This window comes from Leucoraja erinacea, chromosome 18 (assembly GCF_028641065.1).
Source record: "Leucoraja erinacea ecotype New England chromosome 18, Leri_hhj_1, whole genome shotgun sequence".
Lineage (NCBI taxonomy): Eukaryota > Metazoa > Chordata > Chondrichthyes > Rajiformes > Rajidae > Leucoraja > Leucoraja erinaceus.
This window is the reverse complement of record NC_073394.1, coordinates 19,520,125-19,664,303: the sequence shown is the minus strand read 5'-3', so window position 1 is coordinate 19,664,303 and position 144,179 is coordinate 19,520,125. Positions and strand designations below refer to the sequence as shown.

Here is a 144,179-nt window from a genome sequence, read left to right as displayed (position 1 = left end):
GTTATAAATGAGGAAATAAAACCGTGTATATTTTTATATGTAGAGGTAGAGATAGAGATATATATTATATATATCTAATTTATATCTTGTATATATAAAAACCTTGATCCTCTCGCCTGTCAATCACTGCGATGAGGGTAACGCCCCTTCCGGGTGAGGGCTGGGGGGGCAGGACTATAAAACCCTGGATGTCTGGACGTGACTCAGTCACTCTGCAAGATCGCGAGGGAGAGTCCACGACTCTCATTCTAAGCTGTGAATCAACTGACCTGTGAGTCTGCAATGTACTTGCAATAAATGATTTGTTAGCCCTTCATGACAATGCCATGAGTGTTTTGGCCTGCTGCCCTACCTGTGCTTGAAACTGCAATGGTTTATTACGTCCGACTGTGTTTGGAAGGAATAAATGCTTTATTAGGTCCACTTAGTGGACAGGTCACGCTGATTGCCTAATTTCCTGTGAGTGCAGAGGTCGCGCTGATTGCGTAATTTCTGGTAAGTGCCGAGGTCATGCTGATTGCGGAAGTGCAGCTGAGGGGGGGGGGGGGGGGGGGGGGGGGGAGAGAGAGAGAGAGAGAGGGGGGGGGGGAGAGGCGGGGAGGGGGGGGGGGGAGGGAGGGGAGGGGGGGGGGGGGAGAGAGAAGAGCGAGAGAGGCGCAGACAGTGGGCTGAGGGAGAGCTGGGAAGGAGAGGAGAAAGCAGGAACTACCTGAAATTGGAGAAGTCAATGTTCATACTGCTGGGGTGTAAGCTGCTCAAGTGAAATATGAGGTGCTGCTCCTCCAATTTACTGCGGGCCTCACTCTGGCCATGGAGGAGGCAGAGGACAGAAAGGTCAGATTCGGAATGGGAGGGGGAGTTGAAGTGCTGAACCATCGGGAAATCAGGTTGGTTATTGCAAACCGAGCGGAGGTGTTGGGCGAAGCGATCGCCAAGCCTACGCTCGGTCTCACCGATGTAGTGCAGCTGACACCTAGAGCAGCGGATGCAATAGATGAGTTTGGAGGAGGTGCACGTGAACCTCTGTTGCACCTGGAAAGACTGCTTGGGTTCTTCGAATGTAGTCAAGGGGGTAGGTAAAGCAACAATTGTAGCATTTCCTGCGGTTGCAAGGGAAAGTGCCAGGAGAGTGGATGGTTTGGGTGGAACGGGACGAATTGACCAGGGAGTTACGGAGGGAGCGGTCTCTTCGGAAAGCCGACTGGGGAGGAGATGGGAAGATGTGGCCTATGGTGGGATCCCGTTGGTAGACAAAGCTGGAGAAAATCAGGTGAGGCAGCATCTATGGAGCGAAAGAATAGGCGACGTTTCGGGTCAAGACCCTTCAGACCGATGTGAGGGTGGGCGGGAAAAAGAAAGGAAGAGGCAGAGACAGTAGGCTGTGGGAGAGCTGGGAATGGGAGGGGAAGGAGGGAGAAAGCGAGGATTACCTGAAATTGGGGAAGCCAATGTTCATACTACTGGGATGTAAACTACCCAAACAAAATATGAGGTGCTGTTCCTCCAATTTGCGGTGGGCCTCACTCTGGCCATGGAGGAGGCCCAGGACGGAAAGGTCAGATTCGGCATGGGAGCGGGAGTTGAAATGCTGAGCCACCTGGAAATCAGGTTGATTATTGTGAACTGAGTGGAGGTGTTGTGCCAAGCGATCGCCAAGCCTGACCTTGGTCTCACCGAGGTTGATCACATGCTGAATAATCCAACCACATTTTTGTTTGGAAGTGGAAACAAATAATATAAATTGTATTCATTGCAACATGTAAAAAGAGTTGAGATACTGTATTATAATTTTGCTGCATGTCATTGGGGTATATATCATGTCTTGATTGGTGAATATGTTTAGTTTGTGACTTTATTTGAAGCAGAAATAAAATGTGAATGCTTCATTGAGCATAATTCCGACTGGTAACTATGCACTTCATCATATGCCTCGGCGGTGCAGGCTCGAAGGGCCGAATGGCCTACTCCTGCACCTAATTTCTATGTTTCATCCTAACACATTATTGCAGGCTGTCTTAAATGACCAACTAAACTGTCATTCGGCAACCTAAAAAGCTGCCTAGGTTGCCCGGCTGGAAACGGAGGAAAAAAGTTAAGTGAGGGCGCTGAAAATATTAGATTATTAAGGGCTTGGACACGTTAGAGGCAGGAAACATGTTCCCGATGTTGGGGAAGTCCAGAACCAGTGGTCACAGTTTAAGAATGAGGGGTAAGCCATTTAGAACGGAGATGAGGAAACACTTTTTCACACAGAGTTGAGTCTGTGGAATTCTCTGCCTCAGAGGGCGTGGAGACCGGTTCTCTGGATACTTTCAAGAGAGAGCCAGATAGGGTTCTTAAAGATAGCGGAGTCAGGGGATGTGGGGAGAAGGCAGGAACAGGGTACTGGTTGTGGAAGATCAGCCATAATCACATTGAATGGCGGTGCTGGCTCGAAAGGCCGAATGGTCTACTCGTGCACCTATTGTCTATTATCTATCTTTCCCTCTCAACCCCATTCTCCTGCATTTTCCCCATAACCCCTGCCACCCGTACTAATCAAGAATCTATCTGCATTATGAATCTGTGGAAATCATTGCTGCAGTATGATGGCCTCCACAGCATACTGCAGCAATGAATTCCACAGATTCGCCACCCTCTTGACTATAGAGGTTCCTCCTGATCTCCTTGCTAAACAATGCAATACAATACAATACGGGGTTATTCGTCACATTGCACATAAAGTGCAAGTGAAATGAATATGTCAGCAGCGATACAATGAGAAAGAACACATAATACACAATAAAAAATTACACAAACATCCACCACAGCATTCATCACTGTGGTGGAAGGCACAAAAATTGGCCAGTCCTCCTCCATTCCCCCCGTGGTCGGGACCAGAGTCCAGAGCCAGTCCATAGTCGGCTCTTCCCCACCGGAGACCGTGGCTTCAGGCTGGTGTAGGCCGCAGGCCGGCGGTCGAAGATTTAAAGTCCCCGCCGCGGCCAGAAGCACCACAGACTGCAGGGCCGGCGGTCGAAACTCCCCTCCAGGTGTGATGGTAAGTCCATGCCGGGCCCGTGGTAGAAGTTGGCCGCGGGCCGGCATTCGGAGCTTCTTCTTCCCCCTGGGTCCCCCACGAGGGATCCCGGGCTGCAGACACCACGCCAGCTTGAGCTCTGCTGACCGCGGTTTCAGGCTGACGGTTGCCACTGGCCAGTGAAACGGAGCGCTCCCCTCCACGCCGAGAGTCCACGCTGTGCCCGCCGCTGAAGCCCCGGGCGCGTCTCCGGGAAAGGCCGCCCGATCCTCGTTGTTAGGCCACAGGGGGAGGCGACCTGGAAAAAGTCGCCTCTCCGTGGAGGATGCGACCAAATCGGTTTCCCCTTCACCCCCCCCACACAAGACACACAAAGAAACATTAAAAACGTACTTTAAAACATACTAAAAAAACAAAAAAAGTAGGAAAAAAACAGACACGCTGATGACAGGGTGCCGGCTTGCAGCGCCCCCACCGAGTCAAGTCTATTGATATAAATATAAAGGTACATCCTTTAATATTGAGGCTATGACTTCTGGTCCTAGACTCCCACTGGAGGCAACCATCTCTTTGCATCCACTCTATCCAGAACTTTCGCAGTTCAGTAAGTTTCAATGAGGTCCCTCCTCATCCTACTAAACTCCAGCGAGTAGAGGCCCAGTGCCGTCGAACGTTTGTCATGCGTTAACGCACTCATGCATGTGATCATTCTCGTAAACCTATGACCCTTCTCGAGCGCCTGCACATTCTTCCTCGGATATGGGCCCCCAATTGCTCACAAAACTCCAAAAGCGGTTTGACCAGCACCTTTTAAAAAATATTTTTTTTTAAAAATATGCTGCTTTTGGAATGGGTTTGTGATGAGTTAGCATACCTCAAACAATATTATAAATGGAATGACTGCTGATGAGGTTGTTCCTTCCAGTTCAGTATTTCCCGTTGGAAAGTGTACCCGTTTGACAGGATGCAATTTAGTAGTGTTGTCCAAAAATGAATAATTTGGTTACATTCCACTGTCAACCTCCTTAATTGATTAATTCTTACTGAATATTTAACACATCTGATTGTTGTAATCATACTTGAACGGTAATTTTAGAAGTAAATTGGAAATATGGCAAATGATATTCCTGAGTATTTGGTTTTAATATTTCATACAAGAAACCATCAATCTAGGAGAAATAAGAACCTTGAAGTAACATTGATTGTTTCACATTTTCAACAATTGTATCTATGTTCACTTCCAGATTCATTTTAGTTAAAATTGGAGTGAAGGAAAGTGTCTGGTGTAACATGTCTTGAAGTGAGTTCAAGGACTATTCAGCTAATTTTGGGAACTAAACTAGCATTATAAAATTTGGTACAACATTTAGCTGAAGGTAAAAATGTGAGGAATTGAGGAGGAGGAGAGAAATATTTTACTGGTATTGTAGAAGTTGCTCAACTAAAATTAGGGGTATAATGCATTGAGGTTGTAATATATTGTCAGGATGAGTATAAAGGGCTTGGCAACACCTCCAGTTTTCCTGGAAAAATGGTGGGAATGGTATTTGCTGACGTCTTGTTTGTTTCACCACTGAATCCTCTATTTTTTAAATATACTAATTTTGATCTATATTTTTGGAATTAGTCATATCATTTGACTATTTTTAATAGATTATATTCTTGGATATTACAGGCAAACAAAGCTGTTACCTTTGTATCAACGCTGCTTCAAATCACAATGTCGGATCAACTGGATTTGCCTGTAAGGCAAGCAGGTATGTGTTTAACTTTCCAGTAATACAATACAGGAAAAGCCTGAAGATCTAAATTAGATATTCCATTTTTTCTATTGTCTACCTGTTGCATCAGTTTGTGGTCAAAAGCAAGATAATCTGGAACTATAAAATGCTGGGTACAATATTTGAGAAATTAACCAATTGTCTGGGAGAATTATTTCACTTTGCCATCTCCTTAAATCGCCCCTGTCCAAATTTTCATAATTTGGAGCATTTTGTTTGGTAAAGGATGTTTTCATGTTTGTGTGGGTAAACCCCATTCTGTGCGTACAACAATTAAATACTTTAGTGCAGTATAGGACTGGACACTTAAAAAATAATTTGTTCTTTATCCCTCATTGCATGAATAACAAATAGATTGCCTTTATAAATTGGACTGCTTAAGTTATAACATTGTGATGCAGCAGATTGTGTTGCAACCAACATAGGTCAAGGGATACGAGTTGGGTGCTTGCATGTTATCAATACAGATCTTGCATAGTCTCACCATGACCACATGGGGTTCTTCCAGTTGGTCTTGTTTTCTCCCATATCCAAAATATGTGCTGGTAGGTTAATTGGTTACTATAACCAGGTATATCTTTTTTCTTTAATATTAGGGCTTGTATTTTTTCCAATTAACTGATGTAAATGTCGCGTTAATGTGCCTGTGAATTTGCAGCAAGTAAGAATTTCATTGTTCCTGGTGCATATGACAATTAGATACTCGTGTCTTGAGTTTTAATAATTAATAAATGTCAAACATTAATAAATACTAAAAACAGCTGAACTGAACCAGAGGTAAAAACAATGTAAAATCAATCCCACTTATTATTGACAGATAAAGATTAAAATGAGATGGGGGCAAAGACATATTAATTCAACACCCATTTTACTTACTGACATAGTCCATTGCAGCACTGACATCAAACAAATTCAGTTCCCAATCCTAATAATCTTAATAATCTGAGCATTCACATGGGTAGTTTACAACCTAACCGTATGAACATTGAATTCTCCAATTGTCGGTAATTAACCTGGAAAATGAAGCATTCAATGGTTATGGCTGTGACCTTGCTATTGCCTAATTCAATGTACTAATGTGGATTGAGAATTAGTTGCTGGACTGAAAGCAGGTGTTTTTAAAATTTGTTTTTATTTATTTTTTTAAAACAGATTGTCATGCTTTGGGACCATTAGAATTGGTGCTCAAGCACCAGCTATTCATAATCTAACAAATGGATGTGAACATGGAGAGGTGGAAAATGATATTATTCACTTTGAATAAAAAAAGCTAAATTTTGAGATATTGGGTAATGTTGATGTTCAAATGGGCCGAGATGTGCATGTGCACAAAATTACTGCAGACTATTATACAGATGTTATAAGTGATCAGCAGGGTAAATAGTATTTTAGCCTTTGATGTGAGAGTGTTTGATTGTAGAAGTACGGAACTCTCATTGTATCAAGGCCTTTGAGTGCATCAAAAGTGTGACGTTTTTGCCTTGCACAAGAAAGGATTATTGCTGTAGGAGTGCATCGATTAATGAATGGTTCTGCATCTGTAGTTAGAACGATTTGTAATTAAAGACATTTGGAATAAGTCAAAAGTTTTACTTTCACAGCTGTCCACGGGCTATTAGAAGTATCTGCATTTAACAAAAAAAACGTTCAAATAAAAACTGGGAGTGTAACGAAAGTGGGTAATTAATTAAAATAAGCCATAGGAAAGCACATACCACCAGATTCGAGAACAACTTCTCTGCTGTTATCACTCTTGAATGGATCTCTCATAAGCTAAGGGTGTTGTCCCGATCTTCTGACTGGTGTGGCCCTTGCACTTTTTTCTCTACATTTTCTGTGCAGAATTACCTGTTGAAATCAGGTATGGTATCGTTGTAATCATGTATGAATGATTTAACCGTATAACACAATATGTCTGTTCATATCACAATAATATACCAATAACGTTTGCAGGTGTGGAGAAGATGACATGGTTAAATAGCTTAAGGAAGTGGTTTCAAATGGCAGGGTATACAAAATCTATAATATAGACTTCAATACATAGATCCACTGAAGTCAATTCAGTTTCATTGTTTCAGTAAGAGGAAGGTTAGATCTACTCCTTTTTGGGGTTCAGATGTGATACTCATTTCCTTGCATTCTATCTTGTAGTGTTTATGATCAGTGCCCCAAAAGTTGAAGTGTACGTGAGGTGATTGCGGAAGAAAATTAACTCGGTTCATGTCTTCCCCAAGGCGCTGTATTGCTTAAAAAACATTCTGAACTAGTAAATAAGATGAATTTTGACAGAACTGAAAGGAGCTTTGTGCAGTAAGATTTATTTATTGAACATCAATTTATAGTCTTTTTTAAAATATAGCATAACACAATGTCAGAAGTTCTCGGGCTTTCCTGCTTTAAGTCTGTTTTTAGGTTGAGAGAATTTTTGCATGCTTTCTTACATTTGATTGTACACAGGGTACGGCATGGCGGTGCCGGAGATCTGTATTGATCCTGATTATGGGTGCTGTCTGTACAGAGTTTGTATGTTTTCTCTGTGACCTGCATGGGTTTTCTCCGGATGCTCCTGTTTCCTCCATATTCCAAAGGCACACAGATTTGTACGCTAATTGATTGGTTAAATTGTCCCTAGTGTGTGCAGAATGGTGTTGGTGGGCGGGCATCACTGATCGGCATGAACTTAGTGGGCCGCAAAGCCAGTTTCCACTCTGTATTTCTAAACTAAATTAAACTGTATTCCAACATTTCTGACCTGAAAAGTTGCCTATATATCTTCTCCAGAAATGCTGCTTGATCCGCTGAGTTACTCCTGCTCTGTCCTTTCTGTGTATGCCCTCCATTGGCTGGAAGAAGTGGATAAAGCAGACAACCATGTCAATGCATGCTAATGTGCCTATAAAACAAACATGTAAATAATGTTGTGAAGCATACGATTTTATTGTCTGCTCTGAAGTCTCCTCTTTACAAATAGATGGGACTGCCAGTAAGTTTTCTCGGTGTCCGTGGTTGCAAAGGGGCCAATTTGGGATTCAATTTAAGATTCCTGTGCATCAAACAGGGGAGATGGTCAGAACCTTTTTTTCAGGGTGGAAATGTCTAAGACTAGAGAGCATATCTTTAAAGTAAGAGGGACAAAGTTTAAGAGATGTGCCGGGGATTTTTCTTTTGAGTGCTGGATGCCTGGAATGTGCCACCAGGGGTGGTGATGGTAGCAAATGTGATGGTGTTGTTCTGGAGCTTTTTGATGGTCGCGAATGTGCAGGTAATTAAGGGATATGGATCACATGCAGGCAGGAAGCATTAGTTCAAGTTGGCATCAAGATCAGCACTGATATAGTCATAGTGATACAGCAGGCAAATAGGTCCTAATATGCCCCAAGTTCCAATTTACCTGCAATTGGTCCATATTCCTCTGAATGTTTCCTACTCAAATACCTGTCCGAATGACTTTTAAATGCTGTTACAATATTGGCCTCAACTACCTTTGCTGGGAACTTGTTCCATATACCCACCACCCACTGAGCGAAAAAGTTGTGTATCACAGTACTTGTATCAGTAAAAGTTGTGTATCACGGAACACAGTACTTCAAGTGTAGTCTCACCAAAGTTTTGTACGGTTATAAGATCCCAACATCTGTACCCAATACCCTAAGTGATGAAGGCCTATGTACCAAAAGGCGCCTTTACGCCCCTATGATGCCCCGTTTAGGGAATATTATTCGTACAGCATAGAAATTGGCCTTTCGGCCCAACATACCCACACTGACCAACAGGCCCAGCTACACGAGTCCCACCTTGCCCATATCCTCTGAAGAAGGGTTTCTGAAGAAGGGTTTTGACCCGAAACGTTGCCTATTTCCTTTGCTCCATATATGCTGCCTCACCGTTGAGTTTCTCCAGCATTTTTGTCTACCTTTCCATGTACCTTTGCTGAACTGTGGCCTGTGCTCCATGGCCTACTCCTGTGCTGTACTGCGTAAAGGTCAACATATTGGGTCAGTGTTCTTTTATCGAAACAATAATCATTATAGTTCCGTCAAACCTTTTTTTTTCTTTCTCTTCCCCATTTTTGAATGTGAATGCTTTTATTTCGAAACTTGTTAATCACTATCTGATTCATACGACCCCAGCACATAATCATCAATTTTGATGGTTGTGATCATCATTGTTGTCATTCAAGATTGTGCTAGTTCCTGCAATAGTGGGCTATTCCAATAGGACCTCAACCACCAAGAGAGAGAGCATCAGGCATGTAGGCACAAAACCACATGCAGGATACCCTTCAAGCCGCACATCATTTTGACCGAAGTATATTGCTTTTGTTAATAGGTTGACCCCTGAACTCCCTCCCCAAGAGCATTCATGCAAGACACCAGACAGCAGACACTTGAATTTTCTGCACATTTCCTCTGGACTCCAGTATTCATCAGGGTGTTTTCTCTAGAAAGACTGCAGTCAACCAAAGGCAAATGGGGCTAATGCAGATGGGCATCTTGATTGGCATGGACAATTGAGCTGTGGACCTGTTTCTGTGATGCATGACTGCGCTGCTTCAAAAAGATGCCTCATCAGCAATGTTCACGCCCTGAGAAATAAATGAAATGCTGAAAAATGATTGATTTGAAGTTGATTTTAAAAAAAAAATTATTATAGGATCTCTAACTGTTGCACAGTACTTTGAATAAGCAAATTAGTTTTTACATAAGGATTTGCAGTTTATTTCAATTTCTTAAAAGTTGTGTTTTTAATAAAACAGGTGACAGAATACGTTGAAAAATACGAGATTGCATCGGCTGGGCATGTTTTCCCTGGATCAAAGGGTACTACATAAGACTGGCTTAGATAGGGTAAAAGATGAGGATCTCTTTTCTCGTGGTGGGGGCATCAAAATAAGGTGTTGTTTTAAGGTTAGAAAAAGTGGTTTTAAAGGGGATTAGATTTTTTTTGCAGATAATTGTTGCCATCTGCAACTCATTACTAGCAGAGATGAAGCAGATACATTTGCTATGTTTAAAAGGCCTGCAGACATGAACTTAAATAGGCATGGTGTAGTAAGATATAGAGCTAATGTGGGCAAAAGAAGTTTTTGGGACAAAAAGGTTAGCATGGATGTGGTGGGCTGAAGAGTCTTTTTCTGCACTATAGACTATATAGAATGAGGATCTTTTCATTATTACTTGTTAGCAAAGACTGATTTCCTATTTTGATCTTATTGGTCTACCTTGTTAGTAGTTCACTTGTTTGAGGGGACTGGCCCATAATACAGGCAGGTCTCGAAATTAGCGGTTGCCCGGTTGCCAATGGCAACCCACAGTCCCACCGGGCAACCTAAAAGCCATGCCATTTTGCCTGGCTTGGCAAGCACCCGGGACACCTGAGCGGGCCCCCTCTCTATCTTTCTCTCTCTCTATCTTTCTCTTTCTCTCGGGCCCCCTCTCTATCTTTCTCTCTCTCTCCGTCTCCGTCTCCGCCCGCTGTCCGTGTCTCGGGTCTCCGCCTGCTCCTCGTCCGCCAGCATGGCCGGCCGCCTTACACATGCGCACAACCACGGCCAGCACCAAAGATCCCAAAGCGAGGATCTTTGGCCAGCACATCATCGGCCGTGGTTGTGCACATGTGCCGCCCTGCACATGCGCACTGCCACTGCAACTGGTCGTCGTCGGCCACTTTCTCCCTCCCTTTGCATGGTGGGAGATCTGGCCGCCATTGCTGTCCACTCGCCGCGACCGCTGAAAACCAACGCAGAATCACTCGTTCGAACTGGAGTAACTCTTACTTCTTGGTTTCCTGGTCCTCCAAAAATATTCGAAATGGAATTTAAATAGAATTTAAACACCACCACCAAACTCTGCTGAGACTTAAACAAAAAAGGGTTCTTGGGGGAAAAAAAGAGCTACCTTAAATTTAATTGCTTCTGGTTGGGTACCTATAGTAGGGTGAAGACTATTCCATGCTTGAATTGTGCGGCAGAACTGCATGGAGCAGTCAACATCTCTGGATAGAAGAAATTGGGTGACGTTTTGGGTAGAGACCCTTCTTTAGATTTCCTCTGGTTTTAATGTTTTAGTTTAATTTAAAGATACAACGTGGAAACACGCCCTTCGGCGCACCGAGTCCACGCCGACCACCGATTACCCGTACACTAGTTCTAGCCCACACATTAGTGACGTAAGTCAAGAGTGTTTTATTCTCTCATGTTTAATTGAAATCCTTATTTGCAGCAGCACAACAGAATATGTAAACATAGTACTCTGTAAACAATGTTATAAACGAGAAAACAAAACCGTGTATATTTATATATGAATATATAACTATACACACCCACACACAATTTCCCTCCTGGGATTAATAAAGTTCTATCATATCGTGCGTGTAGGAAAGAACTGCAGATTCTGGTTTAAACTGAAAATAGACACAAAAAGCTGGAGTAACTCGACAGGTCAGACAGAATCTTTGGACAAAAGGAAAATATTCTGTTTTGGGTTGGATTTGATAAAGGCTCCTGCACACCTTTGGAATGTGGAAGGAAACAAGAGCACCCGGAGAAAACCCATGCGATCAAAGGGAAAAGAAGCAAACTCCATACTCCATATTCAGGATCAATTCCAGGTCTGGCAATTTTAGGCAGCAACTTAATGGCCAATGTACTGTCCCTTAGTCTTGAACTGAATTAAAACATACATTAGCTGTAAAGGGGGACATAGCATCACTTAGAGATTTAAGACTGAAAATGGATATTTTTATTGTTTATTTTTTTTTAGTAACCAAAGATATCAACGTATAATTTTTTGTGTGTTGGAAAATAAAATATAGAGGCACAGCTGGTGGACTTGCTGCCTCACACGCCAGGGATCTGTGTTCGATCCTGTCCTCGGGCACTGTCTGTGTTGAATTTGCACATTCTCCGTGCAAGCAAGTAGGTTTCCTTCCACATCCCAAATATGCATTGGTTTTCTAGGTTAACGTCTCTGTAAATTTGCCCCTAATGTGTAGGTAGTGGGTGAGGAAAGTGGGATAACCGAACTTGTGTGAATGGGGAGACACAAATCCTGGAGAAACTCAGCGGGTGAGGCAGCATCTATGGAGCGAAGGAAATAGGTGACCTTTTGGGTCGAGACCCTTATACAAACTGATGAGAGGGTGTAGGGGGTGGGAAGAAGAAAGGAAGAGACGGATACAGTGGGCTGAGGGAGAGCTGGGAAGTGCAGGAGAAAGCAGGGACTACCTGAAATTGGAGGTTAATTTTCATACCGCTGGGGTGTAAACTGCCCAAGCAAAATATGAGGTGCTGCTCCTCCAATTTACAGTGGGCCTCACTCTGGCCATGGAGGAGGCCCAGGACAGAAAAGTCGGATTTGGAATGGGAGGGGGAGTTGAAGTGCTGAGCCACCGGGAGATCTGGTTGGTTATTGCAAACCAAGCGGTGGAGATGTTGGGCGAAGCGATCGCCAAGCCTATGCTTGGTCTCACCGATGGAGAGCAGCTATCACCTAGAGCAGCGGATGCAATAGATGAGGTTGGAGGAGGTGCACGTGAACCTTTGCCACACCTGGAAAGACGGCTTGGGTCCTTGAATGGAGTCAAGGGGGGAGGTAAAGCGAGAAGTGTAGCATTTCTTGCGGTTGCAAGGGAAATTGCCAAGAGAGTGGGTGGTTTGGGTGGGAAGGGACGAAATGAACATGGAGTTACGGAAGGAGCGGTCTCTGCGGAAAGCCGACGGGAGGAGATGGGAAGATGTGGCCAGTGGTGGGATCCCGTTGGTAGACAAAGCTGGAGAAAATCAGTGGGTGAGGCAGCATCTATGGAGCGAAGGAATAATCGACGTTTCGGGTCGAGACCCTTCTTCTGGCTGATGTCGGGGGGGGGGGTTGGGAAAAAGAAAGGAAGAGGCGGAGACAGTAGGCTGTGGGAGAGCTGGGAATGGGAGGGGAAGGAGGAAGAAAGCAAGGACTACCTGAAATTGGAGAAGTCAATGTTCATACCACTGGGGTATATATAAACTACCCAAGCGAAATATGAGGTGCTGTTCCTCCAATTTGCGGTGGGCCTCACTCTGGCCATGGAGGACGCCCAGGACAAAAAGGTCGGATTCGGAAAGGGAGGGGGAGTTGAAGTGCTGAGCCACCGGGAGATCAGGTTGGTTATTTCGAACTGAGTGTAGGTGCTGTGCAAAACGATCGCCAAGCCTGCACTTGGTCTCACTGAGGTTGATCATACGCTGAATAATCCAACCAGAATTTTGTTTGGAAGTGGAAAGAAATAATAGAAATTGCATTCATCGCAACGTGTAAAAGGAGATGAGATACTGTATTGTAATTTTGCTGATTGTCATTGTGGTATATATCATGTCTTGATTGGTGAATATGTTTAGTTTTTATTTGAAGCAGAAATTATATGTGAATGCTTCATTGACCATAATTCTGACTGGTAACTGCGCACTTCATCCAAGCACATTCATGCAAGCAGTCTTAAATGACCACCTAAACTGTCATTTGGCAACCTAAAAAGCTGCCTAGGTTGCCTGGCTGGCAACGGGGGGAAAAAAGTTAAGCGAGAGCCCTGACAAGCCACTGGATTTCCTGCAGGAAGAAGCAAAATAATCTGGTTTTAATTGCGCAGCAGCTGTCAAGTAGTTTATTGAAAAAAATCAGGAAGTTGCCTTGCTCCCTGAATTTTCTTTAAAGTGATTTTTTTTTTTGCTAAGAGATCTGGGATTGAAATGTATAGAACAAAACCTTTTTGTGTGATTTCTACAAACTCGAGAGCAAATCCATTCAAATTAAGTTACTTTTAAAATAATGATATCTTAGTGAATAACATCTCAAATACCAAAAGTCACTTTTACTGTTGTAAGCATAATGTAAAATAAAAGCCTTGCTAATTCATCAAATTTCCATCCCTTTTTCCTCTAAATTGTATGGGATTTGACATTGTATTAATTGTTCTGCATGGTATTCCCTGGTTCAGACTCATTAATGATTCTTCTATCTAATTCCCTAAAGTTGGTGCACAGTTGCACTTCCTATCTGTCAAAATATTTCTGATATCACTGATTGCAAATATTTTAAAATGCCGCAATAACCTAAAAATCTTTCCTCGTACCGCAATAAAATGTCTATTTAACAGTGGAAGGCATCATTGTTGTTGAGTTCAAACTGCGGCCTGTGATAGCTGTGGAGATACTTGCTCTGTCCAAATGATTGAATAAATTATTTTTTGTGTGCATCTTAATCATTCCTGAAATCAATCTGGTTTCAGCTGTAGTTTTGTGTCTTAGAATTGCTGGGTTCAAGCTCTGCTCTAAATACTATCATACAATAAAATACGGTATTGGGATAACACTGCGAGTGAGGCAGCATCTCTGAAGACATGGATTGACAAAGTTTCGGGTCAGGACCCTTCAGAAGACTGCCGTATTTCCCGTGAATGAAGGCACTATATTTTACACAAAAATAAGGCACTATTTGCCTGTGCCTTGGATGCCGAAGGTAAGGCTGTTAGCCAAGAAAGATAGATTTGGCTATCCCTCAGTACAGCAACATCAAGAACGATGTTGCTATACTGAGGGCTAGCCAAGTCTATCCCTCATTGCTGGCAGCTGATGGGAAGCGGCTGTAAAAGGACAGCGCCGTTTGGGGGGGTTCCTTTCACAGCATGTGGGAAGTCTGGCCTGGGACAGCACGGGCAGGAGCGTTGAGAAGGAGGGGGTCAGGGATCATGCCAGCAACTCACTCACCCCTGCCGCGGCGCTCCGGTAGCGGAGCCACCGCATTGTGGCTGGGGAGGGAAGCTCGGGTGGCTGCCAGCGGCTGCCAGAACCAGCCGCCACCTCAGTGCCTTCTGCCGGCCCGGGTATGCTGTCCGGTCCCAGCGGCCGTTCCTGTTTTGGCACGACTGATCCTTATGTTTGAATTTCCTAGTTCCTTAGTGCTCCTGTTTTTCCCACCATCTCTCCACCTGCTGTCACCCCCCATCCCCCACCCATTCAGTCATTCAGAATGGAGGAGATCTGGAAGCCTTGGGCAAATTGAATTGTCACTTATTTTTGAGCGTGAGAAATTCTACGTCTCGCCAGCCTTTTTTCAAAATTTAGCAACTCAAAATGGGGGTGCGTCTTCGTTGCCAGGAAATGCGGTAATTGTTCTTCATTAGTCTGAATAAGGGTCCCGATCCAAAATGTCGCCTATGCACATTCTCCAGAGATGCTGCCTGACTTGCTGATTTACTCTTGCATTTATTTTAATAAGTCTGCACTGCAGTTCCTTGTGTCTACTTGACCATATAAGAGGGCTGGTGCTTCTATTCTGCATGAGTTTAGATGGCATGTTAAATTGCTTTCTTGGGTGAATATAAAGGACCAAAGGACCATCATTCCAAGAACAGGGGTGAGTTCCTGGGAGTTCTCTCACTTCTTGGAGCAGTTGATCTGGCTACTGTAGAGATAGCCAGGAATTTGCAGCACATTAACTGGTTTATCAGCCCAACTAGGTGTATACTTTTCTGTTCCATGTTAGCCTCATTGTTCTATTACTTTTTCTTTCACTGAATGATGGTTAATTCATTAGTAATTTTAAGTGTTGTTTAAAAAAGATTAAGTTACTGCTTCTCAAATGCAAATATTTTGCAGAGAGTAATCTCTTCCAGATCATTTATTCTACTTGAATTAGAATACACCCATTATTGGTGGCTGATATGAGATAATTTCAAATATATTAATTCTCTTAGGTGTAATTTACTTGAAAAATACAATAACGCAATTCTGGGCCGAGCGTGAAGCTGCTTCAAGTGATGCTCCAGCATTTACTATACCAGATGAAGATCAGCAGTTCATCCGTGACAACATTATAGAAGCAATAATACAGTCACCAGAGTTGATAAGGTTTGTAATTTTTTTAAATTGTATTAATTTGCAATGGCCATGTCTTTGAAATAAAAATGAACAGCGAATGTCATAATTCCTGGAAAACTCACTATTTAGACAAAATCATTAATTATAATGTTTTTTAAAAGCTTAATTTGGTTGGTTTGAAAGTACAGCATTGCAACAAGCCTTTCAGCCTACTGAGTCCATGCTGACCAGCAATCACCCATTCACACTCATTCTATGTTATTCCACTTTCACATCCCTACATACTACTGTCAATTTATGGAGGTCAATTAACCTGCTAACCTGTATGTGGTGGGATGTTGAAGGAAACTGACCTACCAGAGAAAGCCCACACAGTTGCTGGGCCAATGTGCAGACTCTGCACAGCACCCGAGGATTGAACCCGGGTCTCTTGCGCTGTGAGACAGCAGCTGTACCAGCATAAGCCTAAGCGGGTTGCTTCAAAATACATGAGAAGCACAGGCAATTTATTTTGGGTGTGATGGGATTCAATTTGCTAATGATGCTATCTTAAATCTTGTGACTACTTTAGCCTTCTTCCATTCTACAGTCTGTATTGTTGGATCCTGGTTATGCTTGATGGTCACTTCAAGTATTTATTCTATAGTTGTGTTTTTATGGGATATGTTGAAGTCTTTTATTTGGAGGTGTGAGAGTCGGGCTTTATCCATATTTTCATATTGGTATCCACATCAAAGCTAGCTGCCTGGTCACAAAATTTGCTTCATGGTAGAAAGCACGTGATGGCATGGAAGGTTGCTTCATGGACGAGGCCTGTGACTCGGATTAATGCTGGATCCATTGCTGCTTGTGGTTGTGCTGTTTATATCAATTATTCAGATGAGAATGTAGAAGGTGTGATTTGTAAATTTGCAGATGACACTAAAATAGATTGTATCAGAGACTGAAGATGGTTATCAAATATTACAGAAGGTGCTTGATCAGCTGGGCCAGTGAGATGTACAGGCAATTTATTCACACACAGAGTGGTGAATCTCTGGAACTCTGCCACAGAGGGTAGTTGAGGCCAGTTCATTGGCTATATTTAAGAGGGAGTTAGATGTGGCCCTTGTGGCTAAGGGGATCAGGGGGTATGGAGAGAAGGCAGGTACGGGATACTGAGTTGGATGATCAGCCATGATCATATTGAATGGCGGTGCAGGCTCGAAGGGCCGAATGGCCTACTCCTGCACCTAATTTCTATGTTTCTATGTAGAATGGCTAGATGGCATTTAATGCATATAAGTGTCACATTTTGGGAAATCAAACCAGGGTAAGACCTGGGCCTGAGGAGAGTTGTAGAGAAGAGAGGTCTCGGAGTACAGGTACATAGTTCCCTGAAAGTGGTGACACAGGGAGATAGGATGGTAAAGATGGCTTTTGGTACATTCGTCTTCATCAGTAGGATATTGATGAGTAGTTGGTTCATTATGTTAGTTGTTCAAGACATTGATGCGTCTGGATTTGGAGTATTATTTTGTTTTGGTCAATCTGCTGTGGGAAGGATATCACTAAGCTGCAAGAGTGCAGAGAAGATTTGTGAGGGTGTTGCCAGGACTTGAGGGCCTGAGATTGAGGGAGAGATTCGACAAGCCATGTCAGCCAAGATGTCCCATCTACACATCTCACTTGCCTGCGTTTGGCCCATATCCCGCTAAAACGTTTTCTACCCAGATACCTGTCAAATTTCCTTGAAGTCCAGGAGACTAAGGGGTGGCCAAGAGGCCAGGCACGTGACGTCAGGGTAGGCAAGGTAGGCACTGCCCACCCTGACTAAAATTGTGATATCGTCTCCGTTCTAAATGGCTTACTCCTTATTCTTAAACTGTGGCCCCTGGTTCTGGACTCCCCCAACATCGGGAACCTTTCCTCCTCTAGCGTGTCCAAGCCCTTAACAATCTTATATGTTTCAATGAGACACCCTCTCATCCTTCTAAGCTCCAGAGTGTACAAGCTCAGCTGCTCCATTCTCTCAGTTTATGACAGTCCCGCCATCCCGGAAATTAACCTTGCAAACCTACGCTGCACTCCCTCAATAGCAAGAATGTCCTTCCTCAAATTAGGGGACCAAACCTGCACACAATACTCCAGGTGTGGTCTTACTAGGGCTCTGTACAACTGCAGTAGGACCTATTTGCTCCTATATTCGATTCCTCTTGTTATAAAGACCAATATGCCATTCGCTTTCTTCACTGCCTGCTATACCTGCATGCTTACTTTCATAGACTGATGTACAAGGACCCCCAGATCCCCTTTTCCCAACTTGACACCATTTAGATAGTAATCTGCCTTCCTGTTTTTGCTACCAAAGTGGATAACCTCACATTTATCTGCATTAAACTTCATCTGCCATGCATCTTCCCACTCCCCCAACCTGTCCAAGTCACCCTGCATTCTCATAGCATCCTCCTAACAGTTCACACTGCCACCCAGCTTTGTGTCATCTGCAAATTTGCTAATATTACTTTGAATCCCTTCACCCAAATCATTGGTGTATATTGTAAATAGCTGCGGTCCCAGCACCGAGCCTTGCGATACCCCACTAGTCACTGTCTGCCATTCTGAAAGGGACCCGTTAATCCCTACTCTTTGTTTCCTGTCGTCCTGATGCAGACTATTAGGCCCTGGGGATTTATCAGCCTTCAGTTACATCAGTCTTTCCAATACCATTTCCTGCCTAATGTGGATTTCCTTCAGTTCCTCTGTCACCCCAGATTCTCTGGCCTCCACTATACCAGGAAGATTGTTTGTGTCGTCCTTAGTGAAGACAGATCCAAAGTACCTGTTCAACTTGTCTGCCATTTCCTTGTTCCCCATAATAAATTCACCTTTTTCGGTCTTCAAGGGTCCAACTTTGGTTTTAACTAATTTTTTCCTCATCACATACCTAAAGAGGCTTTTACTATCCTGTTTTATATTCTTGGCTAACTTACCTTCGTACCTTATCTTTTCTCCCCGTATTGTCTTTTTAGTTTTCTTCTGTTGTTCTTTAAACAGTACCCAATCCTCTTGCTTCCCGCTCATCTTTGCTACGTTGTACTTCTTCGTTTTAATTTTTATACTGTCCCTGACGTCCCTTGTCAGCCATGGTCACCCCTTTCTCCCCTTGGAATCTTTCTTCCTCCTAGGAATGAACTGATCCTGCACCTTCTGTATTATTCCAAGAAACGCCTGCCATTTTTGTTCCACTGTCATCCCTGCTAGTGTATATTTCCAGTCAACTTTGGCCAGCTCCTCCTTCATAGCCCCATAGTCCCCTTTATTCAACTGCAACACTGACACCACCAATCTATTCTTCTCCCTCTCCAATTGTAGATTAAACCTGACCATGTTATGGTCACTGCCTCCTAATGGCTCATTAACCTCGAGGTCCTTTATCAAATCCGGTTCATTACATAACAGTGTTGCCTTCTCCCTGGTAGGTTCCAATACAAGATGTTCTAAGAATCCATCACAAAGGCACTTTACAAAGTCCCTTTCTTGAGGTCCAGTACCAACCTGATTTTCCCAGTCTACCTGCATGTTGAAATCTCACATAACAACCACAGCATTACTTTTACTACATGCCAATTTTAACTCTTGATTCAACTTGTGCCCTGTGTCCTGGCTACTGTTTGGGGGCCTGTAGATTAGTCCCATTAGAGTCTTTTTACCCTTACAATTCCTTAGTTCTATCCATACCGACTCCACATCTCCTGTTTCAATGTCGCCCCTTGCAAGGGACTGTATATCATTTCTCACCAACAGGGCAACCCCACCCCATCTGCCCACCTGTCTGTCTTTTTGATATGTATACCCTTGAATATTCAGTTCCCAACCCTGGCCCTCTTGCAGCCATCTCAGTAATTCCCACAACATCATACTTGCCAGTTTCTAACTGAGCCTCAAGCTCGTCCACTTTATTCCTTATACTTCATGCGTTCATATACAGCACTTTGACCTCCGTATTCTCTTCCTTCCTCGAACCGCTCGCAATTGGCCCTGACCTTACTCTGTTGTCCATTCTCGAGCTTTCCTTCCCTTTAATTTGAGAATCGTTTATAATTTTTCCTGCAGCCACTTCCCCTTCAACTCCATCTTTATACTCCCAATTTGTCAATACCCCACATTTTAAACCCACACATGTAGCCCTAGCAAACCTGCCTGCCAGAATGTCAGTCCTCCTCAGTTAAGGTGTAACCCGTCCCTTTTGCACAGGTTATCCCTACCCCAGAAGAGATCCCAGTGGTCTATAAATCTAAATCCTTGCTCCCTGCTCCAGCCCCTCAGCCACACATTCCGATCCCCTATCTCCCTGTTCCTGTCCTCACTAGCACGAGGTACTGGAAGCAATCCAGAGATAACCACCCTAGAAGTCCAGCATTTCAGTCTTCTACCCAACTCTGAAGTCATGTTGGAGAACCTCCTTCCTCTTCTTCCCAATGTCATTTGTGCCTACATGAACAACTACTGCCGGCTGTTCACCTTCTCTCTCGAGGATGTTCGGAATTCGGCGCTGTACTTGTAATACGCAAAAGTGTGTGCAGCTCACATGCCGCCGACGTGGCTTCAAGCCGTCAATTTCAAGGATAGCTGAAGGCAGCTGAAATTCTGCTTTTGCACCGTGGACTGTGTACTGCGCATGCGCATCAGCCTACTGCACAGCGCAAGTTTCTTGGCGGATTTTTCAAACATGGATTGTCATTATCTTAAGAAACAAAGAGAGAAGAATGAAATTTGTGTACAAATAATGTAGTAAGAAGATTTCTTTGAGCTACATGTTTTTTAAATACTGTATTTCCCGACAATGAAGACGCTATTTATTACCCAAAAATAAGGCATGAAAATTTCCATGCATCTTGGAGGCCGAAGGTTAGGTTGTTAGCCAAGAAAGAGACTTCTCACTCTCAAGGCTTTTGAACGTGAGAAATTCTTTGTCTCGCCAGCCTTCTTTCAAAATTTAGCAACCTAAAATGGGGGTGCGTCTTCATTGCCAGGAAATACGGTACTTTATTAAGAGATATGGCTTTTGAAGACTTTATAATAGTTGACTGACAGCTTACAGAGAGGATAACAATCTGCGCATGCGCGGTTTAAGATTTTTTAAAAGTCGACTGATTGCCTACCCTGAGTAATTACTCACGGTACCTGCCTGCAAGAGGCATATACAATTGTGAGGGAAATTGATCTATTACCCAGGGTAGGGTAATCAAGAATGAGATGACATTGGTTTTGGGCGAGAGTAGAAATATGTAATGGGAACCTTTCTGCCCAGAGTGATGGGTATAGGGCGGGGGGCGGGGGGGGGGTTGATTGCTGCAGGTACAAATACAACATTTAAAAGACATTTCAGCAGGTACATGGATGGGAAAGGTTTGGATGGATATGTGCCAAATATGGGCATATGGGACTGATGCTTAGATGGGGCATCTTGGTTGGCATGGATTAGTTGGGCGAAGGCCTGTTTCTGTGCTATGGGACTCTGCATGTAACATTTTTTTATGCAACATCATTGCCCAAGTATCAGAAGTGATTGCATGTCAATTTCCAAAGTAATTCTCTTAAATGGCATCTCATGGTGAATCTGGCAGTCTGTGTTCTTAAGAGACAATGATGTTTGATTTCTGTGAGGCTTGTTCTGGTTGATATTGCATTATAAACGCAAAAAAACAAATAGTGTTTTCCAATTCGTGTTATGGAAATTCTTTATAGCAGAACGACCAGTACAAGAATTTAACACTCCATTGTAACTTCTCTGAGCTAAATAGTTATGTTTGAGAGTTCCATGTCATGTTCAGTTATAGAACTGATGTGAGTATTTAATACTGATCTTTTTTTGTTTTTATAGAGTTCAACTTACAACGTGCATTCACCAAATAATCAAGCATGACTATCCTGGCAGGTGGCCAGCTGTTGTGGATAAAATTGGTTTCTACCTACAATCTGACAACAGTGCCTATTGGCTTGGGATCCTCCTCTGTCTTCATCAGTTAGTGAAGAACTATGAGTAAGCTCTTCATTTATTTGTGACTTGAACAGTTTTCCAATTTAGTCAAATAGTAGGCATATCTACTAGGAATTGAGTTTTGACATGTGTGCTGAAGATCTACTTGTGATATTTTTCAACTATCTTTCCAACTTTATCTCAGCCTCATTTCCGAACAACTCTTGCCTGGCAGAACGACATTTTGATAGGTGATAATTATTAATGCCATTGACATTTAAACGGGAAGAATATATCGAGTGCAACTTTATTTTGGCACTGTTTTGCATTGTGAGGGAATTTTTTATTTCATGTCTGGCAATATTTCTCTAATGTTTCTATTCATTTACTGTATTGCATACTGTGTACGCACAGGTACAAGAAATCAGATGAACGTAGCCCATTGGTGGCAGCTATGCAACACTTCTTGCCAATGATGAAAGATCGATTTGTCCAACTGCTCTCAGATTCTTCAGATCAATCTGTCCTGATTCAAAAACAAATCTTCAAGATTTTCTATGCACTTGTTCAGGTATTATAATAGAAAATATAATGGCTTATTTTCTCTGAATTTGAATTATACTCTATCTCTTCACTTGTTAGATAATACAGTAAATTTGAATATGGTTACTCCATCTTTACCCCAATTCGTGAAAGGCAAATGTAATGTCAATGCTGAGTTTGCACAGACAATCACTTAAATAGTTCATTGTTTTGTGTAAGTACCTGCTAATTGTCAGTGGAAGACAGCTTCAGTTTCATGTGAAGATCCTTAAGACACGGGTGCAAACTGGTAATGTTCCTTTCTACGTCTTGTGTTAACATGCATCTACTAACTTGCATCATTGGTCCCTCCCCCCACCCTGGTCGACATACTAGTTTCACTGTCATTTAGACCCTTCCCTGCCCTAATCGACGTACTAGTTTCACTGTTTTTCTGTTCAGTTTTACTGTTTGTATCACTCGTTATCATCTTCTCCACAACCAACAATGGACTGTTGTGGGCTCCACCTTTCCTTAATCATTGGTGCTTTTCTCATTAATTTCTATGTATCTTCTATATCCCTCGTTTCCCTTTCCCCAGACTCTATCTGAAGAAGGGTCTCGACCCGAAACGTCACGTATTCTTTTACTCCAGAGATGCACCCTGACCCACGGAGTTACTCCAGCTTTTTGTCTATCTTCGGTGTAAACCAGCACCTGCAGTTCCTTCGTACACAGATATGTAAATATAGTCTTCTGTAAACACCATATTATACAAAAAAGTGTTCTCTATATAAAAAACCAAACCTAAATAATAGTGCAAAGACAAAAGCAATGCCCCCAAGTATGTGTAGTTTGGAGCTTATTTGGAGGGTGTAGTGTTTAATAGCCTGACAGTTGTAGCGAAGAAGTTGCTCCTGAACCTGGCTGCTTGTTTTCATGCTCCTATACTACCTTCCCAATGGCAGGAGTGAAATAAGAGTGTGGCCAGGGTGGTGTGGGTCTCTGATGCTGGCTGTTTTTTTATTTTTGAGGCAGAGATTCCTTTGATATTTCAGTTGCCTGTGTGGATCAGAATCAAACCTGGGTCCCGGGTGCTGTGAGGTAGCAGCTCTGCCACTGTACTGCCGTGTAATACGTGTATAGCATTAATCATTTTTGGTAGTGGTTACAGTTTGGGAGACATGGATTGGGCTCTTAAAGATAGCGGAGTCGGGGGATATGGGGAGAAGGCAGGAACGGGGTACTGATTGGGGATGATCAGCCATGATCACATTGAATGGCGGTGCTGGCTCGAAGGGCCGAATGGCCTACTCCTGCACCTGATGTCTATTGTCTATTGACAATACAAGTGAAACACTGCAGGACGTTTGCCACACATTATCTTGCTTCTGATGTAGTAAGTGCAGGAAATACTCCGCTGGTCAAGCAGCATTCTGTGGAGAGAGAAAAGCATTAACATTTTGGGGCGATACCTTTCCTGAACTTGGTCTTTCAGGGTCAATATTTGTATGGCCAATCCTGTTGAGTTTCTGATAAATGTAATTATCTGCAACGCCCACCCATGGAGCTGTGTTGAACAATCATGATTTTGAATTAAAAAATGTAAAGTACACTTATTTAAAACAGGCAGAATTAAATGAATGATTAGATTGAATTTGTAACTGAATTTTTTATTTTGTCCTTACAGTACACTCTACCGTTGGAACTGATAAGCCAACAGAATCTTACAGAATGGATGGAAATACTGAAAACTGTTGTTGATAGGGATGTTCCTCCCGTAAGTTATTCCCATTTCTGTTTTTATTCTTCTCATCTCAGTTTATGAAGGAATACAGTAGATGAGTAAAGATGAAGTGAAATTAAAATTGAAGCTTTTCATTGGGTTTAAATTCCAAAGTTTTGAATAAGCAAATGGTATTTTTTGAATCCCACGTGACATACATAGATGTCATAATTAGTTTAGAATGTGAAGTTGCAAGGGAAATAAACGTAATTGTGGTTAAAGATAGACACAGCGTGCTGGAGTAACTCAGCGGGTCAGCCAGCATCTCTGGAGAAAAAGGATGGGTGACGTTTCGGGTCCCAACCGAGATGCTGCCTGACCCGCTAAGTTATTCCAGCACTTTGTGTCCATCTTTGGCATAAACCAGCATCTGCAGTTCTTTGTTTTTACAATCATAATTTTGAGTAACCCTGTTAACTAGTTTCATACAAGTAAAATGCAACCATTTAATAGTATTTTTCCTTGTTTCTTATTGCAACTTTTTACATGCTATGTTTTGAAGTATTCCTCTTTTTCTTCTTTTTTTTTTCAGGAAACTCTTCAAGTTGATGAAGATGATCGGCCTGAGCTTCCTTGGTGGAAGTGCAAAAAATGGGCGCTGCACATCTTGGCCAGATTGTTCGAACGGTGAGCTTTCATTGATTTGTGCAATTTGTTATGCATACAGGCGTTAACTTGCATTTGCATAAGCAATTTTTTAAGCCCACTGATGACCCTGGGCTCCTTATCAAGTAGTACATTTACACGTGCGCAGCAGTACTTTTGTTTCCGACTTGCATAATATCCGACCTTTGAAAGGATCTGCAGGACGTAACCCATATGTAGGTCTGGGAGCGTTTGTGCTTGTTTTTTTCCCCAAATTGCAGAACCTTGCACAATTTATTTTAAAAAACGCATCTTGTTCCGAATGTTCGTGTAACTGAGATTTAATTTAATACCATGGCTGTCTATCAGAATCAGAATGCTTTATTGTCATTGCATGTGTCACATACAACAAGATTACTGTGTCTCTCCATTTAAAAGAACTTCAACCATTCACATACTCATACTTTTCACACTCCCTCCCTCCCCAAACCCACCCATGGATTCACATTTACATAAATTAACACTGTCTCCCACCCCCCTCCTTCCCCATAACCCGCTCCCGAGACAGAGTTCAGTTCCAAGATTGTTGATGGGTAAAAACTGTTCTTGAGTCTGGCAGTGCGTGACTTTAGCGACCTGTACCGTTTTCCTGAGGGCAGCAGTGGGAAAAGGTGGTGACAAGGATGTGTAATGTCTTTCACGATATTACAGGTCCTGCTGCGGCATCTGGAGTGGTAAATGTCCTCCAGAGGGGGCAGGGGGAGTCCAATGATACCCTGGGCAGTTTTTATCACCCTCTGGAGAGCTGCTCTGTCAGCTGCTGAACACTTCCCAAACCAGGCAGTTATGCAGTAAGTCAGTATGCTTTCTACTGAACAGCGGTAGAATGACTCCAGCAGTTTAGCAGACAGATGGGCCTTCCTCAGTGTTCTGAGGAAGTAAAGTCTCTGTTGCGCCTTTTTTACAACTACAGCAGAGTTCACAGACCATTTAAGATCCTCACTGATGTTGATCCCCAGAAATTTAAAACTAGGCACCCTCTCCACCTCCTCGCCCCCTATCTCCAGTGGCCTGAGCTCCGCTCTATGTCGCCTGAAATCAGTGATGATCTCCTTTGTCTTTTTAGTGTTCAGAGAGAGATTGTTGTGAGCACACCACTCAGAAAGTCTGTGCACCTCCTCTCTATAGGCGACCTCGTTCCCATTTGAGATGAGCCCCACCACGGTTGTATCGTCCGCAAATTTTATGATCCTATTTGCGGGGTGATGGGGCAAGCAGTCATGTGTGTATAGGGCGTAGAGGAGCGGACTGAGCACACAGCCCTGCGGTGCTCCTGTGCTGAGGGTCAGGGATGTCGAGGTGTAGGGTCCAAGTCTCACCGTCTGTGGGCGTTCACTGAGAAAGTCTATTATTTGTAATCAACAAGATATTGTTGACCTGCTGAGTTACTCCAGCATTTTGTGTCTACCTTCGATTTAAACCAGCATCTGCAGTTCGTTCCTACAGATATTGTTGAATATTGGGGATATTACAGCTGAGCCAAACCATTCAATGCCTTGTGTTCACAATGGAGTGTGAACACAAGTATCCCTGGATAAGGATCAAGAGCCAAATTTGAGGCTATTTTGGCCTATTACTAGCTTAATAATTCAACATTTAAAAGCATGAGATTGGTTATTTCAAAGGTGATTTCTTCAATGAGTAGCTATTGAAATGTATTTAAATCCACCAGATATGGAAGTCCGGGTAACGTTTCCAAAGAATACAATGAATTTGCTGAAGTATTCCTTAAAGGTTATGCTGTCAGTATCCAGCAGGTAAAGTATTATTTTCATACTTTTTCTAAGCCTTAACCTTTTAAGTTGTTTTAATGTTTTGTCCTGTGTATTTTACATTATATTGGGAGGGATAGTAGATTTGTATTTTTCAAACTGTCTTTCATTACAATTGATTGCTGGAGAATCTGTTTCCAGATTGGAAAGAGAGGAGGCCTTGACAAGGATCTTTGTTTCTTCTCTAGCCCCAGATGAGGTACTTGAGAGTGACCAATGTTTTCCGTTTGCTTCAGAAAGGAAGGAGGATATAAATATGCTGAGGCAGTTTGAGCTCAAGAATGAGGTGGTACTGAGACTCTTGAAGAACAGAGTCCCCGAACAAGTGTGAGGTTTTGCACTTTGGGAGGTTGAATGTGAGGAGAGACTATACAGTTAATTGCAAGACCCTTAGCAGCATAAATGTGCAGAAGGATCTTGGATTCCAAATTCATGGCTCACTAATAATGGCAGCACAACTAGATAGGGTTGGAAAGAAGGCATATGGTATGCTTGCCTTCATTGCTAGATGCATTGAATATAAGAGTCAGGATGTTATGATACAGCTGTATAGGACTTTGGTCAGACCGCTTTAGGAGTATTGCATGTAGTTCAGGTCGCCCCATTACAGGAACAATGTGGAAGCATTGGAGAGAGTCAAAAGAGGGTTATCAGAATGCTGCCTGGTTTCAGGTACAGAGGGAGATTGGATCGATTTGGATTGTTTTCTCTGGAGCGTTTGAGGTTGAGTGGAGACTTGATAGCAGTATATAAAATTATGCGAGGCATAGATTGGGTGACAGTCAGAAGCTTTTTTCCAAAATGGAAATGTCCAACACGAGAGGGCATTATCTAGGAGGTGAGAGGGGGAAAGTTTAATGGAGATGTGCGGGGCATGCTTTATTTTACAAAGGGTGATGGGGCCTGGAACGCATTGCCAGTGATGGTGGTGGAAGCCAAGATGATGGTGGCGTTTAATAGGCTTTTTGATAGGCACATGGAAGGGAATAGAGGGATATGGATCATGTGCAGGCAGGTGAGATTGGTTCATCTGGGCATGTTCGGCACAAATGTTGTGGGTGGAAGGGCCTGTTCCTGTGCTGTACTGTTCTATGTTCCAACGACGCCTTAAGGTTTTCTTCAAATTATTGTCAATTAATACACGTGTCAGACCATCTGTTTATTGTCATATGAAAGACAACTCCATTATTGCACTCCCTCAGTACTTTCTTGAGTCGTGTGTGTGTGTGTGTGTGTGTGTGTGTGTGTGTGTGTGTGTGTGTGTGTGTGTGGTGTGTGTGTGTGGTGTGTGTGTGTGTGTTGTGTGTGTGTGTGTGTGTGTTGTGTGTGTGTGTGTGTGTGTGTGTGTGTGTGTGTGTGTGTGTGTGTGTGTGTGTGTGTGTGTGTGTGTGTGTGTGTGTGTGTGGGTGGTGTGTGGGTGTGTGTGTGTGTGGGGTGTGTGTGTGTGTGTGTTTGTAACATCTTTAGAATATGTTGATCCTGTGATTTTAGATCTGTTCTTCTATGTAAAATTCCTATAATAGAGACCTTTTATCATCGTATCTTGTTACAGGTGCTGTTGAAAGTTTTGTATCAATACAAAGAGAAACAATATGTAGCTCCTCGTGTATTGCAGCAAACTCTGAACTACATTAACCAAGGGGTTGCTCATGCTGTTACTTGGAAGAATTTAAAGCCCCATATTCAGGTGCTTGTTATACTGCTGTGGTTTAATTGTTTTATAATTGATTCTGAACAGTTACTAAATTGAATACATTATTAGTTGTTTTTGTATGTGGGTGTTTTAACCCTGTCTTCAAACCAAGTGCAGGTGTACTCTGTGTTACAGGCATTTGATTTACAGATATTTGCCCATGTGCAATTTGCAAATCATTCCCCAGATAATTGAAACGCGAATAAAATGTGCTCTTAAAGAATATATGGAAAGAAGAGTAAATATTTTTGTTCAACCTGAGTTCATTGACGCATGTGCAGATGACACGGGTTTGCATTATGGAAAATTGCGACAAGTCTTTTCAAGGAAAGCTACCCCCCCCCATCTACTGTTACATGGGATTCACCTGTATCTGGTTAGTACTCTTGAACCATGGTTGCATAATTTGTAGAATTATACAACTCAAACGGGCCCTTAGGCCCAACTCGTCCATTCTAGCCAAGGTGTCCCATCTAAGACGGACCCGGGTTTGATCCTGGTTATGGGTGCTGCATGGGTTTCCTCCCACACTTCATAGATGTTTTTAAGTTGATTGGCCTCCACCTGTGCCAATGAATTCCATAGTTTCACCACCCTCTGAAATTCCTCCTCATCTTAAGAAAGGTACTTCCTATTATTCTGAGACATTATTAAACAGAGTATCAGTAAACAAGTATCAGTAGAAGTTATTTCTCGTCAACTTCAATGACCATCTGTGGTTGAAATAGCAACAGTGTTCTAAAGAGATCAGCTTAACCTGGCATGTTCGCTATGGACATGTTGCTCTTCTGTTCTGTATTATATAGGTCTGCATCCAGCTAAATAGTGAGCAGAGGTGGCTCACTGAACTAAGTTTTCTGTTTTTACACCCTTCCATGTCCCTTTCTTCCATTCTCCCCCCCCCCCCGTCCAGCCCACAAAATTCCAAACTTGATCACAGAGGCTATTTCTACAATGTATGTCATAAACTTTTATTATTTTAATGAGTTGAGAATTGTGGATGTGTTGCAAAAAGCTAAGTATTGCATCGTCATAATCAGTTTCAATTTTAAGTGTAGTAATAGAAAATAAATCATTTTCACATATACATCTCAGTTGAAGTTTCATAAAGCTGCTAATTTTGATGTGATTTTCTTGGGAGGCGGGAGAATATATTTGGGGGCAAAAAAATTATCACATTTATCTTGATTGAGGTCATAAATAATTTTGAGAAAGACTACTTAAGTGTGATGAAAGTGAATTTGGAATGAGTGGCATTCTTGGCTCAGGAGATGGTCATGGATTTGGCTCCTGATGAATGATCATTTGTGTAAGAAAATATTAAAAGTTCCCATTCTTATTGTACTGTATTTCAAGAGTTGCCATCTTAAGGAAAGGGCATGCATTCGTGAAATTATTAAGTGCTCTCCATAACTATTGATTTTGATAATTATTTAAAACTTTGTTGTTTATAGGGCATTATCCAGGATGTTGTCTTCCCATTGATGTGTTATACAGATGCAGATGAGGAACTCTGGCAAGAGGATCCATACGAGTATATTCGTATGAAATTTGGTAGGGATGCTATTTATTTTCACTTCTGGGAATGTTTACTCAAAATTGAAACGGCAGTGCCTTTGAAAGATTGAGCACCTTGAATAAAAGTTAAACGGCCTCTTTGAAAGTAAAACCTTTGCATCAGACATCTGAAATTTTCGTTTGACCAAGTTATTGTTGGCATTATGATTGTATCTTTTGTAGTTTTTCCTATCATCATCACCATAATTGGTTGTGGTATGGTTTCATTGTATTGTATTTGTATATCTTTCATCCAAGAAGACTGTTCCCTTTGAACAGAAGGTGTAACAGCAGGATCTCATTCTTTTTTTTTGTCAAATTCTGCAAATTTAGCAGGGTAATTTTTGTGGTGAACAGATTTTGAGAACCAGGGTAATGGTTTACAAAAAAAGACAAAATGCTGGAGTAACTGCGCATCAGGCAGCATCTCTGGAGAACATGGATTGGCCATGTTATGGGTTGGGATCCTCCTTCAAACTGATTGTAGTGGGGGGAGTAGACAAAAGGCTGTGGGAGGCTTCCCGCAGGATTGGAGACACCTATCCATTTTCCATATGTTGGAGTGTCTAAGTGTGACCCACTTAGATACTCCAACATTTTTAGTTTAAGATTTTCAATGTTATATTTTGTTTGCTGTTTGCCAACCAAAAAGATTAGAATTTAATGGCATTTAATAATTTAAACATTTGGTGAACTGATCATAAAACTATCATTCTGCTGTTTAGAAAATATCTTCCTCAAAGACTTTTTACTGCAGGTAGTTGCAATAATAATTACATAAAAACAATTGTGTCCATGGGAAAAGGGATGAGGGGCTGTGGTGGTTCAGGCTCGCAATAACAATTTTTCTTACAGTATTTTCTAAATTAAATGACATTTTATGCAAGTTATAATACTAAGGCTACATTTTACATTGTTAAACAATTCTCAGTAGAAGTGATTACTCATCAATTCAATTATCATCCGTAGTTGAAGTAGCAACTGTATTCTTGAGAGACAATGGTGTCTGATTACTGTGGGGAAGTTGCATGTGAACAGTTTTCATTCAGGGAGCTTTTTGCCTGGTTGTCAGTTACCAAAATAATTTGAATGGATCTCTAGTTCCCAATTGAAATTGTGCTTTACACCAATTCGGCCCACTTGATGCAAATTTGTTTTTCCTGATTCATCACGTTTTATACTATTCACGTTTTGGAAACGCTGTTAAAGCAGAAGTGCCTGTGTTTACTGTTTGAATACCTTTGGACAATATCTTCAAAATATAAGATGTACAAACCGTAAGCATAGTTCTGTTTGAGTTTTGATCATATAATGTCTTTAAAGAGCATTGTTGAGGCTGAATTTGGTAATGAAGAGATTGGGTGCTTTTTGAATTTAAAATCCATGTATTTAAACATGTTTAAAGAGCATGTTGGAATTTAATAATAATTGAATTTATTTTTGATTTAGATGTCTTTGAAGACTTCATCTCTCCAACAACAGCTGCTCAAACATTATTGTACACAGCATGCAGCAAGAGAAAAGAAGTTAGTATTTTGTTATGGTCATCAGAAATTGCTGTCACCTATCATTTGTAATGATCCCCCTAATTGCCATGGCCTTTTTGTTTCAGGTGTTGCAAAAATCAATGGGATTCTGTTACCAGATACTTACAGAACCAACGGTTGATCCCCGGAAGAAAGATGGAGCCTTGCATATGATTGGTTCCTTAGCAGAAGTACTACTAAAGGTGATTAAAGTGCCACAAATAAAGACATGCTGATGTTATGTGGATAGGTTTCTGTACTACATTGTCTCTTACAAAAATAATGCATTCTGCTAATTAGCATTAAAAATGCAAGGCAAGTTTTGTACATTACACTAAAGACAATGTACAAAACTCTAATGTTCGCGATGTTACAAAATTTTGAGATTTTAAATATCAAGTCTGTAATTTATCCCATCAGATAAAGCATAAAAATAAGTTTCATTTGACACCTAATTCACTTTCATATCTTCAGTATTAAAAAGGTTATGGCCATTTTCATACTCGGAAATTAGCATCTTGTTCCCTATTGCTTTTCCATTGACTTAACTCAAAAGCTGTGACCGAGGACAGTCAAAAGCCCATAACATTCTTAAAAATTAAGAGAGCTGAAAGAAATTTTCAGTTATTATAGATTGAAGCATTCTGAAACAAATATGAAACAATCTTACTTAGATGACTTAAAATTAAATCGTATCATTAGTTAGTTACCTAATTGTAGCTAATTACTAAATTCAATTCCTAGTTCTAAACATCTATCAATTTCTTAAGAATAGATTAACATTTTAAAATAGCCTAAGTGTCCAAATAACATTCACACAAAAATTCACAGTACAACATAATTTTTAAATCTCATTGTCATGGATTTATAGGCCAAATGGAAGGAATTTAATGTTTAATACCTGTAAATTAATGTCCATTTAAATCATCTTGCGAGTGGATTTTTGAGGAACATGATCAATTGGAACGTTGCTGTTGCGGTGAATTTAAACTCCATATCAGCAGGAAAAATACTGCTGGTTCGTATGGGGGGGAAAAAATCACTGTTTCGCAACGTAAAATGTGAATTAAAGGCATCTTGAGGAGCACTTTTATACATAAAATAAACGGTTTCCATTTACCTGTCCCGTATGTGAAATCCGTCCCCGTTGTCGGCGTTGACGGCTTTAGAAGCTGATTTAAAAATTACTCCAGCACTGAACTAGTCGGGCGATTTTATAAAAATAAAAAAAATTAAAAAACAACACAGAACGCCCGTCGGAACGATTCTTCAGCAAAAGCTTGCACTCCAACAAAATATAATCCAGGACAAGGTAGGAGAAACACGAGTTTTAACCCCGCCCCCCCACCCCCCTCAAAAATCGCGAACACGGCCAGTGGCAGAATTGCAGCGCCGCTGAAGGCAAGTATTGTAACATACCTACTAATGTCACATTTAAAATATATTTGGACAGGTATGGATAAAGGTTTAAAGGGCTATGAGCCAAATGCAGGCAAATGTGACTTGCCCAGTGTGCCAACTTGGTTGATGTGGGCATGATAGGCCTTTTTGTGCTGTATAGCTCTTGACTCTGCCAACTTTTGAAGAGGTATCTTTCTGCTCGTGTCTGTCATAGATCAAGTAATCAACATTTTTGTTTCTCTGGAGAGAAGAGAGCTGTTGCTATTATAAAAATGTAAACCAAAAACAAATTGGATCATATTCTCATTCATCTACTATTAATTGATTTCCCCCAAAAAATTATTCATTGTGGAATGGTTTTAAAAATACATTTCTTCCCATGTCAGTGTTATGTGCCTGGTCTCATTAAAATGTTTAACATTCTGTTTGCTTGCTCCTGAAACAGAAAAAGATTTACAAAGATCAGATGGAATTCATGCTACAGAACCATGTCTTCCCCTTGTTCAACAGTGAGCTGGGCTACATGAGAGCAAGGGTGAGTTCCTCAAATCTGATTAATTTCAACATTTTTGTAATCGCCTCAGATGTGGTGCAGGCTTGAAGGGCCAACTGGCCTCCTCCTGCACCTATGTTTCGACAAGCCAAGATTTATTTTAATTTATCTTGCTGTTTTGATGCAGTTGCTCTTAGAAATGTTTAAGTGAGAACCAAGGGAGGTTAGACCAAGAATGTGGCACATCTGTTAACAGAATCTTGGCCTCAAAGACTAGCTAACATGATTTATTGCTACGTGTTGTCAATTTATTTTCATTATTTAAGGTTGAAACTAATGGTCAGGTTTGCAAGAATCTTGTCTTTTCTGAATTTCTTTTGTATGTAGCTACATACAGAAATTCTATGATGGGTTTTAACATTATTGGGTATGAATCTTGAAATTCAGCTCCATTGTAAATTGGGCAGCCCCTCGTTTTAATATCTTGGAGAAGGAGAGATTGTGATATCTGATTAGTGAATCCCAGGGTTTAAGAATCAATGAGATTTATGACACAATGTCTTGCTGATACTGGAGCTAACGACACCATGTCAAGGTGATTAACAACCTTTTGCCCCTCTTGTTTTGAATGAGCTTGAGCTTGCAAATATGGTTCACTTTTCGCAGTTTTTATAATTCAACTCTTAATTGCGCAAGATATTGGGGCTCAGAAGGCTGGCTGATGGGGAAAGAAAGACGAGGCCACATTTATGGCACAACACAAATGTTTTGAATGTTCTATTACCTGGTTGTAAAAAGAATGTTATCAGGTCGATATTTCTGTCAAATTAAGGCTAACTTCATCTGGAATTCTTTAAGCATTGAGAGTACAGCAACTTTGGGTATGGAACAGAAGGAAATTAGATACAGAAAAACAAATGTCACAATTCTCATGCACAGCCTTCACCATTTCACAATCATCAGAATATTAACAGATTGAGGTATTTGCAGTGAGTACAAATGTATCAGGACTACTTTAATATTAATTATTCATTTTTCCCAATTGTAATGTATTCATGCATATTCACGTATATGTTAATGAGTGTTGTATACAAGCAGGGAATGTTGGGTAATAAAACCCTCGTGATCCAGGTACCCTGCGTGTAAGTTGTTATTCATTCTGCCTTCCGGAATATAACAAAATTGGCGACGAGGATGGGATAGAGTTTGTGAACTCATCCTTTAAATACAGTGCAGGACTGCTTTGCAACACGCAGTATTGTTTAACATTTTAAACAGTAAAGACGGAGTTGTGTCGTAGTTGTTTGCGAGCTGGATCGATAGGCCGCAGATCCTTCTGTGTAGGGGACTAGTTTAAAACAGCAGCTGTACAAATAGGCACGAGTTTGTCAGGCTATCACTATGTTGTGTCTACGTGGCAAGATGTCGCCCTTGGGATTGTATAACATTTTAGACTGAGTTTTTTTTTTTGGCAAGTTCCTTAAGCTGAATAGCCTTTGTACAGCTAAGTTTTAAGTGAATTGTTGCACCAGAACAGACAGGAATTCGGGGTCTTCGCACTGACTTTTTAAATAAAAAAAGACAACGACACGATGGCAGCGTCCACGGGCTACATCGGAAACCTTGGCACTTTTGACAAGTGTAGAGAGCCGGTCAGCTCCTAAGCTGTGGGCCGAATCATAGTGCTCTCTTCCAACGGTCCATAAGACCGTTTGCAAACGCATGAAAGCGATTCTGCTCACGGAGATCGGTTATCTGAGAGTGAGTTGGAAGAGAGCACTATGATTGAAACACAAAGTTCAGTCAGTACAGACAAAGAAACAGATTCCTCTGGTCAAAGTCAGGGTAATAAAACAGAGTCAAACAAGCCAACAGTTGAGTCAACACCTAAACCTGTTACACCTGTTACTGTTAGACGATCGGGCAGGATCCGTAAACCAGTAGTCAGATTTGGTTTGTAAGTTAAGTAACTCACTGTCTAGGTAAAATGAAAATGTGTAAATATGTAAAATAAATATATTATGTTTATCATTTAAGATTTCATAAATACTGGTTTGAATCAAGTATCACAACAAAATTATAACTGTGTACTTAGATTTGTTACTTAAAAAAAGGAAACCAGTGTAATATGTTCATGCATATTCATGTGTATGTTAATGAATTGGTTATATACAAGCAGGGAACGTTAGGTAATAAAACTCTCTCGTGATCCAGGCAGCCTGCGTGCAAGTAGTTATTCATTCTGCCATCCGGAATATAACACCAATCAGCATCTCTTGACGTGAAATTCTCAAGTTTGTGTCTTGCTTCTTCAGGCTTTTGAATTCTTTGTGTGTCGTATTTAGAAAACATTAGATGTAATATTTTTAGTTTCTTTTACTATAATGCGGCCTTTATCAGATTTGACAAAAACCTGCCCTTTTTTCTTTTCTTGTGTTCATTTCCTCTGTAAATCCTATTGGTTAGAGAGATACAACATTTTTATCTTTGCAACACCATTACCAGATTCTATTTTCTTCCCTCCAGAGATGCTGCCTGTCCCACTGAGTTACTCCAGTATTTTGTGTCTACCTTCTATTTTTAACACCCTGAGAACAGATATTTTCTTTGAGCTAAAGGATGAAGTATGTGTAATAGCAGATGTCACTGGATGCCTTGTGGGAAAATCGTGCTGATTATTTCATAACCGTAAACTGACAGTGCAGTTGTAAATAAGTTCAGTATTTTGAAAGAGATTGAAGAGATTCCATGTCCGAAAATCTGAATCCCTGCACCAACTCCTCAGCCATTAATTCTTCCGTTCTTACTATTCCTATCCTTACTAGCATGTTGCACTGGAAATAATATGAAAATTGCTACCCTCAGGTTCATGCTTTTTAACCTTTTGCCCAATTCCATATATTCAATCTGCAAGACCTCATCCCTTTTCCTACCCATGCCATTTATGCCAAAGTGCACAGTAACTTCTGGGTGCTTGCCCTCCACATTGACAATGTTCTGCAACTGCTCAGGCCTTGTCACCCTAGAACTGTTTAAGGCCACAGAATCTCCCCTCTGTCCGTCAAACTAATAAATGTCATATCACAACTGCACAGTCTGCCTTCGCCCTTCTCTGCTGTGCCTCAGAGCCAGGCTAGGATCTGACTGCTGCTTCTCTCTCCTAAATTGCCCTTTTCTCCCTATGCAGTACTATTTCATCTGCTCTCTTCCAAATCAAGTTTAATTTATTTTCTTATGCACAAGTACAGTGTAGTACAGGTCATTAAAATCTTGCTTGCAGCAGTGTCACACACACATGGACTCCGGCAAAAGCACTTAAACACATTCTGCACGAATTGCATGCTGGGCAAATTATGCAAGATGTTTGTGCAATACAAAATACAAAAAAAAACAAAAAAGATGTTTGTGCAAAACAAAATACAAAAAAAGTCCATGGTAGTGCCAGAGTTGTTCCCTAGGTTTCCATTAATGAGGTAAGATTTGGGTTGTGTAGTACTTGTACTGATCATTGTAGGAAAGTACATGTTGTTGAACCGGGTAGTATGCAACTGCAGACTTGTGTACCTTCTACCTGATGACAGTCAGAAGAAGGCATGCCTGGATTGTGGGGATCCTTGAAGATAGATGCCGTCTTGAGGCAATGCCTCGTAGGTGATTTCAGTGGTGAACATAATTTCTCTATCTTTCTTCCCCATCCCAACCAATTGGTTTGTTATTGCTAATAAAATCTAATCTATGTTCTTTGAGACATCTTTTTGCAAAAATGTGGTGCCCAGAATTAATCAAAATACTGCAGTTGAACAGTAACCATTTAAACCACAGCTGCTATATTTAGAAAAACATGACGAAAATCTCGGAAACATTTCAACCAAAGTTGAAGTAAATTCTTGAAATATGGGACACTAGGTAGAAAATTTTGCAACTAAGCAGTTTGAGATATTATGTTTTGGGAAGTCAAACCAGGGCAGGACAACCACAGTGAATGCCAGGGCTCTGGGGCGTGCTGTAGAGCAGAGGGCACCAGGAGCGCAGGTACATAATTACCAAAAGTGCTGTCACAGATAGATTGAGTGGTCAAGGTGGCTTCTGGCACATTGGCCTTCATCCGTTAGGGTATTGAACATAGAAGTTGGAATATTATGTAACTGTTGTAAAAGATGTTGATAGGCAGCGTTTGGTGTTCAGTTTTTATTTGGAGTATTGTGTTCAGCATTCTTTGGAATGCAGTAGGTTGATTGTGTAGAGATGTATCAAATCATGAGGGGAATAGAGTAAAGACAGATTGGCTTTTACCCAGAGTAGGAGAATCAAGAACCAGAGGGCATTGCATTAAGGTGAGAGGGGAAAAAATTAAGAAGAACCCGGAAAGCAATTGTTTCTACATATGGGTGGGTATATGGAAGAGGAGGCAGCAGAGGCAGGTACTATAACAGCATTTAAAATACATTGGAATAGATACATGGATAGGAGGATTTAGAGGGATATAAGCCAAACGCAGGCAGGTGGGACTAGATGGAACCTTTTGATCGGAATGTGCAAGTTGGGCCAAAGGGCCTCCCTAATATCATTTTACGGCAATTTTCTGTGCACACCAAATTTGTAGCATTAGCAGTATTTCCTTTGTGTTATTTGTAGAAAATATAACCTGTTGTTTATAATGGACACATAACGGGATATTTGTCATTCTCCATACCATTGCCATATCAAGTGTACTCGGCTCCTGGAATCTAAAAATATGAATATCAAAGAGACCTAATCCATAGTTGCTAGTGGAGGGTTACTGCTAACATTAACAAGAAATGTGATTAGAAATGAGAATTTTCTATTTTAAATGCAGTTAAGTGGTGGGTACTGTAACACCCATTATATAAACTTGTTGATTTGTGTAATTTCAGGCTTGTTGGGTCCTTCATTATTTCTGTGAGGTTAAGTTTAAGAATGACCAAAATCTCCAAACTGCGCTAGAGCTGACCCGAAGATGCCTGATTGAAGATAAAGAAATGCCTGTGAAAGTGGAAGCAGCTATAGCTCTTCAGGTTCTCATCAGCAACCAGGAGAAAGGTAATAGATAAAGCCAGTGGGGAAGCTTAATATTTGTTTTATTGCATTCCTTTTGAGAAGGATGTTATAGTCATAATCATACAGTGTGGAAACAGGCCCTTCAGCCCAACTTGCCCACACCGACCAACATGCTGTTTTACCTGCCTGCGCTTGCCCCAAAACCCTTTAAACCTATCCTATCCAAATGTCTCTTAAACGTTAAGATAGTACCCGCCTCAACCACCACCTCTGGCAGCTCGTTCCACATACCCACTGCCTTTTGTGTTTTTAAAAAAAGTTACCCTTCGGATTCCTATTGAATCTTTTCCCCCTCACGTTAAGCCTATGTCCTCTGGTTCTCGATTCTCTCTGGGTAAAAAAAAAATGCATTTACCCGATCTATCCTCTCATGATCGTGAATACCTCTATAAGATTACCCCTCATCATCCTGTGCTCCAAGGAATAAAGTCCTAGCCTGCTCCATTTCTCCATAGCTCAGGTTCTCGAGTCCTGGTAATATGTTGAGGGAGAAGATTGTTTTTTCATATTTGAATGCAATTACAAACTGTTTCCCCAGTAAATGCACCACCAAGTGCAACTCTAATTATCCTTAATTCAGATTTCAAGCATTTAATTTAGACTGTCCAAAATCTTGAGCAGATACAGATTTTCTCCAGTTTTACGTGCTTCAATGATTGAGTGAATTTGAAATTCATTGAAACTTGTTCATTAATTGGAAGCTGCCTCCTAAACTGATACTAATACTTTTATGTTTTTAGGATGTTGAAGATGTGATTAAAATGAAACTTATTTTCTCCCTACTTCCTTAACTGGCAAGAAGGGTTATATTAACTAACCTACCTGCTATGAAATTAAGAATAAACCCAGGGAGGATCTAAAACAGGCAGCAATCCACATTTGCTGCTTTTCGATCTGACTGGGTAGGCGTTGCCTGGTGTTTGGCATATCCTATGACATGAATCATCGGGGTGGAGATTCTTTTCCTGATTTTACATTGTGCAGCTTAGCCAGACATTGCATTGGCAGAGTGCATGGAGCACCGATGAGAGGTTATCTTCAGAATGTTTGTGATTGAAATTGCCCTTGAAGAAAATTGTGCCCGTCTTATACATCTGCGAAATTGTTTGAACCAGCTTGCATAATCTTTCTTAGCAGGTGCAGTGAAGTTTAACAAGAAACATAAATGTTTAAATCTTTGCCTTTTATCATCAAATCATTCTTTGTAGAATAACTAAACTATACATCGGTTTTCTTTACAGCCAAGGAATACATCAAACCTTTTATTAGACCTGTGATGCAGGCCTTATTACATATTGTGAGAGAGACTGAGAATGATGACTTAACCAATGTGATTCAGAAAATGATCTGTGAATATAGTGAAGAGGTTACCCCCATTGCAGTGGAAATGACACAGCATTTGGTAAGCAGTTTGTCTACAAAATGTTGTGTCCTGTAAGTGTCCAAATCAATTCACTGTTTTGTGCAACTGAACAGTTGCTTGCCTCAGTTTCAATAGAACTGTGCTAAAAGCAAGCTGTTTCTTTTGGCTGGTGACGTAAAAAACTGTAATAAGATAAGATCCTTTTTATTCTAGGCAATGACCTTTAATCAAGTCATACATACAGGCCCAGATGAAGAGGGCAGTGATGATAAAGCAGTAACAGCAATGGGCATCCTTAATACTATTGATACTCTCCTGAGTGTTGTGGAAGATCACAAGGAGGTTAGTTCTTCAGGTGGTAGAGGTTTATTGGAATCTAACTTTCTCAATATTCTGATGTGAACATATGCTGCTAGAACATACGCCTTTAATGGGTTATTTGCTCCTTGGTGTACAGTTTTAATTCTATTCGTATCTCTCACTGAACAAAGCTAACGTGATTTCAAAATGTTGTATTTTTGTTCAGATCACGCAGCAGCTGGAAGGCATCTGTTTGCAAGTTATTGGAACAGTCTTGCAGCAACATGTGTTAGGTATGTATTGCCTTCATGAGTGGCAGTACAGTTCATTGGATTGCACATTTGTATAATACTGAGTTCTTCATTTAAATTCCAGAATTTTATGAAGAAATCTTATCTTTGGCACACAGTCTAACTTGTCAACAAGTCTCACAACAAATGTGGCAGCTCTTGCCTCTTGTGTTTGAGGTATTTCAGCAAGATGGTTTTGATTATTATACGGGTAAGAAAAAAACACCACTTATTTATGTTGGACAAGACGTCAGTGTTTCAAAATAAAATCAGTCCAAAATCTACAATAATTGCCATCAGTTTCAAGTATTTTGTAGTCCAGTAATTTGAAAGTGTTGACATTTAGTCAAATAACTTACCTTGTATGAACTGAGGTGAAATAAACATGGCTACCTCTTTCCCCAGTTTTTCTGTTGTCTTACTGAACTTTACAGAAAGGGATGGTCATTCTCTTGTGCTAAGTTTTTCACATGCTTGCTTGGAAGTATTTTGTTGGTAAACCTACTCTGGTAGTGTAAATTTTATCAGCCCATGTTTCCAGTTTACTTTTCTGACAAGCCAACCTGATTTTAGAGATCTGATTACACGAATATGTAATTCAATGGGCAGCAGGGGTCCTTTCCCATATGGGAATGCTAAGTCTACATTTGGACAGCAGTCTTGGTTAGTGGCAGTCAAACTAAGGCATTATGAAATTATGCTTCCCAAGTTAGTTCAAATGCAATTTTGTGGGGGTGTTCTTCCTGGTGGACAACATTTTAGAAATCTAGTTTCATTCAAGCTTCTTCTTAACGAGTCCACACACAAGATTAGAAGTTGTTTAGCCAAAGCTTCTCGGCATCGGTGTCTGTCTTGTGCGTGGTGGTGGAATGATTGGTGGAAACTGGGCAGTGACATGAACGCTCTTTCCTTAAAAGAGTTAATTGGGACATGAAATCAGCAAATGAAAACCAAATTCATTTCGGTGCTGGTTAACCTGCTGTGCATTTATGACAATAGACAATAGGTGCAGGAGTAGGCCATTTGGCCGTTCGAGCAAGCACCGCCATTCAATGTGATCATGGCTGATCATCCCCAATCAGTACCCCGTTCCTGCCTTCCCTCCATATCCCCTGACACCGCTATTTTTAAGAGCCCTATCCAGCTCTCTCTTGAAAGCATCCAGAGAACCTGCCTCCACCGCCCTCTGAGGCAGAGAATTCCACAGACTCGCCACTCTCTGCGAGAAAAAGTGTTTCCTCGTCTCCGTTCTAAATGGCTTACTCCTTGGAAGTGTGTTTTACTTTTTTTCCCTTTCATAAGTACATTAAAATGGTCCTCCATACTTTTTGGAGTTCTATGACAAATGAAAGAAAATTCATTAATGAACTTCAGCCGGTTCAATTATTTAAAGTGTTCTTTAATCTTTTCAGATATGATGCCACTATTACACAATTATATAACAGTGGATACTGATACACTATTGTCTGACACCAAATACTTGGAAATGATTTACAGTATGTGTAAAAAGGTGAGTAGTATAATTTATCTGAAGTGGAATTATAGGTATTACACCCTGGAAATGGGCTGTTAGAAGTACAATTTGCCATGCATTAACTGACCACAACAAATTAATTCACATTGTTTTCATTTATTTCTCTGCAATCTAACATTGAATAAATCTCTACCGTTAACCCAAATATTTGCAAGAGGTTTTCTTGCTTTCTCTTATTTCACAAAGCACCTATAACCTTTTAATCTTGACATTCAAACTTAAACATTCGATTCTTCCAATCAGGCCAACTTCTACATTTAAAAAATAGCACTATGTTCAGCTTCAAGATAGAATTTAAAAAAAATGTTTTAAATGATTCAATCTTATTTGTATTTCATACAATGTTGGTTTGTATGACTTGCTCATGCTTTCATGTCCTTCCATTAGTTTCACACAGCACTTAAACAGCCGTCTTAAGGATTTGTATCGGCTCAACATTATTGATCTTATTAACCCAAGGAGCATTTATTCTTTGAGCCTTTACCTCCAAAATCAAATCTCCATTGTAATAAACAAAGTACAGTGATTTTTAATTTACCACAAATTTAATGTCTCTTGTCGGCTTTGAATTATTTTCAACATCATGATGTTCCTTTTAAGCTAGGTTTAGCTTTGTAATGAATTTGACTATTTTTCACACATGAGGAATAGGCATGGTTGACTAAGTCAGCATGTGGTGCCCACCCCGATTCATTCTTCAACTGATTGGCTTGCTAGGTAATTTCAGAGGGCTGCCCATTACATTACTCTAAACCAGACCAGGTAAGTTCAGACCATTTCCTTCCCCATTATTAGTAAATCAGATTTGTGTTCCACAAATCCTGGTAGTTTATTTTTCACTTACTAATACTAGTTATTTAATTCTAGGTTTAACTAAATTCTCCATCTGATGTGGTGGGATCTGAATTTGTTTCTAAAACTATCCATCCAGCCTAAATAAATTCATTGATGGTTGTGTTTTTTTAATTCATTCTCTAGTCCCTTAAACAAATCTACATTCAGCAGAGCCCTTGTGTAACCTACATTTGCAAATCCAGTAGCCACCGCATTTTCTGCCTCGTCACTCTTCGGATAATTGAATACCTTACTGTTCCGTTTTGAAGTTTTGTTTTGTCCTTCTTAGTTTTGTCCTTAACCTCATTATTCCTTGGCTCTATTTTGTTTCCATTCCTCAACCTGTAGATCATGCAATCCTATTTCAATTGTAATAGGTTTCCAATCTGTTTATTAGTTACTTAAACTAAAACTTCCCTTAAAATAAATTTGTTGAAATTCAAAATTTTATTTAAAAAATTTCATTCATTTTAATCTGGATTATTTTGTTTGTTTTTCAACATATTGTCTTTCTCTCGTTTCAGAATAGTTTCTAATGCAATCTAACTTGATTTCTCTTACATATTAGCTTTAAAAACCTCAGTGACTGTATAACAATTTAAATATTATTTTCTCCGTCTAGTATATTTACTGCAACACGAAAGAACTGGAATTGCTTGAAATATGAGCTAAAATCAGGATGTTGATAATATGCAGCAAATCGGGCAGCACCTGTGGGGAGAGAAAGTTAACGTTTATGATTGATCTTTAATCATCATGTATTATTTCCCTTTTCACAAATGCTGGCTTACCTGAGTATTTTCATTTTTCTGTTTTCAGCTCATTTACCTGATTAGATTCATTACTGTGATCTATTTCTAATTTAGTGATACAGGCCCTCTGGTCCACCGTGTCCGGGCAGACCGACCAGCGTCTATACACTAGTTCTATCCTGCACGCTAGGGACAATTTACAGAGCCAATTAGTATGCAAACCTGTAGGTCTTTGGAATCTGGGAGGAACTGGAGCACCCAGAGAAAGCCCACGCAGTCACAGGGAGAACATACAAACTCTATACAAACAGCTGAGGTCAGGATTGAATCCCAGTCTCTGGCGCTGTAAAGGATCAGCTCTACAACTCTACCACTGTGCAGCCCTAATGGTATATCTCAGCATATCTCCATCCGCCAGGCTTGCAAAATAAAATTGACAGAAAAAGTAAAATTAAGTGTCCTGGCAAAGTTGGCTGACTGTCAGTTTTGATGAGTCAGTCATTTATCAGGAGACAAATGTTCTGGGACCCTGTCATTTCTACAGCATTTGTTCTGTTTATTTATTTCATGGAGGAATTGTATTTTATTTCAGGTGCTAACAGGGGATGCAGGTGAGGATGCAGAATGCCATGCAGCTAAATTGCTTGAAGTGATTATTCTACAGTGTAAAGGGCGTGGCATTGATCAGGTTAGTACAGTAAAAATCACAGTTAGTTGAATGTAGATTACCTTCCAATACGTTGAACTATAAACATTGAATAAGAAATATTATTTTGCTTGTGTTTTGATTAAGATAATAGAGGGAATCGTGTTAAGTTTGCTCTTTAGTTATCTGTTCAGCGTTAATCAATAATAGAAGTACACTCTAACCTAAAGACTGCATTGTGCACTATGTACAAATGCACTGCAACAGGATACGGCTTTATTGTAACATCTACCAAGCCCCTAACATTATCTGGGATAAGGTGACAAATTTGAATTCTCCAACCACGTAGTTTCATACCATGTTTCACATCTTCCTGTTCAGGAAATGTATCCCTATTTCTTCACCGTTATGAGGTCAAATTACTTGAACTCTGTTCATGACACAGGGAATTGCTTCATGCTGAGGATTATGGCAGTTTTATGAAGTGGCTCAGCACCATCTGAAACAAATTTAGAGGATAGGTAGTAAATCTGAACTTGTCGGTCTCAATTTAAAAAAAATAATCTAGGTAATGTCAAGGTATTTTGGAAATTTGGCCATACCTCGTTTAAATCGCTTGTCTATTTTGGACCACGGTTGCATGCTTCCAAAATTGCCTCAATAACTTGGTGTTTCAAAATCTTGATAAGTTGCATAATATTTTCAGGTTTGCATTTATATACTGAAGCTGACGCAGTTTTTTTTTCTAGTGCATACCTCTGTTTGTGGAAGCTGCACTTGAGAGGCTGACGAGAGAAGTCAAAACCAGTGAACTAAGAACGATGTGTCTGCAAGTTGCCATTGCTGCTTTATACTACAGCCCACACCTGTTGCTGAGTACCTTGGAAAACCTCCACTTTCCCAACAATACTGAGCCAATCACCACACAATTTATTAATCAATGGCTGAATGATGTAGACTGCTTTTTAGGGTAAGGTTTTGGGAGAATACTAGACTGGTATGTTTTGACGCTTTTAAAGTTAAGAAAATGATACACTAGTTTTCTATTTGTAATATCATCGGATTGCATTGAATTTTGTATCCTGGATTGGTGGCATTTGCTGAGACAGTAATTAAAGGGACTGTCCCACTGCAGCAACCTAATCCGCGAGGTAAGAGTGGCTTCGACGTTCAAACTCGCCTGGAAAACCTCGAGCTGGATCGAATGTCAGCGTTGAAACCACGAGCTGGATCGACTGTGTGTGCGCACACACACACACACACACACACACACACACACACACACACACACACACACACGCACACACACACACACACACACACACACACACACACATCGCAAAGGCGGGGGCCAGGGAAAGCGGGGGAGCGCTGTCTGAAATTCAGACCCGCGATGAAGAGGAAGGTAAAAGACGGCTGAACATTGTAGGGTAAGTCCTTTAAAGGGGGGGGGGGAGAGAGAGAAAGTGGAGACAATTTTAAGAAGTATAATAACATTTAGCGGGCATTTTACCTCCTGGTCGGTTTTCCTTGGTCCAGAAAACTCCAATGAGCCAATCAAAATGCCCGGTCCGCGAAGGAGATTGCCTACGGCTGCCCTCGACTGCCTGTAACTAAATAGTGACCCCACTCCTCTGCACTACGAGTTAAAAAGAACCATGCCGACCAAATTTTACTCGTGGAAAATGTTTCTACATGCTGACACATTTTCCGCAACCTAGCTGAAGCCACGAGTATTCGGGAACTTCCCTCGAGCATGAAGGAGAGTTTCAGTGACCTCATAGGACCTCCTAGAACCACGTGTCGACCATGCTGTGAGTGAGTTGAGGGCAAACTTCTAAATTCGCAGATTAGGTCGCCGCAGTGGGACTGCCCCTTTACTGGGTATGAAAATACAGGTTATGAAGGGATTTGATAATGAAGAGGAGTGTAAGCTGTTAACCAGGAACTGGTGGCAGTACACCATGTCATACAGTAGTACATAGAACAATAACGACTCGAGGTTCCTCAACAATTATGGTAAAGGCAATTGACTCAAGAGTGTTTCATTGTAATATGTCCTGAAGTGGGTCACTGAAGTTATTTCTTGCAGCAGCACAACAGATATGTAAACACAGTACTCTGTAAAACCCATATTAAACGAAAGTTCAGTGTGTGTGTGTATATATACTATAGTTTGTACATTTTCCGTTGAATGCGTTTTTCGCTGGGTGCTCCGGTTTCCAATCACACTCTGAAGGTGTACAGGTTTGTAGGTTAATTGTCTTCTGTAAATTGCCCCTAATGTGTAGGACAGAACTAGTGCACTGGTCGGCATGGACTCAATGAGCCAAAAGGCATGTTATCACGCTCTATCTAAACTGAACTAAAGAAATGGGGAGGAAAGAGGTATTCTATTTTAATAAGAGATTTGTACTCTATTTTTCCCAATTAAAGCTGAAAATATACAATTATATTTTCAATTACTCAATAGACCTTATAAACTATGAAACATATTTAGTAAATCCAGGAGATAAGTAAGTGCATGGAACAAAGGGAAGGGAATGAAACTTTGTATGCAAAATTACTTTGAGTAATGTATATTCTTCATATACAAGAATAATAATGTCTTCTAATATATTCAGAATTTTTCTAGCAACTTAATTGCGAGTCTCGACTTTTTTAAATATATTTCATTTGGATGTCGTAACATTAATTGTGCTGTAACATGGCCAAAGAACTGTTCTGTTCATGCTCATGAATATTAATTAAAGTTGTAAACTGGCCTTGCCCTCTGACCCCACCTCACAGTGCCCTCCATAATGTTTGGGACAAAGACCCATCATTTATTTATTTGCCACAATTTGAGATTTTTAATTTAAAAAAATCACGTGGGCACAATATCAGATTTTAATAAAGGCAATTTTTTACATTTTGGTTTCACCATGTAGAAATTATAGCAGTGTTTATACATTGTCTACCCATTTCACAGCACCATAATGTTTGGGACACAGCAATGTCATGTAAATGAAAGCAGTCATGTTTAGTATTTTGTAGCAAATCCTTTGCATGCAATGACTGCTTGAAGTCTGTGATTCATGGGCATCACCAGTTGATGGGTGACTTCTGTGATGATGCTCTGCCAGGCCTGTATTGCAGCCATCTTTAGCTTATGCTTGTTTTGGGAGCTAGCGTCCTTCAGTTTTCTCTTCAGCATATAGAAGGCATGCTGAATTGGGTTCAGATCGGGTGATTGACCACTCAAGAATTTACCATTTTTTTTAGCTTTGAAAAACTGCTTTGTTGCTTTAGCAGTATGTTTGGGATCATTGTCTTGCTGTAGAATGAACCGTCGGCCCATGAGTTTTGAGGCATTTGTTTGACCTTGAGCAGATAGGATGTGTCTATACACTTCAGAATTCATTATGCTACAACCATCAGCAGTTGTATCATCAATAAAGATAAGTGAGCCAGTAACTTCAGCAGCCACACATGCCCAGGGCATAACACCTCAACCACTGTTTCACTGTATAATCCCAGCTGTAATTTCTACATGGTGAAACCAAATATATAAAAATACCCTTTAAAAAAAAAATCTGACAATGTGCACTTTAACTACATGTGATTTTTTTTTTCCTATAATAAATCTCAAATTGGGGAGTACAGTGGCAAATATATAAATGATAGGTCTTTGTCCCAAACATTATGGAGGGCACTGTAAGTTAGAGTTCTGAGCTGAGACTAGACTTGGGATAAATGTGAAATTCTCTGCCTCTAAATTGGTATTTTTGATAATTGAAAATTGGAATAATAGCTAATTTTAGTTAGCTCAATGTAGTAATATTGCCAATGGAAGTATGATTTTTGGGATGGCACTTCCCTGAGTAGTGAATGGGAAATGCAGATTTATAGTTTTGAACATCAAATGGTGATATTACACTACATGAATTATTCTCTTCCATTTCGTTGTTGAAATGGAATATGGTGCTTTTGAACTCCACTTAACATTTTCAGTATTATGGATGCAAATAATCTATTGACATCACCTACAAAAATTAAATGAACATGTTACTCCATACAGTGAATGCATTTATTAATTGTGTTTGCATGTCACTATATAATTTAGGTGAACTAAATTATGATTGTTCATATTCAATGACTTCCTCTTCCTTTTGTCCAGTTTGCATGATCGGAAAATGTGCGTCCTTGGTCTTTGTGCGTTGATTGAACTTGAGCAGAGACCACAAATTGTGAACCAGGTTGTTGGACAAATTCTACCAGCCCTCACTCTTCTTTTTGGTGGACTCAAAAGAGCATATGCTTGTCGTGCAGAGCATGAAAACGATAGTGATGACGATGACGATGGAGAAGATGATGATGAAAATGGTAGGCTGAGTTCTATTCGCATTTTTGTATCCCATTTAGAATAAATAATACTTGGTAATAAATTGTAGACCTAATGTAAGTGGCAATTAAGAGCAAGTTGATATTTTCTGGTGTATAATACATGATAATGTAAACTAAGAAAGCTTAAGATTGAACGATTTTATAGTGAGGCCAAATTATCTTAGTGATTCAGCCCTTTTCATAGTGCATGATTTTTCTTGAATTGTGAACTCCAATGGAGCCAGGTGATGTGATTTACTGTAGAAAGGTTAATATTAGCCTTATTATGAATAACAATACTACTTTACTCCCATATTCCTAGCGATGCAAGGATAGTTCAAAGGTGCTGAGTGTTCTTTGGAATTGAACTATGAATTAATTGTGTTGGAAGAAACTGCAGATGCTAGTTTACAACAAAGATAGACACAAAATGCTGGAGAACTCAACAGGACAGGCAACATCTCTGGATAGAAGGAATGGGTGGCGTTTTGGGCGTGTGACCCTTCAGACAGGGAAGATGGAGATATGGGAGGGTAAGGTGTGAAAACAGATCAAAGGGGACAATGTTAAAAGAAATGTGGAATGATTCATTGTTGGCCATGGGGAAGGTGACAACGAGGCATACAATTGCAGCACCTAGACTATGGAACAGCCCCCTCCATCAACTCTTAAGTCTAGACTTAAAACTTATTTCTAGTCTCAAGCCTTTCTTGAGGTCCTCTGAGGGAGCGCTGTATGTATTTATGTATGTATTGTTGATCTATGTACCACTGTTTGTAGCACGTTAGTACCTGCACTAATATAAAGCACTTTGGTCAACGAGAATTGTTTTTAAAGTGCTATAGAAATAAAATTGTCTTGACTTGACAATCAGTAAAATTTAACCAGGACAGTGAAACTCTGAGAACTAAGATAGAGAGGGACAGAGAGAGAGGTAAAGCAAGGGTTACATGAAGTTAAAGAAATCAATATTCATACCGCTGGGTTGTAAACTTCCCAGTCAAAATATGAGATGCTGTTCCTCCAATTTGTGTTGGGCCTCGCTCTGACAGTGGAGGAGGCCCAGGACACAAAGATCACTATGGGAGTGGGAGTTATTGTTTAGTAATAGGGAGATCACATAGGCCTAGGCGGACCGAGCGGAGTTATTCAGCAAAACAATTGCCAAGCCAGCGCTTGGTCACGCCGATAGAAAGGAATCCACATCTGGAACAGCTGATACAGTAGATGCGGTTGGAGGAGGTGCAGCAAGTGGACCTCTGCCTCTCGTGAAAGGACTGTTACGTTTCTTGGACGGACTCGAGGGAGGAGGTATTGGGACAGGTGTCGAATCATGGCTATGACTTGGATTTGGAGGAAGTGGGAGGAGTCGCAGAAGTGTTTTGATAGAGGGAAATTGGCTGGTTCTGAGGTTGAGGAAGAAACGGAGGGCTTTAATGGCTTCCTGGTTAGGGATGGAGGTGTACAGAACATCCATAGTAAAGATAAGGGAGTGGGGGCCTGGAAAATGGAAGTAATTGAAGAGACAATGGGGCGTGTGAGGTGTCTTGGACATGGGATGGGATGGAGGATGGAGTTGTGGCTATGTGGAAATGAATTCAGTGGGACATGAGCAAGCAATGTGTTTGCCAGGGCAGTTCTGTTTATTTTTGGGGTTAAGATAAAACTGGGCCGTGTAGGGCTGGGTTACAATGAGGTTGGAGGATGTCGAGGGCAGACAGTTGGAAGTGATAAAATCAGAAATGGTTTGTGAAATTAGGGCCTGGTGCTCATTTGTGGGGTCATGGTCCAAGGATAAATAGGAGGAGGTGCCTGAGAGCTGGCACCTGACTCAGCACGGTGGAGGTCGGCTCGCCAGAATACTAAGGCGCCTCAGTTGTCGCCGGGTTTGATGATAATGTCAGGAGGGCTGTACATTCCGAGCGGGCAAGGTAAGGGTAGTGGACAAATTGAGACGGTTGATATCACACCGACTGGTTGAAATAAAAAGAGTGGTAGAAGCAACTCAGCGGTATGAATATCGATTTCTCTAACTTCACGTAACCCTTGCTTTCTCTCCCTGCCCGCCCATTCGAGTTTTCCAGCGAGTCTCACTGTCCTGATTAAAAATGTACTGATTGTATACCACGTCACCTTCCCCTCAGCTAACAATGAGCCATTTTACATTTCCTGATAGCATCCCCCTTGATCTGTGTTTTCACACCTCACCCTTCCATATCTCTGACTCCCTCTCCCCTGACTGTCTGAAGAAGGAACCCGACCCAGAACATCAACAATTCCTTCTCTCCAGAGATGCTGCCTGTCCTGCTGAGTTACTCGTTTTTTTGTCTGAAATAATTGTTATTGTGTAAGATGTTCTTAAGTGGCAAGCTTCCAAACAGATTTTCATTCCTGATACTAACAATATACATTCCAAAAAGTGCAATATCAGCACATTTTGGTTTTCTCCTCCTTGTGGCATTGTGTTCTTGAGTATGATCCTAAGTCATAGGAGCAGCGGGGAGAATGGAACAATGCAGATCAAAGCAGTTTTCATTGCAAATTCATTATTTGCGTTAAAGCTACTAATTGTCTTTTCTTTGACAGAGCTGGGTAGCGATGAAGACGATATTGATGAAGATGGACAAGAATATCTAGAAATGTTGGCAAAGCAAGCTGGTGAGGATGGTGATGATGAAGAATGGGAAGATGATGATGCAGAAGAGACAGCCCTTGAAGGATACTGCACCATTGTTGATAATGAAGACAGCAATATTGATGAATATCAGATATTCAAGAATGTACTGCAAAGTATGTTTGTGTTTTGACTTTCCTGCCCTATTTAGTTTAGGCATCTTTCAAGTGTAGACTATTTTACCAAAGGAAGCCTACCATCAAACGGTGTTCATAAATTCAATCCAGCGTGAAATGGTGAATAAAAAGTGATCAGTACGGAAACACAACATGCTCACTCCCAACCTCTGGTGGTGGGCGGGAAACTTAACCACTGAAATTGGTTCTGTCTATACACCGTGTAAATCTATATGTTTCTGTTTTCAATGTAATGAAACAGTGTTCAAAATGTTGGAGTAGTGAAACATTCTAGAGACATCTATATATTTTAGTTGATTGTTTGGAATTTATATTTTAAATATAGAACCAACAAAGTACAACTTTAAGCATTTTTAATATTAGCAGCTACTCTTTGAAGTTTATCATGGGCCAAACTACTCATCTAACAGGCACACATTAATGGAGACATGCTCAAGATTTGAAACTCGAGAGACTGAAAATTAGAAATGTCATCTATCCATGTTCTCCAGAAATGCTGCCTGGCCTGTTGAGCTTTCTAGCATATTGTCTTATTTTATTAGTGCTATATTGGATCCATTTGTTCCTTTGCTGGATAAATGCTCAGTACCAATTCACAAGTAATATCAGCGACTGGAGAGATCCACGTTAATGTGACACGCAGATATAGCCTGTATGAGGCATTTGAGGTTTCTCTGTAGACTCTAATATTGCTGAAGGGCAATTTGGGGCTGGTTCTGGTTTCAGCAAACAGTGTCCCCAGAGCGGGTCCGATGACATTGTTCCACGAATCACGTAGGTTGTTATGACTGGCACATCTCCAAACACAAGTGAAGAGAAAATATTTATTTATTTGTACTGTGCCATCATGTGTGCAATTTGGATGGGTTTTGAAATAAGATTAATTCGGATTCTACTGTGAGCTGATGTTATTTTATAATGACTATGTCTAGTGTCTACTTTGGTATTCTATTTTCCAGTTGAATTGATTGTTTTTTCGTACATCTTCTAAAAGAGTTCACAGTTGGGAGAGGGGGGCGAGTTGGGGTACTGTGTATAATGGAAACATTCATCAGTTAAGGCAGCATCTGGAAAATGAGACGTTTCACAGAGAATTCTGATTCAGAAGTACTTCATATTAAGATATTTCACTAAATGTTCTGTTCATTTGTACTAATTGGCTGTAGCTTAGATACTGAGCAGGGTTTTAAAATGTAATTATTGTTCAAATTATCACTCTGTAGTGGCAAGGGGTGATGTAAAAAAACATGATTTTCCTTTCACAGGCATTCAGAACTGTGATCCTACATGGTACCAAGCCTTGACATGCAATCTTACTGATGAACATAGGAAGCAGTTGCAAGACATTGGGACTCTTGCAGATCAGAGGCGAGCTGCACTAGGTATTTATGTAACCATTTAAGTGGCTCCTTGTTCATTTGCATATTAGTTGACACTGTTGTATAATGTTGGTGCACCTATATTAATTTGGCATTCTATTAAGAATAACAATTGTTTCAAGAGATGAATATCAAAGTAGCAGTAATAATTGAACTTCCTATTATAATAGAGCACTTGGGGCTCATGGAATCAAGGGGTATGGGGTGAAGGCAGCCACGGGTTACTGATTGTGGATGATCAGCCATGATCACAATGAATGGCGGTGCTGGCTCAAAGGGCCGAATGGCCTCCTGCACCTATTTTCTAATTCTTGGAAACTGGAGTTAAGAATTCAGATACATTTTAATGTATGGAACTTATCTAACTGCAGTATGTCAAATGTGGAACTTTGAGCCTGTTGCCTAAGGAGTTGTTTTTTTTTTCCCTCCCTATTACAGAGTCCAAAATGATTGAAAAACATGGTGGATACAAGTTCAATGCTCCAGTAGTGCCAACTTCATTTAATTTTGGTGGTTCTGCCCCAGGAATGAATTGAGTTCGCTTTTGATTCATTGTACTGTGTGACTGGTTGTAGTGAAAGCTTGTGTTGTTCCTTCCAGTAGTGGTTCCAAACAAAAAAATCAGTTCTATCATCCACAAAATCCACTCAACTTCCTACAACATGGAATGGACAAAATGATCGGAGAAGTGGGAATTTGATCATGAGAGCCCTCTGGAGAAGAAAAACAAGTTTCAGAGGAACATCGGCCTGAGAGAGACTAATGTAAAGAAAAGTAAATGTCTCCAAACCATAGGAACCTGAAAAGCAAGGAGAAATGTCATGTTGACAGCTTATTCCTTGATTTCATTTCAGGCAAGGAAATCATTGGCTTGTGGAATAATTTCAACACATCTGTAGTTTAGGCTAGCAGGCTCCTTCAGTGTTTACATCCATAATAGTGTTAGTATTAGTCTGGTTTGGTTTTCCACATTTCAAGTTCATTTTTAATGTAAATACGACACAACAGGTAGATAACGCTCAAAATTGTCTCCAAATTTTCCTGTTCATGCCAAGATTAAAAATGATTGTATTCAGATGTAGATTATCAGACGCTGAACATAACACTACTTAATGGCAGATGTGTATTTGTAAATGCATAAATAGCACTTTGATATTACGAAAGCCTTCTAGCCTTCTAAATTGAACAGCATGTTTGCTGTTCTACAAGTTCAAAGGATATATGATCTAAATATAAATGGAGACATTAAGTTTGAAAATTTGAGGTGTTATGCCTGTAGCCACCACCTTCATTTTTGATTGGGATTTTGGCTATGAGAGTCAATGATATTCCATTGCTGCTGAAAATGGCAGCGCCCTCAGTGCCCTTTTTTTAAGCTCTCTATGTACAAGTCTTTTTTTAAAAAATAAATTTGAATACATTGATATCATAAGCACTGAGCAATTCAGTACAAACAATCCTAGAAGCATGTAAAATTGGACTTGAACATGAAGCTCAAATATCTGAGAAAAAAGTACTGTAATTGGTTGAGTGTATGGATGAGCCATCTGTATATGCAGCAAGCTATTAAAGCAAAATTGGGTTGAACTTGTGTTGTAAAAAATTGTCTTTGTTTAACTTTTAATGTTAAACTTGAGGACCTTCAAGATTAGGAAGAAAATACATTGGTTATCCTTTTCCAGGCACTTGTTTTCTCATGAGTAAAGAGTTCATCACACTCAGCACACAATTCTAATTGCAACATGCACTATTAACATCACAAATTGTAGATGTGCTTGTGTTAATAAAATGCACGATGTGACTTGTGTGCAAAATGATATTTAAAAATCAAATGGTTGCCTGCGCAGTTGGTTTGCAGAACGGTATGGCTGTTCAATGACTTGGTGAACAGGATAACCTTTGTTTTTTTTTGGGAGCACGTTAATTTATTGTTGCATTAAGCTGCACTTTAACACAGGTTGTGATCAAGCAGTGTCACGGTTTAGCAATGATGATTGTGTGCTTCATTGCAATAGAGTGGCGGTTGTTTACAGAGATGGAGAAATGAAGGAATGGTGTTTGGAGTACAGAAAATCACACTGGAAGGCTGATGAGGAATTGGATGGAAATAACAAACTGGTTAAAATTGACAAAGCTATTGTTTAAAAATAGTCTGAAATTCAGAACCAAGGATGATGAAGTTGGAACTTCGAGTATCTACCGTTTTTTTTAAAGAAAACCAATGCGGTGATATTGCAGAGCATTAATAATTTTTGCAGATTCCTGTAACCCTGTGGTGGTATTCTGTTACAGAACTTTAATAATAAAAAAATTGAGCATTCAAGACCAAACTTGAAAAGTTAATTGTGCTTTATATGCAATTAGATGAAAAAGACCGAATTGAGGATGATGCTTGAATATGCAGCAAGTTCACAGTTTCACTTCGGGAATTCACACAACTCATAAATCAATTGGGACTGAACTCGTAAAACAAGCAGGAACATTTTAAAATTATTATCTATTACATAAGATCATAAGTGATGGAAGCAGAATTAGGCAATTCAGTCCATCAAGTTTACTCTGCCATTCAATCATGGCTAATCTGTCTCTCCTTCCTAACCCCATTCTCCTGCCTTCTCCCCATAACCCCTGACACCTGTACTAGTTAAGAATCTATCTGTCTGCCTTGAAAATATCAATTGATTTGGCCTCCCCAACCTTCTGTGGCAAATAATTCCACAGATTCACCACCCTCCCACAAGAAATGCCTCCATCTCCTTCCTAAAAGAACGTCCTTTAATTCTGAGGCTATGATCACTAGTCCTGGATTCTCCCGCTAATGGAAACATCCTACCGACATCCACTCTATCCAAGCCTTTCACTATTAGGTACGTTTCAGTGAGGTCCCCCCTCATTCTTCTAAACTGCCACAAGTACAGGCCTACTGCCGTAAGACGCTCATATGTTAACCCACTCATTCCTGTGATCATTCTTGTAAACCTCTGGACCTATTCCAGGAGCAGCACGTCCTCAGATATGGTGCCCAAAACTGCTTACAATACTCCAAATTTGGCCTGACCAGGGCATCGAGCCTCAGCATTACATACCTGTTTTTGTATTCTAGCCCTCTTGAAATATATACTAGCACTGTGTTTGCCTTCTTTACTACCAATTCGACTTGCAGATTAACTTTTTGGGAATCCTGCACCAGTACTCCCAAGTCCTGCACCTCGGTTTCTCTCCCCATTTAGAAAATAGTCTACACCTTTATTCCTACTACCAACATGCATGACCCCACACTTTGCTACACTATATTCTATCTGTCAATTGTCTTGACAACTCTCCCAACCTGTCCAAGTCCTTCTGCAGAGTCCCTGCTTTCTCTGCACTCCCTGCCCCTCCAGCTATTTTAATTAACATCTGCAAACTTGCCCACAAAGCCTTCAATCCCTTCATCCATATACAATATGAAGATACAATATACACTGACCCCTGCGGAACTCCGCATGTATTTAATTTTATTGTACTGGCACATAATGTAGAGGATACTTCGCTGCTTTACTGAATTCTATTTTACATTTAAAATTCTGCCTTTGCTGCTTATCATTGACCACGTAGTCGCTGTCACTGAAAAATGAAAATAATTCTGCTCAAACAAAAAGCTAACAAACCTGTATTCTCAGAAATTGACACTGGTGTGAGGCCCACCGGAAATTGGTGGAGCATCAGCTCATATTTCGCTTGGGTAGTTGACACCCCAGCTGTATGAACATTGACTTCTCCAATTTCAGGTAGTCCCTGCTTTCTCCCTCTTTCCCCTCCCCTTCCCAGCTCTCCCACAGCCCACTGTCTCCGCCTCTTCCTTTCTTCTTCCCCACCCCCACATCAGTCTGAAGAAGGGTCTCGACCCGAAACGTCGCCTATTTCCTTCGCTCCATAGATGCTGCCTCACCCGCTGAGTTTCTCCAGCATTTTTGTCTACCCTAGAAACTGAAAGGTGTTTTGTGTAAGATTGAGGTATTACTACAAAAATAAATGGTACAAGAAAGCTAGTTTGCGACAGGTCGGGAAGATTTCAGATCCAGGTTGGTAATGGATTTTGCTATGTTTAAATTTGTTTTCTACCTACAGGCCTTAGAAATGTAACATACCAGCCTAAAAAAAAATAATTCAGACAATCCTTTCACTCAAATCAAATGCTTTTTTTCCAAGCAGAAAACCACTTTTGTGTGAACCCAGCTAATACATGTTGATCAAGAACAATTCAATCTTAATTCTCCATCTCAAAGGGGAGGGCTTGCAGATAGTGATTGGGTGCAGATGCCATGAATCAGTCAATTTTCTTGGTAAAAAGCAGATCAATTTTATTCTTTGCTAAAATCAACAAAGTGCAGCTCATCTCATTTCCAAAGTTCTTTGCCTAAGTGTTACAGAATTTTACAAATTGGTGTATTGATTTCATTATGCCAGTATGCAATGAGGGATGCATATTACACAAGTTGTCTTTTGCTGAAATTACACCAGAAAGAATGCCTTGAAATAAAAACGTTCCATCTACAAGATTGAAAAATTATTTGTTTCTACGTGTTCATATTTTTGCTATTTTCATTTCCTTATGAATATTTTTTTTTAAAACACCAAATATTAATATTGTATGGAGCTAAGATGGGTGTTGACTACTGATTTGTCTCTGCTCAGTTGCAGTAGGGCAGGTGATGGGACAAAGGACGAGAAACTGTGAATGAGGGTTAAGCCAACCTGTAAATGATAAATAAAAATCTTTAGTCTCTAGTCTAATGGGCCTGTTCTTTTTAGGCGACTGCAGGAGACTGCAGTCGCTACATGTTCACGGGTGGTTGCCGGGGAGATGCCTTCATGGTCATGAGGAGTTCCCGCATTCTAGGAACATGTCGCGGCCTCATTATGGTCGCTGCAAATTTTTCAATAGCGACTAGAATGAAGCCACCATGGAGAGTAGCAAGAATTCTCGTGCCGTAGGTGGGTCGCCAGGAGGTCTTAGTGGGTTACCAGGCGGTCAAAGGTTCTCTTAGGTTGTAGCCGGTGCTGACCAGTGAATTTCATTGGCTCATTGGGAGAAAAAAACGTAAGCAGTAGTTTTCGGAACCAAGGATAACCGACCGGTGATGTTAATGTCTGCCGAGCTTCACAGCCGTGTATCTCTGGTTTCTTAAAAGTTGTCTCCACTCCTTCTCGCCCCCCCCCCCCCCCCCCCCTCTTTTAAAGAACTTACCGTACACTGTGCTTTTTAGCTTAATTACAGCGCCAACCTTCCTGTTCATCGCAGTGTGTGTCTGAATCACATTGGCTTTGCACCATGTGAATTTCACTCGGCCAGCGCTCCCTCAAGCCTCCCCCCCCCTCCCCGGCTTGCCATGTCCCCCGCCTGCATAACGGCTGGTGAAGGAAGTGTTGTGTTTGTGTGTGTGTGTGTGCGCGCGTGTGTTCCACTGACAGTTGCCGTTCCAATTGCCGGTTTTTCAGGCGACTGCCCGCCGACAGTCGACTGAAAAATCGCCTAAAAGGGGCAGGCTCATAAGGCCCTCCATTGGAACTTCAAAAGAAAAATTGAAAGGATAGAGAAGAAATGGATAGAACAATGGGAATATGGAAATTGGGCAGGGAGGAATGATTAATGTTATATCATAAACTGATAAAATATTCCATGTTTTTGCAAACGTTTGATCTGGTGCTAATTTCTGCAATAAGCAAGATTTGCCAACTTCAATGAGATTTCACCACTAGACACATCTTCACCTGCTCTTTTAGTATTGTAAATTGATCGGTCCTTTGCTGCTCCATTATCTACTATTGCACAAAATACTGCCCTACTCACAGCAGTCCCATGCAACTGCAGGAGATGCGACAACTCATTTTACCTTTTCCTTTCATACCATCCCACAACCCAAACCGTCCCTTCAATAAAAGTTACAATTTGATTACATCAGGTCCAATCTGTTGAATTGAATTGGGTTCTCCTATGTCGTATCTGCTGGAGAAACCAAACATTATGTGACTGTGGAGCACCATTGTTTATTCTGCAGGAATTATCCTGATTTTTCCCAGTGCAGGTCACTTGCTTTTCCATCCTACTCCCACTCTGAGCTATCTGTGTCTCCTGGCATCGTTCTAATGGAGCCAAATATAATACACTGATTTCTGTTTACTCGTTATCTCTATTTAGATAGATAGATCCTTTATTGTCATTCAGATCTTTCGGTCTGAACGAAATTATGTTGCCTGCAGTCATACACAGAATCAATAATAACAATACATACAATAAACACAAATTAAACATCCACCACAGTGAGTTCACCAAGCATATCCTCACTGATGGAGGCAAAATCTTATGTGATGGAGGCAAAATTTGCATCAGCATTGGCCATATCTGTAGATTATCCATGTGTAACTTTAACTGTTTCCCTCTCCACAGATGCTGATCTAGAAATTTAACATATTTTGCATGTTATTGTCTCCAATGGTCTACATAAATGTTATCATGTCAATCCTGGCAACACACTATCAGAGGCATTAACATTATCCTATTCATCTCCCACCCCCCACACCCCACCGTCTGCAACTTAAAACTTTTTTTTTATTTTCCTAATTGTGATGAAGACCTGAAATATTAATTCTTTGTCTTTCAGCAGATAATGCCTGCATATATAAATACAAATTTTCCTACTTTGTGCAAATGATGTGTAATGTTTCAATGTGATTACCATTTCCACCAATTTACAATCTAAATGTAACTTGAGTAAAAGTGCATTTAGTTGAAAAGAATGGATAACTAATATTTAATTGAATGGATGGAAATGTTAGCTTTGTTTCTCACAAGTTTCCTACATACTGTATGCTGTCCGTCCTGTCATTGAGCACAAAAACATATTCCTCTGGCAACATTCCCAGCAAATCATTTAAGCTTTAAAAGGAGTCTTGGATTAACCAATGTAAGTCAGTTTCCTGCACAATGTATTTACTGATTTGTGTTAGCTTCCTTGTTTTAAAAAGAAGAGATACTTTTTTTCTCAACCCTCTGTAGCACACCACCCTCCCTGTTACTAATCTGTACTGATCTAATATCACTCACTAGTCTCCCACACTCAATTATGACCTATTTAGCATTTCTAAATTTTAATATCTACACATGTTGTAGCCATGCCAATGCAATAGCCTCAGTTTAGTTCATAAACCATGTTCATTGACCTCATTCAAAAGTAAAATCTTGCTAGGACTGGACAGACTAGATACATAGGAGAAATACTAATTTAGGACCTTGCCTATCTCCTGTGGCTCCACACAGAGGTGAACGCTTTGATTCCTGAGGGGTCCCACTCTCACTCCAGTTACGCTTTTCCCCCTTATACATTTATAAAATCTTTTGGGATTGTCCTTAATGCCACCTGTCAGAGCTATCTCCTGGCCCTGTTTTGCCCTTTTGATTTCCTTTTTTAGTTTACTCCTTAGTTCCCGAAACTCCTCCAGGTATGCACGATCCCAGCTGCCTATACTGTACCTGACCCATGCATCCTTCTTGTTTTTGACTAACGTCTCAATTTCCCTCGTCAGCCAAGTTTCCTTATGTTTGTCTGCTTTGCCCTTCTCTCTAACGGGGACGTACAGATACTGAGCTTTCTTCAGTACACTTTTAAAAGCATTCCACTTGGCCGATGTTCCTTTCCCCTCAAATAACCTGCTCCAGTCAATTTGAGCGAGACCTTCTCTCATACCCTCAAAATTGGCCTTATCCAAGTTGAGCATTTTAACACGTGGACCCTCTCCGTCCCTGTTCATAACTATCTTAAACCTAATGGAACTGTGGTCACTGGTCCCAAAAGGCTTCATGACCTTGCCCTTCCCAATTTCCCAATACTAGATCCAGCATTACCCTCTCACGTGTGGGGGCTTCCACAAACTGCTTAAGAAAACTCCTGAACACTTTTGAGGAATTGCACCCCTTCTAAACCCTTCACGCTATGGTTTTCCCAGTCTATATTGGCAAAGTTAAAATCCCCTACTACAACAACCTTATTTAACCTGCAGCTGTCTGCAATCTGCTGGCACATTTGTTCTTCTAATTCAAGTTGACTGTTCGGGGGTCTGCAGTACACCCCCAACAAGGTGATCATCCTTTTCTTTTTCCTCAGCTCCACCCATATAGCCGCCACCTCGGAAATGTCATCTTACCCCTCAGAATCAGTAGCTCTTGGTGAATTCTGGGCTACCTCGTTTTGTGTGTCCCTAAACGTGTACTTTTTGACACTCGATACATTTCTCTTGTAGATAACACCTTCTGGAGACTTGACTGTCACTGTGCTGCCGCTCCTCGAAACAACATTGTATGGCTGGCAATGGTAAGGAGTGTCTATCCTACCGCCATCATCTTGCTTCACAAGCACATCATTCCCAGGAATTAGTTTAGAGTGCCTGGCTCCTCGTTTCTAGTTGGCATACCATTTTGCTGCACCTTTCTTTTCGGCATCACAGTCTCTCAGCTCCTGGTCTTCCATGATCTCTCGCACTTCTGGTATTTTAGTGCGCATTTTCCTTCCAAACAAAGCTTCTGCTGGACTTTTCCCTGTCGTTGAGTGAATGATCGCCCGATATACAGCTTCGTATGCTAACAGTGCCTCCTTCCAGTTTTTTTCCCTTCGGCATGGGCGATTCGTATCCTCGCAGTGCCGGATTTAGATGAAGAGGCCCTAAGCTGTTCCACTTGTGAGGCCCCCCAACGACCGGACAGCCATGGCGGCCAAATCTCCCACAATTCAAAGCGAGGGAGAAAGTGCCCAGCACCGACCAGTTGCCGTTGCAGTGCGCATGCGCAGGGCGGCCGATGATGTGCTGGCCGTGGTTGTGCGCATGTGCAAGGCGGCCTGCCGTGCCGGCGGATGAGGAGCGAGCGGAGCCCGGCGGCCCGGACACGGATAGCGGGGGGAGATGGAGAGAGAGAGATAGAGAGGGGGGCCGCCCAGAGTTGAACGGTAGGTGTTCTGCCTTGGCCGGAGGCCCCCCTAGACCTCGAGGCCCATCAATTTTTTCGGGGGGGGGCCCTAGAAAGTGGGGGCCCTAAGCTATAGCTTGTTTAGCTTATAGGGTGATTTCACCAAAGGTCAAATGAGCGTAGATCCCCCCTCACGTGACCGAAAATTTTAACTGGAGGACATATGTCACATCGGTACATGTTAGTGAATGGGGAAACACGCACTTTCCCACCCGTTAAAAACATGGAAAACGGCCGATTTTTGAGCTGAAATTTTCTGTGCTAGTCGGGGTGACCGTGAAGCACGGCGACCTAAATTTTCAAGCAAAAAAAAAAGATAGAAAGTAAGGTAATTACAAGAGGGAACTGAAGGTGGAATACAGCGGAAGTGAACAGCCGACATTTGCCGTAGAGATTTACAGGTCCAAAATATTGGGAATTATCGCGTTTGCTCGCTGAATTTCATCAAAAGTAAGGCATTATTAACTTACTTTTGATGAAATTCAGCGAGCAAACGCGATAATTCCCGATATTTTGGACCTGTAAATCTCTACGGCAAATGTCGGCTGTTCACTACCGCTGTATTCCACCTTCAGTTCCCTCTTGTAATTACCTTACTTTCTATCTTTTTTTTGCCTGAAAATTTAGGTCGCTGTGCTTCACGGTCACCCCGACTAGCACAGAAGATTTCAGCTCAAAAATCGGCCGTTTTCCATGTTTTTAATGGGTGGGAAAGTGCGTGTTTCCCCACTCACTAACATGTACCGATGTGACATATGTCCTCCAGTTAAAATTTTCGGTCACGTGAGGGGGGATCTACGCTCATTTGACATTTGGTGAAATCACCGTAAATCCGGCACTGTATCCTCTTCCCTATGGACTGGTTTTGTTTCTCTACCTCTCTGTTAGCTTGTGGTCATTTCGGAGTCACCTTGTGATGATGGATACCTGTGATTCCCATGTATTCAGCAAATGTCTCGGAAACAAACTGTGGTCCATTGTCGGATTACAATGTAACAGGCAACCCATGTCTGGCGAAGATCTCTGCTAATGCCTGTGCAGTATTTTCTGCTGTAGTTGACTTCATCACTGCATACTCATAGTACTTACTGGAGTAGTCTACTACAACCATAATTGATTTACGTGGAAGTGGTCCTGTTGGCAACTTTGTACTTCTAATTGGTTCTGTTGGGTTGCTCCAGCTTGTGATTTGGCATCCCTGATCAGGGCTCTCGCTTAACTTTTTTTCCCTGTTGCCAGCCGGCAACCTCGGGAGCTTTTTAGGTTGCCAAGTTTAGGTGGTCATTTAAGATGGCTTGCATGACGTGTGCGATAGTGTGCTCGGACGAAGTGCGTAGTTACGTCGGAATTATGGTCAATGAAGCATTCACATATTATTTCTGCTTCAATTAAAGTCACAAACTAAACATATTCACCAATCAAGACATGATATATACCACAATGACATGTAGCAAAATTACAATACAGTATCTCATCTCTTTTTACATGTTGCATTGAATGCAATTTCTATTATCTCTTTCCAGTTCCAAACAAAAATATGGTTATTCAGCGTATGATCAACCTTGGTGAGACCAAGCGCAGGCTTGGCGATCGCTTCGCACAACACCTCCATTCAGTTCGCAATAACCAACCTGATCTCCCGGTGGCTCAGCACTTCAACTCCCCCTCCCCCTCCCATTCCGAATCCGACCTTCCTGTCCTGGGCCTCCTCCATGGCCAGTGAGGCCCACCGCAAATTGGAGGAACAGCACCTCATATTTTGCTTGGGTAGTTTACACCCCAGCGATATGAACATTGGCTTCTCCAATTTCAAGTAGTCCTTGCTTTCTCCCTCCTTCCCCTCCCATTCCCAGCTCTCCCACAGCCTACTGTCTCCGCCTCTTCCTTTCTTTTTCCCACCCCCCACCCCTCCCAACATCAGTCTGAAGAAGGGTCTCGACCCGAAACATCGCCTATTTCCTTCGCTCCATAGATGCTGCCTCACCTGCTGAGTTTCTCCAACATTTTCGTCTACCCATTCACACAATTTCTGTTATCCCACTTTCCTCACCTGCACATTAGGGGCAATTTTACAGAGACAAGTTAACCTACAACGCCAATGCGTCTTTGGGATGTGGGAGGAAATCCACATGCTTGCAGGGAGAATGTGGAAATTCAACACAGACAGTGCCCAAGAACAGGACCGAACACAGATCTCTGGCGTGTGAGGCAGTAAGTCCACCAGCTGTGCCACTATATTTTATTTTCCAACACACAAAAATTTATACGTTGATAACTTTGGTTACTAAAAAAAAAAAAACTATCCGTTTTCAGTCTTAAATCTCTAAGTGACGCTATGTCCCCCATTACAGCTACTGAATGTTTTAATTCAGTTTAAGGCTATTGGGGCAGTACATTGGCCATAAATTTGCTGCCTAAAATTGCCAGAGACCTGGAATTGATCCTGAATATGGGTGCTGTCTGTATGGAGTTCTATTTTCTCATTTATAACATTGTTTACAGAGTACTATGTTTACATATTCTGTGGTGCTGCTGCAAGTAAGGATTTCATTGTTCTAACTGGGACGTGAGAGAATAAAACACTCTTGACTTGCGTCGCTGATGTGTGGGATAGAACTAGAGTACGGGTGATCGGTGGTCGGCGTGGACTTGGTGGGCCGAAGGACCTGTTTCCACGCTGTATCTTTAAATTAAACTAAAAACACTAAAACCAGAGGAAATGTAAAGAAGGGTTTCTACCCGAAACGTCACCCAATTTTTTCTATCTAGAGATGCTGGCTGCTCCATGGAGTTCCCTCGCACAATTAAAGCATGGAATAGTCTTCACCCTACCATAGATACCAACCAGACGCAACTAAATTTAAGATAGCTTTTTTTCCCCCAAGAACCCTTTTTTGCTTAAGTCCAAGTCAAGGGAGTTTTATTGCCATGTGTCCCAGATAGGGCAATGAAATTCTTGCTTGCTGCAGCACAACAGAATATATAAACATAATACAGAACAGGAGATAAAGGTTCAGTGTGTCTATATACTATAGACCATATATATACACAATAAATAAACAGATAAAATGCAATAGGCTGTTATTTTTCAGAGTTTGGAGTTTGGTGGTGGTGGGTCCACCAATTTAAATTCCATTTAGAATATTTTTGGAGGATCAGGAAACCAAGAAGCAAGAGTTACTCCAGGGAGTTACTGCAGCTCTAGTGAGTGATTCTGCTCCAGGGAGTAACGCAGCTCCAGGGAGTGATTCTGCGTTGATTTTTAGCGGTCGCGGTGAGGCAGCGACTGGACAGCAATGGCAGCCAGAGCTCCCACAATGTAAAGGGAGGGAGAAAGTGGCCGATGCCGACCAGTTGCCGTGGCAGTGCGCATGTGCAGGGCTGCACATGCGCACAACCACGGCCGATTATGTGCTCGGCGGCCGGCCGTGCCGAGCCGAGACCCGAGCCGCCAGCCAGCGCCGAGCGGAGACCCGAGAGCTAGAGCCGAGCGCCGAGAGCTAGAGCCGAACGCTGAGAGCCAAGAGCTAGCACCGAGCGGAGACCCGGACACGGATGGCGGGCGGGTTTCCTGGTTGCTTGCCAAGCCAGGCAAAATGGTATGGCTTTTAGGTTGCCCGGCGGGGGACTGTAAGTTGCCATTGGCACCCGGGCAACCGTTAATTTCGAGCCTTGCTGATAGGCCTCAACAAATTTTCCGACATCTTTCTCACAACCTAGCCACCACACTTTACTCCGCAAATTCTGTTTAGTACCGACGATGCCTGAATGTCTTTCACGAGCTAATGACACGATCCTTGGTCGTAGTGCCTGCAGGATCACCAATCTGCTACCTCTCAGCATACACTGACCAATTACACAAAATTCATCTTTTATTGAAACATATGCTTTGTAAGGGCATTGATCCCATTGCCCACTGTGTATAGGGAGGTTTCACGGCAGTTGGGTCACGACCCATGACCCGTACTGTTGCTATGCAACTCTAAATGGATTACACGCGATGAACTGCAGGTAGGCACTTACCATTGTTTTCAGCGTAGTGGGCCCGTTAAAACTCGCCGAAATGTCAATTTTTGCGCTGTAAATAATTAAGTAAATCGGGATAAGCGTGTGAGACATTTTTCTTGCTTCAGAATTCCAAAAGTGAGGAGAGCTGAAGGGACAACAACAGACAGAGTGCTTGGCGAACATTGACCGTTTGCTCACTGCATTTCATCAACAGGTATTATTTGTGTTTTTTCTTGATTTCTTTGGCATCTAAAAAGTTTCAGAAGTGATAAATCTGGCTGTAAATTTTTTAAATGGCCCATGGTTCTCAAGTGGGTTTTTACATACAAAATGAAAACTCATCTGAAGAAAAATTTACAGCCAGATGGATCACTTCTGAGACTTTTTAGATACCAAAGGAATCAAGAAAAAACACAAATAATGCCACTGTTGATGAAATGCAGTGAGCAAACGCGATAATTCCCAATATTTTCAATTACGATATCTGCACGGCCAATGTTTACCAAGCACTGTAGCTGCTGTAGTCCCTTCAGCTCTGCTTCTCTTTACCTTCATTTCGCTTCACTTTTGGAATTCTAAAGTTGGTTACATGTCTCTCACACTTACCCCGACTTCCACTATTTTTTTCAGCGTAAAAATTCAACATTTTGGCGGTTTTTAACAGGTACGCGTTTCTTGAATTAATAAGTGACGGATGTCCTCCAGATGGATTGAGCGGCTCCGTGCGTCAAGCCCTATGACCCAGTGACCTTACGTGCAACCCCCCTATATGCTCTCTGATATCTTTGAGTTCAGGAACATGTTCTGATTCCCTTTCAACTTTCTTCGTTGTCAAGGCTCCTGGCATTGACTGAATTGCGACGAATCACACAAAGTTCTCTGCTTCCATCTCTAGCATGGATGTTGCTCCCAGCTGTTCATCCTTCAACAGTCTCGACACCGGGTCCGCGATGTTTGCTTTCCCAGCAATTTGGACTACTTTGTACTTGTACTCTTGGAGTCTCAGCACCCAACGTTCTATTCTGGCACATGGCTTGGACTTTGTCGAATAGAAACTTATAGAAACTTATAAAATTCTTAAGGGGTTGGACAGGTTAGATGCAGGTAAGATTATTCCCGATGTTGGAGAAGTCCAGAACTGGGGGTCACAGTTTAAGGATAAGAGGGAAGTCTTTTAGGACCGAGATGAGAAAATAATTTTTTACTCAGAGAGTGGTGAATCTGTGGAATTCTCTGCCACAGAAGGTGGTTGAGGCCAGTTCATTGGCTATATTTAAGAGGGAGTTAGATGTGGCCCTTGTGGCTAAAGGGGTCAGGGGGGTATGGAGAGAAGGCAGGTACGGGATACTGAGTTGGATGTTCAGCCATGATCATATTGAATGGCGGTGCAGGCTCAAAGGGCCAAATGGCCTACCCCTGCACCTATTTTCTATGTCTATGTTTTCTAATAGATCACATCCAGCGGCTTGTGATCTGTAACGTTCAATTTCAATGCCATACAAGTTTGCATGGAACCTTTCACAGTCCCACACTGGTCCCAGTGCTTCTCTCTCTATTTGAGAATACCTTCTCTCCACGCTAGTAAACGATCAACTGGCATATGCTATAAATTCTGGGACCATCTGCATGTTTCTGTACCAGCACTGCTCCTAAGCCAACCGGACCAGCATCTGCTATGACTTTTGTTGCTGTAGCTGGATCATAATATCCAAGGGTTTCTGCACTCATTAGACTCTGTTTCAGTGATTTCAACGCCTGTCTCTGTTCACTACCAAACTGGAACGGTACGTCTTTCCTGGTCAACTTTCTCAGCGGATCAGCCAGTGTAGCAAAATTTGGAATACATTTCGCACAATAATTGACCAGTCCTAGAAAACTCCTCATCTCGGTTGCATTCTGAGGTTCACATGCATGTGCAACAGCTTTCACTTTAGCTTTGGCTGGGTTCAGCCCTTCACTTGTGATTCTGTGTCCCATGAAATCCATCTCAGAGACGCCAAACTTGCACTTGGCTTCATTCACAGTGAGACCTGCTGCTTGAAGTTTAGTCAACACTAGCTTCAACCTCCTGTCATGCTCTTCATGAATTGATGCATGGACAATGATGTAATCTGTTATGTTTGCTACACCCGGTATATCTTGAATCACTGTGGATTTTGTACTTATAGATCTTGGGAGCAGCATTGATTCCAAACATCAGTCTTTTGTATCGGTACAATCCGCAGTGAGTGACTCTGGATGTAATTCCAACTGATGATATCCTCACTTGAAATCAATTTTGGAAAACACTTTACTGGTTGAGCACCTCATCAACCGTAAGAATTGGGTGTCTTTCTCTGATTATTGCCTCATTGGCTCTCATCCTGTCAACGCACAATCTAAAGTCATCATTGGGTTTTGCCACAATCACAACTGGACTCACCCATGGTGTCGAACGTTCAACTGGTTCAATAATGTCCTGATCAATCAACTCCTTGATTTTAGCTTCTACTTTCCCACAAAGTCCAAATGGCGTTTACCGCACTGGTTGAGCTATCGGCTTGACATTTTCATCAATGGCTAACTTCACTTGTCGGCTTTTCAATTTTCCAACCCCTTGGAATATTGAATGAAATTCCTGCCTCATGTCATCATATGACTGCACTGAATTGACATGCACTCCGATGTGAAGCACTCCCAGCTCTCGAGCTGTATTTCTACTCAGCAGAGGTACTCCCTTCTCCTCTATCACCATGAATTCTGCTTCAGTTTCTCTATCTCCGACTTCTACTTTAGCCGTGAAACATCCAATTGTTTGCAATGATTTAGTTGCGGTGTATAACTTCCTACTACATCTCCTTGACATGCACTTGATTTTCTGCTGTTTCAAGCATTCCTGGGATTGCTGGGAAGCAAGACTGATTCCTGGGATGTCAGGATTTTCATATGAAGATATGTACTGGATAGATTCAGCATGTACTCGCCAGAATTTAGAAGATTGAGGGTGGATCTTATAGAAACTTACAAAATTCTTAAGGGGTTGGACAGTCTAGATGCAGGAAGATTGTTCCCGATGGGATACTGAGTTGGATAATCAGCCATGATCATATTGAATGGCGGTGCAGGCTCGAAGGGCCGAATGGCCTACTCCTGCATCTATTTTCTATTCCAAAATGTATCTGTCAATTACGTTGCTGTCGCTGTCAGAATCTACAATCACTGGCACTGTAACACCTCCGATGGTCACTGCAACTTTCTCTTGATGGCTCTCATTCAATGCAAACTGATAATTCCCTTTAACAGCATGCTCATTAGCTTCATCACTGTATTCATCATTTCTGAAATCACCTACGTGATGGACATGACCCTTCTTTTTCTGCCAAGGTCTGTCGTTCTTTTCACTGGACTTCCCTTTCTTGTTGTAATCACTTGTCTTGTCCCTGGCCTTATTTTTACATTTCTTTGCAAAATGATCTTTATCTCCACATTTCCTACATGTTCTACCTTTTGCTGGACAACATGCATCTTTCCCTATGTGACACTTGTTGCCACACCTGTGACACTCGATCTCATGTTCTGGTATACATCTTGGTCTACTGTAGGACAGATGGTCAACCTGCCCAGTCTTGGAATCTTTCAATTTCATGCTGTGAAATTGTCCCACAACAGCTTCCAGTGCTGCTGCAATCGACAAAGCATCTTTAAGGTTCTCACCCCCTTTTTCTAGCAGCCTTCTCCTGAGCTTGTCTGACCTGCAATGCTGGGCAACCTGATCCATTATCTGGTTTTCCACATCAGCAGCCATATATTTGCATCCTACAGACATCTGTCTGAGTTTCATTACAAATTGAGCAACAGTCTCACCCTCTTCCTGCATTGTTTTACGGAATAAATGGCATTGAAATGTAGCATTCGGCACCACCGTTGACTGTTCAAAGCATCAACGGCTTTCTTATACTTCCTTCATTCCGGTATCAGGGAGTGTTTTAAATATTTCTCAAACTGCTGGTCCCGCGGTGAAAAGAAGCTCTCCTTTGTGCTTTCTTCCCCCGCATACTTTCCTCAAGAAAGAGCCCTCGACTGTCGGCCTAAGCTTAGAATTCCTCCAGCCAAGCATCGGGAATTATCGCGTTTGCTCGCTGCATTTCATCCAAAGTAAGGCATTATTAACTTACTTTTGATGAAATTCAGCGAGCAAACGCAATAATTCCCGATATTTTGGACCTGTAAATCTCCACGGCAAATGTCTGCTGTTCACTTCCGCTGTTTTTCCACCTTCAGTTCCCTCTTGTAATTACTTTACTTTCTATCTTTTTTTTTGCCTGAAAATTTAGGTCGCTGTGCTTCACGGTCACCCCGACTAGCACAGAAAATTTCAGCTCAAAAATCGGCCGTTTTCCATGTTTTTAACGGGTGTGAAAGTGCGTGTTTCCCCATTCACTAACATGTACCGAAGTGACGTATGTCCTCGTTACATTTTTCGGTCACGTGAGGGGGGGATCTACGCTCATTTGACATTTGGTGAAATCACCCTATTCCCTCCCATCTTGACTACCTGGGGCCTGGCGGTGAGAAAGTCCAGGACCCAGGCACACAGGGAGGTGTTGAGCCCCAATTCCATTAGCTTCCCGGCCAGTCTGGTGGGGACTATCGTGTTGAAGGCTGAACTGTAGTCTATGAACAGCATCCTCACGTAGCCCCCCTTCTGGCTGTCCAGATGGGAGAGAGCGGTGTGCAAGACCTGGGAGTAAGACCTGAGACCTGGGATCAAGATCCTGTTGTGATTTTTAATAAACATCTTCACTCTCTACAGTACCACCCACTTGGCAACGTTTAAGTTTATTCGGAAGTGAATGTGCAAACTGCGCCATTGAAAGAGGCTCGCTTTTACAACTTCCTCATTTTATTAAGTTATTCTCTGCAGCTCAAAGGAACCAGCACCAGTGATGATGAAGCACCGCGGGCAGCCGCGCGGAGGAGCTGCATCCACCCTCCCGCCAGCTCCGTTCCGCCGACAGGCTCGCTGACAACACCTGACCGATGCGTGGTGGCCAAAACGCCAAAGAATTGGGCCTTTGACGATGCCCTCGCTCATTTAAATTTCCCCAACACAGCAAACACATATTCCGGAGGCTTTTGCGCATCGAATATGAATTAAATTTATTTGGCACCTACGACCTTTTTGTAAAATGGCGCCCGGGAGCACCCGGGAAGCTGAGTAACTGCGACAGCGGCGGCTTCGTTTCCGGGCGCCCAGGGGTTGCATTGCATCACGGCCTGGTTCGTCACGTGAGCGAGCCGGCCCCGCCCCCCGCGCACGTGACTCCGCGCTAGTCACGCGGATCCGCCGGCTGTGTCTCCCCTCCCCACGGCCAGACCCCTCCCGGCCAGTCCCCTCCCCACGGCCAGACCCCTCCCGGCCAGTCCCCCTCCCCACGGCCAGACCCCTCCCGGCCAGACCCCTCCCGGCTAGTCCCCATTCCCCGGCCAATGTCCCCCCCCCCCCGGCCAGTGTCCCTCCCCCACGGCCAATGTACCCCCCCCAGTCCTCTCCCCCCTCCACCCCCACACCAGTGTCCCCCCCCCCCAGCCTTTGTCCCCTCTGCCAGTGTCCCCCCATACCGGTGCCCCCCTCTCTGCAAGTGTCCCCGCCCCCCCCCGCCAGTGTCCTCCCCCTCGCCCATAGTGTCCCCGCCCACTGCCAGTGTCCCCCCCCCCCCCCTCACCTGAACTTACCTGATCTCTCAGTTGCTAAACACTTAAACTACCATTCCCACACCTTTCTGTCCTGGGCCTCCACCACTGTCAATGAGGCTCAACGCAAATTGGTAGAATAGCACCTCATATTTCGCCTGGGCAGTTTACAACCCAGCGTTATGAATATTGACCTCTAACTTCAAGTAACCCTTGCGTTCCCTCTCTCCATCCCTCCTTATCCTAGTTCTCCGACCTGTCTGACAGTCCCCCTGATTTCATTTTATCTTTGTATGTTTCATTGTCACCTTCTAACAATTATCTATTCCACATTTTCCTTGAACAGCATCCCTGTTAATGTCTCGTTTTCACACCTTACACTTCCTTAACTCTGAGTTTCCCTCCTCCCTGACTCTCAGTCTGAAGAAGGGTCTCAACCCGAAATGTCAAGAGTGTTTTATTGTCATATGTCCCAGATAGAACAATGAAATTCTTACTTGCAGCAGCACAACATAATGTAACACATACTGACACACCCATTCCAATAATTATTTTAAAATTTAAAAAAAATCCCGCTACCCAGAGATGCTACCTGTCCCGCTGAGTTACTCCAGTACTTTGTCTATCTTCGGTGCAAACCAGCACCTGCAGTTTCTCCCTATTGGGAGGGTTGCAGTCAATGGGAGCGCGGCAGCCAATGGGAGTGACTGAGCAGGAGGCAGGTGCGGTGGAGCAATGCGCGATTCAGGGTGCGGGGCGGGCGAGGAGGAGCAATGCGCGATTCAGGGTGCGGGGTGGGCGAGGTGGAGCAATGCGCGATTCAGGGTGCGGGGTGGGCGAGGTGGAGCAATGCGCGATTCAGGGTGCGGGGCGGACGAGGAGCGCCACTGTGTTTCCGCTCCTGATGCATGGTGGTCGAAGGGAGGAATTGTTGGAAAAAAAGAGGTTAGTAATTTTTTTTTACCCAGTGTGCCCTATTTCTTTTACCCAGCCTCGGCCAAGGTTTTAGTTGTGTGTTGTGGAGAGGTGTCCGGGAGCGGAGCCTCGGCGTCTTGCTGGGAGTCGGTGTGGAAGCCAGTTTGGTTCAGCCGGACCATGAAGTCTCTCGCCTCTGCTTTGGTCCTCGGTACATTTTCAAACTTGCCCTACGTAACCAGTAACCGCAGGGGCGGCTTCCCACCTCCCGGCCCCAGGCCGCCCGCCCGCTCCAGCACCACCCCGGCTGTCGCTGCTCTTTGTCCGGAGGATTTTACTGCCCGGCTTGGCCGTTGCCGCCAGTAAACAGCTCAACTGTGAAATGTTTCTGGTTTTGTGATCGTTAACGTGTAAATTACTCGGCCCGCGCCTTGTAGCGTTAGAATGTTACTGAATAAAAGCAGCAAGTACTGCTAGTGTCCAAGATCTGTCAACATCTGGAATGAACTGTACTGATGAATATTCAAATGTTTTTTTAAATTCCAGCTTTGGTTTCCGCTTTAAGTGATTTGTACTTGGTGTTTCTATTTTTTGTTCCGTGCCTCTGGCATTTCCATAAATTGTATTGAAGTTAGTCCAGATCGCCAAATACTTCATTAATATATTCCAGTATACAATTATTATTAGTCGTGCCAATTTCAAAAGCCTCGGCGAGAGATTGGTGGTACTTCCATTACCGTGGTTGTATTGGTATCACTTGTCTACATATTCAAATGACATTCTACTGAGCTACTTGTTAGTTAATAATTGCTTAATGTTATCTTCGCAATTGATATTTTGTCACGATAGACTTCCCAATTTTTGTGTAGCAGCCGTCTCCTGGCCTACTGTTATAAGTAAATCAAATTCCTGAACAGCGGTGCATAAAAACGATTACCGTGATTGCCTCTTTTGAGGTACGGAGTAATTATAGGAAGATAAGTTGGTAATTGTTCAAGATACGCTTGTCAAAGATACGGTTACTTATTACCTGTACTGTGAAGCAAGCATAGTTGGATTGAAAAGAGTTGGACGTTAATAAATAAAGTGTGATTTTTTTTTGGTTTATTAATGACTATTGAAAATGGGGCCCATGTGCATAACTTTTTTGTGTTCCTTAAATTTATATATTTTTTTCTATAAAGTAAAAAGATGGAAAGGCTTGGTAGCTGTTGTGATTTTAGATTAATATCTTCAATTTTAGATTTTATAAAATCTGCAAGGTATTTTTTAAATTTGATTTTGGGTTTAAATTTTCATTTAATGCGGTATATTTTGTCTTTACAAGGAATGGGTTTCCTTTGGATCGCTGTCATTGCTCACTCATGAAGCAAATAGTGGCAAATTAATAATGCCATAACTTGATATGTTATGTAGGTTAACCTGGTATCTGCGTTAACTTTTGCAGTATAGAAACAAAATGCTGGAAGTACACGACAGGTTAGGTACCATCTATGGAAAGAGAAACTTAAGTAAAAGATCCTGGTTAAAAACTCTTCAATTCTAATGCAGAGGTCTCTGATCTGAAATATTCTCTTTCCCTTTCCACGGATGCTGTGTGATTTGTTAACAGTTTCCAACATGTTTTGTTTTAATATCAGTGTTACAGAATCTGCAGATTTTTGAATTTCAAATTTTTGCAGCACATTGTGATAGATAGCTATGATTGGCTGTATGGTTAATTGTCAGTGGCCCATGTGGAAGAATTGAAATTGTGATGAAATTTCAATGCTAAAATATACTGTGAAATAAAATAGTGGATAGACTGGATAGTGGGTGTGAGATTAGAGCTGTTGCCTCATAGCATCAGTGACCCGGGTTTAATCCTGATCTCGAATGCGGTCTGTGAAATTTGAACGTTCTTCCTGTGACTACATGGTTTTCCTCTGAATGCTTCATTTTTTTCCCCACGATCCAAAGACGTGAGGTTGTATATTGCACCTGTGTAGGGAGTGGATGGAAAAGTGGAATAAGCTGGAATTAGTGTGAACCAATGATCCGAGTGGATCAGGCCAGAATGCCTGTTTCCATCCTATATGAACAAGAAGGGTCTCAACACCAAATGTCATCTGTCACTGAAGAAGGATCTCAATATGAAATGTCGTCTGTCCATTCCCTCCATTCATGCTGCTTGACCTGCTCAGTTCCTCCAGCAGTTTGTTTTCACAGACTTATAAGCTATCTGTAATATGCCGTTCAAATCAATCGCCTCACGTTTTCAATTATCTTGAATTTTCTATAACACAAGTTCATGTTCACAAGTTATAGGAGTAGAATTAGGCCATTTTGCACATTGAGTCTACTCCGCAATAGATAACTAAGAATACCTGGCACCAGCTCAGTCACTTTTCAATTTTTATAATCATGTGCATATCCATTTGGTGAATGATTAATTAAATTGTTCAATCCAGTTATACCCATCCAAAGTGATGAGTGAAGCATCGCACATCTCACATTTGGGGGGGAAAAATAACCACTGAACATGAATCTTCCTGGTCTATACAGACAGCCACTCATAGCTTGACTTTCATTATTTTGGGGGAAGTTCTCCAATTTTTAGCTTGGATATATGTCACATAATTAAACGTGAATTTTTCTGATTTTTTTGTTCTGTTAAAATAGATGACGCGAGCACTCATTTTCTCATTAAGGATGTTTAATTTACTTTAGATTAGATATATGGTGTTGAAAAAAGCCCTTCAGGCCACTGAGTCCATGCCGATCATCAATCATGTGATGTTATGGTTAATTTAACTTGACGTCAATGTGGTTAAGCAAAGTTGTTAACTTTGTATGAGGGGAGTTGTATGCCAATATCAAAGTAAATATTATCAACACCAACATCTGTACATTTGAGAACATTGACAACTTTGCATGTGTTATTGGGCTCTCAAACACGCCACTAAATTATGTAACCCAAAGTCTTGATGCCACTTAGGGCCTTGTCTTGGGGGTGGAAGATTGCAACCTTCATGTAGTCCGCCCTGTTTCGACGAATGCAATCAACCTGCCGTGCACAATCAAGTAAGATCAAATAGAACAAGTTGTCCTACAACTTTAGGCTGTGCACGCCATACGCAAGAAGAAGAAGAAGGGCCTTGTCTTGAGTTCAGGATCACCTTGGTAAATAAGATTGTCCATGCCACTTTGAGGCACATGTATTTGGAGCATTGAGGGCAGGAAAAACTTGGACCCTGTTTTGTCAAATCTAAGCTATGCGACAATTAATATTATTCTCTGCCTAAAGTGAAGTCATAGAAGAACTAAAGGGGATCATTCATTCTTTCATTGTTTGGGAAGCTGGTGATAAGCAATTGTATATGTTGTCTATTTTATTGCCTACTAACTGAAAGGTCACATGAGGGAAAAAATAATTTTACTTCACCAAACACAAGTGCTAAGAGTAAATACAAATCTTAGTAGTATAAATGGGAAGTGATGAAATGATTAACATTTTGTGTCAAACCTTATCTCTCGTTTCCCTTATCCCTAACTAGCCTCGACCCGAAATGTCACCCATTCCGTCTCTCCAGAGATGTTGCTTGTCCCGCTGAGTTGCACCTGCGTTTTGTGTCTCTTCGGTTCAATCCTGTATCTGCATTTCCTTCCAAAACATTTCATGTAAATGTCTTTTAAGCAGAATTCTCAATAACATTATTTGAAAGCAGATATGATTTCAGTGAAAGTTTAAAAAAAACACCAGATACTGGAAACCTGAAATCAAGATTAAATATGCTTCAGTGGGCCAGGCAGTATCTCTGGAAAGATAAATTGAGCTTATGTTTTAATTACTCTGGACCTATTTCATTATTAGCCCTAATGCTGCCTGTTTTTAAGTCCTAGTCAAAGATATAGGTGTAGATGAGGGCGAGTGATTATGTAGAGTTTCAAGTTAGGGCAGGGGTCGGCAACCTTGTTCTGCATAGGGGCCAGGACGCATGTATGAGTGGATGGCGGGCCACATTTATCATGTGTATACATGGATCCCGCCCCGGATGCAGGCATGTAATCACGTGTTCACATAGATGCGCCACCCGGAGCACTGGCCCCTAGTTACAGGTCGCTCGCGAACATGGCTCTGTCCTGAAGGCGGTGGCTCAAATACTCATACTCGTCCCCGGCCTATTTACAACCCCGTTCCTGACAGTGAAGCCCAGACACAGAAGGTGCGCGGCCGTTCCTGCGGCTTTGCGCAGGATACGGCACAGCCAGAGTTTGGCTGCGCTTGGCGGTTCCGTCATTGCGGCCGCCTTACGTCACCGCGGCCTCGGGCCCGGGAGGTACCGGAGACGCCTGCGGGCCGGATGATTTCGGGTTACGGGCCGCATTCGGCCTGGGGGCCGTAGGTTGCCGACCACTGAGTTAGGGTGATGGTGACCTCTTCCTAGTCTTCAAGAATGCTACTAGTTTTGAATGACATCACAAAAGTCAGCTTCCATGTGAATGCCACCCTCAAAGCATATATTAAAGGGAAATATACTGAAAATTCTAAGAACTGAAACACGGATACGTTGAACTGACACAATTATTTTGATGATTGCCATCCCATAATTGTGTTAAGCATGGATAGAGCAGCAGTATCCAGGTAATCAAAATAGCAAAGAATGTAAAAGTGAGTGCATTCCCATTAGTGCTGTTATCCCTTCAGATGATATGGTCCGAAGGGAGACAATATGTATCTCCATTAATATTTTTTAGGTATTTACTTGGGTTGAGGCTGACTTTCTTCCACTCCTGCATGTCCTATGATGGATAAGTAGATAGTGCTTGACACTGGTAGATTTGGACAAAGAACAGTATGGCACAGGAACAGGTCCCTCGGCCCACATTAGAAACATAGAAAAGACATCCACAATTTTTTACAGCACAAAAATTCACCATTTCGGCGTTTTTTTAACGTAGAAAAGTACATCCAGCCCTTTGACCCGGTGACCTTATGTGCAACCCCCCCCTATAATATCCTACCGCAGATTAGGTGACCAAAATTACACACAATACTCCAGGTGCGGTCTCACCTGGTCCCTGTACAACTGCAGTAAGACCTTGCTCCTAAACTCAAATACTGTCGCAATGAAGGCTTTCTTCACTGCCTGCTGTAACTGCATGCTTACTTTCAGTGACAGATGTACAAGGGCACCCAGGTCTCGTTGCACCTCCCATTTTCCTAATCTGACACCATTCAGCTAATAATCTGCCTTCCTGTTCTTGCCACCAAAGTGGTGAACCTCACATTTATCCACATTATACTGCATCTGTCATGCATCTGCCCACTCACCCAACCTATCAAAGTTACCCTGCGGCCTCATCGCAGCTCACACTGCCACCCAGCTTTGTGTCATCCGCAAACTTCGAGGTGTCACAGTTAATACCCTCGTCTAAATCGTTAATATGCAGTGACAATAGGTGCAGGAGTAGGCCATTTGGCCCTTTGAGCCAGCACTGCCATTCAATGTGATCATGGCTGATCATTCCCAATCAGTACCCCGTTCCTGCCTTCTCCCCATAATCCCTGACCCCCCTATCTGGCTCTCTCTTGAAAGTGTCCAGAGAACCGGGCCAGTGAGCCAGTACCTTCAGCAGCCATTCATGCCCAGGCCACAACACCCCCACCACCGTGTTTCACAGATGAGGTGGTATGCTTTGGATCTTGGGCAGTTCCTTCTCTCCTGCATCCTTTGCTCTTGCCATCACTCTGATATAAGTTAATCTTCATCTCATCTGTCCACAAGACCTTTTTCCAGAACTGTGGTTGCTCTTTTAAGTACTTCTTGGCAAACTGTAACCTGGTCATCCTATTTTTGCAGCTAACCAATGGTTTGCATCTTGTAGTGAACCCTCTGTATTTCTGTTCATGTAGCCTTCTGGAGACAGTGGTCATTAACAAATCCACACCTGACTCCTGAAGAGTGTTTCTGATCTGTTGGACAGGTGTTTTGGTATGTTTCTTTATTATAGAGAGAATTCTTCTGTCATCAGCTGTGGAGGACTTCCTTGGCCTGCCAGTCCCTAAGCTCGCCAGTGCTCTCTTTCTTCGTAATGATGTTCCAACCAATTGATTCTGGTGAGCCTATGGTTTGGCTGATGTCGCTAACAGTTTTAATCTTGTTTCTCAGTCTCATAATGGTTTATTTGACTTTCATTGACACAACTTTGGTCCTCGTGTTGATAAACAGCAATAAAAGTTTCCAAAGGTGATTGAAAGACTGGAGGAAAGGCCAGGCGCTGAGAGCTCTCTTATACCAGCATTAAGGAGGCATTTAAACACACCTGAGCAATTACAAACACCTGCAAAGCCATGTGTCCCAAACATTTTTGTGCCCTGAAACGGGGGGGACTATGTATAAACACAGCTGTAATTTCTACATGGTGAAACCCAAATGTATAAAAATGGCCTTCAATAAAATCTGACAATGTGCACTTTAACCATGTGATTTTTTTTTTCTACTACAAATCTCAAATTGAGGAGTACAGAGGCAAATAAATAAATGATGGTTCTTTGTCCCCATCGTTAGGGAGGGCACTGTATATTGTATATTTCTGGGGTCCCAGCACCGAGCCTTGAGTCACCCCACTAGTCACTGCCTGCCATTCTGAAAAGGTCTTGTCAATTCCTACTCTTTGTTTCCTGTCTGCCAACCGGTTCTCTATTCATGTGAATACCTTACCCCCAATACCATGTGCTCTAATTTTGCACGCTAATCTCTTCACTGAACTCTTCTCTGCCTGCACATAATCCATATCCCACCATTCCCTGCACATCATCGTGCTGTGTGAAAGTCTCTTAAATGCCACTATCTTATCTGCCTCATGTTCCATGCACCCGCCAGCACCACCACCTTTTAAACGTTGCCCCTCACACCTTAATGTTATGCCCTATAGTATTTGATATTTCCATGCCAGAAAACGGGTTCTGACCATAATCATGCCAAAAAAGAAAGGAAAGTTGACCTGATATGGGTTGTCAGCAAAATGTTGGAAAATATTATTAAGAAGCGGGTACTAGGCTAATAGAAAATCATACTGTGCTTGTTCGATGTCACGATAGTTTATGAAATACATTTTATTTGAAATAACAAATTTTGTAACTTCGGGTGGGTTTAGTCATCTGGATTTATAAAAAGTGCTTGAAATGGCATGTGAAAGTTTGTTAAATAAACCAAAAGATAAACAGGTTACGGTAACATACCAACGTAGGCAGAGGATTAATTAAAGTGTAGTGAGTTGGATATAAATGAATAAATGTGCCTTTTCTAGGTTTAGTTTAGAGGCACAACGTGGAAACAGGCTCTTTGGCCCATTGAGTCGACACTGACCAGTGATCACCTGTTCACACTAGTTTTACCCTACACACCAGGGACAGTTTACAGAAGCCAATTAACCTACAAACCGGCACGTCTTTTGGAATGTGCGAAGAAACCGGAGCACCCGGAGAAAACCAACACAGACACAGAGAGGACATGCCTGTCTCTACAGACAGCACCCGAGGACCCGATCGAACCCGGGTCCCTGGTGCTGTGAGGCAGCAGCTCTGCTGCTGCGCCACTGTGCTGTCCTGCACAGTGGGCAAGCTGTTACAAGTTGGGTGCTATAGGATTAATACAGGTCTCTCAGTTATTACAACTTATAGTAAAGAGTAATATTCAACGTAAACATTGTAATATTCAGGAAAACAACACACCATCCTAGAGTCCATTTGCGACTACTGAATCCTGTCAACTCCCCTAGCTATCGCATCTTCTATCACTAAAACCCTGTCGGATTTCACCCTTTACTGCTGTACCTCAGAGCTAGATACTGTATGACACCACAGGAAGGCTGCGACTTCCTGCTGAATGGTGATTCCACTCCACTCGCCTCTTCCACCCCCCTCACCCCTAAAGAACATGAATAAATGATGTTTCGGGTTGGAATCCTTCTTCAGACTGATAGATGCCCGAGGTGAGTGCTGTGTTTGAGGATAAAAACTGAGGTTGAGCTCGAGGAGGTTAAGGAGAGGTTGACGGATAGATAAGGTAAGGCATTGTTAACTTTCCTCTTTAGTCAATTGGTGCCATTGGGATGGCAGTTGGGGCAGTGGTATGCTCCTCCTGAAGAAGGTAGGAGATCAACAAAACTTTGTGTTGCTGGTGACTACAGATTTGGGAAGTGCATACAGCTGTCGCTTTCGACTGATTGCATGAAGGAACTGGATCTTATCGCATTCAGGATAATCTGTGATGCTGAGAGCATAGTAAGTAGGAATTTTAGCGAGATGATCACACCTAATTTGCAGTCATAAAGTACCTAGGGGAACACTAGTAATAGTAATGGGCGTAAGCAGAAAGTCTACAAATCCTCTGTGGTCATTTCCCTCAAAGACATGTTTAACATTTTCTGCGGAATGTGGTGCACATCAGCCGTAATTTAAAGAGGCCAATTAACTTACAAACTTGCATGTCTTTGTGGGGTGTGGGAGGAAACCGGAGGAAACCCTTTTGGCTACAGGGAGAATGTGCAAACTGCACAGACAGCACCCGCGGTCAGGATCAAACCTGGGTGTCTGGTGCTGTGAGGCAGCAGCTCTACCAGCTATGCCACTGTGCCACCCTTTGTGGTTGGGTCATGGGAATGTATCTACCTTTAGATGTTTTAAGACTTTCAACACCTCCCCCTCTGTAATCAGGGCTCTCGCTTAATTTTTTTTCCCTGTTGCCAGTCGGGCAACCTTGGCAGCTTTTTAGGTTGCCAAATGACAGTTTAGGTGGTCATTTAAGATGGTTTGCATGACACGTGCAATAATGTGCTCGGACGAAGTGCGTAGTTACCAGTTGGAATTATACTCAATGAAGCATTCACATATTATTTCTGCTCAAATAAAGCTACAAACTAAACATATCTACCAATCAAGACATGATATATACCACAATGAAATGTAGCAAAATTATAATACAGTATCTCAACTCTTTTTACACGTTGCAATTAATGCAATTTCTATTTTTTTTTTCCACTTCCAAACAAAAATGTGGTTGGGTTATTCAGCGTATGATCAACTTGTGTCAGTAAATCCTGGACCATGATAACACATATGCTTAACTATGCACACTACAGATTGATGCAAGCATGTTTTCTGTGAAGGACTGAAAATCATCATGAGGGGGGAGGGGGTGAATCTGTGCAGGGTGGATAGATGGCAGTGGGGGGTGGGGAGTTGAGAAGGCAATCGGTGCGGAATGGATGGATTGAGGTGAGGGAATTAGTGCGTGTTGGTTGGAGTAGGTAAAATTGTGAGGGGAGAGCGCGGGGGATGACAGTGGGGTTGAATTGGGGAAATCTGTGCAGGATGGATGGGGGGAGCAGTGCAGGATGGATGGGAAGGGGGGGTCAGTACAGGATGAATGGGAGGGGTAGATGAGGAAGGGAGCACACGGGATGACAGTGAGGCCTGAATAGAGGCAGGAATGGGGATCAGTGCGGGATGGAGAGGAAGGGTCTCAGGATAAGGGGGGTGGAGGGGGGCACACGAGAGAGAGAGAGGAAGGGGCAGAGGAGGTGGGAAAGAAGGTCAGCGCTCCTCGGACAACACCGGCATCATCGCTGCCATGGCCGTCCCTGTCCATCGCCAAGTGCCCCCGCCAAAGGGGGAGGCAGTTGGGATCTCCTCGCCACCGCCTCCCCTCCTCCGCCAGCCAACAGGAAGGTGCGGGGCCGAGCGGTGCAGACGCTTCAGACGGCGGAAGGAGGCCTCTCCCTTCCTCCCTCCCTCCTCCTGGCCTCGGCGTGCGAGAGGGTTTGTTTTGAAAGGGGCATTGGCAGAGTGGCAGGCAGCGGTCGCTTTCAGGGTAGGAGGAGGAGATGGAGCCGCCGCTGCTGCTGCTGCTGTGCGGGGCCCGTCATTCGCTCCGACCTTCCGTCACCCCACACTTAGCATCTTTCCCACGCATTACAGCCTTCACCGACACAAAACGTCACGTTCCTTTTCTCCAGAGAGGCTGCCTGACCCGCTGAGTTACTCCAGTTTTTTGTGTCTATCTTCGGTATAAACCAGTATCTGCAGTGCCAAGCCGGGCAAAATGACTCGGCGCTTAGGTTGCCCGTCGTCACTTTGGGTGGTCAGTGGCACCAGGGCAACCGCTAATTTCGAGCCCTGGTAATGTCGACCCTCTTCAAGCATCTCCAAGCTCCCTAGTATCCGTGATAAATACAGACGAGAAATATTAATTTAACACCACGTCTATTTCCTGCGACCCCACAAGTAGATAACTTTGATCTTAAAGGCTCCTATTCTCTCCATAATTACTGCTTTACCCTTAACATATTTGGAAAATCTCTTTCAATTCTTTTTAAGCATCTGCCAAAGCTAACATGCCTCCATTGTGCCCTCCTGATTTTCCTCTTAAGTGTACTCAATTAATTCACTTGAACCCAGCAACCTATACATGACACATTGTTCATTTTTCTTGACTAGTCCTGCAATATCTCTTATAGACATGAAATGCTGGAGTAACTTGGTGGGCCAGGCAGCATCTCTGGAGAAAATGGATAGGTGACGTTTTGGGTTGTGCCCCTTCTTCAGACTTCGGGGTGGGGGGGGAGACTGGAAACGAAGGATAAACCATGACAAATTGGGGTCGGCAACCCAGGCAAGGATATTTCACGGTAGGCCAATTGTTGGCTGGAGATAGTGTGAGCCCAAGGGGGATACATCATTGCGAACTGTGGAACTGGTTAACGCACTGGTTAACGGGGAAAGAGGGAGAGTATGGGGAGGGAGGTGTTTGTAGAAGTAGGAATGTTACAAAATTTTGAGATTTTAAAAATCAAGCCTGTAATTTATCCCATCAGATAAAGCATAAAAATAACTTTAATTTGATACCTAATTCACTTTCATATCTTCAGTATTAAAAATGTTATGGTCATTTTCATACTCGTAATTTAGCACCTTTTTCCCAATTGCTTTTCCATTGACTTAACACAAAAGCTGTGATCGAGGACAGTCAATTGACATAAAAGCCCATAACTTTCTTACAAATTAAGAGCTGAATACAATTTTCAGTTATTATAGATTGAAGCATTCTAAAACAAATATGAAATATCTTACTTGGATGCCCTGAAATTAAAGCATATAATTAGTTAGTTACCTAATTGTAGCTAATTACAAAATTGACCGTTGTGACGGAAATAGAAATAAACACCAAGACTGCCTTGAAAATTCAAAAATGTGATATTCTCAAGATCAGAACTTTAATATTATTGTATTATATGCTGTGTCCATAACAGACAGGTAAATAAATTACAATTTCTAGCAAAAGATCAAGTCTTTATGGGGAAGATCAGTTGCTAGCTGGTACATTGATATATCATAATCATTAGCATCATCATACTCCTCAGATTGTAACCAATAAACAACTCTGTACGCCTTGTTTTTCCTCAACTTTTCAATTTTCGCATTGTAAACTACAAATGTTTGCTCTTCAAACCACGCATGACATACCTTTCTGCCCACCACTTCCCCATTAAGAATGTCCTGTAGATCATCACATTTTGAGCAGTCCAAATTCGGATAATCTCTGTGAATGCTGTCTAAAAGTCTCTTTTGCTGGGCATTTGGATTGACAATTTTGCATTTCTTCTTCGGAGACATCTGTTTAAAATGTAAAGAAAAAAACACTGAACAGCATTAACAGAAACAAATTATTATTTGCAGATTTAGAAAAAAAGAAATGATAAGTTAAATGCTAAAACAAATAGTAAATACCCAACAAAAAAATTCATATTCCTCAGTTTCATCAAATCAATTAAATTCATCTAATCAATTAAATTCATCTAAATTCAATTACTAGATCTAAACATCTATCCATTTCTTAAGAAAAGGCTAACATTTTTAAAATTGCCTAAGTATCCAAATAACAAATAACAAACTGATCCCATTCACACAAGAATTCACAATATAACATGATTTTTAAATCTCACGTTGTCATGAATTTGTATGCCAATTGGAAGGAATTTAATGTTTAATTTCCATAAATTAATCCATAAACATCCACTCTCAAGATAATCAAAATCATTATTTTTTGCACAATACATCTGACTAAAACTGTACTGTGGATATTTAGTATGAAAATATTGATCATGGATAGACAATAACACAAAATATAGATGATTTAGATGTTCTTATGGCATGATTGTGCAAAAAAAAAAAGAAATTGATTCTTGACAGTGGATGTTTTTGGAATGTGATCGATTAGAATGTTGCCTTTGCCATAAATTTAAGCCCATATCGACAGGCAAAACATGGCCGATTCGTATAATGCCTAAATAACATTTTTCGCATCATAAGATTAAAATAAAGCCACACCAAAAAGCAAGATAATATGCTAAATAAACAGCATACCTTTTGTTTTGTCCTGATATTTTGATCCGTGAAGGCGTTAGAAGTCGATTAACTTCAATCCAGCGATGCAATTGTCTAGCAAATTAAAAAAAAAACGGGAACGGAAGCGCAAATAGATTTTTCTTCATCAGCTAGCAGCCTGAGGAAATCCCTCTCCGACAACCAATCCAAACCTGAATTTTAACCCGCCCCCCCCCCCCCAGCCTCCGGAATCGCACACACAGGCAGTGGCAGATCTGGAGTGCCGCTGTTGGTAGGTTTTGTAACAACGCTAGTAGAAGTTACCTAAAATTGGAGAATTCAACATTCAAATACTGGGTTGTAAGCTACCCAGGCAAAGATGAGGTGCTGTTTGTTCAATTTGTGAGTGGCCTCTGTTAATATTGGAGGCCCCATTGGCATATGCCATATGCTGAGATATAGGTCCATGACAAGGGACTAGTTATTGCGAGATGCCATTTGCAGTATTTTTGTCACAAGACCTTTTGTTGTTAGGAAGAGATGGCATGGATGACGTGTTCAGAGTTGTAGTATCCACTCTCTATTAGGAACCAGTTTGCTGGGAAGGTATTCTATGTCTATCTCAGTTTAATTTGAATAGAAATATACAATTAATATTTGATTATTAACCATGGGATTCTGATGTCTTCCTGTTAATAGATAATGTCCTTGAAATTCTAATTAATGTGTCATTTTATTAGATATGTTATTGGCACAAATAAACAGAGAAGCTCAAAGTATGGCAGAATTCCAGGGAGTGGGCGATGGTCAGCACGTCACATTGTGCCTCACAGAAACTGTAGCAGTAACAGGTAAATTACCATAAATTACTTTTTCTGTTTTAGGTTTTGAACGTTTTCAGATCATAAGGTAATAAGTTCATAAGTGATAGGAGCAGAATTAGGCCATTTGGCCTATCGAGTCTACTCCGCCATTCAATCATGGCTGATCTAGATAGAGCTCTTACAGATAGTGTAGTCAGGGGATACGGTGAGAAGGCATGAACGGGGTACTGATTGTGGATGATTAGCCATGATCACATTGAATGGTGCTGGCTCGAAGGGCCGAATGGCCTACTCCTGTGTCTATTGTCTATCTATCTCTCCCCCTTAACCCCATTCCCCTGTGTTTTTGCTTTTTTGTTATGGGGTATTGTGTGTAGATTAATGATTAAAACATGAATTTAATCCATTTTAGTAACAAATTGTGGAAAAAGTGAATGGGTCTAAATATTTTCTGAATGCACTGTATTGGTAGGCTACAGTTTGCAACTGGGCAAACATCTTAATTCCATTCTCGTGCTTCAGAGAAAATGATGAGATTTCCCCTGTGAAGGGAATGAATTTGACATACTAGTTGTTCAAGGTTATTCCCATACTCTGTAGCAAAAGTGGCACTTGCTTAAGCTTTTGATCTGCTCATTTAAGGAATAGTATGTAGAGCTAATAGGGAAATAATCAAATTATACAGCTTCTCATTTCCTTCAATAGCCTTTTCTCAGTAGCCCTGTTTTGTGTGTATAGATGTAGCAACAAGGATGTTGGATTTCTATGTAGAAACAAGGAACTGCAGATGTTGGTTTACACAAAAGGATAAAAAATGCTGGAGTAACCCAGTGGGTCAAGCAGCACTTCAGGAGAACATGTACAGGTGATATTTCTGGTCAGGACTCTTCTTCAGAGGGAGAGGTGGGACATGAGGAAATCTGGAAAAGAGGAGAGGCAGTACAGAGCACGGCAGGCAATTGGTGGGCAAAGGCAATGTTTATTTTCGATAGGCAGATAGTTAAAACAAAGGTACACAAAAATGCTGGAGAAACTCAGCGGGTGCAGCAGCATCTATGGAGTGAAGGAAATAGGCAACGTTTCGGGCCGAAACCATTCTTAAATAGTTAGAACAAAGGCCTGAGATTAGAGCAGGTGTGAGACGGACAGCTTGAAGAGTTGTGAATTGTGAAGCCCGAGGAAGGAATGTGGAGGAGAGCGATTTCCATGCATTGTTTGTTTTGTGCTTTACCTATCTTGAACAGAAATTAATCTTTTTATTCAGATGGCGATCGATTGGAAAATATGGATGGCGTGAGTTTACAAGCCGTTACTCTTGCAGATGGCACCACAGCATATTTCCAACACAATTCTAAAGGTATGCATTTTCTTGACAATTTTCTAGTCTGTGACAATTCTATTGTTTAATGAATGTATATTTGCTAGCTTGGCCATTAGCATGGTTTTGCCTGCAGCTCCAACTATAATTTAGGGTGAGATTAAACAATCTATTTAACATCTGAGGAGCGAAATGTGTACTCGTCACGGAAAAATAAAGTATAACTCATACTCCAACACCCCTCCACATCTGCCGATTTTGTACTGGGGTACAATTCCAAAGGTACCAACTGTTCACTGGTATCTCATTGAACTGAGCAAATTTGTATATTCAAGAGCCAAAAGATTATTTAATAATGGTGGGTACTAAAGCACATCTGACACCACCCCCTCCCCATTCCACCACCTTTCGAGCAGGTGATAACTCATCAGGAGCAGAAAATACAGTTGCATTTTGATCACCTTATCACGGCATTCATTTTAGCACTCCATTTGGGCTTAACTGAAAGCAGATATCTCAAACATAATTGGTCATTAATACTTGAGACCTTCCTGATCCATGTGATACACTTATAGTGAATTTTAATAAATGAAAAAAGTTATGTACCTGTAAGATGCATATCATCTATTTCAGATGGGAAGTTGGTTGATGGCCAAGTTATTCAACTAGAGGATGGTTCGGCAGCGTATGTACAACATGTTTCAGTACCAAAAGCAGGTGAGTGATATGATCATTTTCTCTGAACTCTCGAGCATGTCACTTTTTATCAACTTTTCTTTTTACATCAGCTGCATTAATGTCTAATTGTCGGCCATAAATATTTGTTAAGATACTGAAAGCAAAAATCCAACTGTCCCATCAGTCCTGAATTTGGAGTCAACAACAATGTGGATCCCTGGCATTGAGCAGTTTGGTTAACATGCAAGATTCATTAAATTTTAGGTTCAAGTTTATTATTCTCATGTATACCGGGGTACAGTGAAAAGCTTTGTTTTGCATGTTATCCATTCAGATCTAATGATAAGTACAATCAAGTCAGACTCGTTCATTAGGTAGAGCAAACGGTATGGTCCAGAGTGCAGAATATAGTTCCCAACATTGTAGAAACATAGAAAATAGGTGCAGGAGTAGGCCATTCGGCCCTTCGAGCCTGCATTGCCATTCAACATGATCATGGCTGATCATCCAACTCAGTATCCTGTACCTGCCTTCTCTCCATACCCTCTGATACCTTTAGCCACAAGGGCCACATCGAACTCCTTCTTAAATATAGCCAATGAACTGGCCTCAACTACCTTCTGTGGCAGAGAATTCCAGAGATTCACCACTCTTTGTGTGAAATTGTAGTGGATCAGATCTCGGCTTTATAGTGCATCAGATCCATAGTCCAATATTCCCAATGATTCACAAAAGTGAATCAGACAGTACCTTAGCTTATGGAAGGATCGCTCTGTAGCTTGATAAGAAAGGGACAAGTTTTTGATTATGTTGGCTGTTTTTTCGAATCAACATGGTGTAGGTGAAGTCAATAGTGGGTAGCCTGGTCTGTGTGATGGACTGGGCCACATATACAACACTGCAATTTCTTGCATTCTTGGGCAAACCTGTTCCCAAACCAAGCTGTGATGCAACCTGACAGCATGCTTTCTATGGTGCATCTGTAGAATCTGTGTGAGTCATTGGAGACAAGCCGACATTGGTAAAAACCTTTAGGATTCTCACCTGCTTGGCTTAACTTGGAAATCTTAAACACTGACAGTGGCTCAGTGCCTGGGTCACTTAGAAATTATGTTTTAAGATATGGAAGGGTATAAGAATTAAAAATAATAAATGCAACTAACAGGTATAATCGTGATGTATATGCAGATCAAGTATGAGCTAGCACAATTGTAGAGAGAAGTGTAAATTATGTTTTTTTTGCCATATCGAGTCATTATTAGCTTTATTGGATTATTTTAGAATTTCACTAGTTCATAAATGGCCGGAGATCTTATCATGCCAATTTACTTCAGATATGGAAAGTTAGTAAGGGTTGCAAATTGCACTGTATCTGAAGGCACAATGTGTCAGTATCGGAGTCTTTGGGATTTTTAAATCAAACTGGAAATGCCAAAATCTGAAAATTGCTGTTATGACACAGTTGTCTGTGTAATGACAATGAATTGCAATACTTTTGCTCTTCCTGCCACAAATTTCAGGCCAGTATTTTGAATGTGTAGGCCTCCATTTTCCTAATATAAACCTGGAAAGACATGAAATATGGCTGTGAAATCATCATGTGAGTCAATAAGTAACACGATTGGTGAATATTCATGTATCCTTTTCTGGTATGGATTATAGCTGCCAATATTAGATGACTTTGGAGATTTGCTAGTCTATTATTCTCAAAGTTATTAGCAAAACTTAGCATGAGAAAATAAACAGTCCATCAGTTCTGAGTAAGAACCCATATTTTGCTACCTGAATCAAGTATAACACTGTAAGCATTTATTTATCTTTGATGGTAATTTCTTGCTTCTGAATTAGCTTGTAGGTTTTGAACATATTATCTAGCTTGATTCTACTGTATTATTGTGGAAGTCCTTCATTTGTGGAAGCGTTGCCGTTGGATGCAAAGATAAACTAGGTTTGCAGACTCGCAAGTGTTTGAAAATAAACTAGTTGTGCAGGGGGATGGAACGGTTCTTCTTATGTCATCTATCTATCTATCTATCTATCTATCTATCTATCTATCTACATTATAATCTACATTTAAAACTCTGGGGCCATCCGACCGACTGCCGACCGGCGCCCTTCCTGCCTTTCGATTCGTGCCCGATACTCGCAGATGTCCAATCGGAATGGCCGATGCTCGCAGATGTCCAATCGGAATGGATTCATTTGCATGTACGGCTGCCTGCTGCATTTCTTCCTTTGATTCATTGCCACGCCCAATCCAGACGCTCAATCTCCGAGATATTTTCCATTTCGGTAGAGATTTCGCTTTTCTTTCTAAGTATCCGCTCCTCATTTCATTTCGTCGTGTTGAAGTACACGTTTTTAATCAATTCCTTCACAGATCACACCATTGGGGAGCAGACCCAACAGGTCTGCACTTGGTCTAGTAATCAAATAAAAATCACAAATCAAAGTTTTAGTTTAAATGAATCATGGGCAATAATTGCACAGTCATTCATAATATGTTGGATTTAGATATTTAACAAGATTGGCAATGGAAACTATTGAAGACATCAAAATGGATGTCAAGACCTGCCTTTCCTAAATTCCATATATGGTATAATGCTTTATAACAGATATTGGTTAGCAGTTTGGTGTACAGGCACAAGATGGCATTTTTGTTAATCTTTTAAATAAATAGTATTGACAAATGTTGTGAGATTATTTTTCAGTAATCCTGAAGAATTATTCAGAAATTCTTTGTACTGATTTTGTCCTATAGCAGGAGATTGTTTGCGTTTTGAGGATGGACAGGCAGTTCAGCTGGAGGATGGATCAACAGCATTTATTCATCATTCACCAAAAGGTAAATTATTCAAGATTTATTTTTTAATTAGATTATTGCACAAAAATGTAAATTCATTATTTACTTTATTTTCTTGATTAAGATGGCTATGATCCAAATGCAGTGCAAGCTGTGCAGCTGGAAGATGGAACTACTGCCTATATCCACCATATGATACAAGTACCACAATCTGACACCATCCTTACTGTTCAAGCCGATAGTACCCTGGCAGGACTGCACACAGGGGAAACCACAGTAGATCCTGAGACCATCAGTGTGCTTGAGCAATATGCCACAAAAGTAATTGTCCGTTTCAACCTCAATTCTGTAAAATTAAGTGATGCCTCATCTTGACTTTTTGAAGGGCTGTAATATATATTTAAATTTTTAGTATTTAACATAATGTTCAAAAATACAATTACAGTTCTACCCAGTCTCTGGGGTAGTTTTCTTTTAACGCATATATCCACAACATTAATTGGATACAATGTGATTAATGAATATGGGAACACTGTTTGTATTATGTGGGCCAAATTGCTTTGAATGCAATTTTGATTGGGGATGAGAGAACTGCTTGGAAATTGACAAGCAAAAAATGTTGTCTTGGGAAAAGACAGTCCAGGAAAAATCCTCTCCATAGTAATCAGACACCATTGTCTCTTAAGAAGTTAGGCTGCCAGTTTTACTATGGGTTGCCAAGGAAATTGACAAGCTATCGGTTCTATTGTCACTTGTGTAATTATACTATTAAACAATGTAACATACAGTCTTTGGTAATTTTAGCTTTCAGCCATAAAAATAAAATTATACAGGTCAACCACTTATTTTCCGGCAACTGGTGGTCCTGCACCTCCATTAATCCAGACAAAATTACAAGAGCAAAAGAGTGAAATCCCCCCCAAATGTGGCACCTGGTCGGCTGGGGAGGCAGAGCTGGCAGATCTGTTCCCGTAGCCGACATCCGCGGCCGATCGTTGGGTCGTTTGCCCCCTGTGACAGGGGATTGGAACTCCGGACCGGCAGGAGTGGCTGATCTATTCCCATAGCTGACTTCCGTGGCCGATGTTGCGAGGCAGTATCTCGCCCCCAAACCCACCAGGCAGTGACCTCTGTTGGTCCAGCGAAACTCTGGAACCAAGAGTGCTGGAAAATCAGAGGTGGATCCATAGCTGAAAATGTTGCAGAAAAAATAACTTTGTTATTGCAAGTCTGAAACTCTCTAGCCCCTAACCCCCCCTTTCACAATTGATACAAGTAATTTTACAATGAGATTTTCCATAACACAAAGTTTCTTAGGAATGTATCTATCTCTGTAACCGTTAAATATTGTCCTAAGAAGCACCATTGTAACTTAAAACTTCAAAGGTTGAGTACAGAGGGAACAAGATAATAGGAAGCAGGATCGATCTTTGCAGTTATAAAACTTGAATTTGTTAAGCATAAATATATCACCATTTAAAAACAAATACTTTGTACGACAACATTCAATTTTAATTTTCTCTAGGTAACGGCTGACGGCAATGAGAGTGTCAGCAGTACAGGACTGGTGAATGAAAATGATCATGAAAAAAAAATGCAGGTAAGACTATTATTGCTATTCAGTAAGAACTAGGGTATAACAGTGATACTTTTGCTCATCATACAATAATCCTGTATGCAAGACTTGAGATTTGCAGAACATGCTTACTTTATTCAAAGTTTTCTGCCTTAATGTGTAAATTATCTGGTGAGAGCAGAGAAAATATGTTTCAGAAATAAATAGGAGCAATTTGTTGCTGACATTTTTTGTAGACCATACCAATGAAAGGGATGTATGGAATAGAGAATCTGTCAGAGACATGGTGTATAAATTTGCTGGATGATGTTCGAATGATTTGTAAACTCATCTTGGTTGACGGGTAGATTCTACAGAAAACCTTTGAATTAATTTCTATTTTCAATTAAGTTTTAAAATGGCCAGTTGGTGCTATTAGCAATGTCAACATGAAGACGGGACTGGGGGTTAAATCTTCCTCATTTTTATAAAATCTGCCGGTTCTGAATTTTTTCTCATGCGGTATGTTAAGGTAAAGAAATTTGAAAGGTCCATTGTAAAATGCCATAAGATGGAGCCTATTAAATTAAGCCACATGGGATTGGAAGTAATATTCTAGCAATAATCTAGAATATGTAAGCAAAGAGAAAATGGTTGTGGGAAATGGTTATTTTCAGGTTGAGAGATGCTGTGACTGGGAGGGTACAAGTGGGTTCACGCCCATGTAGCAAGGAACTGCAGATGCTGGTTCAGACTGAAGAAGGGTCTCAAGCCTAAATGTCATCTCTTCCTTTTCTCCAGAGACACTGCCTGACCCTCTGAGTTACTCAAGCATGTTGTGTCCATCTTCGTGGGTTCATAGCTGTTCCATACTTTTATTAATGTTAATATGACTGAACCAGGTGTAATTTATCCAAGTTTGGTGATGATGCAAAGGTGGATGGCAGTGTAAATTGGGAAAATTATGCAAAAGCTTTTGGAGTTTTTGTGTGACTAAGTGAATGAGCAAGGTCATGGATGATGACCTTGGTGGATGATTTCACGCTGCACTATAATTGAGTAAAGTGTGAAATCATTCACCTTGGTTTTACAAAGTGTATAAAAAATATTATTTTTTTACAAAATGGTGAGATCATAGGAACATAAGAAATGGAATCAGATGTGGACCAGTTCTGCCAATCATCAATATTGTGACTGATCTTTTATCTTGGTGCCACTTTCCTGCACTCACTCCTGATTTTCTTAATATGAAAGACTGACATATTTTGATGTTCAGAGGAACGTGGATGTCCTTGTACAGAATTCACTGAAAGGTAACAGATAGCAAGCAGTTGGGTACAAACTCCTTGTGATTCTTTAGCCAAGAACACAGTGGAGGTTAAGTATTGAAGTCTGTTCAAGACAGAATATAATAGATATTTGTTTTTAGGTGATATTGAGTTAGTCCAGCAAAGTGTTACTGAGCTATAAGATCAGCCGTGATCTTCTTGAATGGTGGGGAATGGATAAGGAACCAAATAGCATACCCCTGTTTTTTTTTTTTTAATTGCAAATTTAGGGTTGAATTATTTTTTATTTCATCCTTTGTCCTGATGACTTGAAAGATAAGTAATATACTGAAAAACACTACAACCTTGCTATCCCTCTGAATATTTCTATACTCATTTTGCCTATTATTGACACTTTATTACACAGATTTCTGGTTTCAAGGTTAATTTATTGTCACATGTACCAATTTAGGTGCAGTGAAAATTGAGTTACCATACAGCTATACTAAGTGAAAAGCAACAAGGCACACAACCACATAAAAGTTAACATAAACATCCACCACAGTGGATTCCACATTCCTCACTGTGATGGAAGGCAATAAAGTTCAATGTTCTTCCTCTTTGTTCTCCCGCGGTCGGGGCAGTCAAACCATCCGCAGTTGGGTTGATCAAAGCCCCCTGCAGCCGACGATCAAAGCCCCCGTCGGGGTGATCGAAACTCTTTCCACGGCATGGAGCTCCCGAGTCAGCCCCTTCTTATCTGAGACTGTGCACGAAGTCCACAAGCCCCGCAGTTGGAGCTTCTATCCCCGGAAAAGGGATCGCACGCTCCGTGATGTTAAAGTCCCGCAGACTCCTGCGGCTTGGAGCGTCCGTCGGTCTCCAGGAAAGGCCACCAACTCTATGATGTTAGGCCGCAATGGGGACGGAGATACGATACGGAAAAAAATCGCATCTCCGTCGAGGTAAAAGATTGAAAAAAAGATTCCCCCAACACCTCCCCACCCACAGAAAACAAACCAAGGAACACTAAACATACTTTTAACACATAGCATGTCAGGTTTAATCTGGATGTAACTGGTGGAAATGAATATTTCAACGGTTTGTGCTTGAATTTAACATATCAACTTACTTTCAACTGTGGGATAATTCGCCTCCCCTCCTCAACCAGACCATTTTAACGGTGAACATGATAATATTCACAGATGCTGGTGAAATGGGATCAAGAAATATCAGTCTTCTAGCAATGCTAAGATGATCCGTTGTAAATTAATGAATACAACTACTGTGATGCTTTAGTAATTCAGTTATTTCAATATTTTGGCATCTAGCTTAGCACTTGATGTTTGCAACAGTTGATGTGTCCTTATGATTCACCGGGGCCCCACTTTCCTCACTCCCTAACAGCTCATTGAGGCCCACTTTTCTTGTTTCTAACTGACTCTTTAGACTTTAGAGTTGCGGTGTGAAAACAGGCTCCATTGCCCACCAAATCCAAGCCAATCAGCGATCACACCGTATACCAGCACTATTCTACACTAAGGACAATTTACAATTTTACAGAAGTCAAGTAACCTACAAACCTGTACGTCTTTGGAGTGCGGCGGGAAACAGGAGCACCTAGAGAAAGCCCACACAGTCACAGGGAGAACGTACAAGCTTAGTACAGATAACAATTGTAGTCAGAATCGAATCGGAGTCTCTGATGCTGTGAAGCAGCGACTCCAGTGCTGCATCACTAAGGCTTTGGTGCCTGCACTCCTCCTAAACTCAAAGGAATATTTATTATTCTACTATATAATGTTGGAGTATCAATGGGAATAACATCTGGTTGTCCTGACAATCTGCTATCCATGTTTGTGTGATTTATAAATAATACAATTTAATTATTGTAATTTATCATGGAAATGGCAAATTATTAACATCGCAATAATAGGAAATTCAATACTAATATACTATTTTACTTTTTCTAATTTACTACTGTTCTATTTTCTAAGATTGTTCTTCAGGGTCATGTGACAGGACGGGTTAGCGCCAAAGCTCAACAACTCGGAGAAAAAGCATTTCGTTGTGAATATGAGGGATGTGGAAGACTCTATACCACTGCTCACCATCTGAAGGTAGAATCATTCCTTACAAAAATTGATATTATTTAATATAGTAGTGTGCCAAGTTTAAGAGATCACAGAGAATTTTTCAGACCATGAATTAATTTTTGTGTGTGGTTCTATTGTTGATAGAACAAGATGGCAATCCATTTAAAATCCCACGCTCACTGAATAAGTAACCCCAGTGGATCTGTTTATGGGGTATTGGCTTAGGAAGGAGAGTTAATCATGCAAGTTGCACAATTAGTGATCCTGTCAATGGTACCAAATGATGTTATCTTCCCACAAAAACAAACTCAGATTTGGTCCAAGGTAGAACACCTCCGAGTAAACGGTCTCATTGTGGCACTGAGTTACCAGGTCTAAAGTGTACTCTCAGTGAACAGGTTTTGCATATTTAATGGAAATACGAGACACTGCAGAAGCTGGAATCTGGTACAACGAATAAACTGCTGGGAAAACTCAGCAGGTCAAGCAACATCCGTGGACCAAAGATGAAGCTTTCCCCTGTTGGACATCTGAAATGCAATCTTACTTTCGGAAACTTTGCTTCCCACTGCTGTGTGTCGATGGAATTCCCACACGCATTTCCTCCATTTCCATATGTGTGCTCTCACTCCATCCACAGCCGGAACAGAGAAAGATTTCCCCCAGTCCCTTTCTTGTGTTCCTTAACTTAGCAGATAACATGACAAAAATAGTTTCTCGGTGATAGTAGTACTCTTCCCATTTAATAGATAAACTGAATGGGAAGAGTGCCACTAACACCAGTACTACTGATGGTGATGTTTTGGTTGCTGAAGAACATTAATAAATCCACAGGGCCTGATGGGGTCTATCCCAGGTTATTAAGAGAGATAAGAGAGGAGACTGCAGGAGCCTTGACAAAGATCTTTGCATCTTCTCTAGCCACAATTGAGATCCCGGAGGCCTGGCGAGTAGCCAATGTTGTCCTTTGTTTAAGAAGAGAAGAAGAGAGAATCCAGGAATTCCGATGAGCTTCCTGTCTGTGGGATGGAAGCTGTAGGAGGGAATGTTATGCTACATCTGTACCCTGTATATGCTATTTACTAAGATAGGCATAGGCACAAATCATAAATCAATGGAGAGTCTATCTAACAAGTCATTTCTTAATGTACTTGTTTTTTTATATGATCACAGGTACACGAAAGAGCACATACTGGTGATCGACCATATAGATGTGAGCACCCAGGTTGTGGAAAAGCTTTTGCCACAGGTATATATTTTTTAACTTCATTCTTCAGAGTGTGGATATAAGATATATGTATTAAGTATGAGAATATTAAAACATGAAGAGCATTTAAGTTAATATAACAGTATCATTGCTCACTTCTTATTGGCTTTCTGGTACACTATATGGGTTTTTTAAGATCATAGTGCCCTCCATAATGTTTGGGACGAAGACCCATCATTTATTTATTTCCCTCTCTACTCCACAATTTGAGATTTGTAATAGAAAATATCACACGTGGTTAAAGTGCACATTGTCAGATTTTATTAAAGGTCATTTTTATACATTTTGGTTTCATCATGTAGAAATTACAGCTGTGTTTATACATAGTCCCCCCATTTCAGGGCACCATAATGTTTGGGACACATGGCTTCACAGGCATTTGTAATTGCTCAGGTGTGTTTAATTGCCTCCTTGAAATAATTAGTCTTCGGCATATTGCATTTGCTATTTGACTGAAATCGGTTGGGGGAAAAGCAGGATTCAGAAGAACAAGCATAAAAGTCAATTATGTGGTAAAAAATACTTGCCTTCACAGACAGTTCATCCAATTCACAAAACCTGTGTTAAATTTCGATTCACTGGTATCTGCAGGGAGATAACAAAGATCATGAGATCAACAACTTTCTCCAACTGTACAAAGAAGGTTGTGCCAGTCATTACATCTCCTGGAGTTTGTTTAATTCCCTTTTGGGATGGAGTTCTGAGAGTTCTCTCAGAGTTAATTTAGCCTGAAGAATTTTTCTCTTGCCTTTTGCTTCCTCCTTACTTCTTCAGGTTGACTGTGTAAATTATAATTTGTGACAGGGATACTAATATGCTGAGGTTTACCAATTGACTGTAGTTTGCGTTTAATTTACTTGTTTGCTTTTATCATTTGCCATTTAAGCAAAATTCTGAAAAGATCATAGACACAAAATGCTGGAGTAACTCAGCGGGACAGGCAGCATCTGTGGAGAGAAGGAATGGTTCTTCAGACTGAAGAAGGGTCTCGACCCAAAGCGTCACCCATTCCTTCTCTCCGGTGATGCTGCCTGTCCCGCTCCAGCATGTTGTGTCTACCTTCGATTTAAACCAGCATCAGCAGTTCTTTCCTTCACATCAGCAAATCCTTTCTACACATTTCATCCGAAAAGATCTTAGTCATATAGCAGAGAAACAGGGTCTGTAATCCACTTTGTCTGTGCCAACGATCAAGTACTTGTGCACTTATCCCATTCTTCCTACATTCCCATCACTTTCCCCAAGATTCTAATGTCTACCAACATACTCGGAGCAATTTACCTTCCAACCTGCATAATTTGGGAATTTGGGAGGAAACTGCAGCAGCCAAAGGAAACCCATGCAGTCACAAGAAGAATATGCAAACTCCGTGCAAACAGCATTGAAAGCCTGGATTGAACCTGGGTCATTTAATCTGTGAGACAACAGTGCCGTTCAGAACATTTTCTCACAATTTCTTTTCTGAAAATTCTTAAGATGAAACTATGTAATGTTTGAAACAGATCAATGGATAATTTGGATAATTTCAGAGAGTAAATTACCCTTCAAATATATCATAATAGCTTTAAATCAATAGAGGCAGCTGGAGTCCATCAAAAATGAAAGTTTGGATGTCAGAATACCAATTGTCTAGGTGGTAGCAGCAGCAGCATTAAAATTGAGTTCCTTTTTCTGCCTCTGTGCAGCAATTGTGGTTGGAAGTTAATTTTCTGTAAAATGGAAAATGTGCAAAATACTGAGCATGTCTGATGTTTGAAGTGACAAAGTTCAGTTCGATGACCATTCAGCAGTAAAGTAATTATTTCAGATTTCCAGCGTCTACAATAATTTACTCAAGTCTGATTATATTTATAAACATTGTTATTTATAGACATTAACGTTTCTCACTAAATCATTAATTTCATATGGAACACAAAGTGCTGTAGTAACTCAACATATCAGGCAGCATGTCTGGAGGACATGGATGAATAAGGTTTTAGGCTGCCTGACCTTCGGTTACTCCAGGATTTTGTGTACTGTGCAAGATTCCAGCATGTGCAGTATCGTGTGTCTCCATGAATCTGCTGATCTGATTGTCATATATTTTAAACACAGTGGCAATCAGATTGTCTGGTCTGTGGATTATTGATAATTTTTGCATGCCCACATTATTTTACTGACAAAGTTTAATATTCGAAACTATGCATTGTGCCTAATATTAAAAGTAAACTACTAAAGCTGTTAAAAAAGCTACAACTTCCCATCAGAGGTGATAAATTTTACTTTCTGCACAATTGTCTTCACCTGTTGAAGGTCTGTACTGTCTTCTGAACATACTTTATTTGATTATTAGTGGGACCATAAATGACTTCCTTTTCGCAGATACATTCAAAATTTATTACACAATTTTTCTATATTTTCAAATGCAGATTCACTCAGCAATGGTGAGGTGACAGTGTATGCTGCAGAATGATCTAATAGCTGTCTTGAGACTCTTGACCTGCATGAACTTGGAGGGTGAATGTCAGTGGGCTAATTGAATATGGAGTATACAGCTAACCCTAACCGTACTTTATCAATTGCATGCATTAGCAATGTTCTTCACTTAGTGGCCAGCCATTGGGACCACTTTATCTTTAGCGATACAGCGCGAAAACAGTTCTTCGGCTCACTGAGTCCGCATCGGCCACAGTCACCCCGTGCACTAACACTATCCTACACACTAGGGACTATTTACCAATTTTACCAAAGTCAATTAACCTACAAACCTGTCTTTGGAGTATATGAGGAAACTGGAACAACCGGAGAAAACCCACTCGGTCACAGGTACAAACTCCATACAGACAGCACCCATAGTCAGGAGTGAGCTCGGGTCTCTGGCACTATAAGGCAGCAACTCTACCACTGCGCCATTGTGCCACCCTCTACTGCAGCCGTATCTCTACTGCAGCCTGCAGATCGTGTGTGTAGGAAGGTACTGCAGATGCTTTTTTTGCACCGAAGATAGACACAAAATGCTGGAGTAACTCTGGGTCAGGCAGGAATAGGTAACATTTTGGGTCGAGATCCTTCTTCAGACTGAGAGTCAGGAGAGGGGGAAAACTAGATGTATGAAAAGGTACAGAACATGTCAGAGCTGGCTCAGGAGAGGTGGAACCTACAATGGTCCATTGTTGATTGCGGAAGAGGTGATAACGTAGGGATATGAACAGTGGAACTAGGAAGACGACTGGAGTGGGAGAGGATGAAGAGGAAGGGAATGCAAGGGTTACTTGAAATTAGAGATATCAATATTCATATCGCTGGGTTGTAAGTTACCCAAATGAAATATGAGGTGCTGTTCCTCCAATTTGCGTGTGGCCTCACTCTGACAGTGGAGGAGACCCAGGACAGAAAGGTCATCGGCGCGACCAACCACAGACTGGGCGATCGTTTTGTTGAACACCTACGCTTAGCCCACCTTGACTGACGCAATGTCCGGTTGGCCAAACATTTTAACGCCCCTTCCTATTCCTAAACGGATCTTCTGTCCTGAATAGGGTTAATTAGCTTACAAATAATCAGTATTATCACTACTGCTTGCTCACTGCATTTATCTTTTAGTGAAGTAAATAATTGTACTTTTGTAGTTTTTATAAAATTAATAACATGTTTTATGCTGTCTTTTGCATCTTGAAAATTGTGTCTTTCCACCCACATAATTGCACTTTGAAGTGTAGTCATTATTGGAGTTTGCAGTAATGACTCTAACACAAAGAACTTACTCCCTCCCCCCTTTCCATACCTGCATTTATAGTTGTCATGGTAATCATTAGCTTTTACCTTTCCAGTAGCTTATACATTCCCTGGATTTACAACAAATCTCCAATTTTAAATGTATTTAATGATCTGTGTCGTTTATAAGAAACTTCATGTGCAAGTTTCAGCAGCTGTAATATTTACTGCAAATGTACTGCATACTCATTACAAATGTCAGGTACATGGAAACTGCTTTACTGACATATCTACAATACAATGAAAAAACTGATTAGATCTATTTTATTCCAAATGTTCTTCTTATCCATGTTTCTGTTTTAGGATATGGATTAAAAAGTCATACAAGAACCCATACAGGAGAAAAGCCATATAGATGCCCAGAAGAGAGCTGTGACAAAGCATTCAAAACCTCAGGAGATCTACAAAAACATATCCGAACACACACAGGTAAAACTGGATATAAATTTAGAATGTAAGGAAAATGATTTGGGATTTATTTGCCAAATTCCCACAGCATCATCTCACGTTAGTATTCTCACATTATAGATTCAAGTGACATAGTCTTGTTGGCTATCTTCTGCTTTTATCCCCATGGCCATTTTGGAGAAATACTTAGGTCTTCTGTGACTAACAGCAATTTTTAAATGTCGTCATAATCCCTCTCTGTCACGAAGAGTCAAGCCCAAAGCAAGAATATTTTATGATTCAATTGACTAGATCATTTTGACTATTTACTCTTTATTTTACAGATTTCTGTACCAGTAGAACCTGGAAGTATAGCAGACGAATAGGCACCTTAGCCTGTGATATCTGTGCCGACCCTGATGCAACATTAAACTAATTGCATCGGCCTGCACATGATCCATATCCCTCCGCTCCTTGTGTATTCACTTACCTGTCTAAATGCCTCTTAAACATCTCCATCCTTTATGCTTCCCAACTCCACCCCACTGCAGAGCATTCCAGGCACATTTCAGGCTCTGTGTAAAAATAACTTGGTTCGCACATCTCCTTTAAACTTTCGCCTTCTTGGCTTAAACCTATGTCCATTACAACCTAACTACCTAAAGTCAACTGCCTACTAGCTTTTCTGATTCTTGGTAAACACGGTAACACTGGTGTAATTTTCACACATTTATCCACAGTAAAAGCCCTGTCTCATGGTGCGAGCTGACCCACGAGGTACCTCGAGTGAAAGACTCGTGGTTGTGTACGAGATCCCACGTGTATGATCAAGAGTTTAACCGAGTTCCCACGGGTATGACAAGTTTGCCGTTTTCTGCGATGTTCCAAGCTCCTCTCCCGAGTTACTCTTGAGTAACTACCAGGGTAGTGGGAGATGGTGGCGGAAATATTGAATGGAACACAAGCCTTGCTGTACTGTAGACTCTGCAGAAACCTGGTGGGTATGAGAGGTTTAGAGGGGTAGAGGCCAAATGTGAGACGAGGTCATCCGTCAGCCTCCTGCACTGCAAAGAAAAAAAAAACCTCAAACATACCCTCCTTTTTCTTGCAACCCAAGCCCTCCAGGAAGGACCTAGCTTGGCATGAACAAGTTGGACCGAGGGGGTGGCAAATTCGTTGCGAAATTCGATTTAATAACAACAGCGCACAGCCTCCTGCACTGCAAAGAAAAAAAAAACCTCAAACATATCCTCCTTTTTCTTGCAACCCAAGCCCTCCGGAAATTGTAGTAAAACAAATTATGAAATGTATTGCCTTAGTAGGAAGGTACACTTTAGACATATAAATTGTTTAGATTTATAGAAATATCTTTCTTCTTGGTATAGAAAGTGTGTATGACGTGTGATCATTGTGTTATATACGTATCTTGTATTTTGAGGAGTGGTCTTTGATAATTGGGCCTACTGGGGTTTTGCTGTGTTGAAATAAAATAAGCAAAGTTATACCACAGGCAAACAAAGGCTGTAAAGAGGCCAGAGAAGAGGGATCATGTGACTGATGTTGTAAATCACCAGAAGGACTCAGATGATTGGTTACTAGCTTGTCATACCCTCTGTATCTGAAATGTCTTAATACCTATATAAATGCCATGAGTTTGTATCAAAGTTACTCCTCTCTGGACCTGCCCCAGAGCATCAGCTCTGTGTTGGAAGGTTCAAGAGACTAGTCTCAGCTGAATAAAGAATTGATTTTAACAGCAACAAGTGTTTGGTGAGTCAAGTTGACTTTAGATTGACAGAAGAACTCAGTTTAACACGTCCACCGGATTCTTCCGATTCCCCCAGGTCGCCGGCTTGTCACAAACGGTCTCACCATATCACGCATTAGGGGAGGGGGTGGGGAGGGGGGTGGGTCAGGTGGAAGGCGGCTGCAGTGCGTGCGTGTTGTATGTCATGTCAACCCTCGGACCAGAAGCACAACTACAGCGGGTGGGGAGTGTTATCTTTCACTGTCCCAGGCAAGGGCGATGGGCAGAGAACTTCCCTCTGCCTCCACACCAAAGCCTCCTTGTTCATTCGTAAAATGTTCCCAAGTTTTTCCACATCAAGTTAAATATTGAGAACCTCTTGGTATTAATATTAAATCATTGAAATTGAATGGCAGCAATTTATTATGCATGTAGTTGTCTTTACTAACTATATATTTTTAGCTAAACACCTAATAGTTAATCCATTGAAATAACAGTGTCTTTTTTATAGTCTTTGTTTTACTGCATTGACTTTAAATTTTTAGGAGATTGAAATATGTATCAACCTTATAATACCTGCATCAAATGTATTTTTTGGGTTGTAGTATTCCATTATTTTTCAGATGACCTGATTATATATGTAACTATAAGATAGTAAAATTATTATGTGTGGTTATTATGTTGACTAATAATTATAAATACTTTACTGCATTTATTTATTTTTAACATGGTGTGATCTATTTTGTTTGAACTGAAATTACTTTGATTTGATCTAACATATAGGTGAAAGGCCATTCAAATGCCCTTTTGAAGGCTGTGGCAGATCATTCACCACATCAAATATTCGTAAAGTGCACATTCGGACTCACACAGGTGAAAGACCATATTTCTGTCCAGAGGCAGGCTGTGGGCGAGCCTTTGCTAGTGCAACCAATTACAAGAACCATATGAGGATACACACAGGTACTGGTGACAGTAAATTGCTGCTGATCATTTCCCAAGCCCTAATTATTCAACTAATTTATTGCACACAAGGCAAATTATGTTTTTAATTATCTGTTTAAGATGTGTAATGTTAGGCCACCTCAGGATTATAAATATTTTTAGTGATGAGTCATCTTCATAATCTTTGGAGGCATAGTTATAGTGTCTAACTACATCGCCAGGTCACACCCCTAATGTGAATGTGTGTAACCAAGAGTAAAGCCTCATTCGGTGTCAGAAAATAATGTTGATCACTAAACTTTATGGAACAGCTCAAGAATAGTGTAATTGGGCTTCAGTTTATTTACATGTTTAATTTAAGAAATTATTTATTTATAAGCAAAGACTATATTACTGTGTTATATTGTATTTTTATTTGTATTCTGTAACCATAGGTATTTTTGATGTTAACTGAAGAATGTTAAAAGTTTAAATTGTAGTTTAGTATGAGGGGAGCTTAAAATTCAATGTAGTAATATAATTATTTCGCGTATTTATCAAGCAATGACGAGAACCATCTGGAGTTGTTCTGCAGGTTTGATTTAAAAAAAAACAACCAACCCAGATTCAGGGATGCCTGTTGAACCACCTCATGAGGCACAGAACCTCCTTACAGGAAGACCCAGATGGTTTAAAGGCTCCACCACCACACTCTCCTCCACCTTGCAGAACTTGTCCTCACATTCAGCAACTTCTCCTTTGACTCCTCTCACTTTCTCCAAGTTAAAGGTATAGCCATGGGCACTCGCCTGGGCCCCTGCTATGCCTGCCTTTTTGTCGGCCTTATCAAACAGTCCTTGTTCCAAATGTACACTGGCACTTTCACCCAACTCTTTCTCTGCTACATCGATGACTGCAATTGATTTAATTAACTTTATTTGTTGATTTCACTAACTTCCACCCTGCCCTCAAATACACATGCACTACCTCTGATACTTGATACTATCTCTTCTTTCTTGATCTTTCTGTTTCCATCGCAGAGTACAGACTATCAACTGACATCTACTACAAACCTACCAACTCCCACGTTTTCTCCCCACCCTGTCTCTTGCCAAGACACTGTTCTCTACTATCAATTTATCTGTCTTTGCCACATTTGCTCCCAAGATGAGGCATTCCATTCTAGGACATTCGAGATGTCCTCATTCTTTAGTAAACATGATTTCTCCCTTGCTGTCATTGATGGATCCAACAGCCATGCCTCCTCTCTGTCCTGCAGTTCTGCTCCCACTTCCTCCCTCCCCCCAGAACAAGGATAGAATTCCCTTAGTCCTCGCCTTTCACCCCTTCAATTCTCCGTTTTCTCCAAACCACCCACCTCATCCCCCTCACTTCCTCCCCCATAACCTGTCCCCCTTCTTTCACCACCCTTCCTGTCCTGTGCCCCACCTGGACTTGCATCTATTTCTCCCCTCCCCATCTGCTTCCAACTACATTCCTTCCTCTAGCTTCAAATCCAAAACATCACTTATCCATGTTCTCCAAAGATGCTGCCGAACCCGCTTGAGTCGCTGCACTTTTCACGAAAACCCACTCAAAAGGTCACAGGATGGTAAAACATTAATTGTATAAGATTAATGCATCTTTACCCCCATTCAAGTTGTTAAATAGCAAAAAGAATTGTGTAACAATTTATTTTATTGCTTACAATTACATCTGACATTTTACATGGGAATTCTTTATGTTATTGCTGTCCTTGGCTTCATTCGGAATTGTAACATTTTCATTTCTTTTAATGTGCAGGGGAGAAGCCGTATGTATGTACTGTACCTGGCTGTGACAAGCGTTTTACTGAGTACTCTAGTTTATATAAACACCATGTGGTTCATACTCATTCCAAACCATACAACTGCAATCACTGTGGCAAAACCTATAAACAGACCTCCACATTAGCAATGCATAAGCGAACTGCGCATGGAGACAGTGAGCCAACTGAAGAAGAGGAGACTTTCTTTGAGCCTCAGGATGGTAAGTGTAATTTGGATAGGTTTAAGATTTTTCTCCATGAAAAGTGTTCTGGGTCCACTAATAATATTAAATAATATTGACCTAACTGACAGAATGGGAAAGATAGGCCTTCTATCTTGTAAGGCTTGTTCAGTGGAGCATGGGACTTCAAGGTCAGATTAGAAGTGGAACCAAAGAAAGGTAAATAACAGGTGACTCATTTTTCATATTGAACATATGAACATAATGAAAGAAAGTTTGAAATTTGGCATGAAGAATAAAGAAACATATCTAAATGGTAAGGAATGCAAAGCTCTGAGGATCCTATAGTCATGATTCATACATATAAGGATTTAGAAAAACTAACCATGTTATTGTTTATTGCTAGAGCAATTGAATATAACATTAGTAAGGTTATGCTTCAGTTGCAATGGGAATCAATGGAGACTATATCTGGAGTATCATATACTGTATTGGTTTAATTAAAGGAAGGATGGTAATTAGTTGGAAACATATCAGACAACATTTACCACACCAATACCTGGGTATGGGGGGGGAGGGGTTGAACCAAAGTAGAGGCAGAGATGATTTGATTGAAATATTTATTATCCTGGAGAGGATGAATGTTTCCTTTTGTGGCAGATACATTTTACTGGGGGGTTACTGTTTAAAAATAAAGGGTCACCCTTTTAAGGCAGAGATACGTGCTTTTTTTTTAAATCTGAGGATTGTCAGTAGGGTCAGAGTCTTTAAATATTTTTAAGATGGAGATAATTGGAAAATTAATAAGCAAGGGAATGAAGAATTATCTGTGGTAGATGTGCAAACGGATTTGAGATGACTATCTGGTACATCCACGTCATGAACAGCTTCTTCCCCATAGCTGTTCATGAACTTTACAGGTCAGCTTTAAGTTTCAGAGAGAATTTGACAGAGGTCAAATAATTTATAAACCCACACATCTTTGAGATGTAGGAGGAAATCGAAGCACCCAGCGGATACATCCAGTCACATGGAGAATATGTAAACTCAACACGGACAGCAACCGAGGTCAGGCTCGGACCCAGGTCTCTGACGCCGTGAGGTAGCTATTCTATTGCTGCACCACTGTGTCGTCTGAGGTGATAGGCTGTTTATTGAGCTATCTGATTGATAGTTTTTTTAATGGCGCTGTACATTTGACATTCATAGCTTTGAATCAACCTTTTTTGGTCAGTAAAATATTTCCAAAATGGGAAAAAAAAAGCTACATTTTGTTTTTGTACAATTTTATTTCAAAAGTTACCTCTGGGGATGAAATCCTGAAGAGCCAACCAATCACCTATGTAACAGCAGTTGAAGAAGACACAGGGTTGTCTGGACAAGTTACTGCTGTTACCCAGACAAATGTCAGTCAACACATGGCTCTTATTGCTCAAGATGGTACGCAACAACAGGTAAGAATAAGACTATTTGTGAGTCCACCGTTGCCTCGAATAATACTTTATTACAATACAATACAATAATACTTTATTAGCCAAGTATGTTTTGCAACATACGAGGAATTTCATTTGCCAAGTCAGTCATACAAATAAAAAGAAACATAACACACAAAATACATTTTAACATAAACATCCACCAGAGTGACTCCTCCACATTCCTCACTGTGATGGAAGGTGAAAAAAAGTTCAATCTCTTCCCTTCTTTGTTCTCGGAGCGATCTTGGCTCCCGTAGCCAGTGGTTGGGCCCTCTTCATTGGGGTAATCACCTCCTGTATCAGAGGGGAACCTCAGCTCCCACGATTGGACCCCGGGCCGGGGCTGGCGAACCTTCTGCATCGTTGGAGCTCCCAACATCCACAGTCTCTACCCGAGACTGCGAGCTCTCGATGGCGAAATCTGCAGGCCACGGTTGGAGTGATCCCAGGCAAGGGATCAGCTCCGATGGTAGGTCCACGCCCTGCGGTGGGGCTCAAAGTCAGTTCCGAGCGAGACCCTATCGCATCTCCGGCAAGGGTTAGAGATTGAAAAAAAAAACGTTTTCCCTGACCCCCTCCCCCTCTTCCCACATAAAACAAAGCAGAGAACATTAAAACAAACTTTAAAAACACGCTAAAAATAACAAAAAAAAGACGAAAAAACAGAGATTGTTGGCGAGGCTGCCAATCGTACGACGCCCATGGTGGTTTGCTTGATGTTTTTGCTATTTTCAATCTAAGTTACGTTTTGCTTTCCCTAAAACAAAATACAGAGTTCAAGCAACCAAGTAATAAAATTACAATAAATCTCATCTGTTAAACAATATACAGTCTTCAATATCTCCTAAGATTGCTGGGTTACCCAGAGGCTATGGATTGAAATATAAAAGTGAAGAATCCTTACCACCACTCAACAAGACACAAGCCAGATCTAATCAAGGAAACAATACAATTATGACCTCATGTTTGTAAAGGAATAACTTTGACAAGGGCTTAGGGGCAATTTGACGATTCTTTCCAGCTGTCCAAAGAGTAATGCACAGTGCATGCGTGGGAAGAGAAACCGAGTTAAAGGTTCAGGTCGGAGATATCTTGGCAAAAAAGAAATAAAAGAGACACCACAGAGGATGAATAAGGCAAAAAGACGAGTCTCCGACCGGACACATTAACTCAGTTTCTTATCCCACAGATGCAGCTGAGCATTTCCAGCATTTTCTGTTTTTGTTTTAGATTTCTCGCATCGGTAGATATTTTGATTTTCACACTTGAACATTCATTGGCCTGAAGCATTGATTCAGTTTTTATCCCCATGAATGCTGTTCATGGCGTTGAATATCTCTAGCATTTTGTTTTTATGTTTTACTCTCAAGTGTGGAGATGAGGAAGACCATTAAAAAAAAAATCTTTACTGTCACTCTGTCACATTTAGATTCTGACATTATCATCAAACTGATGTGGTTTTACTTTAACTCCAGAGCCACAATGAAGTCAGAGTGGTGACATTGGGTTTCATTAGCTGCTACTACATCCTTTAGAATTTAGATGGCTGATGTGTAAAAAATAAAAATAAAATAAAAAATGTAGATTGCTGATGTTTTATTGCTCAGGGCATGATTGTTACATTCTAAATGCTGTGTAATTCTTCCAACATTTGAATAATTTACATCCATACATATACTGGTTTATATTTCTGTACTAGACTAAGTGGGACCCGTTGGGTCCCAACATCACACGGGAGGGCTGGTCACCAACGGAATATTCCACCTCTCCACCAATTTCAATATTGCTCTCCAGTGGGGGGGGGGGGGCTGTCTGTTGCACTAGTGTGGGTGTTGCTGGCCAAAGGTACTGGTTTCCAGAGGGATAGTATAGACATTGTGGGCCGAATGGATTCTTGGGCTGGCATCCAACTGCTGCAACGATTTTAAAAGCCAAGCCAAGGCAAACAATTGGGCTGCAGCCACCTGACAACCAAAATTCATTTTGTGAACACAAACTTTACAGCCGCACCGAGGGGACTCACCGTGGAGTAGACGTGCATTCAGTGTTATACACAGCTCAGAGAGCCTTGACCCTCTCGCTTCCTGGGTCTGGCAGAGACTGAGTGAGGAACTACACTTCCGGGTTTTATTGTCCCTCCCCCCTGCCGCCATCTGGGCCGCAGAGAGAATGGCAATTTTTTTTTAAACATTAATATCTCTCTGATTTTTCATCAATGGGAAAGATCCTCCAGTCCCGGAAGGCGGAGGGGGGTTCTGAGCGAAGTGGCCAAAATGAAGGCCTTAGGTGGCGGCGTTCTCTCGGAAATCGCAGCACAGTGGGCCAAATGCGGTCAAGATCAGACTTTTAGTAATATAGATAGTACTTGTTTTATTCTATTAACAGAGTCAGAGTCATATCGCATGGAAGCAGACAGCAACTTGCCCATGCCGACCATGATGCCCCATGTAAACTAGTCCCACCATTTGGCCCATATACTGCTATCCCATTCCTATCTATGTACCTGTCCAAATAGCCTTTAAAATGTTGTTATAGTACCTGCCTGATCTAGCCCCTCGAGCAGCACATTCCATATCCAAACCATCCTATGTGTGAAAACATTGCCTGTCAAGTTCCTATTATCTCTTTCCCCTGTCACCTTAAACCTATGTCCTCTGGTTCTTGTATCCCCTACTCCGGGTAAAAGACAATGCATCTACACTATCTTTTCCCCTCATGTTGAGCCTTCCCGAGGTAGTGGGGCATGGGAGATTGCAACCTTCACGTGGACAGCCCTGTTTCGACGAATGCAATCAACCTGGCGTGCACAATCAAGTAAGATCAAATAGAGCAAGTTGTCCTACAACTTTAGGCTGTGCACGCCATATGCAAGAAGAAGACGAAGAGGTGTTGTGGGCATAACTCAACGAAACACCAGTGAAGGGAGGTGCTTGATAACTCCAATTATATACTTGCATCGACACGATCATTTTGTTTATGTGCTTGTTTGAATGTCGGGAGCTGATTATTGCATATGGAATTAGTTATTGTGCTTAGCATAAAATCGTACAATTAGTTCAGATAGTACTTTGGCCTTGGCTTTCTCGGTTGAGCGTTTATCCTGGTGTTATAGCACGTATTTTGTGTTTTAATTGTAATCACCTCTATAAGATCACCCCTCATCATCCAGCACTCCAAGGAATAAAGTCCTAGCTACACAAGCTCAACGTATTGCTCAGGCCCTCTAGTGCTGGCAGGCCAAATTGCATTCTTCACTTGCATGTTATTATTCTGTGATTTTGGTATAAACACATCCTACTTCCTCTGTATTGCAAAACTTTTCAAACTCTCACTGTTTAAAAAAAGTTCCACATTTCTACCTTTTCTACATCTTATCATTAAAAAAATTATCCATGTTTCTACCTTGCCCTATGATTGTGGATGACCTTATATTTTTCAAATAATGTGTAAAGCAAATGGGAAGATGTACAATTAGTTGGAGCAGAATTGTCAATGAGAACGGTTTTCCTCCCATATCCTAAGAATGTGTGGGTTTGTAAGTTAATTGGCCTCTGTAAATTGCCCCTGGTGTGTAGGGAGTTGATGAGAAATTCAGATAACATAGGACCTGCATGAATGGGTGATTAATGATCGGTACGGACTCAGTGGGCTGATGGGCCCATTTCCATGCTGGATCTCTAAATTAAATTTAAACTAATCTCTGGCTAACAACAGCTCAAAGTGGAGAAGGAACATTCAACATAGTATTGTGAACCTAGGATCTTTGCAACAGGAATACATAAAAGCTCTGGGAAGGCTGCAGAAGGAGCGTACCACTTTACAAACTACCCATCCACCTGTTCCTTCATGCACCTTTGCTACATCTGGGAAAGAGTCTGTGGTTCTCATTAATACCACAGATCTGCCAGAACTAGACTGAAGAAGGGTCTCGACCCGAAACGTCACCCATTCCTTCTCTCCAGAGATACTGCCTGTCCCGCTGAGTTACTCCAGCTTTTTGTGTCTAAGGCTGAATTGATTCTTCTCTTATTCTTAAGCAGTGTTCTTGTGAGCTGAGATAATTTGCTTGCACTCTAGTTCTGGCAGTTCACCCAGCCATCACCCATTCACGCAGGTCCCGTGTTATCTGACTTTTTCATCAACTCCCTACACACTATGAGCAATTTACAGAGGCCAATTAACCAACAAACCTACACATCCTTAGGATATGGGAGGAAAACTAAGCACCTGAGGGAAACCCGTACTCATTGACAATTCTGCTCCAACTAATTGCACATCTTCCCATTTGCTTTACACATTATTTGAAAAATGTGAGGACATCCATAATCGTAGGGAAGGTAGAAGCATGGATATTTTTTTTAATGATAGAAAAGGTAGAAAAGGTATAAATGTGGAATATTTTTTAAACAGTGAGAGTTTGAAAAGTTTTGCAATGCAGAGGAACTAGGATGTGTTTATACCAACATCACAAAACATAACATGGAAGTGAAGAATGCAATTCAGAATGCAAACATTACATTGGTGTTTGATACTTGAAGTTTTGAGTGCAAATATAGAGATTCCAAGCTCTAATTATATAATGGCATGATAAGACTATATATGGAAAAGTTGGATATACTTGCAGTAGATAGATTACTTGCATAATAGTACTATCATAAAATTTAAGAGGCAACTGGACAGGTATATGAATAGGACAGGCTTAGAGGGTTTTGGGCCAAGTGCAGTGCAGGTGGGACTAGTGTAGATGGGAAATGTTGGTCAGCATGGGCAACTTGGGCCGAAGGGCCTGTTTTCACTCTGTATGACTGAGATTAAGCAGAATGGATTAATGGTCTTGGAACGAGTAGTAATCTCATTAAAACATACAGAATACTTTGACAGAATAATTTTGGAGGAGTGATTTCCATGGCTGTAGTGTCTATAACTAGTGTTACATTCACAAAATAAGGTGCTAGCCATTCTGGACTGAAATATGGAAACATTTCTTAAGCTAAATGGTAGTGAATATTTGAAATATGTAACCTGGAAGGCTATGGGGGGCTATATTCAAGATAGGGTTTGATAGACATTTAAAAAATCCAAGGACATGAGGTTAATGCAGGAAGGTTTAAAAGCAGCTGTGATCTTATTGAATGGTGGGACTGGATGCTTATTTCATCTACTATTTCCCATCCTCATGTTCTTCTCATAAAACAGTAATGTACGATTTTGTTGCATAAAAATAAGGAAAGAATTAATATTATTAATAAATAAGGTCAGAATAATGGAAATTGTGACCATGTTTATTTACGTTGCCACCGGTAAAATTATTCTGCCCTCAAACAAAATCTTTAGTCTCGATTCCTATGCACATTATCGTCACATCAGCTGGTTATTAAACAAAGATTCAGTTCTGCATGAAAGTTGTTTATTTCTTTCAGGTCAGTATTTCTCAGGCAGATCTGTCAGGGATTGGTAATACTATAACAATGGTAACACAAGATGGTACTACTATCACAGTCCCTGCACATGATGCAGTTATTTCAACACAGGATACGCATTCAGTCACGATGGTAACCACAGATGGTTCAGATGGTCAACAGGTAAATAGGTTTTGTTTTTATGTTTGACATTGTTGAAATTGATAATGTTAAGGATTTTTTTAAACTGTTGCCACTCGCAGGGCCACCCTTGTGATTTAACCAATTAGAAATCTTATTGTGTTCCTTCACAGGTTTTTAATGTTTTTCTGAAAACTGTTTAACTCTTATCTTTTCCCAAAACCAAATCCACTGTATCCATATTTTCTCATATGTGCCTTTACCATCAATACCATCCCTACCTCACCAGGGACTAACTTTACTGTACCATTCTACTGTTTTTTTTTAATTGCTGTTTTTTTTTCCTTTTTCCTTCCTCCCACAATAGGTAATATGTAAAAGAATATGTGATTCTGTTCAATTCTGTTTGTAGTTTGTATGTTTGTTTTTTGGATAAAGTCCGCGAAGTTTGCCACTTTTCATTTCACCGGCCATCTCATATGTGTATGTGAAGAATAAACTTGATTTGACTTGACCCATGCTCATGCAGCATGGCCAATACAAGTTAACTATTTTGCATTCAAAAATGTTTGCTTCTTATTTTTGGTTTTCAAGTTCAGCCTGAATATAATATTGTTGCTGCCTTAACATTGGATATGAAAGTATTTCCAAATTCACAGTTTGATTCATCTCAAATTCCATGCTCCCAGTTAGTCAAACCTAGCTTGATTAATTGCTATATTTAAGTAATGAACAGATTATTTGATGGTGTTTTTGCCATTCATTTGCAAACCTTCCCAATTTTTCTTCTACTTTTACTTTTAAACTTGACCTCAGGCAAACTTTCAAGCAGATTAGTGAAAACTTATCAAAATAATTCTTGCTGTTCTTCTATTTACCAATTATTATTCATCTTCTAGTCATAATTGTTTTACAAAGGTCTAAACAATGAAAACATTAAATTTCCAGCAATACACTTTGCTATAATATCTGCCATGGCTTCTTATTAAACAAATTTGCAATGTATACAGACAATCCTAATTCACTGCCTTTTACATAGATACATAGACAATAGGTGTGGGAGTAGGCTATTTGGCCCTTCGAACCAGCACTGACATTCAATACAGTACAATACAATACCATTTATTGTCATTTGAGCCTCAGTGAGGCTCAAACGAAATTCCGTTTCCACAGCCATACAAACAAAGACAATTTCCTACAGACATACACACAATTTAATTCACACAAACATCCATCACAGTGAACCCACTGTGATGGAAGGCAAAGTATTTTCTCTCCCCTGTTCTCCATTTCTCTCCCGATGTCCAAACCCCAGGCGGGCGATGCTAAGTCCCACGGCCATTTTAGGCCGTGCCGGGCGATTTACGGCCCCGCTCCCGGTCTAAAAGTCACAATTCAATGTGATCATGGCTGATCATCCACAATCTTTTAGTGCTGCTACTCTGGGGCTGTAGAAAGCATCTTGTCCAGCAACATCACAATCTGGTTTGGGAACTGCTCTGCCCTGGAAGGCTCTGCAGAGAGTAGTGTGATTGGCCGAATGCACTATGGGAACTACACTCGCCCCCCTGCAGGACCTGTACACCAGGAGGTGCAGATCCAGAGCCAGCAACATTATGGTGGATCCCTACCCACCCCAGCACCCTACCACCCAACTGTTCCAGCTGCTACCGCTATCATGCTGTGAAAACAGAGAGGATGAGACGGAGTTTCGTCCCACAGGCCATCAAGACTGTAAACTCTTATCTCACCAGTGACTAATTTACTGTTGTGTTGTGTCTTTTTAAAATTGTTGGTTTTTTTTTCTAACATGTAAATACTGATTCTGTTCTATTCTCTTCTGTAGTTTTTGCACAATCCGCAGGCGTTGCCACTTTCATTTCACTGCATATCTTGTATGTGTATGTGACAAATAAAGTTGACTTGACTTGACTTGAACAGCCCCATCCAAGACCACAAGAAATTGCAGAGAATTGTGGACGTAGCTCACACCATCATGCAAAAAAAAACCTCCCTTCCATTGACTCCACCTAGAGTTCACGATGCCTCTGCAAGGCCTACAGCGTTATCAAGGACCAGTCTCACCCCTCTTCTCCCCTCTAATATCAAGCAAGAAGTACAGAAGTATGACAATGCATATCTCCAGATTCAGAGACGGTTTCTTCCCAACTGTTGTCAGGCAACTGAAACGTCCTCTCACTAACTAGAGAGCGGTCCTGACCTCCAATCTACCTTATTAGAGATCCAAACTATTTTTAATCGGGCTTTAGCTTGCAATAAACTTTTTCCTGTATCTGTACACTGCAGATGGCTTGATTGTAATCATCTATAGTCTTTTAATTAACTGGATAGCAAGCAACAAAAAGCTTTTTTTGCAGTACCTCGGTACACATACTTAACTTCAAAAGTTCTTCAAAAGCTATTTCTTTGATCATGGGCCTTATCGAGAGACAAATCAAAAAATATATCTTGGGGCAATTAGCTCTGTTAAAAGCTTTATAAAATGAAATGTTGAAGTTTTATCACAACAAGTAGCATCTAACTTGTCAGATTAGAGTCAGATAAAACAAGTCTATCATTGATCAACAGCTGTCTTTGGCATTAAGATAGAAAATACTGCAAATAGCAGTCCAGGTACAATCAATGGAAAGAGAACATGGTTAATATTTTAGATCAGTCACTTTTTTTTCATTACCACAGATGTCACTGACAGGCCAGTTATATTTGCTTTAAATTTCTGTTGAACTATAATCACTTATAACTGATTAATTAGCAATTCAAAATAATTCACTAAAGATCATAATTAAATCGACATAACTTAAAAGAAATAAACCAAATTTGAGCTTGTGTGTTTTGTAAATTTTACTTAATTAACAGCACCTATTTCCTAAAGGTTGCTATCGTGACTCCAGATTGTGTGATGAGAGGTGAGACGACAATCGCTGCACTACAGGCCGCATCTGTTGAGGTGGAAAAGATGGTTACCCAACAACACCATGAGCATCATTTAGTAACTGGAGGAGCACGACCAGTTACGTTACTAGCTACATCAAACGGCACTCAGATTGCAGTGCAGGTGGGTTTCGAAGTTCTATCTTTGTTTAAAGAAAACACATCTATTACCTACTTAGTTCTGCTACTATACTCTGTTTCTTTACTCTTATTTCTCAAGAAAAATAATGAAAATTCATGCTTCGCTTTTTAACATAAATTTTTTACAGTACGCAAGAAAGCCATTTTTGTCAATTGAGGCTATGCTTTTATTGTATTGTCAATATTATATTCACTCCTGTCAATATAGTAAACATTTAGTTTAGTTTAAAGTTGCAGCGTGGAAACAGGCCCTTTGGCCCACTGAGTCTACAGCCAACCAATGATCACCCATACACTTGGGGACAATTTAGAGGGGCCAATTAACCTACAAAGCAGCATGACTTTGGAAATGTGGGAGGAAACAGGAACACCTTGAGATTACAGGGAGAACATGCAAACTCCACATAGACAGCACCCGAGCTCAGGATTCAACCCGGATCTCTGGCACTGTAAAGCAGCAACTCTACTGCTGTGCTACCCAATGATTCCAAAGATAAAATAGACTGTTAGTCTAGTTTCTACAAATTTGAATACTACCACAGCATCTGAGAAATGTAAATAAAAATATTTGAGTAAGAAATTATAGTAACCATTAAATTACGGGTTTGTTGTTTAAAAACATCTTGCCATCGATGATTTTTGTGGAAATCTGCAGTCCTCACATGTTCAGCCTTTATGTAACTTTTGACCTGTAACAATATACTGCAGATTTAAAGGCATCTTGCATTCTTTGACAAATCCTGCCATTTTCTTTCACCCAGACCTGTCATTGAAGGAAGGTAACAATAGAGGATGTTAATAGGTCACATAATAAAATTGGTTCATTTACTGCATTTTGTACCAAAAATGGTTTTGCATTCGTAGTAATCTGATTATTTTATTGCTTAATTTAGATTAACCCAGAGAGTTATGAATTTGTGGAATTCTCTCCCTCAGAATGCAGTGGAGGCCAACTCACTGGATTCATTCAAAAGCGAGCTAGATAGAGCTCTTAGGGCTAGCGGAATCAAGGGATATGGGGAGAAGGCATAACAGGGTACTGATTGTGGATGATTAGCCGTGATCAGATTGAATGGCGGTGCTGACTCGAAGGATGCCTATTTCCTATGTATTTATGTATCTATGTATCTCATTGGATAAAACTTCCAGTTCATGAGATAGTAATTGAATGTTGAAATTAATTATCTGTTGGTATGCATCTAAACATCTGCGATAGTGCAGAATACATGTTTGAAGATGGAAAATATTGATTTAATCCCTTCAATGGTTCAATGGTTGTTTATTATCAGATGTACCAAGGTACAGTGAAATTCTTTTTTTGCATGGAGTTTAAATTATTATTATACAAAAGCACAATCCCAGATTAAGTACAAAGTGTATAGAAATAGCCCATTAAGATCATGTATCGAAACATAGAAAATAGGTGTAGGAGTAGGCCATTCGGCCCTGCACCGCCATTCAATATGATCATGGCTGATCATCCAACTCGGTATCCTGTACCTGCCTTCTCTCCATACCCCCTGATCCCTTTAACCACAAGGGCCACATCTAACTCCCTCTTAAATATAGCCAATGAACTGACCTCAACTACCTTCTGTGGCAGAGAATTCCAGAGATTCACCACTCTCTGCGTGAAAAAATGTTTTCCTCATCTCGGTCTGTATATCTCGTATAAATGTTGCTAGGTGTGTTCCCCGCCTACTATACCAAACAAAACGGGCTAAATTGATTTTATATGACTCATTAAACATTTTTGGATCATTCCAAATTTGGATGTAACAAGTAGAATGGATAAGGGAGAGACAGTGGATGCTGTGTATCGGGACTTTAAAAAAGCCTTTGACAAGGGCCAACACAAGAGATTAGTGTGCAAAATTAATTAGGAATTGGGAATTAACTGGTCCTTTTCAGAATGGCAGGCAGTGACTATTAGGGTGCTGCAAGGCTCGGTGCTGGGACCCCAGTTATTTACAATGTATACTAATGATTTAGACGAGGGAATTAAATGTGACATCTCCAATTTGCGGATGACACAAAGCTGGGTGGCAGTGTGAGCTGCGATGAGGATGCTATGAGGCTGCAGGGTGACTTTGATAGGTTGGGTGAGCGGGCAGATGCATGACAGATGCAGTATAATGTGGATAAATGTGAGGTTCACCATTTTGGTGGCAAGAACTGGAAGGCAGATTATTATCTGAATGGTGTCAGATTAGGAAAAGGGGAGGTGCAACGCGACCTGGGTGTGCTTGTACACCAGTCAATGAAAGTAAACATGCAGGTACAGCAGGCAGTGAAGAAAGCTTATGGCATGTTGACCTTCATTGCGAGAGGATTTGAGTTTAGGAGCAAGGAGGTCCTACTGCAGTTGTTTAGGGCCCTGGTGAGACCGCTTCTGTGTGCAATTTTGGTCTCCTAATTTGAGGAAGAACATAATTGCTATTGAGGGAGTGCAGCATAGGCTCACCAGGTTAATTCCCGGGATGGCGGGACTGACATATGATGAAAGAATGGGTCGACTGGGCTGGTATTCACTGAAATTGAGAAGGATGAAAGGGATAATAGAAACATATAAAATTCATAGGATTGGACTGGCTAGATGCAGGAAAAATGTTCCCGATGTTGGGGCTGTCCAGAACCAGGGGTCACAGTTTAAGAATAAGGCGTAGGCCATTTAGGACTGAGATGAGGAAAAAATTCTTCACTCAGAGTGTTGTGAATCTCTGCCACCGAAGGCAATGTAGGCCAATTCACTTGATGTTTTCAAGAGAGAATTAGATTTAGCTCTTGGGGCTAAAGGAATCAAGGGATATGCGGAAATAGCAGAAACGGGGTACTGATTTTAGATGATCAGCTATGATCATATTGAATGGTGGTGCTGACTCGAAGAGCCGATATCTTACTCTTGCACATATTTTTCTATGTTTCTATTCTCCTAGGCAGTGCAGTATTTAATTGCAGACTGTTACTTACACAATGTAATCAACATTATTACCACATATTGTATTATCTTTTACTATCACATTTTATCAATAAAAACATTACTCAGCAATGAGCAAGATTCTGGAAAGCTGAAATGAAAGCAGAATTGCTGAAACTATTCAGAAGACAAGGCAATTTTGCTGGGTGAGACTATCAGTTAATATTTGTGAAACTTTTATAATGAAACGTCATTAATAGAAATATTGATATTGTTTTCCACTCCATAATTGCTACCTGACCTGATGATCATCCCCAGTTTAATCAGTTTTTATTTAAGTTCCATGTATAATATTTTATTGATAGGACATCATATACATGACTTGGCGATGAGAAATGCAGTTTTGTCCATAAGACCTATTGAATTTTACAGTTCATTTGTTGTAATGTTTTACAGCTTGGTGAGCAACAATCATTGGAGGAGGCGATAAGAATAGCATCTAGGATACAACATGGTGAAACCTCAGAAATCGATGAACATCAATAAAATAATTATTGAAAATATCGGGGCCACAGTTCTGCCTATTTCTAACAATAGCTCTACTGTTAAAAGAATGCAGATTGCATTACGTGCAGGCCATATGTAGCTTTTAAACAACATATTTAAAGCTGCAATATGTTGTGACTTTCATAAATGTCATGAATTTCTTCAGCTTCATTTAGCTGAAGATAAATTAATGAGACCAGATATGTAATTGTGTAAACCAGTTCTGGCAATCTGAGCATTAATTTATCTCCAGGTTTCCCCATCAGAAATGTTGCATACTGTTCTAATTTATTTTGTCATTACTTAGATGCTATTGATACACCATAATGTTAAAAATTATAAACAGTATCTTCAAACCACACAAATAGAGATGAATGCATGAATGAGCAGTGTTTGCGGTACTACTAATTATCTATTAATAGATGTAGACATTATTCCAAAGTTTACCAGGCATGTGAATTTTCCTCATGATTTTCAGAAAAACATTTTTAAATTTTTTTTATGGTATATTGCAGCTTTAGAATATGAATTATCACTGCCTGCAGATTCTGCACAGTCTGGACTAGACAAATCAGGTTCTTGATATTAAGGTACTTTAAACTGTAGGCCTGAAAATGTGGAGTGCCTGGGCATGCTTTAAATGCTTAGATCTGCATGAATTTCCACAACGGGGAATATTATATTACATTCTAGTAAAAGCATTAAGGAGTTTAACATGTTTGGGACTACAGTTTTACACTTAGGACAATTGATTTCTTACAATTAAAAGATATTTAATCTTTTGCCTGTGACCAATTACCTGTAAATACATACTAATGCCACAGATGTAACCTACATTTTACTTTTTACATACGATCATGTAAAAGTTTAAAACAACAGATTTTGGTTGTGCAATATTAAAGTCATACAACTTAAATTCATGTTGCTTTATTGAAAATTATCACCCTTTTATTCACCTTTTGTTAGGGATTTTTCTGAAAGTATTTTAACTTAAAGCAAATAAAAACCAACAATAACTCACTTCTAAGACTTGCTGAATACATAATGATGAATCCAGTGTATAGAGTTTCAAATGAAGTTTGCTTAAATTTGAGCAATAACTCGCATTTGTAGAAATATTAGCTGATATACTAAAACATAGATAGTTGAGTTAAAGAGACTTTAAACAAGATCTTACTGTTCTATATTAAAAAATGGTGGAGTGGAATTAAGATGTGTTGAAATAGCTTAATTTATCAGTAATCATTTTAGGGAATACTTTTTATATATTAAAATGTTTTGTAAACTCTTTCTATTGTTTTTTGAATTTTATGCACTGAACTTGAAAAACCTGGCTTGCTTCGGAAAGATTGTGAATTCTAATTTTATCACAAAAACTGCGCACATAATTTACAATTACTCAACTATCTTACTACTGAGATGTACTGTTAGAGCTATTCTATGAATGGGAGTATAAAATGTTCTAGTATTCCATTGGTTCATTTGATGTTGATGATTAAGTGGCTGTCGTTGAAAAACATTTGTGACTTATGACCATAAGACATAAGAATAGAATGAGGCTATTCGGCCCATCGAGACTACTCGCCATTCAATCATGGCTGATCAATACTTGTCTCTAAATCTCAGTCTCATGCCTTCTCCCTGGAACCTTTTACGCCCTTACTAACCTATCAATTGTCGCTTTAAATAAACCCAATGTCTTTGCATCCACAGCTGTCTATGCCAATGAATTCCACAGATTCACCATCCTCTGGCTAAAGATATTCTTCCTCATCTCCATTCTAAAGATATGCACATTTATTATGAGACTGTGCCCTTTGGTTCTAGACTTGCGATTACAAGAACATCCTTTCTACGTCGACTATATAAGCCTTTTATTATTCGGTAGGTTTTAATGTGATCCCACCTCGTCCTGCTAAACGCCAGTGAGTACAGTCCCAGAGCCATCAAACGTTTCTCATACGTTAACCCAATTATCTCCGGTATCATTCGCGTTAATTTCCTCTGGGCCCTCTAACGCGAGCACATCCTTCCTCAGATATGGGGCCTAAAACTGCTCACAATGTTCCAAATGTGGCCTCACGGGCGCCTTATGAAGCCTCAGTTTTACATCCTTGCTTTTAGTTTCTACTATACCAACTGGGACCCGTTGGGTCACTGTCACACGGGAAGAGGCTTGGTCCTCCAATGCAACACGTTCCCCAACACAATATTGCACCACTAACCCGTAGCCCCCACGGGAGGCATGGTCCCCATCTCAACCCATTGCCGAATGTAAGATTCCAGCACTCCCCTGCCTCCCCCAGCACTGGACTTAAATAAAATTGCAAATGCACTTCCCCAATTGCAATAGTAATTCACCCTCCCCCTCCTGTCCTGCCAGGGGCTGGAGTAAGTGTTGTATGATGGCAACATTGTTTGCAAATGTCGGATGAAGGACTGTGATATCCCATTCAGGTGAAAAGTTGGTGGAAGCACAGAGTGTTCCTGTATTGCAACTTTGTATCGAAGTTTGTTGGAAGCTGGCAGGAAGATTTTAACATCTTGTTAAAGTCGGCTTTTTTAAAACTTGAAATATCAATAACGTAAAATATAACATCAAATGTGAAGAAACTTGATACGAACGACCACGGGAAAAAGCTGAGTAAGATTTAAAAAAGAAAATTTGCGCTATTGTGTACCGTTTTGGCTTAGCTCCTGAGATCACAGACACACAAAGAAGTCGAGACTTTTAATAGTAAACTAGACCAAGGGCAGATCTGCTCCCCCAACGCAGCCGTTCCCTACCCGTAGCCCCCACGGGAGACGTGGTCCTCCAACTCAAGCGGTTCAGGAATGAGCAGTGCGGCTGGTTTTAAATGGCGTCTTTGAGGCGAGATGCGGGCGCCAGCAGCCGTTATGGTCGCTGGCCAGCAGGAGGCGACAAAATGAGTGAGTGGGGGGGAGAAGGATTTAATGAAAAATGTGGACATAAACATAACGAAATCTAATGAGTGGATAGTTGGAATGAAAAGTGAAATGTCTACCGAAATGGCTGCTTCTATGGGTGAGAAGCCAGTTTATTTTTGAAATATTGGGGGGGGGTGAGAAGGATTTGATTAAAAACGTGTACTTAAACACGAAGAAAGTGAAATCTCTACCGAAATGGAAAAGATCTCGGCAATTGTGCGTCTGGATTCGGCGTCGCAAGGAATCAAAGGAAGAAATGCAGCCGGCAGCCGTACATGTAAATGGATCCATTCCGATTGGACATCTGCTAGCATCGCCCATTCCGATTGGACATCTGCGAGTAGACATCACACGATGGAACGAATCAAAAGGCAGAAGGGCAGCCGGACGGCAGGCGGCAGCCACAGAGTTTTATATAATAACTAGACCAAGGGCAGACCTGTTGGGTCTGCTCCCCCAACGCAGCCGTTCCCTACCCATAGCCCCCTCGGCCAAAAACGTTGACCATTCAATTCGCTCCATAGATGCTGCCTCACCCGCTGTGTTTATCCAGCTTTTTTTATGTCGACCATCGATTTTCCAGCATATGTAGTTCCTTCTTAAAGGCAGAGTGTGCACGGTAAGAGAATGAGGAGGGAGAGGGGGAAGAGTGTGGAGGGAGGGGGAGAGTGGGATGGGTGGGGGAGAGGGGTGGGGGGAGAGAGGGGGAAGAGAGTGTGGGGGGGGGGGGGGGGAGAGAGAAGTGGAAGAGTGGGGAGGGAGGGAGGGGGAGAGGGGTAGCAGGAATGGTGGAAGAGGGACAGGGAGAGTGGTGGAAGAGGGACAGAGGGGTAGGGGAAGGGGTGGGGGAGGGAGTGGGGTGGGATAAGGGGAGAGAACTGGAAGAGTGGGGAGTGAGGGATAGGGGGAGTGGTGGAAGAGGGACAGAGGGGAAGGGTGCGGGGAGAGGGGGGGGGGGTGGGGTAGAGAGGGAAGGGGGGGGGGGAGAGGGGGGATGGGGGAGGGGGAGAGGAGAGGGAGGAGAGGGAGAGGAGAGAAGGAGGAGGAGAAGTGGAGAGAGTGGGCAGGAGAGAGGGAGGGGTAGCGGGAGTGTGTGGAAAGAGGGACGGGGGGAGTGGTGGAAGAGGGACAGGGGTAGGGGAAGGGGTGTGACAGGGAAGGGTAGAAAGAGGGGTGAGGGAGGGGGAGAGGTGTGGGGTAAGAGGAGAGAAGTGGGAGAGTGGGGAGGAAGGGGTAGAGAGGAGTGGTGGAAGAGGGACAGAGTGGTAGGGGAAGGGGGTGGGGGGTAGAGAGGGAAGGGGGGTGGGGGAGAGAGAGATGGGTGGCAGAGGGAGAGGGGTGAGGAGAGGGACACATAGAAACATAGAAATTAAGTGCATGAGTAGGCCATTCGGCCCTTCGAGTCTGCACCGCCATTCAATATGATCACGGCTGATCATCCAACTCAGTATGCTGTACCTGCCTTCTCTCCATACCCCCTGATCCCTTTAGCCACAAGGGCCACATCTAACTCCCTCTTAAATATAGCCAATGAACTGGCCTCAACTACCTTCTGTGGCAGAGAGTTCCAGAGACCACTATCTGTGTGAAAAATGTTTTCCTCATCTCAGTACTAAAGGATTTCCCCTTTATCCTTAAACCGTGTCCCGCTTGTCCTGGACTTCCCCAACATCGGGAACAATCTTCCTGCATCAGACAAATGCAATTCAGGACTTTTCACTTCACAAGCAAAGTCAGAATGACAGTTAGTGAAGAATTTGAATAATCGCTGAGCGTTCTCTATGGCAACAATGTATTTGAGCATTGGGCATTATGACATCACACGATGGAACGTTCACCAGGGGCTGGGCTCCTGCAAAGGCATATGTAAATGAATCCATTCCGATTGGCCATCTGTGAGCATTGGGCATTGTGACATCACACGATGGAACATTCACCAGGGGGCTGGGGCTGGGGCTGGGACTTCTATGGGTGAGAAGCCTGTTTATTTTTGAAATATTGTGGTGGGGGGGGGTGAAGGATTTGATTAAAAACGTGTACTTAAACACGACGAAATGTAATGAGGAGCGGATACTTAGAAAGAAAAGCGAAATCTCTACCGAAATGGAAAAGACGCGGCGATTCTGCGTCTGGTTTCGGAGTTGCGGTGAATCAAAGGAAGAAACGCGGCCGGAAGCCGTACATGCAAATGGATCCTTTCCGATTGGACGTCCGTGAGCGTCGGGCATCGCGATTGGACGTCCGCGAGCATCGGGCATTGTGACATCGCACGGCGGGAATGAATCGAAAGGCAGGAAGGGATCCGTACGGCAGGCGGTCGGATGGGGTGAGAGTTTTAAAAGTATATAGATAGATAGATATAGATTCCCCTCATCATGAATGCTAGTTAAAAATATCCTTCCTCATATATGAGGCACAAAACTGCTCACAATATTCTAATTGTGGGCTCACAAACACCTTGTATTGCTGGTCGACGTGGACTCAGTGAGACCTTAGGGGCTGTTTTTGTGCTGTATCTCTAAACTAAACATTAAATCACACCTATCGAGCAGGCTTGATCCACTGAAATTCGACTACCGCCACAACAGGTCCACAGCTAATGCCATCTTCGTGGCTCTACATTCATCCCGTGAACACCTGGATAAGAAGGACTACGTTAGACTCCAGTTAGACTGCACAGACTACAGTTCTGCTTTCGATGCCATTAACCCAACCAAGCTGATCTTCAAAGGTGAACTTGGCGTCAGCACTCCCTTCTGCAACTGGACCTTCAACATGTTGACCAACAGACCATATTCAGGGAGGATAGGTGAAAAATCATCCTGTGCAATAATCCACAACACTGGTGCCCCACAAAGATACGTTTTTAGCCCCCCCCCCCCCTCCCCCACTATATTTTTAAACTCATGACTGCAAGCAAATACCAATCCAACTCAATTTAAAATTTCGCCTACGACACCACCATAGTGGGCCGGATATCAAATGGTGATGAGACAGCGTACAGGAGGAAGATTGAGAACCTTGTAACCTGGTGTAAAGACAACAACTTCTCCCTCAAAGGTAGACAAAAATCTGGAGAAACTCAGCGGGTGAGGCAGCATCTACGGATCGAAGGAATAGGCGACGTTTCGGGTTGAGACCCGTCAGACTACCTTTGTTTTTCCAGCATCTGCAGTTCTTTCTTAAACTTCTCCCTCAATGTTAGTAGGACAAAGGAGATTGTGATTGATTTCAGGAAGAGAAGCAGTGCACACACCCACACATCATACATTGATGGTGCCAAAGTAGAAATGGACAAATGCTTCAAGTTCTTAGGAATAAATATCACTAGCAATTTGTCCTGGACGAGCCACGATGAAGCAAAGGCACACAAAGCACACCAATGCCTTTACTTCCTTGGAAATGTGGCATGTTCCTAACAAACCTCACCAACTTCTACAGATGTGCCATAGAAAGCATTTTATCGGGATGCGTCACAGCATGGTTAGGGAACAGCTCCATCCAAGACCGCTTGAAATTGCAGGGATTGGGAAACATAGCCCAGAGCATCTGCACATCAATACTCAATTGACTCAATTTACACTTAAAGCTGCCTCGCAAAGGACACCAGCTGGAAGGTAGTGAATCTCAAATTCATTGCCGCAGATGGCTGTGAAGGCCAAGTCATTGTGTATTTTTAAAGCAGAGATTGAGGGATTCTTGATTAGTAAGGATGTCAAAGGTTACGAGGGGCAGGCAGGAGAATGGGGTTGATGTTGCAGATTTCAGGCTCCTGTACCTCTGCTGCCATCAGGTAGAAGGTACAGGAGCCTGAAATCTGCAACATCCAGGCTCAGGAACAGCTACTTCCCCACAGCCATCAGACTATTAAACACAACTTCAAACAAACTCTGAACAGCCTATTGCACTTTATCTGTTTATTGATATGTGTATATATATATATGGTCACACTGATCTGATCTGTATTTATGACTACAATATCCTGTTGTGCTGCAGCAATGAAAGCATTTCATTGTCCTATCTGGGACACATGACAATAAACTCTCTTGAATCATGAGAGGGAAAGATAAATAAGCCATGATTGAATGGCGAAGTAGATTCAATGGGCTGAATGGCCTAATTCTACTCCTATGATTTATCAACCAGCATAATCAAGGACCAGTCTCACCCCAGTCACTCCGCCTTGTCCCCCTCTCCCTTCAGGCACGAGGTACAGAAGTCTGAAAACTCGTACATCCAGGTTCAGGGATAGTTTCATCCCAGCTGTTATCAGGCAACTGAATCATCCTCTCACCAGTTGGAGAGCGGTCCTGACCTCTATCCTATCTCATTGGAGACCTTTGAAATATCTTTAATTAGACTTTATCTTGCAACTAAATGTTGTACCCATTATCTGTACACTGTGCACGGCTTGATTGTAATCATGCATAGTCTTTTCTTTCATTTTTGGACAGCACATAACATAAGCTTTTCAGGATTACCTCGGAACATGTGACAATAATAAACAAAACAATACTAAACTCTTGTTAACTAAATAGAACATAGAACGGCACCACACAAGAACTTGTGTCAGACATGTTGCCTAGTTAAATTAATTTCCTCTGCCTACACATGATCTGTATCCCTCTAATCCCTGCATATTCACAATGTACAGATAAAGGGAAAAGGGTACACCATTTAGTGCAAGATAAAGTCCGATTAAATATCTTTCAAAGGTATCCAGTGAGGTAGATGGGAGGTCAGGACCGCACTCTAGCTGATTAGAGGACAGTTCAGTTGCCTGATAACATTTGGGATGAAAATGTCCCTGAATTCACAACTGGACAGGGGTAAGGGCACTTCTAAACCCACCAGGCTTGTTAGAAATTGTTTATATATTATTATGTAAAATATGAAATAAAAGTATGTTTAGGGTATTAATAAGAATAACACCAGCAAATCTCCTTTTCCAAAATCCCAAGGGTGCCCAGATTATCATTTTTATTGTCCAAGTTTTTCAAAATTGCAGTATAGGCAAAGGTTTATCGAGTAGCCCAGAAATTGTGTTAAGGTATTTGTTTTGAATTTGCTAATTGGAAAATATGATCTGGTTGAGTCATCATTTAGAAATAAAGAAAATATCTTTGTACATCTGCAGTTTAATTATGACAGTGAACCAACAGGGTAGAAATGGCAAACAAGATCACACTTAAAAAAGTATTTGATTAACTTTGAAACAATATAAAATGGCAAACTTCGTCAAATAGCTGTTGATTAGATTTAACAAATTTGATGTAATTAAGTGCTTTTATTTTGGGGGAAATAGTTCCAACAATAAGACGGAAAAATTGCTGGAGTTCAGTCTGATGTAATAAAGAGCCGTATTGATTGTTCACTGTTTTTGAAATGCTGCGTAGTTCTTCGCGATCGACATGAACAAAAGATGCCCGAACATGTAGTTTAACGATAAGGGGAGGCGGTGCTGGACAAAGGTTGAATGAGGTTAGCACCGTTTGGCGCGAAAATGACGCCTTCGACTACACTGCGCGCGCTGGTGGGGCGCCGCAAGTCATGTGACGGGTGTTTTTGAAAACCAGGAGGATCCTCGCCATTGGCCCGCGGCGGCCACGTGACCAACGGTCGCGGAGAAAGCCCTGGTGTGTGTGGTGCGCGCGCACGCGGGGAAAGGAGGTGTGAGGCGAGCAACGGACCGAGCGCGCGCGGAGAGAAGTGGCGAGCAACGGACCGAGCGCGCGCGGAGAGAAGCGGCGAGCAACGGACCGAGCGCGCGCGGAGAGAAGCGGCGAGCAACGGACCGAGCGCGCGCGGAGAGAAGCGGCGAGCAACCGAAACAGCAGCGGGAGACGGGCACCCGCCACCCAGCGGGCCTGGCGCCGCGGAGGAGAAGCGGCAATCGTCTCCGAGTTGGTGCTCTGAAACTGCGTCTTGTTTGGTTGTGTAATCCGGCGTGGGCCGGCTACTGCCCGTGTTAGGGCCTCCGCCCCTCTGACGCATCGTTCCCATTTTGGGTCGTGTTTGTTGTCATGAGTTGCAGAAAGTGCAAGGCCGGCACCAACCCCAACGCTGCCTCACCCTCTCTGGTGCAGAAGCTGACTTTCGCCGGCAGCGACGAGGAGGAGGAAGGGGATGGCGGCAACAGTACGGAGGACTCGGCCTTCCAGGAGTCGCCGGACGCCGAGCGCAAGTACGGCGAAGGCGCGGACAGACACCGCGCCGAGGACGAGGAACTGGAAATGGTCAACCTGAGTTGGGAGGACGGGTTCGTGAGCAGCCCATCCCCTCTCAAGACCCGTCGCGATTACCGGGACCGCCGAGACATGGAGGAATCATCCAGCTCGCCGCTGCGGGAGAGCGGCGAGCGCGAATTATGCAGCTCCCCGATCCGAGAGGCTGGGGACCAGGAGGAAAGTAGTTCCCCCATCCCGGACTGTCCCGATACCCCGCCCCATAAAACCTTGAAGAACCTCCGGCTCTTCGACACGCCGCACACCCCTAAGGTGAGAGGGTCTGCAATTAGGAGTTAAACCCTCCCATGTTGCCAATATTTAAAGGTCCGTTCTTGTCAATAGTACGGCCAGACAGGTTGTTGATCCAAATTGCGACAATCCGTTTTGAAATTAATGTTTTATCTAGTAAGGAAATGATAATTATCTCGACCCCAGGAGGAGAATTTTAGAACTTCAAGTTATTGCCAATTTATATCTTTCACCAATTCTGATATTTGTGCGCGAATTCTTTAATTTTAACACAGCTTTCTAAATGCGAAGACGTGCAGTGATGATACGATGCTTTCTAGTGTCAAACGAGTACTTTGTCCGGTCTGAAAAAGGGTCTCGACCTGAAACTCATTTGTTATGAAAGCCCTGCAGTGATTTGACTTCCCAAAGTTCAATATCTTCCCCTGCCTGTATTAAACCCCATTAACCATTCTTCAGCCCACTTGTCCAGGTGATCAAGAACCTGCTGCAATTTTTAATCATCCTACCTGTCAAGTCAGGTCTACTTTCCGTAGAGATCATTAGTGAACCTTGGGGGGTGGGGGTGTGACAGTCCTGTGATTTCGCTTTGTCTATTACTGATTAGTTTTAAAACAAGAATTTATTTAATAATCTGAATTTAATTTCCTTCAAGCTGCCATGTGGATTGGACCTATGACTATTAACTAAACATAAATACATGGGATTAAATTATTTTTATTTCATCGCATTATTTTCTTTCAAAGTCTTTTTCTAATTTTGAAGGAAGCATTGTCCTCTGGTAGATTTATGATAGATTTATAATTGGGTTTGTATAAATTAACGACCAAGATTCTTATCTTGGCATGGATAGGATATAAATAGTGTTATTCCCTATTGCTCTTGGATATTACGTAGGTCATATAGGTCCATATTGAATTGAGAATTTGTGGGATTCCAAGTGGCATTTGGACTATACAATTTCTAAGCATCTATCTTGTGTTTAAAGAGGGGCTAATTGGGCAACTAAGCCAGCTTCTCTTTCCCATGTTTGAGATGTGAATTAATAAAACGCTGAGGATTCTAGCTGATCAATGTCAACACAAGTAGGTAAAAAAGGCATTTGGTTTGTTTGTTTTTATTGGTTGGAGGCATTGAGTAATAGTGTCAGGAAGTCATGTTGCAGTTGTATAGGAATTTGGTTAGGCTGCATTTGGGGATAGATGCCGAAACGATGCCAATCCTTCCTGGAGGAATTTGAAGCATAGTTTGAGAATAAGGATTTAAGATGAGAGTGAGGATGACTTTCTACTTGACCTGTGTCATTTGAAGGCTGAATTGTAAACTATATTCAAGGGCAGATTCCGCCAACACAATAATAGCTCTGGTTTTCGCTTGGAGAATCTGATAACTCCAAAAAGACAGCACCCCAAGTCAGGATCGAAGATGGATTACCATGCCTCGAGCTAAAGAAAGTCACTTCATTTCTGGAATTCAGCTCATTGAAAATTGCTTGGGACTGAGGTGGTAGAAAATTGTGTTCCTAATGAAATCAAAACTGCATTTGTGATCAGTGTAAACAACTGCACCTTTCATCATTTAAATTACGAGTACCCTTGAGCACCAAATAGTCCAGTGTATGAGCTGGCTTGAATTTGTCATACTCTTTATGGATACGATATATTTGGGCAAATTTGCTCCTTGTCAGGTAGATTTTGTTATTACTCTTGGTATAGTCTACTTAAGATTATCTTGTTCTAGATTGAAGTCTTCAGCACTATAAATGCAATGGTGTAATTGTCTGTAGGTTTGGCTGTATCCAGTGCCTCATGTTTTTGATATCTTGTGGTTATTGGTTGACTGAAAATTGGCTTTTGTAATGATTGGGAACGAGATATCTCAGAAATTGATTACGTTTTGTTTTGCGATACAACATGGAACACATCCTTTGCCGACCATTGATCACTCATTCACACTAATTCCATGTTATTCCCACTTTTGCATTCACTTGCTCGATACAAAAGGAGCAATTTAAAGAGACCATTTAAACTACAAACCTTGCATGTGGCTCTCTTGTTTTCGAGCTAGTGTGCTGAGCAAGTTGCTCGCTGATAGTGTTTTTGGAGCAACATAATTTAATGGTTAGGAAGGAACTGTAGATGCTGCTTTACCAAAGATTGACACAATGCTGGAGTAACTCGGTGGGACAGGCAGCATCTCTGGGTAGTAGGAATGGGTGATGTTTTGGGTAGAGACCATTCTTCAGACATCTTTTTAATTGTTATGTTTCTGGATGTGGTGGGACTGGAGCATTCCTTTCTGATTGTGGAGTTGCTGCTGAAAACTCTTCTATTGTCTGCTGTTTTAAGCTTCTGTTTGTTCCAAATCTTTTAAATTCTTTTCTCCCTGTTTTTTTTTAATAGGTATATGAGGCAGACACTAATGTGATGGCTGTTACTGTAATTAAATTATAAAAATATATTTATATTTTCAGTAAGTTTTGGTCAATAGCAGAAGACTACAATTATTTGTGTTTGGCTATGGGACTGTGAAGGCATAAAGGTTACCATTTAACATTTCTGAAATCATCAGTGGGGCTCGAGCCCATAACTCCGACAAGGGTTTGCTTAAACACTGAGCTGATATAAAACTTAAATGTTAGAACTTAAAATATTTTGACTGTAATCGATATAATTTATGGATGGCCATTAAAATAATGTGGTTGTTTATTTTCAGAGTTTGTTATCCAAAGCAAGAGTTGCAAGTTGCCCGAGTTCCAGCTCAGTAAGACGTCGAGGAGGAGCACTTTTCAGGAATGTTGAGCAATCTGAGCGAATGCAATATGATTACAAGCATCCACATGTCAACATTAATCCTTTTACACCAGACTCCATGTACATCCATTCTTCATCTGTGCTTTGCCGAAGAAGGAAAAGGACTTATTGGGATGGGTAAATATTGAAACATTTTCTAAATCTGGCAAATTTTAAAATTGCAACAGTTTGCATAGAACTTTTTGGAAGATCTGGAAATGTTTAGCTGCCAGAACCTTCTGATATCCTACTGTCTAACCTTATCTTTTAAAGAACTGTTAACAGCTGTCTTGGACGTATAGCTTGTATATAAAAAAAATAATCAAAACTGGCATAGACTGTTAACAATTAATGTTCAGCTTTTTATGACAGCTCTTCGACATCTTCAGTTACATGTTGCTGAATGGAATTTAAAGAATAGTTAATTAGGTACATGCAAACTACTTGATGTCACTCGTGCAAGAAGTGTCTTGTTTTCATGGTTTCTTTTCCATTTTTTCTTTTTTCCCTTTTTCCTGTAATGTCAGATATACGTTTTCTCCATTTTATGTTAACTGCTCATTTTTTTGCGTTGAAAATTACTTAACTTTCCTTTTCAAAATCTTGCCATTATGATAATTTAGGCACAATATTTAACTCCTACAGTTTTTTTTTAACACATCCATAGTCCTTGCCATTTGTATGCACTCTATATAACGTTTAAGTAAATTCTTCATCATTATGACAGAGAAGGGCATCAAAAAGGCCATCAATACCAGTAGAGGAATCCACCAGTCCCATTCGCCTTCTCTCTTCGATCCAGCAACTTATCTCGCATGCCCCTTGGGGATATTTTTTCATTTGCTTATGCTGAGGGTTAATTTAGTGGACGATTAACATGTCAGCATATTTTTGAGATATAGGAGGAAACCAGAGCACCAGGGTGATACAGAAACTGACAATACAGAAACAAGAAACTGCAGATGCTGTTTTACAAAAAAAGACAGTGCTGGAGTAACTCAGCGGGTCAGGCAGCGAGTCTGGAGGACACTGATAGGTGACGTTTCAGGTCGAGGCCCTTCAGGCTCAATGTGCAGACTCCACACAAATGGCACCGTAGGTCAAGATTGATCATAGGTTCATTGTGCTTTCAGGGAACTGCACTAACTGCTGTATCTATACCATTGTTTTGGAAAATCAATATTATGCACAGGTAGATAAGAGATGATCTTGGCTTCATGTTTGGTACAGACATAGTGGGCCAAAGGGCCTGTTCTGGTCCTGTACTCTTATGTTCTCGGAATATACCTCTTTGCAAATGCGTTCCAGGTTAGAACAAACTGAAATTTGTTCTTCTCTCCATTCACCCCACCCCTACCAAGCCCCCATTTTTAGGAGATTTAAAAACGGGTTTTATGTGTAAGCTGGTAAACTGAGAGGCTTGGCAATGTGTAGATCTAGGAGTAGTTTAATCATGTAATGTGCATTGTTTGGGTCTTAGATCCTCCTGCTTTCAATCCAATTTCCCCACAAATTTGACTGTAAAGTCATAAAGGGTCTTGAAGTTGTGGCTTTATTTGATGTTGACATCAACCATTCAAAATATGCTATCTTTTTATTAAGGCATTTATTAATTATTTTTCAATTATACTACCTTTTTTCATGTTCCATCCATATCCATTAAGTTTAGTTTATTGTCACTTATTATCAACCCTCTACGTGGGCACCATCAACATTTACCAGGGTGTGTGTACTTCTTTGCTGTGACATAACTTATTTTTTCCATTTACTGTACTTGATATCCACTTGATATACCATGTACAAATAATTATACAACTTATAGCTCAGAATGTACATACAACATCTAGATAATGCTTTTTGGCTTTATAATCTAATTGTTTTGGTTTTCCATGCAGAGAACTGATGGATGGAAGTGATGGGGAACTTGATGATGAAAGTATCCGACCAGCAAAGGTAACAATAATAATGCATGTCAAATATATTGCTATACTAGATCAAATGCAGACCCGGAGACCCAACGTGCGGTTGTGGGGGGGTGGGGGGGGGGAGGGGGGGGGGGGGGGGGGGGGGGAGGGGGGGGAGGCGGCAGTCTCAACAACACTAACCTTCCCCCCCCCCCCCCCGCCCCGTACTCACGTTAATTACCCCCCTTGATATTATATTAATATTATTAATTTGCTCCTTTTACCCCATAACCACCCTATCTACTGACGCATAGCCCCCAACTTGCAATCACATCTAGAGAGCGGGGGGGGGGGGGGGGGGGAGAGAGAGTGAGGGCAGAGATAGAGGGGAGGAGAGGGTGAGAGTGAGGGGGTGCTGAGAGGGGGGTTGAGGTGGGGAGCAGGGAGGGTGGAGGGGAGGAGGAGAGTGGGGGGGTGAGGGGGGGGAAAGAGGAGGGGGGAGGGTGGTGGAAGAGGAGAGAGGGGGAGAGGAGAGGGGTGGGGGGGGGGGAAGAAGAGGGGGGGGGAGAGCGAGAGAGAGAACCCAAACCCCCCAAACAACCATTTGCAGGCAGTGTTTTTTTCCTTCAAACTAACCATAACCATATTTTCATTTTCAAAACAAATTAAGGGTACTTACTCACAGCTGTGTAGACATTTGTTCAGTCATTCAGAGCTCAGACCATCATGTTGTAGAGACTGATTGGGGCACACCACTTCCTGGTTTTATAGTCCCTCCCCCATCCCACCAGCAGGAGCAGCAGAGAGAATGGGGAATTTTGTAAAATCATTAATATCTCTTTCATATTTCATCGACGGGAAAAATCCTCAGCACACGTGCGGCGGAGGGGGGCTCTGAGCGAGGTGGCCAAAAATGACGGCCGTAGGTGGCAGCGTTCTCTCGGAAATCGCAGCACAGATCGCTAAAACCGGTCAAGAACAGAGTTTTAGTAATATAGATAGATAGATAGATGAATGAGAAGATTCTTGAAAGAAAATTTTTGTTATGAAATTGTAATTTTACAACAAAGGCAGTGTCACTTTAGCTCTGTCCTTGTCAGCAGACGTTGGTGTATTGAAAATCAACAACAACAGGCGACTCCTAGATTACAGGGGCAGGCTCACATTCCTAGAAAACAGTCCATATCCTGGTCCTCTTCCCCCCCCATCCCCCCCCAATGCAAAGCTGTTTACATGCATCAAGAAATGTACATTGAAAATATATATAAGTTTTGGTTTGTTTTACTTTTATTCTTCATGAATTCTGTAACAGAAAATTCTATTCCCTGACTTGGGTTTTGGGGGAATGATTTGTGTTTTCTGTCAAGGAGAATTTCCAAATAACCATTGTGGGATATTCCTGACCCTGATGTTGTGTAACAGTTGATTATGGGTGTTGGGACAGTAGGAAAAGAAGAAACATTAAGAAAAGTACTAGAAACATTAGGTCAGCAATATTTGTGGAAAGAGAAAAAGAGTTAACATTTCATGCTGAAGTCTTTGTCAGATGTTGGGTGAGAAAACAACTTGAAGTGAGGGTGGGGGAGGACCAAAGAGAAAAATGGAAGTGTGATTTTGACATTGTGTGGCTTATAGGCTTAACATTTTGAGTTGATAAAAGATTATGAACATGCGAAAATTAACAAATTCTTACATGGTTATGTTTAAGTTAAATAAAATAAAGTTCTGGCAATGCTCGGAAGGTCAAGTAGAATTTGTGAAGTGTGAAACAGACTTAGCTTTTCAGGTCACTGACCAGAAATAATAACTCTGGATTCTTTACTTTCTGTACATGTTGCCTGACCTAGGTATTGTAATGTTTTTCAAATTTACATGACTTGATTTTTTATTTTTTGCTTGATTAAAGACTGTCTTATTTTTAATATGTTGCATTTAAATTTTGGACGGCAATAAATTTTATTTAGTTTGATTAACTAGTTATAGGCCAGAATGTGTGACCAAAAATATGAAAAATTGTGGAATACATCTAATTATGAAAGCATTTCAGGTATTTTGTTTTGTGCTGCATGTATGATTCATAGTTTTTTTTCGAAGTTTATCAAGTGAAATATTTATGTTACGCTGACAATGTTTGTTTGGGGTCAGAGGTCAAATATGACTGATCACGTGTGACCTCTCGAAAGCATATTTTCATAACTCAGTTTTATCTTTCAAACACTTCTGCATTTTAAAAAGCTAGAACGTTCATATCTTTAGCAGACGTGTTATAATTCTGTCGGTAGGAAAATAGCAATGAATAAGATTAATCTCTTGCAAGAATGTTTTAATGTATTGCTTTATGTGATGCCTTTTGGTAACGTGTGTGATATTTTGGTTTACTTTCCAAAGAATGGCCCTATAAATTATTTTTCATTGATCATTCATCTAATTATCTAATAAACCATAAAACCAGTTGAATTCAACCTAATTATTGTAAATTTACTTGCTTCCTATCCGATATCAATACAATATTTTATTACTTTTTTAATTCTATCCTTTTTGAAATAGAGAATTCCAATTACTGAAAGTAATATGAAATCACGATACACAACAGAGTTTCATGAATTGGAGAAGATTGGATCTGGGGAATTTGGTTCCGTTTTTAAGTGTGTGAAAAGACTCGATGGTTGCATTTATGCCATTAAACGCTCAAAAAAACCGTTAGCCGGTTCGGTTGATGAGTAAGTAGCTTTTGAATATGTTTGGTTAAAATATGTGGCACGTGTGTCAGTATGTTTACCTATTTCAAAATTGGGTTATGATGCCATGATAATAGGATAGAATCGTGAGAAGAGAAAACAAATACATGTTTTCCCTTTATTGTGTGATTGTACTGTATTATTATTTTTATTATTTCATTTTCCACATGTTTTTCAAGTGTTTTTTGTCCTGTTTGCTATTGTGAAGAAAACTAATGGCCTTACAAATATATGGCATGAAATTTTAACTTAAACTTATTTAAATTGGAATTTGAGCTGATGAAGGGTATATGGCTGAAGACAAATATTTCTGTTGATGTTTACTGTAGCAATGGTATGATGAAGACTTTGTTTATTTGATTGTTATGTATCCTTATAGACAGAATGCTCTCAGGGAAGTCTATGCACATGCAGTCCTAGGTCAACACACACATGTAGTTCGCTATTATTCAGCATGGGCAGAAGATGACCATATGCTCATTCAAAATGAATACTGCAATGGTAAGTTTTTTTTAAAGTTAGAATTCCTTATTATTTAGACAATTTATACTGTCCGTGATATGCTCAGAAGAAAATATATTTCTTGAACAAAATGTACTTCCTGTAAGCAGTCTTATCGTACAGTTAGTTTATTCAATTGGGACAACCCAAACAGTAATGTTTCGTGTATTCTGTTTGTTTTGAAAGGTGGAAGCCTATCAGATGCAATAGCAGAAAATTACAGGAACAGGCAATATTTTAATGAGGCAGAGCTGAGGGACCTGCTACTGCAGGTTGCGCGAGGTCTAAAATATATTCATAGCATGTCCCTGGTGCACATGGATATAAAGCCAAGTAAGTGTCTAGATCCTTCAATTCTTTTAATGTTTGGATATCTTTTTCATGTTTGTACCCACAATTAACTGTACGTGTAAAAAAAAAATAGTTCCTCTGGCAGCTCATTCCATACACCCAACACCCTCTGTGAAGAAGTTGCCCCTCAGGTTCATATGAAATCTTTCCCTTCTCACCTTGCATGTATGCCCTCTGGTTCTTGACTCTCCTACTCGGGGTAAAAGACTATGCATCTATGCTATCTTTTCCGCTCATGATCTTGTACATCTCTATAAGATTGTCGCTCATTCTCCAGTGCCCCAGACCTGAGGTATTCTTATGGTACCTCTTCCATGTCTAATGATTGCTCGTATATAGTACAGTGTGGAAACAGGCCCTTCGGCCCAACGTGCCCACACTGGGCAACATGTCCCAGCTACACTAGTCCCTCATGCGTGTGTTTGGTCCCTATTCCTCCAAATCTGTCCTATCCATGTACCTTTTAACTGCTTTTCAAACATTGGGATAGTCTCAGCCTCAACTATCTCCTTTGGCAACTTGTTCCATATACCCACCACCCTTTGTATGAAAAAGTTACCACTCAGATTATTATTAAATCTTTTCCTCTTCACCTTAAACCTATGTCCTTGATTTGCCTAATCTGGGCAAGAGACTTGATCTATTCCTCTCATGATTTTATACACCTCTATACAATCACCCCTCATCCTCCTGAGCTCCAGGGAAAAGAGTCCCAGCCTACTCAACCTCTCCCTATAGCTCAGACCCTATAGTCCTAGCAATATCCTCATAACTCTTCTCTGCACCCTTTCTAGCTTACGAACATATTTCCTCTAACATGGTCCTAAGAACTGAACACAATATTCAAAATGCGGCCTCACCAACGTCTTTGTCTAGACCAAGTGGGTCCCTGTCACATGGGAGGCCTGGTCCCCAATGCAACCGGTTCCCCAACGCAATATTCCACTCACCCATAGCTTACAACTGCGCAAAGGCTGCTCATTTTGCCTTATTCACCCTCCCTCATTTTTAAACTTAAAATAAAATGCAGTTGCACTTGCTAGCTAGCAGAACTCAGTGTATTGTGACTTTAAAAAAAAAATGCATTTGCACTTGCTGGGGCTCGCAGGACTCTGTGTACTTGGAGAGCAACAATGTTGCGTGCAGGGCTACAATCCCATTGTGATGTCACAGCTGTAAACTCAGGGAATAAGCAGTGGTACACAAAAATGCTGGAGAAACTCAGCAGGTGCAGCAGCATCTATGGAGGGAAGGAAATAGGCAACGTTTTGGGCCAAAACCCTTCTTCAGACTGATGGGGGAGGGGAAGTGCAGGGAGAAGAAAGGAAAAAGTGAATAAACAGTTTTTTCCAACATTTTTGAAATTTTTAAACATTTTGATTAATAACTCAAGAAATAATGCAAGAAATTTTGAGACGAGGCGATTTTGGACTCCACGGGATAAATCTCTATTGGAATATGTAAACATTTTATTGTTAGTGCATTGTTGTTTTGCGAAGATGTGATTACACAGACACACACTCATCCAAGATCAAAGTTTTATAGTTATATACTAGACCAAGTGGGATCCGTTGGGCCCCCTCTCCCCAACGTGCGGGGGAGGGGGCGGCCTGCGGCGTCACCCACACATTAACCAACCTCTCACACGCACTAACCACCCCCATTGATATTATATTAATATTATTCATTCACTCCTTTTACCCCATCGCCACCCTATCCACTCACGCATAGTCCCCAACTCGCATGTGCAGCTAGAGAGGGAGGGGGTAGAGGGACACGGGGGCTCGGAATGGGACTCGGGAGGCAGGGGAGCTTGCTGCCTTTTGGAGTTGGGGTTTCCGGTTGTCCTCTGCCTTTTGGATCTGGGGTTTCTGATTTGCGGTGTCTTTTGAGCGGGCGGTCCCTGCACAACGTGACTCGCAGCGTATGAACACAACGTGCAGCCATTGTGACGTCATCAACCAAAGCCAGCGGTTTCATTTTCTTATTTGAGATTTTTGAGCATTTTGATTAATCTCGAGAAGTAATGCATGAAGTTTTCAGATATTGCAATTTCTGAATCCACAGGATAAAACTCTACAGGAATATGTAAAAATGTTACCGTGAGAGTGTCGTTTTTTTCGAACAGATGTGATTATACACACACACACACACACACACGCACGCACGCACGCGCGAACAGAGTTTTAATAGTTACTTGAAGGATATGGATTCTGCATCCTTCTGTATAAAGTAATTTGACGAACATGTGGAATAACTATAATTTTCTTCTCGGTACCCATCAAATATTTCCAGACTGCTAATTATAATGCCCCAGATGAAAATGTCCAACATTCATTTCAATGTTAAAATTCATTGCCTGTTCCTAATTCGTATTGGTCCCTTTTTTAGGTAACATATTTATATCCAAAAAATTTGTGACTAATTCTGCAGCAGAGGAGATGGATGATGATGACTGCATATTATCAACAAACATTGTATACAAAATAGGTAAGATATATTTAGCATTGAACAAATAAGCACCTTGAGTAGATTGGTTAAAAGGTTGGGGGGGGGGGGGGGTTGCTAAGTAGATTCAATGATAAGTTTCAAGAAGATACTTGAACTGGAAAACAAATTATGGATTCTGAAATAATGGAAAAGTGGGACTTAATGGGCACCTTTTCGAAAAAATACCCAAATGATGGGTGAACAGCCAAGAGGATCTCCAAAAGAATGCCTGCTTCTGATGAATATCAACTAGCTTCGGCCTCCAAGTGGTTTAGTTCATGAGTCGCATCCGTCTACATGGGTTCTAGAAAGGCCCATGTGATCTTCATGGGAGACTGTTCTGGGCAAGTTGGCAAATTACATCCAAAACGGGCTTGCGAAATGGGACATGTTGACCTTGACACAAGGAAACGGAGGGGCAGCTGATGGAGGCAATAGGCAGCATCATTGTTGTGGTGGTAGTATTATTGGTGGTGGCCACGGGAGCCCCTACAGTACAGAGTGAGTGAATCCTGTGCCAGCTGCACTGAATGGTGGTGGAAGGAGCCAATGGCCTGTCCTGTGCCAGGCCAACCCTTGCATCATCAATCCAGTGCCACAAAGGCACTGGGCCTTAAAGTAAGAAAATAAGAAATTGTGTATCTACACTCGGTCAAGATTGGAACTTTTAAGAACTCAACACTTGAAAATTGGAATTAGGTGCTGGGATATGGTGACTGTACCAGAAGAGAATCGACTTAATCATTTTACTCTTACTAGTGAGAGATTTCACTTGTATGACATGATTTAACAAGATTTTCACTGCATCTCGATACACATGACAATTAAACTTAAAGAATAGCATCCTTTAATAGTGGAAGATTTGATATATATGTGGTACATATCTTTTTTTTAAATTAGGTGACCTGGGACATGTTACTCGTGTATCCAATCCTCATGTCGAAGAGGGAGATAGTCGATACCTGGCCAATGAAGTATTGCAAGAGGTAACATTTCATTGTTTTGCAATAGATGTATAGAATTTGTTTCAATGAGCAAACCTTAAACAGAGTTACTAAAATAATGCTGGAGTAAGGCAGCATCTCTGGATAGAAGGAATGGATGATGTTTCAGGTCAAGCCCCTTCATCAGACTCGTGTCTATTGAGATATTCTAACTTAAATAAGTTCTTGCCAACTTAAGAAATAACTTTGAAATGCGGAGCAATTTTGATGCAAGTCAATGGGATGTTCATGGAAGAGATGTAATGCATCAGGATTGATGCTTGACCCAAATGAGAATGTTTTGTCATGTAAATGCCCAGTGTGATGAAATGCCCACAATGTGGTGAAATCCCAATAGGCTTGGGTCAAACAGCAGGATTGAATAATATGTTATTAATTGGAAATAAAAATAAGTGTTTTAGTTTGAACCCACTTCTGTAAATAAATTAACTTGATGGAAATATTTACTGAATTTTTACATATTAGATAGTCATAGTGTTGAGCTTGCATGATGGGGAAATTCACTGCTCCCGGTGGAACAAACAAGGCATGTTTTAGGGTTATTTAGTTGTAATGTTTAATGTTTTTTCAAATTTGAACACCAAATAAAAACATAGTGACACAATTTACACTTTCAGAAAGACCATTTAAAATGTGTTACTATGTAGATATTCGGATAACTCATCCTTTACAATGAGCCAGGCTTCCCTACCATATCCATATCTCAATTCAATTTGAATCAGTTTGACATGTTGCTGTCTCTTCTGAGAAAGATGATAAACCAGATGTGAGTTGCACTAGCACCACTGAATTATTTTCATTTTAAGTTTTTATTTTTCTTTGGTTCTTAGCTGTAAAGATCTGCAATTTTTTTTAAATTCTCCCAACATCAAAGTTGTGGTTTCCAAAAGGACATTTTTTCAAGTGATTTGTATTTGTATTTCAGGATTATAAACACTTGCTCAAAGCAGATATTTTCGCTCTCGCTCTCACTGTTATATCTGCTGCTGGTGCAGAGCCATTGCCAAGAAATGGTGAAAAATGGCATGAGATTCGACGAGGAAAACTTCCAACAATTCCGCAAACACACTCTCAGGAGTTTTTGGATTTGTTGAAAGTAAGTATATGACGAGTGGATTTATTTGTACATTTGCTTTCTCTGTAAAAAAAAAAAAAAAAAAATGTCACCAATGTTAGACTTATTTTTTGTTGCATTCTGAATAATGGATGTTTCAAATACATTTTCAGCTGATGCTTCATCCAGATCCAGAAAAACGGCCCACTGCAGGAGCTTTAATCAGGCATTCTGTGCTGCTCCCAACTGCAAGGAAAAGTGCAGATCAACTTCGGTTAGAACTGAATGCAGAAAAATTCAAAAATGCACTTTTGCAAAAGTAAGTACATGAGCCAACTGTATTTAAGATTACATGCACGTCATGCCCTTGAGTTCCTTCATGGTTAATGAATGAATGTTAATTGCAGACACGACAGTTTAAACAATATAATTTTAAGACACTCAATAAAGCATTTTGGCAGATTCGACGCTCAATATTTCAGCTATTTACTGTAAAGGTGGTATCTGTTCTTCTGAACTATGCCTTATTTTATTAAGTTTTAGAAGCTTAATTTCAGCTCTCAAATGATTCAAGGAAGTTTGAATAACTGAGCTATTCAGATAAGAAATATATGCAACTTAACCGGCTAGCGCAGTGAATTGGCTTATCTCAGATGTTATGACGGCAAAAGCAGTTATCCTGAACAACCCAGCAGTTGTGCTATTGTCATCTACTTTGGCAATTTTTCTACTTACAACTGGACAACATTTCTAAGTTGGGGTTAATGCTTTGTCTGCCATATTTCAGATTTTCTTTCACTTGCCTTCATTTAAACGTCTTTATCCTTTTAAAACTTCTCAATATTGTGCCCACAATTGTGCCCAATTGCAGCCGTCAGATTTTAGCAACTGAAAACACAATCAATCACTGATTTCCTTGATTTCAGTGTTTACCGTGGGGCAAAGGATTTGAAGGCTAAGTAGGATATTTTAACTATCTCAATCAGACTTTTAAATTATTAAATATTCCATTATTGTTTTATTGCTGGTTCAACATTGCTTGTTTCGGGAGTAGGGTTTATTTTCTAACCTGCTGGAGATGCTTTTGAATTAGACCATACTATTGCACTCCAGGATACATGGAGGTTAGCCCTCCACATTTTGACCACGTAATAGGACTGAACCAGTGAAATCTGGCCAAAAACTACTGAATTGAAGATGCTTTTAAGTTGTCTTTTGTATGTTCCATTCAATTACTGTTTATATTTCTTACTGGTGTCTGTGGTCTCCTTGCATCATTCCTACCCACTCAAAAATTGTCCTTGGACTTTCCAAGTCCAGCACTCAAATTTGGAATTACATTTTTTCGGAATGTTACGAGATTTTTTTCCAGGGTATAATGCGTGGATATAAATGTAACTAATAAGGGCAGAGTATTTTTCCGTCAAAAAGAGATTGCAAAATTATGCGACTGTCTTCCTGCTCATCAGAATATATTGTCCTTCCTGTTTTGTCCAAAGAAAGAATTCCTGTATAAGAAAAAATATCTGTCTTTCATAAACAGCTTTTTTTTTTTTTTTTTTTAATTATTTCAGAGAATTGAAGAAGGCACAGATGGCAAAAGCAGCAGCGGAAGAGCGAGTATTGTTCACAGACCGAATGACAACTAGGTCTACAGTGCAAAGTAACAGAAATACTAGGATCATTGGGAAAAAAATCAATCGTTCTGTCAGCCTTACTATATACTGAAATTGTGCAGGTGGTTGAACCAATTTTTTTAATTTTTTTTAAAAAGGTTGGAGGTGTTTTGCAAGTTCTTGGCCATTTAGTAACCCCACAACTCCATTGAGGATACTCTTACCTGCAAAAGATGTAGCATTTCTGTTGCTTATGGAGTCTTAATTTTTTTACTTTTCAATTTTAGTGTGCCTTTTGAATAAAGAGGACAAAGGTTGATCAAAGAAGATATTGGGACATTTTACTAAGTGGCTAATACACCATCAATTCTATTTGGGTTAGATTTAAACCCCATATTTTGTACATCAAGAGGATGTACCTGAACCATGTTATACATTGTACTGGGAGCACTTTGTAGGCATTGGAGATCCATGGCATGAATCTATGGATGTCTTGGGAAAACTGCTGCTATATTAGTCAGTGTTGTACACTTGCTGTAAAAATTGATTAGCATTTTAAACAATCATCGCTGTATTAGAAATGGGCTTTTTGGAAAATATTTTTAATTATGTGATTTAAGACATAACAGTTGTTCACTGTTTACTAATGTGTTCAAAAGCAGTTTTTGTTTTATTAAGCTAGTGCATTGTAGGGAAACATTGCACCTTGTGTTTATTGAAGTGTTTCTATTTACTGTACTTTAATGTAAATTGTGGACTGTCCCTAACTGTCCTGTCCAATAAACTGTACATTTTTGAATGTAATTTTGTGGTATGTGTTAGTGTGAATGCATAAAATTACTTGCACGGGTGGATGTGACATCTAAATATCCAGAACATAGGTGTTTTGGGAAATGTCTAATCATTTTAGTAATGGAGACACTGATGCAAAATCCATCAATTTTGTTGTTGTCAATGATTCAAAATTCTAACTTTGGTTTTTCATGTTAATATGTTATTTCCCTTATTTGGCAATGGTGAGATGTTGCCTGAGGAGAAAAATCGCGCTGAATTTTTCGAAACCTACATTAGAATCCATCATTAATAGAAAGAAGGTTCTGGCAATTCACTACACATTCAGTACTCATTTAAAATCATGAGGCAATCGCATAAATGCTATCTTTTACCCAGTGTATGGGATCAAGAACCAGAGGACAATGGTTTAAGGTGAGAGGGGAAAGATTTATTAGGAATCTGAGGGCCAACTTTTTCACACAGTGTGGTGGGTATATGGAACAAACTGCTGGAGGCAGGATTTAAAAGACACTGGACAAATACATGGGACATGAGTAGATGGAGCATTTCAGTCAGCATGGGTGAGTTGGGTTGACTGATCCGTTTCCATGCATGTGACTGATTTGATTTGGAGAGTGAAGTACAAGTATGGAATTTGGGGCTTGGAGTTGTATGTGTTTGATAGGTCAGGCAGCATCTGGAACCCTGAGTGTTAACAACACTTTTTGTTCTATCTAATTGACCTCAATCGGTTGTGGACTGTTTTGGATTATGACTTGTTTGCCATTGTGTATTAGATAGAATGACAACAAATTTGCAATTGATGCTCCATGACTCTCCTTGTCTTGAGACTCAATCTTTAAAGTTATAAAAGGCCATGCATGATGAATAGAATTGAGCCAAAGGGCGTGTTTCAGTGCTGGGCGACTTTATGGCTTCATGAATTGTGTGGGTTTTTTTCTTGGATTCATCATTTGGGGAAGATCATGTCCATTTTATTATTTTCTTTTCTTGGGCTGATTTC

At 41.2% G+C, this 144,179-nt stretch overlaps 3 protein-coding genes across 4 annotated transcripts in view; all 3 read left to right on the top strand.

Annotated features, from left to right (window-relative positions):
- ipo7 (importin 7) overlaps positions 1 to 54,689 on the top strand; it is a 58,012-nt gene extending 3,323 nt beyond the window's left edge. The window contains exons 2-25 of one of the 2 annotated variants that reach the window (XM_055649471.1): positions 4,695 to 4,776; positions 15,526 to 15,679; positions 21,516 to 21,674; positions 22,026 to 22,182; positions 23,824 to 23,913; positions 24,452 to 24,546; positions 26,237 to 26,321; positions 27,889 to 28,023; positions 29,484 to 29,583; positions 31,036 to 31,112; positions 31,199 to 31,315; positions 32,959 to 33,048; positions 37,902 to 38,067; positions 39,327 to 39,487; positions 39,662 to 39,790; positions 39,975 to 40,041; positions 40,124 to 40,249; positions 41,451 to 41,548; positions 43,751 to 43,846; positions 44,554 to 44,774; positions 47,964 to 48,169; positions 50,756 to 50,959; positions 52,246 to 52,362; positions 52,960 to 54,689. In XM_055649471.1, the coding sequence (XP_055505446.1) occupies positions 4,695 to 4,776; positions 15,526 to 15,679; positions 21,516 to 21,674; positions 22,026 to 22,182; positions 23,824 to 23,913; positions 24,452 to 24,546; positions 26,237 to 26,321; positions 27,889 to 28,023; positions 29,484 to 29,583; positions 31,036 to 31,112; positions 31,199 to 31,315; positions 32,959 to 33,048; positions 37,902 to 38,067; positions 39,327 to 39,487; positions 39,662 to 39,790; positions 39,975 to 40,041; positions 40,124 to 40,249; positions 41,451 to 41,548; positions 43,751 to 43,846; positions 44,554 to 44,774; positions 47,964 to 48,169; positions 50,756 to 50,959; positions 52,246 to 52,362; positions 52,960 to 53,039 (3,012 nt within the window). In that variant the 3' untranslated portion in view covers positions 53,040 to 54,689. Of the gene's footprint in view, positions 1 to 4,694; positions 4,777 to 15,525; positions 15,680 to 21,515; positions 21,675 to 22,025; positions 22,183 to 23,823; positions 23,914 to 24,451; positions 24,547 to 26,236; positions 26,322 to 27,888; positions 28,024 to 29,483; positions 29,584 to 31,035; positions 31,113 to 31,198; positions 31,316 to 32,958; positions 33,049 to 37,901; positions 38,068 to 39,326; positions 39,488 to 39,661; positions 39,791 to 39,974; positions 40,042 to 40,123; positions 40,250 to 41,450; positions 41,549 to 43,750; positions 43,847 to 44,553; positions 44,775 to 47,963; positions 48,170 to 50,755; positions 50,960 to 52,245; positions 52,363 to 52,797 lie in introns of both variants that reach the window. The other variant, XM_055649470.1, reaches the window with a different exon arrangement.
- Positions 54,690 to 71,858: 17,169 nt separating this feature from the next.
- Positions 71,859 to 118,521, top strand: znf143b (zinc finger protein 143b). The gene is made up of 16 exons (XM_055649469.1): positions 71,859 to 71,986; positions 85,067 to 85,177; positions 86,415 to 86,507; positions 87,102 to 87,185; positions 89,908 to 89,991; positions 90,074 to 90,270; positions 91,475 to 91,549; positions 94,770 to 94,892; positions 96,042 to 96,117; positions 100,192 to 100,317; positions 102,806 to 102,985; positions 104,750 to 104,974; positions 106,235 to 106,389; positions 111,831 to 111,992; positions 114,844 to 115,026; positions 118,417 to 118,521. The coding sequence occupies exons 1-16, from the start codon at positions 71,950 to 71,952 to the stop codon at positions 118,504 to 118,506; spliced, it is 2,001 nt and encodes a 666-aa protein (XP_055505444.1). The 5' UTR covers positions 71,859 to 71,949; the 3' UTR covers positions 118,507 to 118,521.
- Positions 118,522 to 127,100: 8,579 nt separating this feature from the next.
- On the top strand, positions 127,101 to 143,185 carry wee1 (WEE1 G2 checkpoint kinase). Its single transcript, XM_055649468.1, has 11 exons — positions 127,101 to 127,952; positions 130,647 to 130,861; positions 132,619 to 132,676; positions 135,175 to 135,347; positions 135,745 to 135,866; positions 136,053 to 136,199; positions 138,609 to 138,707; positions 139,608 to 139,693; positions 140,637 to 140,807; positions 140,939 to 141,084; positions 142,340 to 143,185. Exons 1-11 carry the CDS (start codon positions 127,479 to 127,481, stop codon positions 142,491 to 142,493), a joined length of 1,845 nt encoding a protein of 614 aa, XP_055505443.1. The 5' UTR covers positions 127,101 to 127,478; the 3' UTR covers positions 142,494 to 143,185.
- Positions 143,186 to 144,179: the final 994 nt, after the last annotated feature.

What these genes read in the sequence shown, in the direction of transcription:
- znf143b (XM_055649469.1), top strand. Translation starts at nt 71,950, where the DNA reads ATGGTGGTCGAAGGGAGGAATTGTTGGAAAAAAAGAG. An exon ending in TGTTTCAGTACCAAAAGCAG is followed by an intron (nt 87,186 to 89,907) that starts GTGAGTGATATG and finishes TTTGTCCTATAG; the next exon opens with CAGGAGATTGTTTGCGTTTT. An exon ending in CCACTGCTCACCATCTGAAG is followed by an intron (nt 94,893 to 96,041) that starts GTAGAATCATTC and finishes ATATGATCACAG; the next exon opens with GTACACGAAAGAGCACATAC.
- wee1 (XM_055649468.1), top strand. Translation starts at nt 127,479, where the DNA reads ATGAGTTGCAGAAAGTGCAAGGCCGGCACCAACCCCAACGCTGCCTCA. An exon ending in AAAAGGACTTATTGGGATGG is followed by an intron (nt 130,862 to 132,618) that starts GTAAATATTGAA and finishes TTTTCCATGCAG; the next exon opens with AGAACTGATGGATGGAAGTG. An exon ending in AAAAATGCACTTTTGCAAAA is followed by an intron (nt 141,085 to 142,339) that starts GTAAGTACATGA and finishes TAATTATTTCAG; the next exon opens with AGAATTGAAGAAGGCACAGA.